The sequence below is a fragment of the Amaranthus tricolor genome, chromosome 4 (genome assembly GCF_026212465.1).
Source record: "Amaranthus tricolor cultivar Red isolate AtriRed21 chromosome 4, ASM2621246v1, whole genome shotgun sequence".
In the NCBI taxonomy this organism is placed as follows: Eukaryota; Viridiplantae; Streptophyta; class Magnoliopsida; order Caryophyllales; family Amaranthaceae; genus Amaranthus; species Amaranthus tricolor.
This window is the reverse complement of record NC_080050.1, coordinates 2,047,501-2,191,657: the sequence shown is the minus strand read 5'-3', so window position 1 is coordinate 2,191,657 and position 144,157 is coordinate 2,047,501. Positions and strand designations below refer to the sequence as shown.

At 30.4% G+C, this 144,157-nt stretch overlaps 8 protein-coding genes, 1 long non-coding RNA gene, 3 other non-coding genes and 1 pseudogene across 14 annotated transcripts; 6 read left to right on the top strand and 7 right to left on the bottom strand.

Moving 5' to 3' along the window:
- Window positions 1–3,374: 3,374 nt before the first annotated feature.
- On the bottom strand, window positions 3,375–7,707 carry LOC130809636 (auxin response factor 18). Of its 3 annotated transcripts, none has more exons than XM_057675371.1 (15): window positions 7,520–7,703; window positions 7,189–7,263; window positions 6,903–7,018; window positions 6,653–6,748; window positions 6,447–6,503; window positions 6,173–6,325; window positions 5,865–5,949; window positions 5,610–5,700; window positions 5,345–5,509; window positions 5,144–5,257; window positions 4,990–5,062; window positions 4,754–4,904; window positions 4,152–4,657; window positions 3,846–4,033; window positions 3,375–3,749 (listed from the first exon to the last, which is right to left on the bottom strand). In XM_057675371.1, exons 2-15 carry the CDS (start codon window positions 7,229–7,231, stop codon window positions 3,608–3,610), a joined length of 1,980 nt encoding a protein of 659 aa, XP_057531354.1. In that variant the 5' UTR covers window positions 7,232–7,263; window positions 7,520–7,703; the 3' UTR covers window positions 3,375–3,607. The 3 variants fall into 3 exon arrangements, with proteins under 3 accessions (XP_057531354.1, XP_057531355.1, XP_057531356.1); XM_057675372.1 differs by having other exon boundaries at window positions 6,936–7,018; XM_057675373.1 differs by lacking the exon at window positions 3,375–3,749 and having other exon boundaries at window positions 3,860–4,020; window positions 7,189–7,707.
- Window positions 7,708–28,784: 21,077 nt separating this feature from the next.
- Window positions 28,785–31,029, top strand: LOC130809635 (uncharacterized). The gene is made up of 3 exons (XR_009040886.1): window positions 28,785–28,923; window positions 30,660–30,728; window positions 30,811–31,029. It is a non-coding gene; the product is annotated as an uncharacterized LOC130809635 (long non-coding RNA).
- A 13,127-nt stretch (window positions 31,030–44,156) lies between these two features.
- Window positions 44,157–44,946, top strand: LOC130809634 (ethylene-responsive transcription factor ERF023-like). The gene has a single exon (XM_057675370.1). The coding sequence runs from the start codon at window positions 44,277–44,279 to the stop codon at window positions 44,817–44,819; it is 543 nt and encodes a 180-aa protein (XP_057531353.1). The 5' UTR covers window positions 44,157–44,276; the 3' UTR covers window positions 44,820–44,946.
- A 3,284-nt stretch (window positions 44,947–48,230) lies between these two features.
- On the bottom strand, window positions 48,231–48,301 carry TRNAG-CCC (transfer RNA glycine (anticodon CCC)). Its single transcript has one exon. It is a non-coding gene; the product is annotated as a tRNA-Gly (tRNA).
- Window positions 48,302–74,267: 25,966 nt separating this feature from the next.
- Window positions 74,268–77,386, top strand: LOC130809633 (transcription factor MTB1). The gene has a single exon (XM_057675368.1). The coding sequence runs from the start codon at window positions 75,093–75,095 to the stop codon at window positions 77,055–77,057; it is 1,965 nt and encodes a 654-aa protein (XP_057531351.1). The 5' UTR covers window positions 74,268–75,092; the 3' UTR covers window positions 77,058–77,386.
- Window positions 77,387–86,031: 8,645 nt separating this feature from the next.
- Window positions 86,032–86,193, bottom strand: LOC130811915 (U1 spliceosomal RNA). The gene has a single exon (XR_009041529.1). It is a non-coding gene; the product is annotated as a U1 spliceosomal RNA (small nuclear RNA).
- Window positions 86,194–87,311: 1,118 nt separating this feature from the next.
- Window positions 87,312–87,419, bottom strand: LOC130811958 (U5 spliceosomal RNA; annotated as a pseudogene).
- A 3,959-nt stretch (window positions 87,420–91,378) lies between these two features.
- On the bottom strand, window positions 91,379–91,496 carry LOC130811946 (U5 spliceosomal RNA). The gene has a single exon (XR_009041558.1). It is a non-coding gene; the product is annotated as a U5 spliceosomal RNA (small nuclear RNA).
- A 2,740-nt stretch (window positions 91,497–94,236) lies between these two features.
- LOC130809630 (uncharacterized) lies at window positions 94,237–99,703 on the bottom strand. Its single transcript, XM_057675366.1, has 5 exons — window positions 99,330–99,703; window positions 97,775–97,880; window positions 96,587–96,674; window positions 95,443–96,457; window positions 94,237–94,800 (listed from the first exon to the last, which is right to left on the bottom strand). Exons 1-4 carry the CDS (start codon window positions 99,657–99,659, stop codon window positions 95,449–95,451), a joined length of 1,533 nt encoding a protein of 510 aa, XP_057531349.1. The 5' UTR covers window positions 99,660–99,703; the 3' UTR covers window positions 94,237–94,800; window positions 95,443–95,448.
- Window positions 94,311–94,967, top strand: LOC130809632 (putative invertase inhibitor). The gene has a single exon (XM_057675367.1). The coding sequence runs from the start codon at window positions 94,311–94,313 to the stop codon at window positions 94,965–94,967; it is 657 nt and encodes a 218-aa protein (XP_057531350.1).
- A 2,146-nt stretch (window positions 99,704–101,849) lies between the features above and the next one.
- Window positions 101,850–104,714, bottom strand: LOC130809629 (cytochrome P450 703A2). Its single transcript, XM_057675365.1, has 2 exons — window positions 103,413–104,714; window positions 101,850–102,561 (listed from the first exon to the last, which is right to left on the bottom strand). The coding sequence occupies exons 1-2, from the start codon at window positions 104,331–104,333 to the stop codon at window positions 101,923–101,925; spliced, it is 1,560 nt and encodes a 519-aa protein (XP_057531348.1). The 5' UTR covers window positions 104,334–104,714; the 3' UTR covers window positions 101,850–101,922.
- A 27,119-nt stretch (window positions 104,715–131,833) lies between these two features.
- LOC130809628 (aspartyl protease family protein 2) lies at window positions 131,834–133,759 on the top strand. Its single transcript, XM_057675364.1, has one exon. The coding sequence runs from the start codon at window positions 132,073–132,075 to the stop codon at window positions 133,525–133,527; it is 1,455 nt and encodes a 484-aa protein (XP_057531347.1). The 5' UTR covers window positions 131,834–132,072; the 3' UTR covers window positions 133,528–133,759.
- Window positions 133,760–140,080: 6,321 nt separating this feature from the next.
- LOC130809627 (UV-stimulated scaffold protein A homolog) lies at window positions 140,081–143,889 on the top strand. The gene is made up of 2 exons (XM_057675363.1): window positions 140,081–140,367; window positions 140,463–143,889. The coding sequence occupies exons 1-2, from the start codon at window positions 140,125–140,127 to the stop codon at window positions 142,254–142,256; spliced, it is 2,037 nt and encodes a 678-aa protein (XP_057531346.1). The 5' UTR covers window positions 140,081–140,124; the 3' UTR covers window positions 142,257–143,889.
- The last annotated feature ends 268 nt before the right edge of the window (window positions 143,890–144,157 follow it).

Below are 144,157 nucleotides of genomic sequence, written 5' to 3'. Positions count from 1 at the left end.
CATAATCTCATTATGAGATAAACCTCATGCATGACTTAAATAGTTCAATTTTTACAAATATGATAATATGAGCTCCTTGTTTGAGGTCATGTTACCGAAAGACAATCTCTCACAACGACAGCTTATAAATTAAAAAAATATACTTTAACTTAAAAATACTGACTTTAAGTTGTTTAAAGTTTGAAATATCAATTTAAATGTAAAATTGACATTCTAAATACAAAAACACTCACTTTGAGGTGTATTTAGCCGAAGTAATTTAGAGAGTAAAAAGTAAAAATTGGTCATATTCATCGCGGCAGATTAAAATGGAAAATTAGGCAAATAAGATAAGACAGAAAAATATCTTTTTGGAAGAAAAGTATTACGAGTTTAAAAAAAAATAATTTAAATGTGTAGATATGTTAGTTGTATGAAATTGTGGTGTACATGTGTGAATCATATAAGAAAATGACTTGAAGATTTTATTTGATGCGTTGGCTTCATATACTTCAACGGAAAGTCACACTTTGGGTTCCCTAATTTTGGTTTATATCTTTATTTTGTAAAGTTTAGTTTGTTTTAGGTATAGATAACAATGCTTTGGTAATGAGGTGATATGATAGCAGATAGCCTACCCTAAATATTAATTAAGATTCCTGGTTTTTAACCTTCAACATGTGCTTAATCATTTGTTTCACCATTAAATTTTACTTAATTTTTTTTATATTTAATCGACCCTTAAACAATACAATATAAATTACGAATATACCAACAAATTTTACTTTGAGGAGTTATTCTTCCAAGTTCCAACTTTGTAGCATCGCTCACTGCTTGTTATAATGACATTGAATGGGGTTGATCTTCTGTGGCAGGGGCGGTTTTTAAGGTGTTTCAAATGTTTAATGGCACACCTAGGGCTTTCAAGTTAAAGGGCCTCAAAATTTAAAAAAAAAAAATTAAAAAAAAAAAAACACTAATATAACATAGAGTAGATATTTTAAGTTTCACAAATTCTTATGAGAAATTGGTCTTTTTGAGAGACTATCTCTAATTAAATTGTTCATAAAGAAAAAAAATAGAATAGTATGCATTAAATTTTAATCGGTTGGATATGAGTAACATTTCTCCAAAAGACCGGTTGTTTAAGTTTAATTTACTAAAAGTAAAGGGTTTAAGTTTTAATAAATATACTTAAAAAAAGAGTTTTTTTTTTTTTTTTTAAATTGACATTAAAACTTTTATCATCCCAAAGAATTTATTGATTTCTTTATACTCGCCTATCATCAATTCATAACTAATCATTTTATTAACATGAACCTTCTATATTTTACTATTACTCCCATGTTTCATATTATTAACATGAACCTATCATCATATTATCATCCTACTCTATACTCTGTACTCTATAATAAAATACTATACTATACTCTATAAAGTAACTTAACAACCTATTTTTTCTTTTTTTTTTTCAATTAACAATAATAAAATACTATACTTTATAAAGTAAATAATCGGCTACAGTATAGGTCAATCACTTTTCTTAATTTGCGTGTCCATGCCAATGTAGCGACTAAACGGAACAGCTGAAGTAATAACTTATAGTAGTAAGTTCCAAGACTCTATTACATCAAAATGTCCCCATCATAACAAGTACTCCTTTGGTCCAAAAAGATATAGAAGTATTCACATTTTTTTGTTGAAATTGAAAAGATATTATTAGACAAATAACTATTAAATCAAAATAAACGAACAATATAAATACTTCAATCTTAAACTACCGTGGACTTAGACATGTTTAATCATTGATATTAATTGATGATAATGAAAATAATTCAGAATAAAACTTCAATCTTAAAATTATTATTTATTTACAATTTTTTATAACCAGCTCATATTGTCGATCGATGTCATATCAAAATTACGATAAATTTTCATTATCATTTTCATCACTTAATATCAGTAATCAAAATTTAATTACAATAAATTTAATACTTATTCAGTTATCCAAGTTCTAATAGTCTATCATATCAGAATCAAAGGAACACATCTAATCTCATGGCTTTCTCCAAATTTGAACTTCATACCAACATGTCGCTAATTTTGTGGAAATCTTCCCAAATATCCGATCAGCCATATTGTTAATGTCTTTTACACAATCCATTCCACTTATTGTTAGGAACCAACTCCCACAAAGTATTAATTATCCAAACACGCCTTTTAACACAAGAGTCTTTTAAAATAGAAGTTTAAATTCAATATATGTCCTCGTATAATCGTACATGATGCTAAATATTTTACCTTTGTATAAAGGATGGATGACATTCAAACCCATAATCACATGTTACGTTGACTCTTATATCATATTAAGGAATTAAGCTAAATGTTTATATTACAAATTATGTTATATATTCAAATGTTAAATTATTATATACTTAATATTAAATTGTTTCATTTATTGTGCTGCATATTCTTTATATTAGAGAGAAAAGTTTAGTATCTAAAGCAAATAATATAATCTATGTTCATGTAAAGTTTTTTACATAAAATTAAAAAAAAATATTATGAGAATATATTATTTTTAATAGCAAACAAAATTGCAAGCATATTGGAAAAGACAAAAGACAATAATGAATCACCCTACCAAGTACAAAGATTAATTTCTTAATTCACTTTAACCAGCATGAGTAGAGTTGTTGATTCGGATTATTGAGTCGAATCAGATCTTAAATTAAGTCTTGGGTTCACATTAGTTTGGTCAAAGTTAAAATCCGTTATAAAAGTACGTAATCTATTTTTAAAATCTATACATATAGAAAATTCTTGGGCTTAGTCAAAAAGAAAACTCTAGAACAATTGAATCCATGATTCATGAAAATTTCTTCTTTCCCAAACTTTCTATGATTACCTACAAAGAATACTAAACTTTAGTATCTTGAATGTCACGATCAACTTGGATTTCCCAATTCTAAGCTATTTCCCAAATCTAAGAGTACACATTTTTCTTTTCTCCTATAATAATAACTTAGCCAATTTCCAAGGAAAAAGACCTTCTTAACCCCATATATAAGACAAAACTTTTCCAACATTATTGGCTATAAGCATTCCATGTCAATTGACACTAAAATTTCCAAGCACTCAAAGCACACCTTACATTGAATATACTCTTAAAAATACATCACAACACTTAGCATGGAAAACATCATGTGTAATAATTCTACCAAAAGAGTATAATCATAGTACTTACATTAGATCACCTTCCCTCACCCAAACCCTATCTTCGAGCAGAATATTGGGTTGATAATGATGAATACTTACTTTAAGAATGTTTACCACAAAATAATTACGATTTCGATAGATGTTGATTTAGGTAAAAGTTAGATGAAACACCGTTCGAATCGAAGTTCTAAACTCATCAAATTGTTCAAAGTCCAAACCACAATCAAGTATTCAACCAAATTTATATTACAAGCTAGCAAACCAAATCGCACACCAAAAGGGAGAAATCGACAAGTTATAGACAATTTTAGCACCGACTAATCAAAAACCCTGTTTACGGGTTTCCATCACAATCCAAGACCTAGCCTCTTCAAAATGAAGACATTATTACCTAACCATATGCCATCGATCAGTCAGACTTCTGCTCGGATCCTAGGCTTAGAACAGTTTCGTCATCGGTTACCGGTGAAGAAACCCTATTTTTGCTACTCATTTTCTTCACTTCTTCGCTAGTGTAGATGAAGATTTTTCTAACCATAGTACAAAACTCCCTAAATAAAAAATATATGAAAAGAACAATTAAAATTCGTCGACTTATGAATCCTAAATCACCAAAATCCGAAAGAAAATTTTTGGAAATAACTTACTGCCAAGGATCATCGCCTACGAGCATCATATCACCTTCATCATCAGTGAAAACAACAGCCCACTTATCTCGGGTTTGAAGTTCCCCCTTAATATCGAACATTCTTTCTAGCTCATCAATTAGTTCACCATATCCCTCCAATATTGTCAAATCTACAGCACGACCAACCGCAACACCTTGCATGTGTACCTTCCCAATTATTACAAGCAAACATGACATATGGTCAGGAGCATTCTACAACCTCCTGTTCTCTATTAAATGACGTCTTTATATTTAAACGAAAAAGGCGAATGAATACAATTTATACCTTAGTGCGACTCCTAGCGGAAGGTTGAGAGTATTGCTTAGTTTGTGCTTCCTTTTGAGCCAAATCAATGATGACTTGACTCGGTTCCACGACTACAGAATTCTGAATCTCATTGGTCTTTCCTGTTTCTATTTCCTGTTTTTTTTCCACAGTCGACAAGTTTTCAGGGCAGTCACTTACCTTCTCCAGGGTCGGAGCTACGTATGCGCTGTTTCTCAGCTCAATTCCAAACAACCGACAACTACCAGTTGATTTTCCACTATCATTCACTAGCTCTTTGTGATCGGCATCAAGCCTTGAAATCGTAACACACGAATAGCCAGAAGGTGTTAAACATGACTGAACAGGAGAGGCTTTGTTATCATCTTTGTTGTCGGTAAAGAACCTCATTTGATTTCTTCCGTGAGCAGTCCAAATCCCGTCTTGCTTGTTCCCGATACTGTTAAAATCAGGAGTACGGGATGATCCGAACCAAAAATTCGATGCACCAGACCCACCAACGGTTTCTACAGTTCAAACGAATTAAATCATACAACAAAATCACTTCACTAAAAGTACTATTAAATACATTGTATTTAATCAACATAATTCGGCATTCTCACCGGGAATCGAGATATCACTAGGTCGTGATCTCTTGGTTTTTGCCATAGGTGGCAGAGTACGATTGATAGGAATCGAAGCAACAAAGGGTTCTATCTCCCATGGAGAAACCTTGTCGGGCCTTTGAAATGAAACAGCTTCATCCCATTGAACCTAAAGACGATATTAACAGAACAAGCTTCAAAAAAAGGAAAATTTTGTGGCTCAATATCTAATCGTCAGTCATTTTATATTCAACCTTTAGTGAGCGCCATTTAGAACCCGACCACTGAGGTGAGACATCTTCAATCCCGACAATGGTACCAGTAAACCTAAGCAAGATATATATTTGTAGATGTCGTGAGATCAAAGTAAGGTCAACGATAATCTACGAAACAACGAACAAAGTATACCTTCTGTCGGGTGTGTCGTCTCCCTCAAATCTCATGTTGAAACGCATGCCAATCGAGAATCTATGATCCATAGCCTCGAGGAACTTCTTAACTCCGACAATGAACTGGCTTGACCTACGGAACGCACGATGAAAATTAGAGCTAAAAATTTACAAGACTTCAACACAATCAAAATTTTCACCTAAAGATAGATCATCCAACCTCGGCTTATAGTAAACAGTGAACACAGTATGCGTTTTGACAGCATGGTGTGCAGTTGCAAGAACCCCGAGATGCATACTCTGGCTCGAAATGACAGACGGAGGCATAGGGCTTTGTTGACGAACAAGCCGCCTTACACCGACTTTCAAGTCTCCGTTATCACCTCTACATGATATACAGTAAGTGACGAGCATTTAGCTGTCACAAAGAAATACACCTCAGTCCCACTAGTAATTTAAGCAAAATCGAACCCCTCCCCCAATACCTTAGGAAAACAAATGCATCTCCGGCAACTAAACGTTTAGAAGTAACAAATGTACTCCACCCCGTTGTAAGCAAATGTCTACGAGGCTGACCTGTGAAATTACGTAGAAAAGACACAAATCACTAAACTAGTCCTCAAAAAACAAGCTTCGAGTTTTATGTAATTGAGTATCGTACTACATAGTCTAAATAGTCGATACAAAACATACTATCGAGTATTCGGGCATACACTAAATATAATATTTCTAGTTAGTACCTCTAAATATATGTTTGAAATGCCACTCATACCCATGAAGGTCCGAGGCAACAAGTTCTTGGGTCGGAGTTGGCTGGTTCATATCCTTGATAAAACCGAATTTAAAGCAAAATTAGGAAAACTCATAGTTAAACCCAGTGTAACATGATTCGCTAGCAAATTCGCTTTTTAAATTCGTGATTCGCTCAAATCTGCCCAAGAATAGCCAAAAACTGACAATAATTCACTTTTTCAATTTCCAAGGAAATTTACGAATCATGTGACACGAGTTAAACCTGAAAAATACAAAGCGTTGATGTATAAATTACCAAAGGCGGCAAACACTCGTTGGCGTGCTTTCGAAGGACCGAGAATCCACCATGAGTGCTCGTATCGGAAGCAGTTAAAATCTTACAGAATGAATGAACCTTTGGTCTTTGAGGCTCAGGTAAACATGAATCACAGCTTTTAAAGTTATTTTGCTACATTTCAAATACAAACAACCCATCTTCAACAAATAACTTAATTATCATAAAAATTAAATTATTTATTGCACCATATTACACAATTCAAATAAAAACAACCCTTAAACAACAATCTTACATCTTTTTCAGGAACTAATATTATTTGTGCATATACTTCATCTGTTTCTGCCTCAGCCTAAAAAACCAAATTAAACAAAGAAAAAACAATGACTATAAAAGACCAACCACCAATATCAAATGTCTATTGTCTCATACCAACAAACAAATTTGTCTACAACTAAAATTTTCAACTCCAAATAGGGCAAAAAATAAAGGAAAAATTACCTTTAGTTGAATGTTCACAACTTGACAAAATATTTTTGAAGGCAAATTGAAGGGTGGAATTTGTTGATTCAATTCTTGATTTGTTGTTGCTTGCAACTATAATCATACAACAAAAAATTCCCAAAAAATTAATTAAAAAATTTCAAAAAACTAAAAAAATATTATGTCAAAAATTAATGCAAGAAAAAAGTAAAAGTTATACTAAAACAAAGGTTCAGAAAAAATAATGGGGATTAAAAAAAAAGAGTACTTGTTCCATGTGACCCTGTGGAAAGTAAAAAACCTTTTCTCCTAATTGTGGAACATCCACCAAAGGCCCTGCACATGCCCTCCATAGCTCTGCATACAGTTCATCACTTGCTCCACCTATCCATCAATTTTTTCAATTTTTCAAAATGAAAATAAAATTTAATTAACTTAAAAAAGCCAGAATTATATAAAAAAAACATCAAAATAACATCTGGGTATCAAAGATTTAGCAGAATTATGGCTACAAATTGCAGAAAATGGCAGAAAAAAGTAAAAAAAATACGTACCTGTTAGCTTTTCATTACTGGGTGTACTCTGAAACTGTGCCATTGAAGAAAGTTTCAGTCTTTTAGAATTTTAGACTACCAAAAACAAAATTAACCCAAAAATTGTTATAAAGATCCAAGCTTTGAAGTAAAAAAGAAATGGGTTTTGATTAAAAGGGTAGATTAATGGTATTGGAGGGTAATTAAAGTGGAGTAATTACAATAAATTGGAATTAACAAACTCCATAATTAGTGGGTTTTGTAGAAAAAGAAGATGTTACATCTTAGAAGCCCCCATTAAACCCTTTTGTCTTCCCTCTTAATAATTCCTTTATTACAGTTACAAAACAACCTTCAATCAAATCTTAGTAGTTTCCAAAGCTTTTTCTTCTTAAAAGGCCAATGTTTTTGTTTCTCTTTTTATTGATCACACTAGTAGTTAAGTCTAAACCCCATTTTTTGCCATCTTAGTCCTTACCAAATCCCCAAAAACACTTTCACTTGGGTCCTTTTTATTGCTACTCATTGAGTCATTTCCTCTTACTCATGATGGGTTAGATGAGACTTAGAGAGTTGAGAGGGACTAGTATTTAACTATGGTTAAGTGTGGCCTTGTGGGGTTGGGTGGAGGCAAAAATACTATCAACAACTTTACCCCAATATTGAACAAAGAGGATTTTTACTTTGTAGATAAAAAGGACTAGAAGTCTAGAACTTACCTTTGTAAATTTAACTTACTTTTGTAAACTACTTCCTCGGGTTTTTTCAAATTTTCTTCCCATTTATTTATTGCATAATTGTCAAAGTAAATTTTGAGTCTTAATATCTTTAAATATGAATCATAAAAAATTATAAAAAATATATATTAAAAGTATGTATTAAGACCAATCTAACGAGATCTCATATGGATATATTTTATTATTTATATATGTCTTAAAAATCTTAATTAAATTTTTCCCTCTAAAATAGAATATTCTAAACGGGAAGAATATTAGAAAACGAAAGGAGTAATTTTCAAAACATAGGAGTAATATTTATAAATTTTTAAACAATTACTCTTGTGATAGATCGTCTTTTAAAGAGACGGCCTCAAAACAAAAAAACTCCCATTTTTATTTTCTTTTAAATTTATATTAATTAGTCTATTTAGCCCATGTATCTAATGTGTCTCTCGGGAAGACCGTCTTTCACAACAATTTGTGATTTTCAAATGGTAGGAGCAATATTTAATATTCCCTCCAATTCACATATATTGTCCCATTTAGTTTTAGCACACTGTTCAATGCATTAATTCAATTATAAGTATCTCTAATCTATATAATTAAAAATTATAAAAACTTGATATTTTGACGTCTAGCTTAAGAATAAAATACATATGAAGAATGATCCGTAAATAGCATCAAAAAACTAAATGGGAGAATTGATCTGAATTGCAAGGAGTATTTAATTAAGACAGCACAAATTCTAAAATGAGATGATATGGTGAAACTATTTCTATTGGGCTAACTCGTGTATATTTAGTCTAATAAAATAATCACTTAGAATTTTAAAGTCATCAATTAAAAAAATAAATTAATTATATCGGTTTGTCTTATGGTAAGACAGTATAATACAAGACCTTATAATACAAGACGAGAAAAAAAAAAAAAACAAAGCAAAGGAGTCAAGTAAAAAGAGGAAATGTAATATTCTTTTAGTGAAATGTGTCAATTGTCAAAGATATTTAGATTTAGTGTTAAGGTAAGTGTTTGATTCCCACTATTAATAGAAAAGTAAAAAACTAAAAGGAATGATGAGTTTCCCCCTTCTTTCCCCAAGCCCCCAAACAAAGTTAAACCCTTCTTTCTAATCAAATATTCTTTTTTTTTGGCATTATTCACCATTTTTACTCTTAATTTGAATTTTAATTTTAAATAATAGTAAAAATTTACTAAAGTGAAATCTTATTTGATAAATCTCTGTATAAATTTATTAATATTAATTTTTTATATAAATTTTAACCCAATATAATTAGAAATAGGAAAATTTCATATGGGAATCTTGAGTGTTTGGTTTTTTTACATGGTAGACAAACTTTTTTTAATCCACAAAGTGACCTTGACCTTTCATTTTTTTCATGTGGACAAAAGGGGAGTTTTTTTTGTTAAATTTGCCCTATTTTACCCAATGTAATGATATTTCATTCAAAAAACAAATGTCGTGTTTATTAACCACATATTTCGAAATTCAACTGAAATAAATACTTAATTTAACGAGAAGCTTAACATTTTGTCTACCACATGAAACAATTGAAATCTCAAGGTCGCCAGTTCACCACTTGGATTTTAAAAATTATTTGTGAAAAATCCAAAAACTTATAGTCACCATGTGTAATTTCTTAAAAATATTTATACTTTATATATTTTGTATATATTGATTAACAAGTGTGCAAAATTAAATAAAATATATGATTAAAATAAGAGGACAATGGTTTAATTAAAGAAGCAAAATAAAATTAAAGCGAAAACATGATCTGAAAACTGAAATGGACCTAAACTAAAACCTAAGCATAAAGGGGGACCATACTTTAAGGAGGCAGTATGGAAGATCAAGAGTTTGTTTGCATGGCGCGTATAAATGACGGCTTTTGCATCATAGGATAAGATTTCTGGAAAGATTAAATATTAATCGAAATAACTAATAATTATTATTGCTTTAAACCATAAAAAAAATAGAAGAATTTAGTACAAAAGAAAAATATGGTTTAATGGGGTTATAAGAGTATATTTATATTCGATAATCACTTAAATTTAAGGAGTTAAAAAAGTAAATATGTAATGTTTTTTTAGTAAAACGTAGGATTAGACAAATATAAGATTATTTTAGTTTAAAAATATGTCCAGAATGTGAAGATAAAAAACTTTATAAAAATTTTATTGGGAGAAAATGGATAATAATAAAAACAAAAGAAGTATATATTTTTATTTATTTTTTTTTTTCATTGAAAATAATGTTCATCAATCATCACTTTCGTTAGTTTTTACCAACACATTTATTTTATATTTTAATATCATTCATTACAAAATTGTGTAAACTAACAAACTACTATCCAACCCTAGTACAATGTATCAAATTTGATGGTATGAAAGAGTTAAGGGTATGTTTGGTTGGTTCATTTTTAATGGTATGGAATGGTATCACAACCATTCCAATGTTTGGTTAAGCATTTTTACATTGGGATGTCATACCCTCTGGATTCTCATCCCATTCCAATCCTCTAGAATTCCATACCCTCCTACTCCCTCAAGTTTCAAACTCCATTCCATCCCATACTCAAACCCTAATCTCAAATGAGAGCTTTATTGCAGCGATTGAAGAGGAGGAGCAAGCGGGCGGTCGTGGCTGCTGGGCAGCGGCTGCTTGGGTTGAAAAGAAATCGCAACCCTGCTGTTGGTTGCTGTTGGCGGCTGGTTGCTGGCGGAGGTGAGGTGCTGGTGGTGTTCTGTGGGCGGCTGGGCTGCTGTGCGGGAAGGGAAAGGATGCGGGAGTGAGGGAGGAAGGAAGAAGAAGAGAAAGGAGGAGAAGGGGGGAGAATGACAGCTGGCTTAGTATTTAGGGTTTCATGGGCTTTTTATACTTGTTATTATTATTATTATTATTAGGTTTATTTATTTATTTATTTTTATCTCGAGCCCAACTAAGAGACTCACACATTTTAATAAAATACTCATTTTGGTTCGAACCTCTTTATTTAAGACACCGTAACTATATTTTTAATATATATATATATATATATATATATATATATATATATATATATATATATATATATATATATATATATATAAGTTGACATTTCGGTTGTAGCTTGATTTGGGGATGTTTCTTCTTCAAATTTGTATTTACTTAAACACATTTCGGTTGTAATTTACTTAAACATAATATGTGTGTATGTATTTGTGTGTTTAATAAATGTATATATATATATATATATATATATATATATATATATATATATATATATATATATATATATATATATATATATATATATATATATATATATATATATATATATATATATATATATATATATAAACTGGACAGAGAATTCATTCCATAATTGAACCAAACAGTGTGAATGGATTGAATATCTATTATAGGATTGAACCAAACAGTTTTAATCTGGTATGGGGTTCTGAATCCATGCCATACTGGTATGGGGTTCCATACCATTCCAATCCTGCTCATAAAAGGTTTATAAATAAGCTTTATTTTCAAGTACTCTTTCAAAAACTCTTCAAGTTCTTAGAATTTTTTGTCAAACTTAAAAAAAGTGGTTTTGGAGTTGAATTAATAATAATAATAATAATAATAATAATAATAATAATAATAATAATAATCCTCAAAATCACTAATCTAAATACCTTAACTAAATCTATATGGAAAAAATCAGCCTAAGAAGCACATTTTATTAAGGTAAAATGTTCAAAATAAATTGTTGACATCAATTAATACATTACATTTGAACACAAAAGATACCTTCACACAATATTAATTGAAGGTTTTTTAACAAGTCACATCAATTACATCAAATTTCCTATCTTCTATTTCTGATTTTATCAACAAAAGTATTTCGGAAGACACCCGGACAAGTAATTTTACCCGATCCTTAAAGTTCGCCACCCTTTTTCATTTTTTCGCCACCCCCCTAAAATTACGTATTTGCCCCTGTAGTTTAAAAAATTACAAAAATGCCACTCCTTACAAATTTTTTATTTATAATAATAATAATAATAATAATAATAATAATAATAAAAACAATAATAAAATTAAATAATAATAATAAATAAAATTAATAATAATAATAACAGTAATAATAATAATAATAATAATAATAATAAAAACAACAATAATAAAATTAAATAATAATAATTATTATTCAAAAAAAAAAAAAAAAATTTTGAGTCGCCCAAAATTAGGCGACTGAACCATGGTCGAGTCGCCCAGATCTGGGCGACTCAATTTATTTATTTATTTATTTATTTTTTCTTTTTGGAAAATAATAATAATAATAATAATAATATTATTAATACTAATAATAATAATTTATAGATTAATGTGGTCTATTAGCTCAGTTGGTTAGAGTGTTGTACTAATAATGTGAAGGTCACAGGTTCGAGACCTGAACAAGCCATTATTTAATAATTATTAATTTTTTATTATAAATATGATAAAAAATTAATAATTATTAAATAATGGCTTGTGCAAGTCTCGAACTTGTGACCTTCACGTTAATAGTACAACGCTCTAACCAACTTAGCTAATAGACCACATTAATTTATAAATTATTATTATTACTATTATATTATTCTTATTATTATTATTATTTTCCAAAAAAAAAAAAAAAAAAAAAAATTGAGTCGCCCAAAATTGGGCGACTGAACCATGGTCGAGTCGCCCAGATCTGGGCGACTCGACCATGGTTAAGTCGCCCAGATCTGGGCGACTCGACCATGGTTAAGTCGCCCAATTTTGGGCGACTCAATTTTTTTTTTTTTTTTGAATAATAATTATTATTATTTAATTTTATTATTGTTGTTATCATTATTATTATTATTATTGTAAATAAAAAATTTGAAATGAGTGGCAAAATTGTAATTTTTAAAAAATCAGGGGCAAATTCGTAATTTCATTTGGAGGGGGTGGCGAAAAAATAAAAAGGGTGACGAAGTTTAGCAACACTCTAATTTTATGGCTACAAATTCTATTCCTGTACAAAATTTGGTACCCAACCAGGCAACCCTACACCTTAGATGCCTCATATTACATACTACATCTCATAATGATCTTGTCACTAGAAGACTTCAATGCCATGGTTGCCTCTATCACGACACAACTTCAAGAGTCCTTAGCTTAAGACATCAAAAATGGTCGCTATTACTCACCAATACTATATATTCGCTAAAGTTTTTGAATAATTATCGATTAAATATGGGTGTTCATAGTTTTTTTGGTTGGTTTTTGAATTTTTTTTATAGTGGTGATATGTGCAACAAATTGCCCTTATTCATATCATTTATACTCCTTTTTGAATAGTATTAAATTCGTTTTGTAACCTAATAATATTATTTTTAGTGTTCTATTGTGATTTGAGGTGAAATAGGAGGAATTTAGATCATTTTTGATGAAGGTTTGGAAATATAAAGCTATAAAAGGTTGAAGGTTTGAGAAATGGTCTAAGACCTCTTCTATATGCTAAAGAGTCGATGAAGGAGCTCAAAAGAAAAGTGATGAGTCGCCTATCAAAAGCCACAAGCCCTTGTTGAATAATGTAGAAAAAAACGAGAAAGAAGAAAGCGATGAGTCATTGCTTTTGGCTCATCAAAAAGCGGAGAGTCCTTGCTAGTTTTAGAAAAAAAAAAAAAAAAAAAAAGCGACGAGTTGCCGATCTCAATGCGACGACTCGACGCCTGACGCCTGGCTTTTGGAAGTTAGTGTTTTTAGTCAGTGAAGAAACGAAGAGTCCACTGCTTCCCCCTATACGCATTCGCTAAGTCTGACCCATGTTTTAGCTAGTTTTTTATTAAATTTATTTTTATTTTTTTTCAAGGTTAGCTAGTTTTTTTTTTGTAAGTCAGCCTTACATAGAAAAGTCTTTAGAAAAAGCTAATTTTTACATATTAGAAATTTTGTAATTTTTTTATTTTTATGCTTAGTTTTTCATTTCTTCTCATTATTTATTAAAGTATTTTAATTAAATTAAGGAAATCCTAACTTTTGATAAATCATAAATAAATCCTAATTTTAGGATCATTCACCCAAGAATATTATTGCCCAAGTGATGATCGGTTTTTACATGTTAATTGCTACCAAAAAAAAAGAAAAATCAAAAAAATCAAAAATTTTAAAAATTAAAACTTCAAATTAAAAAATATCTTACTTGATTTCTTTTTTAATTTTTCAAATTTGTTAACAAAATTTATAATTTTATTTTGTATTTACTTTTTTTAATGCAAAATGACATGTTGTATAGGTAAGAGTTTACCTTGTTGTATAGTTGGGATTATTTTTGTTTTATCAAAAATTGAGATTATTGTAGATAAATCATAAAACATTGGATTATTTTAGATATTTTTTTCCTTAGATTAATTTCAATTGAGTCTTTATTCATTCTTATTTATTCTACATCTCTATTTCTAGATAAATTCAGTTTATGCTATTTATTTTATTTATATCTCCTATCATGATTCAAACTAGAAGCATGTTTAGGAATTTTTTTTTTTCAAGTTTGTATGGGATAGGTGGATTGTTCTCAATTCAATTATGGATTAAAATTGTTGTGAAAGTGTCTACAAAATGTAGATTAGTAATCAAAACTGGGTCAGTTTGTCTTGAATTAAATCATCATCATCAATTCAATATCCCGCTCGAAAACAGGGTCTGCGTGAGAAAATGTGACGGACAATTCAGAAGGTGAGAAGGAATATTAGAGAAAAGTGTTCAATTTTACCCCCAGAAGGTGAGAACCCTGCATGGAAAGAAATGTGATTAGCACTGTTACTTGAAGATCAAAAACTATATGCAGAAGAACCACAATAGCCAAAACAAAGGTTGGGATAAAATAATAGACCCGATGGGTAACAAAGTACAAAGGGGCAAGTAAGTAAATAGCTAGGCATCCGGGCAAGAAAGACAACTAAAAAAGCTTTTACTAGTCTATAATGTGAATCTGGCGTTTCCAACTATTCCTATCCCTAGTCAAGTTCTCGGAGAGGTGCAGTTCACTGAAGTCGTCCTTAATTGCTCAACCCACGTTTTCGTAAGTCTTTCTCGACTCCTCTTACCCTCCATTATAATGGTTTCTATCCTTCTGACAGGAGCCTCTATTGGTTTTCTTTGCACATGCCCAAATCATCTTAGACTGGGACTAGGAGTTATTTAAATTCAAGGCAAACTTAAATTAAATTCTTATTAATTTGACCCGCAACTACACATTTATTGTGTGCTTGCGGTAAATAATTGTGTATTCTTATCCACACATTTCAAATTTTTTTTTTTCAATCATCTTGAAAATTAATATGATTTCAATCTTTGTATAATATATAATGTCAATGTCTTGAAGACAAAAGACGTATAAATTTGCAATCATTTATAATTACTCATTAACAACTAAAGTAGTCATAGGTTGACTGAATCGACTAAACCATTTGAAAAGTTTCAATTTTAATTTTATATTTCAATTAATATTATTATGTTATTATTACCTTAATTTGATTAGATTCGTGATTTATCTCTAAATAAATATTTTCCCCTAGTGGAGAGGTTGCAGGAGTAACAAAAGATTCCACATTCTGATTATGAGATTATCGCTATCTATCTCAAGGAATATTTATACCCTCTTTCTTAAACTTGTTTTCATTTACTATTTTATGAAGTTTTATTTATTATTTTCCTAAAAAATTTCTATTTTATTACAGATTCTAGACATAATTTACCATGTTCATTTTTATTTTAATATTTTATTAATGCAAATAGTCTCCATATATTTTTCACTAACTTTATTTAAATATTTTTATATTCTTTATAGTTTCCACATTTTTTTTCACCTTTATATAAATATTTTTTTAATAATTATAGTCTCCATACCTTTTCCACTAATTTTGTTTTCATATTTTTTAATGTTTATGTCCCTATTAATTTTTATCCATTAAATTTATTATTCAATAAAATGATACATTCACTATCTCAAAAATTCTATTTCCCTATTAGTTTTTATCCATTAAATTTATTATTCAATAAAATGATACATTCACTATCTCAAAAATTCTATTTCCCTATTAATTTTTATCCATTAAATTTATTATTCAATAAAATGATACATTCACTATCTCAAAAATTCTATTTTATTAACTTTAATGAACATTTCTTAGAAGAATAACTTTAAAGAACAAAAGAAGTATTATATTATATTTGTTGTCTTTAGAGAATTTCATTGTTCATCTACAATGAAAGTTGAATAAGTCAAGGGCTAATTTTTAGCATAAGAACAAAAACTCTTAAAAGCATAATTAAACAGTGCAAGAATCATAATTGGTTGGAGCTTCACAAAACATACAAGATAAATATAATTAATACATTTTTTGTATATCTTTTACAAAAGTATGATCTTTAATTTTTGCTAGCTATCACAACTTGTATTCTTAAGGGTGCTAGGAAATATACTTACACAAGCCTACAACCAACTAATAACGTTTAGTCCATTTAAAAAAAAAAAAACTAATATTGTTTAGTCAAATTATTGTCGAATTCGATCTTGTCTTGACTAAAGCAAATATAATTTTCTTTGATAAGGTTTTGGATTCGATTTTCTCCTAATTTTTTTCTTTTCCGCTACTTATCCTGTAACTAATGAGTAATATTTGGAGAAGTTATAGTCGAATTAAAAATTTTACTGATCTAAATTATGTCATGTCATGAGACAAACTCAACAAAAAATTCAAATTGATGGTTGAAACTCCAAAATATGTAATATACTCTTTCAATCATGTCCCCTCATTCAAAAACCCTTAGACTATAAGTGCGGATGCAACATATGCCATTTTCATACATGGTGCTAAATATTCCATTTAAAATAAAGAGGGGTAGATGATTTTCAAACTTATTACTCTTTGTGACATTGACTTCTGATATCATATCAAAAGACTATATAGTATTTTATCCAATAAGTTAAACTAAAGCAAAATAAAAAAAATTTAAAGTAATCAAAGTAATAAAAAAATTAACGTAGGACTTTTAGTTATTTTAAAAAATATGAAAAGATCAAATTTTATGAAATTTATATATTTATTTTGTATGGTCATTAATACATGGTGTAACCAAATTTGTGTACTCCCCTTTGTAGTTTGTGAATTTATCTAGTATTACTACTCGGACTTGTTCTTAACTGATTTTTATTTCAATTGTATGATTTTAAATTTTAATAATATAAAGTTTATCTAGTACTCCCTCCGTTCTTTTTTGATCTTCCACTCTGAGTTTTTCACACATATTAAGGAAGATAGAATCTTTGGGTTGTAGTGGGTATTATTTTAATTAAATAGTTGTGTGAAATAATAGTTGTATTGAAAGTATGAAGTTATAGTGGGTATTATTTTAATTAAATAGTAATGTGAAGTAATGATTGTATTGAAAGTATGAGAGAGAAAATAATCATAAATAAAAGAAAAAGGGTACATTAAAAGAAAATGGGGGTTTTAAGGGGTAAAAAGTGGGATAAAAACTTTCTAAAAATAAAAAGTATTCTAAAGTGGAAGAACTTTTGAAACTACCCGTTATAATAATGTAGAAGATCAAAAAAGAACGGAGGGAGTAGTAATTTAGCAAATTTGTTTATTTGACAAAAGAAATTTTTAATTTTTATTACTGTAAAAATTTCAAATTACCATGGAATGGGTATAGTTATAAGTTAATTCCTAAAGAGTGCAACTAGTTACATTTTTTATGAATTCTTAATTTTCATGATCATGCTTTATTTTATTAAATAAATAATATTCAAGTTATAATTCCTATAAAATTTATGTGCAAATATATAGACACCCAACTATGGAATCATGTGAACAAGCTATAAGAAAATCATCCCATGTAAAGTGTTCCTTGGATTCATATCTCAACATACCGCACCTTCCAAGACAAATCTTTGATTCCACATTTTGTATTAAAAATTTATATAACCGCACGAATGGGAATATTTCTCATTTATAAAGAAAAATAAGGTTAGAGATTGAAAAAGAATATAATCCTTATCATCACATTTTTATAATATAAATTTTTAATTGTTAGTTTTATAATCCAATGAAATGATCATTTAATTAAATATTTTAAGAAAATAAACTAGCTTTTAAGCTAACTGAAAATAAACTGACTTTTGGTTTTTGAATGGTCAAACAAACAAAAAAAACAATGTTTGTAAATGATTATTAAGCTAACAGAAAAAATTAGCTTTTAAGCCAAAACTAAAAAGTTATTATGCTGATAGTAGTTTTTTTCATTGTATTTTAGCTTTTGACATACTTTTTTTCTAATAAACAGTTAACAACCAGCAAATAATTTTACCAAACATCTCATAAACAAACGCCTTAAACAGTATGCACTATTCATTGTAGTTTAGTTTTTGACATACTTTTTCTCTAATCAGAATTGCATGCAATGGGTTCATCAATCCCTAATAAAAAGGGCCAATTTCGTTCCCTTTACTTAAGACTCATAAAATATCAGAAACCACACTAATGACTTAAAATAATTGATTACTGACTCTTAATCATTGTGATTACTATTATGTGATCATGCTTAATCACTTCATGCGTGATTCATGTCTTTGGGGAAAACGTTTTTATTTAGAACAAACAATATGTAGTGAATTACAAGCGATAGGACTTTAGTCTATACATATAATAAACTTTTCAATAAGGACAAATAAAGATATGTGAATCTGTTGAGATGTAATTAACAATATAATTAACAAAACATAATACTTAACTCATGCACAACATAGTTTCATTTTTTGACCTTTTGAATGGATTATTTACTTTGACATTAATTGACAAATAAATATTATTAGGAATTAGGACGTTCGTCCCAGAGCAAAAGGGGAAAATAGCTCCTAAAACTGTAAGGCATACTAAATAATATGATATAATTGGTTTCATTTTGTATTATTGATAGTTTAATTATTTTATTAAATAACTATAATAATTCATATTATATAGTAAAAAATGTAAATTATACCTAAATTTAGTTATTGTTAATATCAATTTTGTACATGAAAATATATTTTTTGGGTCATAAAAAATTTAGGGCCCTAGGCGATTGCCCGCTTTGCCTTTGCTAATCGACGGTCGTATTAATAATATAGTTATGTTGGCCTTTAACCATCAAATTAATCTTTTGGTTAAATTAATTTCTTGACATAGTATTAGAGTCGAAGGATCGATTAAATTCTGATGATAGGTTCAAAAGGAATGACGATTACTCCCATGTGGGAACTTGACAGGGGTCTGCATGTAAGGGAGGTGTTGGGATGATTTGTGTCACATTGATGAATTAAAGATGGTGCACACACTTTATAAGTCATTGAAGTCCCTCCTCCTATGGCCATATGGTTTTGGATGATATCCCTCGGCTTATAAAGTGTGTGCACAGTGGCAATGCTACCTTAGAGCCCACAGGGTCATCTACCCCTATGTGTTTTTTTTAAAAAGAAAATTCAAAGTAAACTTGTCTATTGGTAAGAGTAAAAGTGTAAAATAATACTGAAGTCTTTTGAGGATAAATAAATACTCTCTCATTTTAGTAATTTTGTCTTATTTATTTGTTTCATCTTATTTTTTTAATTAGGTCCGTTGATTTAATTTGTTCCATTTCCTTTTATGGTATGTCGTGTCTAAAATTTTAGCAAGTATGGGTAAAATAATTGTTAATTTTACAAATAAAACTCTGCCGAAATTTCGTCCATTAGTTAATGCGCCCTGAGACTCTGAACCCTAGATCCACCACCAGTGTACACCACATGTTTTCCCGATTATATAATACGTATAAATCAAATTTAACAAAACCAACTTAATTAAAAATTTAAACTTATATTAATTAAGGCTTCAAAATATATTATAATACATGGTCTAAATATACTCTCCATACAAGAGCTCTTAAAACTAGCTAGTAATGAAGGACATGCAAGTTATGCACTCTTCTAATTTTGACTTTTTTTTTTCTTAATTATATACTCATTGTAAACATGACAATACACAAGTTTATAGCATAAAATGATAATGTTTCCATCAACTAAAAAAGTAGGAAACTGCATGCTAGCAAATTTATTCATTTACCCAAAAAAGATAATGCTTTGGAAAATGTAATCTTAAATGCAAAATACAATAATTGTTTTTTTAACAAAAAGAATCGAAATATAATTATTGTACATATAACGTTCATTATATAAAAAGAGGATACGTTTGGATCCCAGAAACGTTCAAGAAACGAATAACATTCTATAGTTTGCTTTAGATTGCTGAAGAAAAGGAATAGATTAGAAGGGTTTCTCACTGATTGTGGTGGCCCACATTGCATTAATCAGTACTTAATCACTTAATCTTCCCATTAACTACTAATGACGCCCCTAACATAAAATGATAGTGACTCTTCCGGTTTCTTAGAGCCTAATCACATCAACAAGAGTAAGTTAAATATAAAATCGTTTTTTTATGAGACGAGCTTATATATTTAATTAGTTCAAGCTTATATAATTAGTTGATTAATGAAATTATTTGATTTTATATGTGATGAAATATGAATAATTTTACCTTTTTTTCTTAAACTTTTAAACGGTAAAGTTTTTTTTTGAGTTCGTGATTATTGATCAAATAGTTGTCAAAGTACTCGAGATCCAAATTTTGATGCAAGTTTGATCAAGTGTGCCCAAGAGGTTCAATATTTTCATTGTATTGTGGTGTTGTGTATTATGTGATATATTGTCTTTTATACTTGGTTCTGTTCCGAAACACTTGTATTAACAGTTTGATTTATTAATATAATTTTTAATATCTCTAATTATGAATAATATAGTATTATAAAAATTTGATATTAATAACCTTTGTATTGAACAAATCAATTAAGTTTCCACTTAATTATGTTTTAACTTATAAATTAAAAAATTAATCACATATTAAGAATTATGAATGGATAGTGCATTATGTTATAATATTATAAGTAATATAAAACAGAAGAAGTATTAAATGATATTGATATTGTAAATATTCTCTCTTGTATTTTAGTTAAAATAGTATTTTAATTTATATTCTATGGATTCTAGAAATTAGGAAAGTTGACTTTTATAGTTAGAATTTTATCCTTCTATTATGATCCCTTCAATCAAGAAATTTCTCTACATATATATTTGTACTTTTCTATTAATGATATTTGAGAAATTTTAAATTTTTATATTCTTTATATAATATCAAAAGAAAATTGATTCTAATTAAAATGATTTTTACCTCTCTTGTTATTTTTCTTTCTTAGTCGGTCTCCATTCATTACTTCAATAATGAGATTATCGACTTTTCACTATCAAATTAACATCTTATGAAATTTCCTCTTTTCTCTCTATTTTCTCACATTTGTCTTACATTTTAGATAAAAAAAAATAAAAAATCAACCTTTAACAATTTATAATTCATCCGTAACTTTGATTTTATATTGCACATATGCATACTTCATCAAACTCATTTGTTCGATAATTGGCATGAATATGCTACCCCTGTTATCTCCTACTCCTTATTTTCTTATATTTACTTCACGTCAAGTCTCTCATTCAAATTTTTTTGTTCTCTTATTAGAGGTGGCTTATTCGTGTTTCAGATTACTAATTCTCTTACGTTTACTTGTTGGTGTTCTTATTCTCTGGCTTTTACTCGTTTCTATTATTATTATTATTATTATTATTATTATTATTATGCAGGCTTGCGGAGGTGGCTTCAGTTTCACTCAATTTTATACGTTGCAGGAACTTTTTTTATTTCTCTTGAGTTGAGGGACTCTTTGGCCGCACTCTTCTTTATAGGTATGGGTTGCCGCCGTACTTTCCTCTCTAAACCCTGCTCATAATTTTCTATAGGCGAGATACACTGAATATGATGATGACGATGATCTCTCCTTTCAAGTTTCAACTAATAAAATCCTAGAACTAAAAAAAATCTACTTCATTCTTCCGGTGGATGCTTAACATTAAATTTTTCATACTTGATATTACTTCTTCCACTATATCTTTTATCTTACTTCTCAACATCATTTTTCCCTACTTGGTGTTTGCTCATCTCTTTTAACATATGATTTTTTCTAATTCTTCTAATGCATCTTATAATGTTTTGCCTATTTGTGATCTCTTTTTTTCATCTAAATCTCTACAACTTCCTTGTTACGTGGTTACTACTTCAAGATTGGACTTTCTTTTCAATTCGTTCATCTTACGGGAGTATATTAAATGATATATTATTTTTTATATTAAATGATATTGTAAATATTCTTTCATGTATTTAGTAATTAAGATTAAGAATATTATTCTATTTTATTCTATATATTCTAAAAATTAAGAAACTTGACTTTTACGGTTAAAGTTTTATTACTGTTATCCGCTCAATCAACGAATTCCCATGTATATATATTTGTGCTTTTCCGTTAATGATTTTTGACAAAATTCATATTTTTATATTCTTTATCGTGCGCATGTTGTAAATAATTAATCCATTATACACTCATTTGACCAATACTATTATCCTAAAAAAATATAATTTAAATATGAATAAAGTGAAATGGACTATAATTAATTTTCCGAATTTGATATGAGACAAGGTCATTATCATCCTCACAAATAAATTGAGATCCTATTATATAATGATGATGAGAATGACTAATTAGGTTGGATTTTGTTGTATGTATTTATGTAACATGTAATGGTTAGTAGCTAAATTATTCCGCTAAGTGGAATCTTGAAAAACTTTCCATTTTCTCCAATTATTTTGGGATTTTTACATATACAAATAACAATAATTCTAAGTCATTGGTTTATCTAAAAGTCAAAAATATAAATAATATAGAATAAAATAAAAATTAGTGCCACTAAGCAAGAAAGTTGAACTTTGCGAACAGAAATTGTACGCTTGTACTTCCCCATTATCCAAAGAAAATTAAAATTTATTGTTAATGGAATAAAAATAATTAGAAAAGTAGGAAAGAATAATTAATTTATTTTTTAAAAATAATTAACTACGGTTTACCGTACGATTTGAAACTTAATGCTTAATATGACGAATGATGACTGATGAGGAAACTCGTTTCGAAATGTAATGCTTCTTGAGATGTGCTATAAGGTATATATATATTCATATGCATGTATTATATAAATATTTATAAATCACACCATTTATCAACCTATTTTATATGGATTATATTGTTGCTTTTATAATCAAAATTGCATGTATTTGACTTGACCTAATTGTAAGAAAGGTAATTACTTTTGGCTCCACTAATCATTGTGGATGAGTGATAGAGTATTATAATAAATAATATATCTTAAGGATATAATGCTAATCAATTTAAGTTTTTAGTTGAGTTAATTATATATATGGTATCAGAGCTAATGTGACGTGGTGACACGAGGTTAAGTGTTCAAATTTCATGCACCCCTCAAAATTTCAAGTGAATCTTTATCGTCGTGTATGAAGAGGAAATACACTGCATACACGCTTATCTAAAACATTTTACATAAGAGAGCGTGATAAAATACACAATATACTCTTCATAAGTGTAAAATTTGTCATGAATAGAGTAAGGGGTCAATATTTTCAAAATTTATTGAAGTTTCTTCTACGAGATAAAAGTATCACATTTGCTGACAGTACAATCTTATAATGTTTGTATATAAAATATTACTTCTAATATCTATTTAGTTATTTCATTTTTATTTATTCAGTTTAGCTCTAAAGAATATTATAGTAATACATCTTTATAATTATCAATTACTAACACTACCCTTATTTTAGGCGAAGAAATAAATACTTAATATGGTTACAACAATGTCTACAATGGCAGTAGCATGGAGTTTATATAGTGGCAATATCATTATGTTTTTTACATTTATAATTTTGTTTTAGTACTACAAATATTGGGGTATACCACACACAATGTTTTTTTGTTAAGTATACAATTTTATGGTGTTTAGCAAAATTATATGATAATTCATAAATTTAATGATTTTATTCAGATTTGAATATTAGGATATTCAATTCGAATTAAAGTTCAAATCGTGCATCAAATCTGGATATTCAAATGTGAAATACGAATTAGAATATTAGATTTGTGAGATTCAAAGGTTTGCTATTTTTGAATAGTCAATGTCAGATTTGTGAGATTTGGATATTCAATGGTTCTCTATTTTTGAATAGTCAAATGTCGGATATCTGCACTTCTAAAGTGAATTTGGATGGATATCGAATATTTGTACTTTTGAAGTGAATTATCCGATATCAATAAAACAATTATTTTTACCGAATTTGGATGTTGGATGATATGAAATATTTTAGATATTTCACTTAAATTTTGCCAACATTTTCTCAAGGGCATCAGATACTGAATATGAATATCCGAATCGCATCAGATCAAATATCAAATACAATAATTTACAATTTTCAAATATTGAATATCTGATCCGATTGGAATATCAAATATTGTAATAAACTGACTTTTACAAATAACTTGAAATATAAAGTAGAGTTATAATTCAACCTTTTTGCTTCTTCAATCTTTTCAAATTTAAATAACTTGAATATTTGAAGTACTTAAAATTGTATCACAAAATAATATTATTCAAATTTAAAAATATTTGAATATCTAAATTGGTAGACTTAAATCTTGTCTCAGACAATATCACTTTTTCCATATAAGATCTTAAATTTAATTTTTTTCTGCCATTCTCACGCCCAACCCTTACACTCCCCGACGTATTTATCTTATCGGATTACATTTGATAATATTTGGTTTTGTACAAACCCTCCATAAGCGACACTAAAATAGGCTTGATAGATTAGAATATTTATATGTTTGATGGAATCATTGAATTTTTGAATCATCGTATAATTTCAAGTTTGTTTATCTTTACAAATGGAATAAAATTGACAATTTAATTGAAAACATAAAAATAAAAGTGAAAGTAATAGGAGAAATTAAATTGAAATAACTCATAATAGCATTTTGCTGAGAAACCTAATAAGATACTCCTAATACTTCCTATGATTTTTTATTGATTCATTATACAGCTTCATTTTGTAATGAAAAGAGGAATTAAATTGGAGAATGAGGCAAAAAATAAATGAATGATAAAAATAAGCGGTTAAGATGAGAAAGAGTATAAGTTTGTGGATGAAAATTATAAGAAAAGTAAGACCATCACCAAAAATAAAAAAATACAAAATTAATAAAACAAATTAAAATAATAATTCAATAAATAAAAAAAGTTTCATTATGATATAAAGAAAACAAAACTAACACCATATAAAAGAGAAGTTGTAAATATCCAAATAAGGAGGCACAAGATAGGCCAAAAGCAAAGGGGAAAGGGAGAAGTACAAGACAAGCCCTTTCATATCATACACCACAATTGCCTCACCAAATGGCAAAGGAATTGGTCAAATTAGGTAATTTTTTGCCACCTATTAAAGCATTGAAGCATATCACTTAGTCTATCATACATTGGTCAATTAAAGGCGAGCTCAAAATAATCCAAACCCACAAAGAAACACATAAATGTTCATTTTAGTTTGGTATATAAAAAGTTTACAAATAAATCAATGAAATAGTAGAAAATGAGTAACTTTTGGGATGTATAAATGGAGTTGTGTTATTTAATAGACTAATTATAAATTTTAACGTAGAAAATAGAAAATAATTATTCTCTCTTTATTTCAAATAAATAACTCTATTTACAAACATGGTAAAAGTTATGAAAAGTGAATAAAAATAGTAAAAAACATATTTATGGAAAAATAAAAGAAAATATATAAATGATAATTAAGAAAAGAGTACAGAAATATAAAAACGTGTGCAATATTAAAAGTTTACACATAAGTCAATGGAAAGGTAGAAAATGAGTAATTTCAGGGATGTATAGGTGGAGTCGTGTTATTTGTATGTATTCTATTTATCGTGTATATTAGTTATTTGAAAACTATTCATGGTCAACGTGGGTTGTAACTTGTAAGTTGTAGGCTTTCGAGTAGTTGCAGGTTTCTCTATCTTTAAAAACCTTTTTTGAGCTGAGGGACTGTTTGACCGCACTCTCCTCTATGGGTATGAGTTGTCGTCTTTCTTCCCTTCCTAGATCCTGACCATTGTTTACTATGAGCGGGATACACTGGGTATTATGATGATGATAGATTTAATATAGAAAATATAAAATAATTATTCTCCTCTTATTTCAAAGAAATAGCTCTATTTATAAATATGGTAAAAATCATGAAAAGTGAATAAAAGTGATAAAAGGTATATTTATGTAAATAGTAAAAGAAAATGTAAAGATAATAATCAGGATAACAACATTTCACTCATCCGCTGAAAATAATCCTACCTTTAAATTCTTTTCTAATAATTCAACCTTTTGTATGTTTTTTCTCATGGCATACTAGTGACCTAAACTACCATAACCCACCCTTTGAACCACTACAACCCTATCCCTTCTCCTCACCTACAGGTTATGCTAAGATCAGAGAGAATAATCAATAGATGAGATTATTCATCACAAGTAAATGAAAAGTTGAATTATATTTCACAATTTTTCCTAGTAATTAAAGAAAAAGTCAAGACTAAAAATTGAAATAATACAAACTCAAAATATATATACATAAATATATATATATATATATATATATATATATATATATATATATATATATATATATATATATATATATATATATATATATATATAACAGACTAAAAAGAACTATAAAGCTAATCTAATATAGGAGTAGGTTTTAGAGGGGTAAAGTGGATTTATGTTAAAAAAATTAGTAAACAAACTAAAATATTAGGAGGACAAATGGTGTAATCTTTGTTATTGTTAAGAGGGGGACAAAATAAAAAATTCTAAAGTCCTAACTAACTTTAAATACCAGTCTACCAATGCAACTTTGCACCAACATTAGCATGTCTGCTATAATGTCTATTTTGAGGTGTCCTAATACAAATTTTAAATACATTCATACAATTGATTTTTTTTAAAATATATTTTTTAAAATTAGATTTTAAAACTGGGACTTTTTAATGGTTAAAAAAGTTAGTTGTATTTAATAATAATAATAATAATAATAATAATAATAATAATAAACTCACTTCATTAGGAATTAAGAAAACATGGAAAAATTACATTTTTCCAATAAATATAAATAAATTTCATTGTGGTCCTATACAAGAATTATTTATATATAGAGGTAGTAGTTATGTGTGTTTAATTTAGACACCAATAGAAGAAAGTGGGATCCAGGATAGGGGTACGTACTACGATCAGCTATACGTTTGTTTTTATTGGCCTTCATTGTTTTAATCATATTCTATTAGTATCTAATACTTAAAAATTAACTTTAGACATACATTTAGTTGAAGAAGACACAAAAGTCCCCTGCACCTCTATAATTGATCATTAGTGATAACTTAGCTTGATTGATAATCAAGTGCTATAATTACCAATGATTTAGGACATAATACACAAAGAGAAGTAGTTTTAAAATATTAAGTACAATCTTATTCACATTTTAATTAATTTATTGGTTTTATTGAAGTGGTCATGGAGTAGTGACTTTCCGGTTCCTATTTTAATTGGGTTGTAGGTTGGAGAATCTTTATTATAGGTAAGATAGCGAGAATCGAACTCATATTACAATGGTGAAAGGAAAATTCTTACTCTCTAGGCTAACTCATAATCATAATCAATACTAGGGAAGCTAAATACTCATGTGAACAAGGCCAAATATAAAATTATAACTGTATGCATAAAATTTTACGACAATGTCTTTTTCCTTTTCAAGAAATTAAAGTAAGACAAGAAAGGAAAATATTGTTGTTAACTTGTTGTTGTGAATTAGGGGGATATGAGGAGGTATAGTAGTCACTACAAGAAAACTTGTTTTTAGCAACAAGTTTTAGCAACGACTAAATTTTTTTCGTTGCGAAAAATATAAGTTGTTGCAAAATCCATTGTTGTTGCTAAATAGTCGTTGCCAAAAAAAAAAATAAATTTCCCACCCTTTTTTATAGTTTCCCCATGTAACCCAATTTTTTGTAACAAACATTGTTGTTGTTAAAATTAAATAAATAATTCGTAACAGTATATGTTGTTGCGAAAAATATTTAAAAATACGGATACAATAAAGTCGTTGCAAAAGACCATATACTAATAATTTTTTTTTATTTTCCCTCTCAAAACTGACCCAATCCCTCACAAATTACCCTTCCTCCTTCGAAATTTTAATTTCCCTTCCACATTATCCAGCGCCCATTCCCTCCCTCACAAACCCGATTCCTCACAAGCCCTAATCCCGCACACCGCCGCACACCGGAGGTAAGCCACTGCCGCCGCCTGCACATCGGAGGAACTGCTGCTTTTCAGCCGGTGCTGCCAGACCAGTTCGATTATCCAGCGCCCATTCCCTCCCTCACAAACCCGATTCCTCACAAGCCCTAATCCCGCACACCGCCGCACACCGGAGGTAAGCCACTGCCGCCGCCTGCACATCGGAGGAACTGATGCTTTTCAGCCGGTGCTGCCGCCAAGCTACCCTTCAGCCGCCTTTGAACCCACGACAACAGGTAGTTTTAATTTTATTTTGGCGTTCGTTTTCTGTAAAATTGGTTGTTCTTGTTTCTTGTTGATTTCAATTTATGGCTTGTTCTTTGAATTTCTTGTTGAAAACACACTAAACCTAATTTCATTTCACACGCATTCTCCTGGCTGCCTCCAATCTCCATATGTGCTTCCTCGCCTGACGCCTCTTCTCTCATTCCTTCTGTGCTTCTGTGCTCCTGTGCTTCTCTGATAATCGCCTCCTCGCCTTCAACCCATCGACAATCGAGTATCGACAGTGCTTCTGTGCTTCTTCGAGGCTTCGACGCTCCTCCTCCAATCTTCAAACTCCAATCTCAGCATTCACCACGGAATCAAGTGTAGAATCTCGTAATGTAAGTATATTGGTTGATTTTTTGATTTTTTAGGGTTTTTTCAAGCCTTCTGTTTGATTTGTTTCATACTTTCGTTTGGATTTTTCTTGTTTTTGAACTTCAGTAGATGGATTTTGTAGTGTTGTTCTTGATATTTCGAATTTCAAGTGATGAATCTTGTAGTTTTTTTCCTTGTTTTCGAATTTCAATAGGTGAATCCTGTAGTTTTTTCCTTGTTTTGGAATATAGATAAATTTCAGCTGATGAACACAACATTTCCAATTTCATAGTCAGTACTCTGTAGTTCTTTTTTTTTTGAATGATTGTTTGGGAATTGGGAATTTGGGATGACTGTGATTCATTGGATCTGTATGATTATTGTAGATGATTGTTTCTAGTGTATATTTCTCTCTTAAAAGAACCACATACAGTTTTGATTGAAGATGAATGTTGGTTTTGAATGTTGGTTTTCATCATTCGTTTTTTTTGATTTTATGGTGAAGATGAATCAAAATATGAATGCTGGTTTTGATGCTTACGGTTTTGATGCTGGTTTTAATTTTTGAATGTTGGTTTTGTCGACTGTTATTTACTCGTTTTGATGCTGGTTTTGATAATTGATATTGATTCTCTATTTCTCTTGATCTTGATGTTCTGAATCAAATGGTGAAGATGAATGTTGGTTTTGAATGCTGGTTTTCATCATTCGTTTTCTTTTTGATTTTATGGTGAAGATGAATCAAAATATGAATGCTGGCCTGGTTTTGATGCTGGTTTTGATGCTTGAATGTTGGTTTTGTCGACTGTCGTTTACTCGTTTTGATGTTGGTTTTGATAATTGATATTGATTCTCTATTTCTCTTGATCTTGATGTTCTGAATCAAATGGTGAAGATGAATGTTGGTTTTGAATGCTGGTTTTCATCATTCGTTTGAGGGAAGGCCTTTTGATTATGTTTTAGGGATGTCTATTTAAATTTTTAAAAGGCAAGGAAATTAGACATGTAATGCCTGTCAATTCATTATCACATGATAAGCAGCTTCTTAGCTCTGAGCCTTGCACGAATTTGAGGGAAGGCCTTTTGATGATGATTTAGAATATTTAAATTTTTTGATTATTTGGATAATTGGAATATTCACGTGGAAGATCACTGGAACGTGATTCATGAAGCCGACCCCATCTTTGGAATCTAGGCTTTGGCATTGTAGACTGCACCTGAGTTTCATATTAGAACAAGCTTGTTGACGCTATCAAAGGTATATTTTTGTATATTCTTTTAGAACTTTAGCTATGTCTAATGTTGCTCGGGCCCCGAGCTCTTTGTTTTCAAAAATTGTGTTGGATCCTAGACACTCGACACTTTAGCGAAAAAGTGTTTTGATTACAAGAAATTCACACTTATGAATAATGTTTTTGGTTGTTTGAACAGCTCATTATTAAGTTATGTGTGCCCATGTTTAAGCTGCTGTGCAGATCTAGCAAATAAAGCCATGGATATTATAAAGCTTCCTATTGATGTTTTTAGATGGTTCATTGATAAGATCCCTTGCTAATTTCTTATATTTATTTTGCTTGTAATTTTAGTATAGCTTAAAATTTGGCATGTTCCCATGGCATGTGATTCCATTTTCTGTCTGCTAGCTGTTTGTGTACTGAAAATGAGTCTTCGATCTAAGCTGTTTGTAATTTTACAGTTTGTCTTGTATGAGACCGTCTCACCTTGAGAAAGGGCTCATATAATCACTACATTTCTGTAGGGAATACATTAGTTTGTGACAATCTTGACGAAGCCAAGCGTCTGAGCTGGACTGGGGAAAGGTGTAAAGGTATACTTTCCTATGTTTTGCTATTATTCCTATATGTGATATGTTGGACCTCCGTTGGTTTTAATCCTTCGTACTTTCTTAGTTGTAACTACGGATGGAATTCTCCTTACCGAAGCTGGTACTATGACTGGAGGCACAACTGGTGGAATGGAGGCAAGGTCGAACAAATGGGACGATAAGAAGATGAAGTATGCTGAAAATTGGTTATCCGTTACATGTATATAAATTATGTATATTTTTGACACACGATAATATTTGGGACGTGTGATATTTTGGGATACGAATTAATATATAATGATAATCGGTGATATTAGTTTAGTTGGTTTTAAATTATTTATTATTTTAATTGTCTAGTTTATTGTAGGTTGTTTCAAAAGATAAATAATTGTTGCGAAAAATGTGTATCTTTTTTGCAACGGTAAAAGTTGTTGCGAAAAATGTGTATGTTTTTTGCAACGGTAATAGTTGTTGCGAAAAATGTGTCTGGTTTTTTGCAACGGTAATAGTTGTTGCGAAAAATGTATATGTTTTTTGCAACGGTAATAGTTGTTGCTAAAAACATTAATAACAAATTTTACTTCATTGTTTTCCCTACAGTAAAGTCGTTGCAAAAGATTGACTATTATGTATTGCAACAACTTAAGTTGTTGTGAAAAATAGAAATTTAACAACGAAAATAATTGTAGCTAAAAATGCAGGAAATTTGGCAACGAACTTTTTTATTGCTAAAAACATTTGAAGGAATTGCAACGACATTTTTTTTGCAACAATAGATCTCGTTGCAAAAAACAGATACCTTTTGCAACCACCATAGTCGTTGCTAAAACTTTTAGCTACGGCTGTACCCGCAACAATGGAATTCGTTGCAAAAAACATTTTTAGCAACGAAATCAGGTTTTTAGCAACGACTTTTTCCGTTGCTAAAAACAAGTTTTCTTGTAGTGAGTCGTTTGGTAAATATTAATTGTTGAATTGCTGAAAGTATTGCATCTCTACAACATTTCTATTGAACCTACATGATAAGAGAAATTTAATAATGTTTTTAAGCGATATCTTGAAGATAAAATATATTCGTATAAGATCTTATTAGATTTGTCTTAATGTATTTTTTTCTTATACAATTTTTATTATTTTTAATGATGATTGTTTAGAGATATTGAGTCTTAAATTTTGTTTTAAAATACGTTTAAAAAGTAAAGTAGACAAACATAAAGTAAAAATTTAGCTTTTTTAAATGAAGAAATTTAACCATATTTTTACTTGAGTGTTGGATAAAAGATAAAATCGTTAAATTGTTGTTTGGGGAAGAAGCAGTATGTGTAAAAGATAGTGAAATCATCTAGTAGTGATCTAAGGTTTCAAGAGTATTGGGTGCTAGTGGGTGAAAATGCTTGATTGAGTAAAAATAAATGAAATAATAAATTTTTCGAATAAAGAGATATACATGATTTTTTTACTGAAATAAATATAAATGGAGTAATAATCTTCTTAGATAACTAATAATCTTCTTAGATTAAGTGAAATGGGTAAATATTTTATAAAAATAATATAAATAGAATAATAAATTATTTGAACAAACATAATAGGTGAATATTTTAGTCAGATTTGTAATACAAATAGATATTATTCTAAACAAACATTTCAAAAGTGTTCAATGGTTGTTACTTGTTAGTAGTAAATAAAACAAAAGCTAAGTGAATGAAAAATTGTAGATAAAATAAAAAATTAAATTAATTTTGTAAATGCAATTAAAAAAAGAAAATATGTGTACGAGTAAGATATAAAGTAAATTTAGAGTATTTATTTTTGTTACTGTTTCATTTATCATTTTATTTATTTAGAGTATTTTTTTACTCTAATGGTACCGTCCTATCTTTATACTACTTCATTATCTTGATAGCTAGATGAAGAAATTGATAATGGATTTTTTACGGTAGAATTATTCTTTGTTTTATTTATGTCCAACTGAATTATTAACTGATTTTTATTGCTACTTTTAGTGATTTTATATTATTTTATAGACACTAATCTTTGATAAAATGAATCAATTTAACACAAATAGATCTAAACATAAAGTTTAACACAAGTTATTTCTTTTAAAATTTTTATAATATATATTGTCCAAAAAAATTTGATAAAGTTTCACTTTATTGAGATATCTTGAAATAATATGTTTTAAATAAGTTATATGCCACCCTTTCTATCTATATATGTCAAGACCACGACAATCACGAAACCATCCATATTGAACATAAGATTAATTTTTGCAACAGTGATTAAAATTGTATTTCTACATTATATATAAGTTCATAATCTAAAATTAAAAAGATTTCATTTGCTCAAAACTAAGAGCAACTCTTATATAAGACTGTCTCGTAAATACAAAATTACAAGAAGTTTACATTCAGAAAATAAATGCTTTAATGTTTAAAATATTAATGTTTACAAATAATACAACGTATTAAATATTAAACATTTAACTACTCAAAAAAAATATTAAACGTTTAACATTCTAACTCTCATAATTGCATTCAATCTTATTCCGTTACGGGCTTCACATTATGTGTCAAGTGAAGTTAAGTCTTGGACACTTGAAGTGCTTTAAGCCCACCTTCTCTTGCCACTAAATTAGTGTCATTTTTTGGTTCCATTTTCTCCCAAATAAGTAAACAACTAATTAAGTTCTAAATTAGTCTCAATATTGAAATTAATTTAATTAGGATATTAATTTTTGTACTTAAAATACTCACTAGTATTAGTTGATTGATATTTAATACTTCATTTTAAATGTTAAAATCGATATTTTGAATATTAAAACACATACTCTACATGTTTACAAATCGTCATTTTAGAAAAGTTTCAAAAATGGGCTTACACAAATGTTGCTTGATTATATGTTTTAATTTTTTTTACTTCTCCCTCTCACCCTCTGTCTCTTTGATATTGCAACACTCATCAACGAATCAACGATGTAAGTATTTAGAAAATTGTGAGTATAACTAAATTGTCGTAGATAAGATTAAAAATAAGAGAAAATAAAAGAAATAACTGAATAAGAATTAAAGAAAGAGATGTGCACAATCTAAAGTAGAATGTAAGGTAATTTAAAGAGATAGAGGAAGTACTCCTCTTTCCAACGCATTAATTTTTTTTGATTATTTATCCGTTCATTTTAGATTAATAAAAACCTCACACTCATCACTATATTTAATCGATTATTAGAAATCACAAATTGTTAAATGAGACGGTTTTATAGTGTGCATAATAATCCGATTCATAAAATCGGTTAACACGGTCTCACACTCATCACTATAGTTTAGTCTAGATTAGAGTCGGATCACGATTTTCAATCCAAAAAAAACAGTTATCCGAATCAAATATGATCTAGTATTTGATTTTAAACACACTTAATTAGTGTTACATTTGAAATAGACCCTAAAAAACTTTACAGGCATAGATAATTAATATGATAGACAAAAAAAACTTCATTGAAAGGTCTACTTCATATTTAATTTGTTTTATTATAATTTATACATTTTACTTTTTACGCAATTCAATGCATTTGTTTATTTTGAATTATGCGTAACCAAAAATTTTAAAAGATAATATCGTTAAAGTACATGATTATAAAATTCAAATAAAATTATAATTGACTATACTTTTTACTTATTTTCCGCAATTTATAAAAGAAAATTTAAATGACAAATAGCGTCAAATATACCTAATAAGCATTTCGAAACTAAATAAGTTATAAGTTAGCCTTGGGTGAAAAAAACCTTTCTTACCGGAAGTAAATATACTTGTATCAGCTTAACAATTGAAGATTATAACCCTTTATGAATATGACGAAATACGTATCGCTGTCCAAAAGCTTAGTACCAGTTATATTATATATGGGTTAAACTTAATAATCAAAACTTAATTATTTTGGGAAAAAATCATTTAATTTATGATATTAACTTGCTTTATCTTTCAATGTTATAACCCCAAGTTACGAAAATGACCTCCATAAATATAAATATCTAAAAATTATATTTAAATAATTAGTATTTTCCTAATTTTAGAGTCTCTACTACATAAACGTAGTAGTATTTTTTGAATTTTCTTATTATTGACGTCCTTATTTTAAAAGATGATTTAATTGTTACCGAAGGACCTTAAAAAATTATTTTTTTTAGTTAAAAATTTAAGGTACTAATTAAAACTATTTAAGATTGTTGATTTGCTTTATTTTTATATAATCTCCGTATAATTAGACTCCATGGAGGATCCAATAAATATTGAACATGATAAATATTTACGACTCTCTTACTTATTTCTTACGCTTAAAATTTAAAATTATATACGAACTATATTTGAATGATGAATATTTACGAGCACAATTACACATAACCAAAAAGATGATTAAAAAAAAAGAAAGACATTTGGTAGAAATTATCGATCAAATTAAACACAACCTCTCAAATGAAATGATTTTATGATGAGATTATTTTTATTGGGCTGATTTATATATATTTAGTATGTTAAAAAATTAAAATTATTACTTATATTTTTAAAGTAATCAAATATAAAAATTAATTAATTAAATAAATTCATGTGAAGATGAGACAATGTACAAGCGAGCGTAAAATTAAAATGAGGGAAGAAGGATTCCAGGGAGATGGAAAGTGGCAACTGGCAAGAGACGAGATGTATGGAGAAAAAGAAAAAATGAAGTCACTCATACATATCTCGTGCATTGCTAGTAGCTACCTCTTTATTTTTTACTTGTGAATAGGTGACTAAAGTTATGCAACTCCATAAAGCCATATTTCCCTAACTCACTCTACTTTGTAGTATAAATGTATATAAATATATAATACTCTGTTCTTTTTTTGTTCTCGTTTATTTTTTCCGCAGTTTTTAAATTTTAAATCTCAATATCTCTAAATATATATAATAAAAAATTATAAAAAAACACATAATAAAAAAATATACATTAAAACAAATTTAATAAGATCTCACATGGATATATTTATCTTCTAAATACTCCCTCCGTTCTTTTTTGATCTTCCACATTACTATAACGGGTAGTTTCAAAAGTTCTTCCACTTTAGAATACTTTCTATTTTTAGAAAGTTTTTATCTCACTTTTACCCCTTAAAACCCCCCTTTTCTTTTAATGTACCTATTTTCTTTTATTTATAATTATTTTCTCTCTCATACTTTCAATACAATCATTACTTCACACTACTATTTAATTAAAATAATACCCACTACAATCTCATACTTCCAATACAATCATTACTTCACACTACTATATAATTAAAATAATACCCACTACAACCCAAAGATTCTATCTTCCTTAATATGTGTGAAAAACCCAAAGTGGAAGATCAAAAAAGAACGGAGGGAGTATGTGTCAAAAATATTAATCAAATTTCTCTCTCCTTAAGGTGAAATATTCCAAATGAGAAGAACATTATAAAACGAAAGAAATAATGCAAAATAATGATTTTATATTTTTTTATGATGGTTTATTTATATAGTTGTAGTATACATGTAACTAAGGGTAATTATGTTTTAAGGTTAGATTGTATCCTAATTTTTTTTATATGAAATATTTAAATTTAAGACTCAAATTTTGACGGTCAATTTTTTTCGATTTACATATAAAAAATTATTTATATATACTCAAATGTATATCAAATTAAAAAGAATAAAAAGACAAAAGAAATATTACCTCCGTTTCAGTGACTTTTGTCCCAATTGATTTTTTTGACACTATTTACAGTTTACTCTTAATTTGTATTTTATTTTTAATTTATAAGTTCAAATATAGTTAAGTCTTGTTTTAATTCGTCTCAATATAAAGATTATTCTTATCAACTTTTTATAATTTTCAGTTATGCACTATTAGAGATACTAAGATTTCAATATATATCTTGGCAAATGTTTCCAAATAAAATGAGACAAAGTCATTAAAATGAGAAAGTAACCATGAAAGGGGGACTTGTTTACATGTTCACTTGATAAGCAACATAGTAGCAAATAGCAATGCATACTTTAGTCTCTAAATATGATAGGTGCTTGACAAAGGAGTACATGTTTGGTTGATAGCTGTGCGGGGCTCCATGTGGCTTCGTCCCTAATGCTAAGTGAATGGTATCAACTGCTTTGTTTACTTAGGTTGTTTTAATTAGCTAATTATATAAGTTGGTTGTTTATAAAAATGTTTAATACGTCAGTAATTATTACTATTAATTGTATATCAAGAAAAAAGTAAGTGAACAAATTAACAACCAAAAAAATAATTTATTCGATTCAAGTACTAACTATTAATTATTTATTAAACAACTTTATACCAGAATATGTTAAAGATCGAGTAATATGAACTTGATGACAAATGATGAGTCTCCACCATATGGCTGCCCTATGATGAATGATAGTATGTGGGTTACTTATGACCCTTGCGTCCATTTGGTATTCAATAGAAAGCAAATATCAGTTTTGGAGAAATTATTTTACGTTTGATTACTATTTGTAGAAAATAATAGGAAATTTGCTAATTCTTATATGTAAGAAATATGGTTTGCACAAAGTAAGAGGAGAAAGAATATTAAAAGTATTATATAAAAAAGTGCAATCTCTTATTTAAAAACTTTTATTCTTTTCTGATTATCTTATAATTGCATTACAAAAGTACACTTTTATAGTTATCTTGAGGCTAAATATAATGCATTGTAATTTCTCTTATCCTATAAACTTTAAATGGTAAATATACGTTTACTATATTTATTATACTAATAATAGTTCAAGTTTGCCTATTTTCAACTCTCCTCCTCAAACTTGAAACAATCTCAATTATGATGGCTATAACTTGCGATTCCAAGCATAGACTTGAAATTTTCAAATAACTCAGCTTTTAAGGTTTTTGTAAATATATCTGCCACTTGTTCTTCAGATTTACAAAACTAAAGTTCAATTTCGTTCTTCTTTACAAGATCTCTTATGTAGTGGTAACGAAGATCAATGTGCTTACTCCGACCATGAAAAACTAGATTTTTTGCTAGTGCCATAGCTGACTTGTTATCGCACATTATAATAGTTGGTAAGTTTTGATGATGATTAAGACCTTCTAACATTCTTCTTAACCATACTGCTTGACAAGATGCTTGTGCAGCTGCTATGTATTCAGCTTCTGCAGTTTAGGGCTACAACAGGTTGTTTCTTTGATGACCATGATATAATTCCATTTCCTAAATAGAAAACATATGCAGAGGTACTTTTGCGTGTCTCGACGTCACCTGCCCAATCACTATCTGTATATCCTACCAAATCATATTTCTTTGCAGGAGAATACAATATTCCATGATTTCGAGTACCATTCACATAACGATTAATCCTCTTTGCTGCTTGCAAATGTGATTGATAAAGCTTTTCCATGTAGCGACTAATCAATCCAACTCCATAAACAATATTAGGTCTTGTAGAAGTCAAATATCTTAGACTACCCACAATACTTTTGAAAAACGTTGGATTTATTAGTTCACCACTGCCTTCCTTTTTCATCTCTACCTTTTCTGCTATTGGAGTCCTTTTAGGAGCTATTGCATCCATTTTAAATTTTTTCAAAATATCAGTGGCATATTTTTGTTGTGACGCAAATATACTTTCTTTGTCTTGGAATACTTCAATACCAAGAAAGTATGACATTAAACCCAAATCTGTCATCTCAAAGTTTTGCTTCATTGCTTCCTTGAATTCTATAAACATTTTCTCACTATTACCAGCGAATATTAAATCATCAACATATAAACACAAGATCAAAATGTCATCATTGTCTTTCAACTTCACATACAATGTATGCTCATGTGGGCATTTATAAAAATCGTCTTCTAATAAATATGTATCAATGCGAGAATGTCATACACAGGGAGCTTGTTTTTGCCCATGCAATGCTTTCTTGAGACGATAAACATTATTCTTGCTTCCTTTCTTAATAAAACCAAGTGATTGTTCAATATATACTTCCTCTTTAATTATACCATTTAAAAATGCTAATTTAACATCCATTTGATGAACATTCCATTGTTTTGTGCAACAATAGACAAAATCATTCTAATTGTTTCCATTCTTGAAACAGGTGCAAAAACTTCAAAATAATCAATCCCAGGTTTTTGCTTGTAGCCTTTGACCACTAACCTTGCTTTATAGCGATCTACCTCACCGTCAGGTTTATACTTTGTCTTATAAATCCATTTCACACCAATTGCCTTTTTTCCAGGTGGTAAACTAGTTAGTTCCCAAGTATTATTTTTCTCAATGGAATAAATCTCCTCCTTCATTGCTTGGACCCACATCTCATTTATTATTACATTATCAAATGAGACGGGATCACAATCGGCAAATAAGCAAAAATTTTCTATATCATCATTTGCATCATTAACACTATCATCATCATCCCTAGTAATCACAAAATCGCGCAAATGAGTTGTTAATACTCGATTTCTCTGACGTCGCCCGTTTAATCTTTCTTCTACCATTCTTGATGTAGAATTCACTTGCAGTGATGAGATGTCGGCGACAATGGCTCTGTGGTTACACATTCAGGAGTATCATTGTAATTTGTTTCATTCACACTGACATTAGTATTTGTATCAGTCGCCTTGTCCTATTGCCTTTCTTCATCTTCAGCAAAGTGGACATCCCTACGTATTATTACTTCTTTTCTATCCGGATTATATAACTTGTAACTTTTTGTAACATCACTGTATACAACGAAGATACATTTTTTACTTTTATCGTCTAATTTTTTTCCCTTCTCATTAGGTATATGAGCATATGCAATGCACCCAAATACCCGAAAATGAGAGACATCTGGTTTGTTACCTGTCCAAGCTTATTCTGGTGTCCTTCCACGAACGCTCTTTGTTGGACACCTATTTAATAAATAAACAGAACAAGCAACAACCTCAGCTCAATATGGCTTTGGTAAATGTTTGGCCTTTAACATGCTTCTCGCCATCTCAAATATTGTTCGATTTTTCCTTTCTGCTATATCATTTTGCTGTGGAGTATAGCTTGCAGTTAACTCACGCCTAATTCCTTCTTGCTTGCAATAGTCATTGAATTCATTAGACGTGAATTCTCCTCCTCGGTCTGATCTTAATGTTTTTAAATGAGATCCACATTGCTTTTTAGCAAGAGCTTTGAATTCTTTGAACTTGTTGAATGCTTCTGATTTTTCTCTAAAAAAATATATCCATATTTTTCTTGTATAATCATCCACGAAAAGTAAAAAATACCTTTTGTGACCAATAGATTCTACCTTAACCGATCCACATATATCAACGTGAACCAACTCTAGTGATTGTTTTGCATGCCTTGAATATCTAATCGGGAATGAATCTCTCTGATGATTTTTTAGTAAACAACCTTCACAAGGATTACTAGGAGCTTCTATATTTGGTAACCCTATCACTATTTTTTTTGGGGTTAATAATTTCAAACACTTAAAATTTAAATGACCGAAACGAAGATGCCATATCCAGTTGCTATCCTTAATCATAGCTTGCTAGTTCATCAAATATTAAGTATGAATAGACAAAGGAAACATGTGATTCTTTGTCATTTCACTCTTGCAATAGTCTTTATCATTCTTGCCTTTGATCTCGCAAACTCCATCTTCCAGTACAATCTTGTGTCCTTTCTCAAACACCTGACCCAAACTTAATAAGTTTCAATGTAATTCAGGTACAAAAAATACATCAACAATGGTAACATTAGTACCATCCTTAGAATGAATACTAATATCACCTTTACCGTTCACAGGGACCTTTGTTTTATTCCCAAAATTAACTTCTCCTAGAACTGATTCATCTAAGAAGCTAAAGATATCTTTTTGACCTGTCATATGATTACTACTAGCAAAGTTAAGATACCAAATAGTATTTTCTTCAATATCCGCTCCTTGCTTGCATGCAAGAACTAGTGGTTGCTCTGCTTCAGCAACATTAGCTTGCTCATCTTGATGATGTTGCAATTTGGATTGACATTCTGATGCAAAATGTCCAAATCGTTCGCATTTATAGCATTGTACTTTGGACTTATCCCGATTATTAAATGCCTTTCCACGAATCCCTGAAGAACTACCCTGTCCATTTTTTGCTTTATTAGAGGAAAAATAAGTTCCTCCTCTTCCTTGACCGCGACCTTGAACACGAACACGACCGCAACCGCAACCATTGTTATATCCACCTCGAGTAGTAACATGTGCTCTACTTTGTAGAGCATGCTCAGAATTAGAATTAATATTATTGTTGCGATATTTCATTCGTTGTTCGTGTGATGACAACGAACCCATTAATCTTTCTAAGGACATTTGAGGCATGTCATTCCCTTCTTCAATAGTTGGAACAACATTATCGAACTTAGAATTTGTTGATCGTGTAATTTTTTCAACTACACGTTAGTCATTAATATTTTAACCATTAGCTCGTAACTGATTAATAATATATTGGACCCGATCAAAATAGGTTCCAATTGTTTCATCTTAATTCATATTTAAATTTTCCAATTGGCCACATAACGTTTGCAAACGTACTTGTTTAACCCTTTCATCTTATTTGTAGGACTTTTGTAGAATGTCCCACACAACATGTGCAGTTTTCGCTAAAGAAAATTTTTTGAAATATATTTTTTGTTTCAATAGAAAAAAATATAAAGCACAATGCCTTTTGATTTTTTTTTCTTTTTTCAAGTAATGAATCTTTCTCCTCTTTTATCAAAGCCTCAAATGCTGTAGAGTTCTTGACATCTTTAAATTCATGTTCAACATGATCCCACAAATCTTGGGCACGAAAGAATACTCTCATATGTATTGCCCAGTCATTGAAAATTCTGCATTTGATAATTTTAGAAGGGGCACCTGAATGTATTACTTGACGACGCCATTATTAAAATTTAGATATATTATTTTATAATTCTGGCTCTGATACCATGTAGAAAATAATAGGAAATTTGCTAATTCCTATATGTAAGAAATATGATATGCACAAAGTAAGAGGAGAAAGAATATTAAAAGTATTATATAAAAAAGTGCAATCACTTATTTAAAAACTTTTATTCTTTTCTGATTATCTTATAATTGCATTACAAAAGTACACTTTTATAGTTATCTTAAAGCTAAATATAATGTTCAGTAATTTTTCTTATTCTATAAACTTTAAATGGTAAATATTCATTTACTATATTTATTATACTAATAATAGTTCAAATTTGCCTATTTTCAACACTATTTAATTGTCTTTTCTTTTAATTTATCCTGTCATAAAAAAGATTATTTTAGTGTTAAGTTTTATGAGATTTCTTATGCATTTTTATGATATATTATCCTTCATCTTTTAATAGTGATATTCCCCTTAATAAACTTTTACATTAAACGAAGAAGTGTAGATAAAAACAGAGGTAGTATATATAATAAAATTTTCAGCTCCATATATGTTTTTTCATAATTTTTTATTACTTTTGATATTCCCTCCAACTCAATTTAGTAGTCCTATTTGTTTTTTGCACTATTTATTACTAATTTACTTTTAAGTTAAAATAAAGTCGTGCGAAATCTTATTTGATTCATCTGAATGTGAATTTTATTAATATTAACTTTTATAATTTTTCATAATTAATTAGATATCTTTAGGATTGAATTAGTGTATTAACAAATGTAAAAAAAAAATGGGACAACTAAATTTTGTTAGAAATAAAAATACTTCTACAATTGATGAATAAATGTAATGAAATATTGTGAAAAAAATATGTTTAGAACGATACAAATAATCATTAAGTTTTTTCCTAAATAAAATTGTCTAATTAAATTACATTAAATTTTATTTCTTTCGTATCATTATACTTGTAATTAATAGTGACATAATAAAATATATCACTATTAATTACAAGTATTTCATATTTGAAGTAATAATTATTATGATTTTTTTCTTTTCTCCATTTTATTATATTTACAATTAATTGATATTTTTCGATACAATATATGACAATTAGTTACATATAATTCAGAAAGAAGCTAATAATGAAAGAAACGTAGCCTCTTCGACTTGAGAGCTAATCCTTGAAACCTTTTTTCCATGCTAAAAATGTCATATTCTGCCCGTTCCACACGTGCCACATAAAACTCTAGCACTTCAAAAAATAAACCCACATAGTTTTGTCCTCTCTGTTGGAAATTGGGATCACTACCCTAATATTTAAGGACACGTCCCACGTATCCGTCTCAGGCCCAATCTATGACTATCACAACCATAAGTGATCGTTGCAATGGACCCTTAATAATGTGGCTCTGACGCGCGTGGGGTACGTTTAATTTGGTGTATCCTTTTCTAATGCTTAAAACTTGCAAACCATATTTACATAATTAGACTCTCTACTTAACTCTAAATCTTCTACATCCTCCTTCATCGGATCTTTTTTGTTCTTTCTGTAATCAAGAAGAGTGCCGATCAAGGATAATTTTCTTTTAAAATTCATTATTAATTAAAATAAATGAAATGTTTAATAAAAATAGAAAAGAGTATAATGATGGGAAGGACATCAGTAATATTAAAAAATCAAGTAAATTTTATACGGTTAGAAATGTAAATATATGATGCCTTTTTAGTAAAATTTGTTAGACAAATAAGACTAATTTTGTCTATAAAGTTAGCGTACAATAGAAAGATTTATAATGAGAAAAACTTTGTGAAATTTTCTTTTAGGGAAATTGGGAAAAACAAATAAGAACATGGGAGTATTTCCTTAGACCAATTATACTCTTGTCTAACGTCTCTTGAGTTTGCAACATATGTCTTAGAAAACTCTAATGTATCTAAGTTATATGGTCTGAAAGTATTGTGATATAAAGCAGTAAACCAAAAATTATACTTTAGAAGAAAAACATGTAAATATCGATCTTTTAAAAGCTAGTAATCTAAAGGTGGGATCTTTTGAATTAAATTTTTCGAAACATTCAAAAATAAAGTTATTAAAGAATTAATTCAACCAAAAGTTTAAATTAATGTTTGTGGCCCTAAAGAAGTGTGGATGAAGTACATGCATTTTCCATACATAAGTTAAAAACCTATACATACTCAAATATGAGACGATCTTACGGTGAGACAATCTCTTTTGGATTGGCCAAGTGTACTTTTACCGTCCATTTTTTTAACCTAAATAACTCGTGTGTCAGGGGGGCGTGGTAGAAATTATGTAATATTTGTAGAGCTTACAGCCGCTAGCTATAAATGTTGGTTAACTTTCTTCATTTTAAATAGAATATTTAACGTTAAGTACGAATATAACTTGTATTGTATTCATATTTATAATCCAAAAAACTCTCAAATAAACAAATGCAAATATAGCATATAACATATAAAAATCAAGGTCTATAATGTTTCCTTATAAAAGCCTAACTAAAACCTCCCAATCAAATTATCATTATTATTACAAGTAGAACATCCCCAACCAAAAAAAAAAAGTAAACTTGCTTTTGCTTAGTTAGCCACCCAATTAATTAAAATGGAGCAACCACAATGCAACGTTGATCAATTTGAGGACTCGCAACAATCGCCCGAACCCTTAACGGGCGGGCCCCATTTGAGTAAAATCCAAGGGTCGGGTACAAGACATCCGGTGTACCGTGGGGTTCGAAAGCGGCGTTGGGGGAAATGGGTATCGGAGATCCGGGAACCCAAGAAAAAGAATCGAATATGGCTCGGGTCATTCCCGTTACCCGAAATGGCAGCCCGGGCTTATGATGTTGCGGCCCATTGCTTAAAGGGCTGTAAGGCACAACTTAATTTCCCTGATGAAATTGAATTTTTGCCCCGGCCCGCTTCCAATTCGGCTAGGGATATTCAAGCTGCTGCAGCAAAGGCGGCAAATGCAGTTGGACTAGGACATGTGGATGAAGGGGAACCGTCTGATCTCTATGATCAACATGATGATCATGATGATGATGATTTTTGGAGAGAAATTGATCTTCCGGAATTGTTGGAAACAGAGCAAGGAGGCTATTTTATAGATTTCTATAATACTTCATTTGGTGATTTATATTTGTAGGTAAGTCTATGAAATGGTAATCATCTATGTCAAGTAAAATATTTTTTGTTCATTTTTTAAATTTTAAATGTATAAACATATTTTGGTTCATAAATTTCATAGTGGTAGCGCTTCCCTTGATTTTCATGATAAATTTGTTGTATAGTTATTGTTGTTATTATTATTATTATTATTAACTTTTAAATTATATAGTGTTATTATAAGTATTTTTGTTATTTACTTTTTAAAATGTTAATGGATGTAATTAAATTGTATACTCCATTAATATATGTTGTAATAAGTTGTATATTGATGATCAATAATCATGAATTTAATAAGATTTCATTGGGAATAATTTTGAGAAATGAATAAGTAATTAAATTTGAGTTGATTACTACTATTTTTATGATGTATTTGATTGGATTATATAATAATACCAATATTCTTGTTTTAATCATGTGTGAAGAGCAATTTAATTGTGCATTCTTGAAAAAAAAATATTTCTATGTTTCATATATGTAATTTTCTTGTAATTTAACTTTTTGTTTTAATACAAGTTCAATTAATTAAGATAAAAATTATTGGACAAAAGATTTTTTGTAAATGAAGTAAAAGAAATATTAGAATTATGGATGAATATCGGAAGCAAGATATATGTTAAGAACTACGTAAAATTGAGTTGAGTGTAGTAAAAAAACGATATAAAAATGTTAATATATTTTAAAATTGAAGGAAAAATAGAATCTTAATACGAAATTAAATAAAATCTTAATACGTAAAATTGAAGGAAAAATAAAAGCAAGATATAACTTGTTCATGTGTTAAAATTAAATGGGTAGGTTGGTATTTAGGTGATATATAGCCACTGAAAAAAATAAAAGAATCCTAATACGAAAAAATTGTCCCAAATGAAATCAGCAATAGAACACAATTAGAATCCCCTGCCACAATGTGCTCGTTCTACCACTTTATATGCTTGTTCGATTACATATCTTTGCATGAGAATGCTACCGATGTTGTCTCGACATGGCGGCCTTGTCCTGTCCCTTCTCTTCCCTTCTTTCAATCCCTTAATTTAAGTCTCAAATTAAACTTAAATTAGTTTCAATAATATTGTTGAACCAATACGTTCAAAAGCTTAAAAATTTGAAAGAAAAATAATTTTTCTCTTTCTCTCTATTTATTTTTCTTTAACAAACAAGAGAAATCCTTCTTATCATCCTTATTTTTTCTGACCCTTCTCTTTATCCACTTAAATTAACATTCAAACATAATGTTAATGATAATTTTAATAACTAATGGAATATATATTTTCAATATTATTACAAATTTTCTTTAGAACACAAAAGTGAGATTTTTATAATTTTTGAGAAAATTATTGGGGAAAATATAAAAATATCCATTCCTGTCAAGGAACCAACTCAACCAAAAGCTTAAGCTGATGGTTGAGGCCCCAAGAAATGTTATATACTCTAACACGCCCCCTCACACGAGACCCCATTGGGCTAGAAGTGTAGATGCGCATGGCGCTGAATATTCCACTTTAAATGAGGGGTGGTTGAGATTCGAACCCGTGACCTCTCACGTTGGCTCTGATACCATGTCAAGGAACCAACTCAACCAAAAGCATGTTATATACTCTAACAATTCCAATAAAGTTTGTAGAATTTAATTAATACAAATACATGCTCTATGCTAAGTTTTTCTAGTGGTTAAGATTTCTTTTCACTCATTTACACAAGTTAGTTAGCGTAATGGAGTTAAAAGTTTTATGAGGTTGATATAACATTGACGACCTCGCAACCACTAATCCATTCAATGATTCAAAAACCGCTTAGAAAACGTGGAAACTTAGGGTATGTTTGGGAGTATTATTTTAATTTTCAGCTTTTTGTTTTTTCTTTTTATATTTAAAATTATATAATATATGTTATTTAATGAATTCAAAATTAGTTAATTTTTTTTTTGGAATATGATTATGTTGAAAATTGTTAATTTAAAAGTAAAAATCATTTTTGCTAATTTTCTTTTTAAATTTTCATAAAAAACTAAAACTGAAAAGAAAAGTAATGAACATGCACATATCATGGCCAATAATAGGTAATGTTGCTTATTGTTACTATATCTTATTATCAGGGTCTATATTAAGAGGTGGTTTGAACAACAACAAGCAGATTCGTTTTATTGCAAACTTTCTTGTTATTAATGTAAATTAGGAGAGCTGATTTTATTGTAAATATAATGCAAATACAAATTAAATAAACCGATTTGTATTTCTCTTGTGTGGATGACAATGGAACTCCTTGCTTTGTAAATCACCAAATGGACACCATGAAGATAAGGTTGCGACAATCAAAGAAATCGCTCGGAAACTTGATATGAGTAGAAGGCGTTCATGCACTTTCCTATTGTGATATTTCTCCCACAATGATGCTTGGGATGATAAATGAAATTCACGATGAGATACAATCTACACAACAAAATCCTAGCACAAGGAAATTGCAATAGTAAATACAAGTGTTGTAGTGAATTATGAATTTTAATGATATTAAGAGTTAATTACTCTCTCAATATTATCTCATGAAAGGAAGAACAAGAATAAGAGTATTCTTAAGAAAGAAATCATAAATGATATGAAATTGGAATTGAATGTTCCTAGGCATGCAACCTCTATTTATAGAGCTATGCATAAAATAATACCTCCTTTTGAAACAAAAGTGTTTCACCAAACAAAGCTTATGAATCAAAGTAATGTCCCACCAAGCAAAGCTTATGAATCAAAATAATGTTTCACCAAGCAAAGCTTATGAATCAAAGTAATGTTTTACCAAACAAAAAACTTATGAATCAAAGTAATGATTCATCAAATTCTTTGAGGCATTTAATTTGGACTTATAATATATTTATTTAAATTCCAGTACTATACTAAGTAAGTAGTATATACAAATCTAGGTTTATATACTCTAAATGTTCAACAAATTTAGCATATGTTCTAGTGATTGTAAAATTATGCATATTTTTCAATTATATATGTTTTCAATTGTATATGATGGGTGCTTTATCTATTTAATTACATAAAGCTCCTAAAAAAAATTTTTTAACGATAAAAAAGAGTTACTCTCTTTTTTGGGCAATTAAAGTTGGGATATATTACCCAGAAAAAATGTGAAAGTATAAAGCATGCCCCTTTTCTAGTACTAGAGTCCATTTTCTAAATATTACTGCAAAAGTTTTACACGAATTCTTAAGAAAGACGATTTCTAAAAGAAACCATCTCTAACTGGGTCGATTTACAAAAAATGTAGAGTTAAAATACACATTGAATTTTAATGGATTGAGTTTGAGAGACAACTCTCAAACCGGCTGAAGTTTTACCGCCTAAAAACTAAAAATTACAGTAAATAACCTCAGTGTTAGGTTTAATAAAAATTTTGCGCATCCGGGGAATCGAACCCCGGTCAGTACCGTGGGAGGGTACTATGATACCACTACACTAGATGCGCAACTTGATAAACACTTCATGCTTTTGTTATAAGTATACATAAGTATCTTACTCTGAACTTTCTAAAGATGATTCATAGTCATGAACTCATAATTATTATCCTTATACCTAAAAGTGTGAAAACGATGTGTGTATCTCATTCCTTTAAGATGGTATTTGCTAATCAATTCGACTATTATTTTAATGATTTATTTAAAAATTATATTATGTGAGTTCAAAAGTTAGAGTTAAAGTCAATGTTATATAGCCGAAAATTTTACAATGTATATCATTAAATTGTCGATTTATGTCTAATTTCCATATAAAAATAGGACGAATATAAAGCTTAAAAATATCAAATAATTAGTATCTGATGGAGAAATTTAAATTTTGGCTAAATAATTATTTTTTTGGAAAATACTAATTTATTTTTGCCAATAAACCATAAAATATCCACACACACAAAAAAATCATAGCTTTATATATATATATATATATATATATATACTTAAATTCTAAAAAGTCAGCAAGAGTTATAAGGAAGAAGTGTACTTTCTTGAAAGGGGTAATGTGAGGTCGTTGGTCATTTGCTAGTATAAATGTATAATCATCATCCCAACCTTTGTAGTTGTTTAGGGCCTTGTTTTATTAAAGTACACATAAGTACTATATATGGAAAGTCCACTAAGATTGGCATTGGGAGATCTCATCGAAAATTTGAATAAAATAAGATGTTTTAACAACTTAATTTCAAAAATAAGCTTTGTGAAAACTTAATTCCCAAAATAAGCGTCCGTACATCCAAGCCTAGCCTCGGGATCATTCGCTGTTACTAACAGCGACTTAAAAAAAATAATAATTTTTTTTAAGTCGCTGTTAGTAACAGCGACTTAATGCGTTTTAAGTTTTCAGTTCTCAGTTACTTCTTTATTCCAACCGATGAGATTAAGGAGTTAGCAGTTATCTTTAAAGTCGCTGTTACTAACAGCGACTGATCCTTTTTTTTTTTCTCAATATTTCGCTGTTAATAACAGTGAATGTTTCCGAGGCTAGACTTAGATGTACGGACGCTTATTTTGGGAAATAAGTTTTTACGAAGCTTATTTTAGAATTAAGTTATTAAATAATCTTATTTTATTCAAATTTTCGATCTCATCCAAGGTCCAAGATCCCATTAAAATGCTCATTTTTTCTTTTCCTTGATTTGTGTGTAAACCACCTAAGTATACCCTATTAAAATATTATTTTTTTCAATTTATGGAGTATGGTATTGGATGACAAATGAAAATATAATGGAACTTAAAGGGGATGTATGAAAAGAGATAAATTGGATAATATAAATTTTATTATTAATAATATTTTGACGTTAAGAGATATAAATAAATGAGAAGAAAATGATTTAATTCCAGTGAGAAACAAGTGGTAATAATTTAGATAGTATCCATTAATTTTATAACAAATACTTCAAGTAATTTACTTTGACTTAAAAAGATCATGACATACACTTTCAAAAGATGTTCACAAAGGTATTGGATTGGATTTTAGGTTTAAAATTCTTTTTCTAATTTTACATCTAGTTACTCTGAATCAACATTTATTTGAAAATGAAAAATAAAAATAGTCAAATTAGTTGAATCATAAAATAAATAAGTCGAATCGATTTTGAGGTTTTTATTAATAATAATTCAGTATTTTGCACCAATATATAGACACATTAACAAAGATAAATTTTATTAATAAAACTTTAGCATGATATAAACATTAAATTAATCAAAATATAAAATAATGTTCCAAAAGAACTACTCATATTATTAAGTTATCTCAATAGATTTATTGAAAAAGGAAAAATTCTCAAATAAGACGGTTTTATGGGGAGATTGATTTTATTGGGCAGGTCCAATGTACATTCTCGGTCTTAAAATAATCAATTATAACCTTAAAGAGATTACTTACAAATTTAAGATGAATAATTTAAAAATAAGCTAATTATATGAACTTATTTTACAGTAAGACAATCACATATATCACTTGCTCAAGAGTATTGTATGGATTAGTGTGTGAAGGGTTCTTCACACGTTTGCTCAACACACCTATTCATCAACTCTAGTGCTAACACCAATGGGCCGGAAAAATTATTTCAAAGGGCGCACCAATTCTAAGCCCATTTATGAACACAAAAACACAAATTTTCATTTAAGATGCTTTGATAATTTATTAGGCTAAATAATCCAACTCAATGAAATAAAATGATCTTTTCGTATATTATAACAGATATTTTTTTTAATTTAAACTCCTCACATAAACTGTATCATATTAAAACAGTCTCACACAAGATTTACTTCTACAACAATAGATCTATTTTAGACCAAAAATTAACCGCTCAAATTTGTTGTATGGATCATAAATTATCATTATTAATATTATTTTATTCTTAATTTCTTATTATTATATATATAACAAATATACCATGTACTTTTAAAAAAATAGTTTCACTTATTATATTAGACCAAAGTCAGGGTTTTAAGTCATAGTCAAATAAATTATGAGTTACATTTTAAAAATATTGATGAAGAACTCAAAATTTTACCAAAATTTAAAAATATGGTTCAGATCAGTCAGGGCTCGATTGAATTGAACTCAAATAGGTTTTCATATTAAGTAAAATTTTGATGGGTCAATCAGTTAGTTTTGGTTGAGATGCTCTCAACATAAAACCAATCCATACAAATAGCCTAATATACCTTACTTAATTAGCCTAATATACCTTACTTAATTCTATCAAAAAAAAAAAAGATAAAAAGAGCGCTATGTGTTCTTTTTTGTTTGTCTACTTTATGTTTGTCCATTTTAAAAGCGAAAAATTTAAATTAGATTTTGGAAATATATATTGAAGATAAAATATATTCATGTGAGATCTTGTTAGATTTGATGTAAAGTTTTTTAATATATAATTTTTATTATTTTTATGATATGTACTTAGATATATTAACGCTTAAAATTTGCTAAAAAATGCACGCAAAAGGCATAGTAGAAAAAAAAAAAAGGAACGAAGGAATTACTGATTGTAATCTCATGGTAACTTAATTGTATTTTTCACGCAAAAAAAATTTGATTTTGTAATCAGTTATCTTATTTCTACGCTTGGTTGCATATTTCCTTTTCTAATTTTTTTTTGTGAATAAAGCTGTTAAATCTTGATATATACAATATTGTAAAGTGATAATTTTTACTATGTATGTGATAAATTATAGCATATATATAATCATTCTATAATTGTGATTTTAAATTAAGGATAAATGTAATTTTATTATTGTTTGAAGTGTATATTCGAAACATTCCATTGAATGTTACACAAGGTTATCGCTTAAAAAACATATGTAATCATATTTTTTTTATATGTGATCAAAATAAATATAATACATTAGAAATTATAAATTTGATCATTTAAAAGATTAACGTGATCAATTAAACACTAAAATGATTATTGTTAGTTTTTTTTTTTTTTTTTTTTGAATAGTGTTGTTAAAATTACTCTATACAACATTGTACAGTGATAGTTTTAACTACATATGTGATAACTTATATCATATGGTATGTGATCATTATTTTACCATTGTGATTTTAAATTTAGGATGAATGTTATTTTATTACGTATTGAAGTGTATATTTATTTCCTTTATGGGTATGAGTTGTCGTCGTCTTTTTCTCTTCAAACTCTGGTCTTAGTTTTCTATGAGCGGGATGTATTGAATAGGATGATGATATGATAATTTATTTGCTTTGAATTATACAGTATTTTATCACTTCAAAAACATATGAGATTACATATTTGTTATATATGAGCATTTTGATATAAGCGTATTCACTTAAGAATTGTGATAAAATTAATGTCACATTATCAATTATAAATTGTGATCAAAGTTAATCTTTATTTAAAAATGATTTTATAGAGGTTTAATTTAATTAATTAGACTCAGAAAATTATAATCAACTATATCATTCCTTAAAGATAACCATTTATAAACTCATAATGATTACAAATAAAGTATATTATTACAATAATCAAACAAAAACTCAAACTGATTACTTTATAAAGCTCACATTATTACTTTAAAATGATCGAATTTGTTTATATAGACTCCAAAAGTTATTATCAAGAATCATATTTTCATATGGCTTCTTCTTCATTGATTCCTTAACCACATGCTTTTCTTCTTCTTTTTTTCATTAACAAAAGGTATATTTTTCAATAAATTAGCCGACCCTACAACTAAAAATAAAAAACCTAATTCAATACCATGTACTCAAAAACATAAAAAGTTCAACAACTATTATTCAATATAAAAAATATTTAAATGAACATAATGAGATGATTCATCGTTACTTAAAGTTATAATCAATGTAGATTCAAACTCATAATGAAAACCACAGAGATAAATCAAGAAAAAGAATGAGAAAATAATGAAAAACGGTTAAGAAACGATTTCTTTCTCTATTTTTTAAAAGAGGTAACATGGTGAGATGGTATATATTAACTAAAGCATGTTGTGGTAACCGATCTTATAGGTGGTTCTGGACACATTTTAGGTGTCCAACTGTACAAGACCGTCAAATATAAGATTCGTCTCTAAGGAATTACAACACTAATAATTAGTTTAAATGTTAATAAATTAGTAAGGATTATTAAATTAATTTGATATAATTAAAAATGAGTGAAAATAACAGAAAAAGTATGTTTGAATAAATTAGAAGAAGGTGGTGGAAAGTAAAAATATTACAAATTTAAAAGGAGGAATTAAAATAAAAGATGTGAAAAATAAAAGAATAAGGGTAAGTTTTATCAAAAAGGTTATTACACTAATCATGTCTACTAGTTTTTATTTTCAAGAAAGTAGAGAATTTATTTAAATGATACACAACCTTTATAAAAGATAAAATTACTCCAAGAAGATAAAAGATGCAGAAAGATATGAAAATGAGTGCACGTTTCACACATGGACCTCGTCTTAGATCATGGCTTACGCAACTCACATTTTCTAACTATTGATTGAATGACGTTTTATAGGGTGTGGTGTCATCTTCTTATTTAGACACATCACTTGTCTGGTTTTTTATTTAACAACTATAAAATGTACAAAGTTCAGTCAAAATTGTAACTTAAATCGCAATTTTACTTGTTTAGTTTGATCTATAGCTTAAAAACCTCGGTTCGAGTTTCGTTATTAATGAAGGCTATAAATCATAAACTAGACTAAATGAATCGTTTTAAATGGTCTGATTTAGTATATTTTAACAATAAAATCGTCTTATCTGATCTTAAAAATCTTCATAAACAATAAAACCAAAAGGACCTTCCTTTGCCCTATTTAACATCAAGAGCCAAATTATTGTGTACATGTCTTATTCATTTATTCTTATTGGCGTAGTATGACCTCTTTAGGGTTTTCCGAAGGACAAAAAAAAAAAAGAAAAAGGAATCCTAGGAAAATTAACACAATATTGAATTTTATGGGTTTGAAACCAATATTAAGAAAATTAGGACGATGATATATACATATATATATATATATATATATATAGAAGTAACATATTTTGTTGCTTAACCATTAGCTTAAATTTTTAGTTGAGTTAATTTTTTGATATGATATCATATGTCAATGAGGTAAAAGTGTTACGGATTCAAATCTCATCTATCCCTCATTCCAAGTGGAATATTTGACACCATGTATGAGGAGGGCGTGATAGAGTATATAACGAATCATGAAACTTCAATCATCAACTTAAATTTTTGATAAGTTGAGTTGATTTCTTAACGCATAATAAATATGAATATGATTAAAGGGATATTTTAGAAGAATTAAGAAAAGTTAAAAAGGTGTTTGGTTTGGATAAAACATTTTTTTTTTATAAAAATTGCCTTTTTCCTTTTTTTATTTGTTTTGATAAAATAATTTTAAATTAAAACTTTGGTTATAATGTGTTTCTTTTTTGCAAATATTTCAATTTAAAATTTAAAGGAGACTGATATTTTCTTCACACCCTTATATCTTCAAGTTTTTCACTTTTTCAAAGATTTTTTGATCAAACCAAACAAAATAAAAATAATTAGCATAATTAGCATTTGTCTTTTCCGTTGAAAATAATTTCAGCAAAAATTATTTTTAAAGATAATCTATTCGCTCGATTCAAACACCTCTAAGAACTTATAAGAATGGAGATGTAGATTAGTGATCGAGTTGTCACTTCTCATACGTTAGATCTTGAATTTAAACCTTACTTTCTCTCTATTGATATATAAAAGTGTTTCTTAAGAATAAAAGTTACCATTATTCTGTCAATTTTTTTTTATAAAATTTCTTCAATAGTATAGATTCTTGATATTTCAATACAATGCTCAACATCAAAGCTAAAACTTCTACCATTTTCAACTATGCGGACATAAGATCATATACAAAATAATATTTATTTTATATGAACTCAAAAAATCATTAATAATCCTTATAAAAATATCATTAATAAAAATACTGAAATATATAAATAACTACTCTGCAAAAATTGCTACAATCTTTTCTTTTATAAATTTCTTTTGCGATATTTTTATAAAATATTTTTAAAACAATTTACATATATTTTTCATAGAAGTAAGTAGGAGCAAGTTACAAACAGATATTTGAGGTGCACAACATATAAGTCGTCATACTACTAACACGATTGTTGTATAGGCATATATTATGTGAAACGACCATCAAATCATGATGAAATAGGAAGGCCTACTAACACGTGAACAGTGTGGTCCATTTTTAAGAACAATGCACTTCACGTCAACATACTCAACTTCCTCTTGGACCCACCTCTTTCATTTAAGTTTCAATTGATATCAAATTCAGATCTTATCTTAGTTGAAGAACAAATAATGCTTTTTAATGTTAATTTCGATTCTCATTTAATTTTCTTTTCTCAACCTACGCTACATTAAAAAAAATCACTTGCTACGTTTTTCTCTCAAGCTCCACTCTAGTGGTGTACTCCCTTCATTACACATTTTCATTCATTTAGCATTATTTGTTATCAGGGGCAAAGTCGGGATTTTGAGTTAGAGGAGAGGCAATTTGTCGATATAGTAGCAAATTACTTATCATATAAAAATTAGTTAAATTCTGAAAATTTTAAATACTGAAATAAACTTAAACCATAGCAAAAATTATATTTAACAAATGTAGTTAAAGCTTCCCTATAATTACCCCTTTTGAAAAAAAAGTGTTTTTGACTCTACATATTTGCCTACTAAGTCTCCAAAATAAACTATTAAAATTAAGATATCAAAAATATAAACACACACTAAAATAGATGAATGTGAAATTATGATTGATAAAAAGTAATAACATTATAATATAAAATTCAGTCTATTAACAATATAGTTCATGGATTTGAGCTACAGTAATTTTTGTTATATTTATGCACTCTTTAAATTATATATCATATTAGTAAGAGGGGTCAGAGTCAAAATTACAAAGATCGCATTTTCGGTAAGTGGGGCTGTGTGGCTTAGCCCTTTTTTTATTTTGCTTAATTTCACTCATTTTGCATTATTTCTATTTTTAAACCATCACTATTTATTAATCACATCAATATATATTAACATTCTTTTAATTTTATCAATGAGATTCAATATCCCTCTTTATTTATCATCAAATATCAATATATTTCTTAAAAAAACTAAATTTTCTTTGATTCATAATAATACCTTTTTGTTCATTAGTGATTGATATTAAAAATTCTTACATGCTCTCAACAAGGATTGGTTGATTGCCACTCCTTTCAATTTTTGTTGTCTACCTTGTTTAGTTGATTATTGTCATATATCATAAGCAGATGTTAAGCAATTATTGTGAAGTAATCAATCATCTTAATAAAAAAGGCCCATATAAATTGTAACTATTTAAAAAATAAAAAAAAGGGATGATATATCAAGCGTGCATTGAACCTAGCATGAATGGTGAATATATCAAGTGTCATATGCTTTCATTGTTTTTTTGTTTTGTTAGACGTTAGGTTAAGAAAGGACTCAATGAAAATTAAATTTAAATTCTTTATGATAAAATGAAAATTAAATTCAAATTCTTTCTGATAAATATAATATATATTATGATTGAGATAATATTTGTCTTGATATGCTTTTTTTTATTTTATTTTATTAAATGATAGTTTAGAGAAGAAGTCAGTGAGAATTAAATTCAAATTTTTCTTAGAAAATATAATATTTGCAATGACTAAGACAATACCCAAGTCTTTATATGCTTTTGTTCATTTTTTAAATATTAGGTTAGAAAAGAATTCAATAAAAAAAAAACTCAAATTTTTCATAAAAATATAATATTTATCACTGAAATAAAACTCAATTCTCAAATATCATTTCATTGTTAATAGTGTTGTTGTAAAGACACAAGGATACCTAACTTTGCTTTCATTTTTAGAGTAGTAACACTAGTGTTCAATGTATCCCTAAGTGCAACCTCAATGAATATTATCATCAGAAGTCTATTAATCAACCACTCATTTAATGCTACTATTGCATTTATATCTTCCTAACTACCAGCTTAAGGTGTTAATAAAAGTAAATTTCTATTATGAGTAAAATATTATATAAAATCATTTAATAGGTGTATTATTTAGACTCAATCTAGACTCTATTCTCTTTATCTTAAATTTATCAATCTTAGTTTATTTTTTTTGAACTACAAAAATTCATACTGCCATATAATATATTAGGAGTATAGTACGTAATATTTAGCCTAAGCATGTCAATTACCCTTGACAATACTTTCTAATAAATATCACATTCAGGGACGTCTTATTTATTTTTTAGCCTCGGAGCAAAAGATAAAAATGACCCCTAAAAACTTATGGCATAATAAATAATATAATATTCTTTATTTTTTTTATTGTTGATAATTTAACTACTTTATAAAAACACTAATAACTCAATTTTACTTAGTCAAAAATATAAATTATATCTAAACTTAATTCAAGTTAATGACAAACTTGTAAATTGAAATACTTTTTTTGGGATCCAAAAAAATTAAGAGCCTTGGACATTATCCTATTTTATCCTTGCTAATCGATGGCGATAATCACATTTTATTTCAATATTTTTACTAATATAAGAAAAAAGAATGACAAATTTGTTATTAAGATTCGTCTCATTGTGGGACGGCTTAATATGGACTAACCCAATTCTAATTTATTAAAGAAAACAGTTTAGAGTAATTACAACATTTATTTGTTGTTTAAGTTTAATTAATTTTAATTTTTTTAAAAAATATAAAAAATATAAGCTGATTTTGTGTATCCATCTCACAATGAGACGCTGTCATAGAAGACTTGATGAAAATAAATTTATCAAATTGACTTTAAAGAATATATATGTATGGACGTAGTATTACTACTAATTAAATAAAAGTCTTAAAGGTCAAATAACATTTTAATCACAAATTTTCATGAAAGATAGTCTTTTAAAAAAGACCGTTTTTTATGAACGGTCCATTTAATATTTTAAAGAAAAAAAGAATTTGATTTAATTAAAAAACTTAAATTGTAACTACCTTTGACTTTTTTATACTCCCTCCAATTCACTACTAATGTCCTATTTATTTTATGCACTCTATTCAATGCATTTATTCAATCCTTAATATCTCTAATTGTGCAATATAAAAAATTATGGAAAGTTAATATAAATAATCCCTGTATTGAGACAAATCAAACAAGATTCTACATGCCTATGTTTTAACTTATAGATTAATAATAATATACAAATTAAAAGTAAAAGATGAATAATGTCTAAAAAACAAATAGTACATTAGTGCATAACTGAAAAGAGTATTATTAATAAAAGTGGTTGTAATAAGTTGAGTTTGAGAACTGCTCTTTCAAGAAATTAGTTGCAGTTTAATTAAGTTTAAAACGGGGGAGGAAATAATAGAGGGGGACATGCCGAAACCACGCCTAACACTTTACAAGTAACAAGTAAACAATTATAATACTCCTACCCCCTCCTAAGAGAAAATGCTTTAATATTTATTTTATATTTCATTAATTTCCTCTATACGGATTTAATTAAAAAATAAAAAAAATAGATAAATTATTAAAATTTTAGTTTACTCTAATTTTATCTTTTTTACAATTGCTTCAATCACTTCATATGCCTCTCTATCTACTTTTATTTTATTAATTTGACTATTTACTTTCTTAAATATTTACACTCAATCCAAATAAATCATTAACAAAAATAGAATAAAATAAAAAAATATATAACAAATTCGCGAGACACAAAATGAGAAGAAGTAGCACTAATTTTAATTAATGGGAGTCACGTTGTTTGATTCCCTTTATCCTTCTGCCGTCACTCGCCGGTCTTCCAAAGTTCACGTGCTGGTCAAGGTTTCCTTCATTTTCCATTAACTTCTTTTTTGAAAGAGTATCATATAAGTTATAAAAATGGAAATCCTGATGTGTCGGGCTACTGCATACTATGTTAACGCGTGTGATCTTAAATATTTTTTAATTTTTACATAATTATATAAAAAAATTATAATCATGTAAACTGAGTTGAACCTGAAATTAGCTGAATAGGCCTCTGATTAGTAAATATACTATAATGAACCCCCAACTATTAAATATGCACAAAATCGATTTTCTTTTTTTTTAGATGAGTCCAAATACAGGCTTTTTTACCCCTTATTTAATTTATTTTATAATTTTTTGTGATTTTCAATCACACAAAATATTAAATATAAAAATAGAAATATGAAGTGGGAGCGTTTTAATGTTTGAAACTCATTATTCAATTTTACTTCAATCCTACGCATGCTCGTTATTCAATTTTCTACTTTCTCACCTTGACAATCCTTAATGTTAGAGTATATTAAGCTTTTGGTTGAGTTGGTTCCTTGACATGGTATCAGAAGCCAATGTGACAAAAGGTCACGGGTTCGAATCTCAACCACTCCTCATTCAAAGTGGAATATTGAGCACCATGTATGAGGAGAACATGTGTTGCATCCACACTTCTAGCCCAAAGGGCTCTCGTGTGAGGGGGCGTGTTAGAGTATATAACATATCCTGGGGCTTCAACCATCAGCTTAAACTTTTGGTTGAGTTGGTTCCTTGACACTTAACAAGGAGTAACTTCAAATTTTTTTAGGGAGCATTTTGATGTTAGGATCTCATTTTAATTTTTCGAATTTAATTATAGAATTTTAAATTTTACAATTTAGATTGTTTGTAAAATTAAATTTAGGATTCTAAATTTCAAAAATTTGTCTAGTATTCTTATTAATTGCTCCTAAACTAGATGGGGCACAATTAGTCAACACTAATTTGATTAGTGTAAGAAGATTGGTAGAGTATTTGTTCGGTGAGATGTTTATTTTTGCTATTTTGCCTATTTTGTTGTAATTTTACTTTGGTAACGTAATCTGCGCAATTAACACACACTAGGAGGTCTGAAGTTTGACTTGAGACCACCTCCAACACTCAAATTTGTGAATATACTAAATGAGTGTCTAAGGGCAAGAAAGTCCAAACCCAAAGGTACTGCGGCCTTAGCTTGGAGAAATTTATTAGTGTATGTCTTTCTTAACCTTTTATGTATTGTTATTTGTTGGACAATTCCTATAGTGGTGCATTGACATGACAGTCCCTCATTAGGAGTGGTGCATTTAATGTGTAAATCACGTTTACCCCCCTTCCTTCATCAGAACAATGCATGCCTTCGTCCTTTCAATTTTCATACAAAGGTGTTAAGACTACTACACCAACACTCTTTATTGTCATACATTTAATGCTACTTACTTTTGGAGGTTTGGAGGAAATCATCCAACCCAATATAAAAATCAAGAAAACACATACATAAATACTATTCTTTTTAAATGTTTCATTTATTTTTGGTTAATATTCATCAATTATCTTTAATTTGTATTTTATCCTTAATCCATTCATTAAAACATAGTCAAAAGAGATTTGTTTGTTCACTTCAACATAAGGTTAATTAATATATTATTTTTATAATTTTAAATCATACACAATTATTGCTGTTAAGTATTGAATTAGTGTAATGATAAACGTCTAAAAAGCAGATGAGATTTTTGAAATGACATAGAGAGGGTATTAAAAATAAAATTTTATTTTTGATAACTTTCTTCTCTCTACTGCCCAAACTCACCAATTACCTAATACTTCCCTCTGTCCATTTCAGTTTGCATAACTCTTCATTTTAGTTTATCCTGCTGATTTTCAACAATTTTCTATTAAGACAATGGTCTCACTTGCCTTTTTCAAATCTCATTTACAAACTTATTCTCCATTTTCATCACAATCACTCATTTCTATCATTTAGTTACTTTTATTTTATTTTTTAACATAATTTTACTTTCAACTAAATTTAACAAAATATAATTTGTGTATTATGAGAGTTAGAAACAAAGTAGTACTCTCTTCATTTCTTTTCAAACATCTCATTTACTTTTTGAGTATTATTCATAAAAACTCTTAATTTGTAATTTATTAGTAATCTATAAATTAAAACATACTCCATATAGTTAAATGAGATGTTGTTTGATTTATCTCAATATAAAATATATTAATATCTATTTTTAATAATTTCTAACTATATACAATTAAAGATATTAAAAATTAAATTAGTACAACGACAAACATAAAAAAGAAAATGAGATGTTTAAAAAGAAATAAAAGAGAGTATGATCGATGATGGTTAACAAATGGTAGCCCACAGTAAATTAGTGGAAAAATGAGCTTAAAAATAAAAAAAAAATAGAGCCGCCGATTAAAGTGGACGACAGTCAAATATTATGATAGATTTTATTTCTATAAGTTTGTTTGGTGCTGATTTATGAAGTATAAAAATGCGGATATATAGCCTAACGAAGTAGATCAATAGTACATTTATTAGTACTCTAATTATACATTTATTTTTTTTGTCTTTGACTTAAACAACAGCTTTACTTTGGAATCTCATGGCTTCTGTTCTTGTTAACATGTTTTTTACTACTTTAGATATTTTTTAGGAGTACTACACCACTTTTGACGAGACTGATTAAATTTGAGTATTTGATTTATATTTATATGATTTTTGTCTTATGACTTTGCTATATATTACTTAAAGTTTGTAGTATTTTTCTATATGTTTTTGCTATATTTTATTTTGGCTATAACTTATATTTTATTTCTTTAATTCTAATTCACACACATTTAACTTATATTTTCATTTATCAACACATTTTATTTACTTCCCTATATATAAATTGTTATTTTTCCTTCCTTATATTGAACATGTTCAATCGCACAGGGTCTCGAAAAATTTGGGACCTCAATATTTAAAGATACAAAGTTATTAGAAAAAAATAATTTTTTAAATTGCACAGGGCCTTTAAAGAATTTAACAATTTTTGCTCCACCCGTGACCAAAACACCTTTTTATGCAATTCAATGTGTTTGTTGGGTTGCTTATATCTATAATTATACTCAATTAAAAAATTTTAAAATTTTATATTATGAAAGTATCCGACTGAACAAATAAAATAAGATTTCATATGACTATATTTTTTTCTCATTTAATAACCACAGTATGTAAAATACTATCAAATGATGAATAGTACAAAAAATAATTTTAATGCAAATAAAAAAAAGAAGAAAGTACTTATTTTATTTCTTATTTTCAAATTCAATATTTATCCTTTTTCCCTATTTCATCCCAAGTACCATACGTATATTCTAATTCAATCAACAAGGAGAATAGTCCCCCCAGCTACGGTCTTAGATAGAACACTTTGGAATTTGATCGTGCTAATGAATTCAAGTAGTTAGTTACTGTCTCTGTCATAAATAATTTGCATTAAAGAGAAAAGTGTTTTTTAAGAAAAAATAGATAATGGTAATAATTAAAGAGAGAGAATAAGTTGTGTGGATGAAATTAAAAGAAAGTTAAAATGTATGGATGAGATTAAAAGAAAGTGGTAGAACATAGTCCAAATATAAAAATAATGCAAATTAAGTAGGACGGGCCAAAATGAAAATAATGCAAATTAAATGAAACGGAGGAATTACAAATTTACAATGTGAACAAAAAAAAATACTTCCTCAATTCTACTCATTTTAGATCAAAAAGATATAGAGTTATTTAAGAAAAAAAAAATGAATATTGGTAAAATTAAGAGATATTAAGAATTTTATGGATGAAATTAAAGAATATTAAAATACATAAATGAGATTAAAATAAATAATGTGTCATTGTACAAAAATAAAAATAATTGCAAAATTAGCAAAATAGACAAAAATTAATGCAAAATAAATAATCCGAACTGAGTAGTTCAAAATAAGCACCTTACTAATCAGTATATGCTACTTCTAGAGCCAACCCTAAAATTATTAAAATATAAATTATGGCCTAAGATACTTAATATAATAGTTGAGGAGTACTCTAGATAGCAATGGAAGAGTCATGGGGAGTGGGCTAATATTTATTGTTTAATTGCATTCACACTCTCAACTAGGCTTTGCAACCGGAAATATTAGCTGCATACAACTTACATGAATGGTCTACATCATGCACCGTAAATTTATTATTAAATTATATAACATATATTTATTATTAAGTTGTATAACATATAACACGTTAGATGTTATGATAAATAGTGAAAATTATAGGATATAACATATTCTCTTCATCTCTTTGAGTTTATACTATATGACTTAGAAAACTCTCACATTTGTCAGCTATATGGTGATTTCTCATAGAAACAAAAGAGTATTTGTAATTTTTCAGTTGTAAGTTTATTTTATTCACTTGTCTAGATTGCTAGCTATAATACGGCCTATTTAAAAGAGTCTATTCCCATTATATTGCTCAAAAAAAAATAATTCCCACTTTGCATTATGTGGGAAACTATTTCCCACATTACCGTCCACGTCAGATTTTTTTTTTTTAATAAAACCGCAACCTGAAATGGCGGTTTTGAAATAGCGGTTTTGTTAAGAGATCTGAACTAAACCGCTACTTGAAATGGCGTTTTGTGGATTTTAATTTTTTTTTTTTTTTAAAAAAAAATAGTAAACCGCCACTTGAAGTGGCGGTTTTGTAGTAGTACAAAACAATATTTTTTTTTTAAATAAAAAGTAAGATAACCGCCACTTCAAGTGGCGGTTTTGTAGTAGTACAAAACATTATTAAATTTTATTTAAAAAAAAAAAAAAAAAGTAAGCAAACCGCCACTTCAAGTGGCGGTTTTATAGCAGTACAAAACAACATGTCATTTTAATTTTTTTTTAAAAAAAAAAATTAATAAGCAAACCGCTACTTCATGTGGCGGTTTAGTGCTTAGGCAAACCGCCATCTCAAGTGGCGGTTTTGTCTGAAAAAAAAAAAAAAAAAATTCTGACGTGGACGGTAATGTGGGAAATAGTTTTCCACATAATGCAAAGTGGGAATTATTTTTTTTTTGAGCAATATAATGGAAATAGACTCTATTTAAAAGAATATCACATTTATTTTATAAATTTACTCGTAGTCTCTAACTACTAAAACCTAGCAAATATGTCTTTAGTGAAATAAATTAGAAACTCAACCTACTCAAAGAAAAAAATTAGTAAGTATTTGAGTCATTTGAGTGGCACAATCATGAACAAATTGCATTTTATGACTTAACACAATTGTTCTTACAATATAAAGCTCATGAAAACTAATGAATGTAACTTAGAATAAAACAAACATCAAAAACTTAAAAAGATTAATGAACTTTTTAAAGACAAAATGTGTTTACTCTCTTGTGTTTTTCGTGTGTATGTAGCAAACATCTTGATCTTTGGTAGTGGGAGAAGCTTGTATAACAATGATCTTCTTGATTTTCATTTCCTAGAAATTTCTAGAATTATTCCAATAATAAACTTTCTAGTTTCTAGCTATACGATAAATAATATTCAATATATATTAATATACTTGCTATTAACATATTGGCCATAATTTTTTTTTATGTAATAACCCAAGCTAATCGATCATGTTTTGACAAAATTACAACTTACTAGTCTATATATATTAGATTTATAGATAATTAAGATTAAAATTAGTGTACTTAATTCACTCTAATAAATTAAGTTTTAATTAATTAATTATTTTGTAATGTCATAACATATTGGCCATATTAATCGATTGTTTTGACATAGTTACAAGTCTATAATGACTTATAGATTGTCAAGATCAATTTAAATCACTCTGGTAAATTTAGTTTCAATTATTTAGCTTTATAATATTATCACTTTATAATTTAATAGTTTGATATATATTAAATAGATAATTTAATTTTGAATAATCACTAAAAATATTCGCTAATAAGTATAAGGATTATAGATAATTTATACTAGTATTATTCACTCTAATAGACTGAAATTCAATTATTGAACTTTAAAGTATAATCGATTCATATGCTATTATATTATCTTACTAGTTAGTCCAAAGTAATAGATATTTTCATGAATTAACTTTATAAATACATAATATGATACTATGTATCTACTATCTATTTTCGCAATCGGAACCCAACGGTCTGAATTAAATACCAGTTTTTAGGAAACGGAATCAGATGGAATCGGCCCAACTCAAACTGTGGGCATCACTATTAGTGTTATATATAGTTATCAATCAATATTCGTTTAATGTTTATTAAACTATTTTTAATCAAATTAGATGAACATAAATAAACAGATTTACAATTAACTATCAAATAAATAAAACTAACAAGATAATAATCAAATAATAGTTATTATTAAATAATAATTTTAAACATTGTATATAAGTTAGTAAATAAGTCAATTAAAAAGCTAACAATAATTATTTTTCAAATATGTCAGCGTTATAGAGGTGAGAGAATACGATAAGAATACATCGAAGCATGTCCACATGGTTTATAATTCTATCTAAAATCTAAAATAAAATTGGGTATTAATTCGTGTGAAAACATGAAGTGATCGGTTCACATGTCACAACCAGAAAGAGGGCAGCCCAATTACTCAATTATCAATCAAATCACACTCTTATCAGACGCTAACTTCCACGCTCCACTTACTAACACGTGCTGCTCAAGTAAAAATCTACTCCCTCACCCTCATTTAGCTTATTCAATAGAAATTAAGAAAAATAATTAAGAGTATTATAATATTTGAAATGATGAATAGTTGCAACAACATTAGAAAAATGACATTACTTATTTATTAATGTTAATTTTTTTTAATTTTTAATTTATTGATGAAAATATAATTAAATGAAATCTTGTTTGATTTATCTCATTTTAAAAATTATTAATATTAAATTTTTATAATTTTTTATCATACATAATTAGTGATATTAAGAATTAAATTAGTGCATTAAACTATGTGAAAAAGCAAACATTATAAGTAAATTGAAACAAGAAAAGTCTTAAACAATTCTATATAGAAATTATTTCAATTGTTATTCTGTTATAGATGTCGTATGATATTTTATCAATAAATTTTTAGATTCTTTTAAAAAAAAAAGGAAGTATTAAATAATAAATTTAATAGAAATGTTAATTTTAAAACCTTAACTTAAGTTCCAACTCTAAGATACGAGTAATATTTAAAAAAAATCAATTAAGAAAAAATAAGAGTACTATAATATTTGAGATAATAAATATATTATTTTATGAAATAATAAATTTAAGAAAAAAATAAGAGTACTAGAATATTTGAGATAATAAATATATTATACATAATTAGGAATGATTGTATTTGGCATGCTCGTGTTATTTCTCCGTCTTTGGTAGTTAAGAATTTAAAACTTGCTATCAAGTTTAGGATGTTGAGTCTGTATCCGATTCCCCTCATATGAGCTCCACTTGGTGTAAAAGGCTTTTGGAGTTCTAAGTCTTTAGCCTTTTCTCTACATTGTCTTTGTACCATATAGTTTGTTGGAATTAATGGAAATTTTTCATTGTCCAAAAAAAATTTAATAAAATGTTATTTTTCAAAATTTCAACCTAAGTCCCAAGTCCAAGATAAGAGTAATATTTAAATCCAAAAACATGTGAATTTTTTAGAATCGATCACCCATTAATTTTTTTTAATATATTATTTTGATGCAAATAATTTTTTAAAAGGGGTCACTTCCCCATCGGAACCGACCACCACCAAAACCGTCAACACCCTGAGCAAAATCAATACATGCCCCACCCTAACAACCTCCCTCGACCAACCTCTTCGAACCTCCATCACTATTACTAACCACATTTACTAATCACATTTTTCAATTATTATCTAATAATATAACATTTGCTATGTATTTGCTCCAAATATATATAGTGATGTCAACCATTACGGTCACAGACCGATTGCAAAATACATATTAAACATGAGATTATTAAAAACGTAATCAATGGGTGAAAATTGGTATTATTCATAATGGATGAGTGAACAGTTGCATTATTTTTCAATAAGTATTTTTGAATAATTTGCGAACCAATGCTTTAAAATTTAAGCCTTTTGTAAACAAGCCACAATGTTTTTTTTCGAATTACAATTACTAAAGTATCAATGTGTACAACGTTAATGTTAAATCACATAATTTTGACCTCTTAACCTAAAACACAGACCACTAAAATAGTCGATATCTTGTAATTTGACCTGAACGTCGTATGAATTATTATTTTGGTGATTCTAGTTCGCAAAAAAATAAATTTTATAATTTGTAAAAGATTTAGATTTTTAAAATTGTAAAACACTTCTTTCTCTTCTTCTCTCTCTAGATCTTTTCTCTCTGAATTGGTCACCTTAGGGTTCCCTTTTCCGGCCATGGGCAAGAGAGGATGGCCGGCGAAGGTGCAAGCAGTCCCGAGGAAGCCGTCTAACGCTAGTTTTTTTCGACGGAGCCCTCTTCTTCACCGGAGCGTTTCCTGTTCAAGTCTACTGATGGACAGATTTCATCTCAGTCTAAGCCTGCGCAGCCTTCATCATCTCCGCCAATTGTGGGTGTAGCAGGAGCGGCACTCTCGATACATAATTAGCATTAATAATTATACTTAAGTCCTGCAAAATACTGTCATCCATAATACGGATGACAGCCGATTGAATCGGTCAGCGATAAAGCCGAGTACAATTTTCTCAACAAGCTTATAATGCGATAGTTAAATTATGCTTACAAAATAATCATCAAGCACAATATAGAAGGTTATTACTCATTATTGATCTTTACTAAGCCATTAAGTTACATTCTCAATACTTGCAGAAGTTCATTACTGCTACTAAATACTTGGTAACCTTAATGCTTATTTAATCAAGTTCAATTAAGTCTCATAGCTTTACCATCATAGCACATCATAAGATCACAACAATAATGACAACTGATATATGTAAGGGTCTGGTTAGGTGAGGACCGTAGTCCTAAACCCTAACTGTGGTGGGAGTCGTCACTCCTCTCAATACTGTTATGCTCGAGACTTCACAGGATGGGTTTTTCTCGGACTCCCTGTCTTACACCGCATTTTACGTGCCGGCTAACACGGACGCCGGGATTTTACATGCCGGTCCATGGTTCGACGTTACCTTACTATCAGAGTCATACAATCAATATCATGCAATATCAAACAAGACTCTAAACCGAAATAGTTTACATTCTTATAAGTCAAACTTGCACTAGTAAAAATTTTGACAATTCTACCCTTTTAATAGAAACAAATTACTAGTATCTAATAAATTAATATTAATTAAATAACAAATTTTCGTAGCTATACTACGATTCCTGAGGCTAAACTAATTCATATTATGTCATAAATAATCATAACAGTCAAGAGTAATATTAATAACGTATTTTATCAAATAATCAGTAAAATAGTAAAATGGATCTATCATAACTAAAAAAAAAAACATAATCCGACAACTTATTAAAGGTCCAAAATCTAAATGAAATGAGTTTTCGAGAAAAACAACGCTAAGCATTTTAACAAATTTGTTTGACTATTTTACCAATAAACCGATTAAAAATTTATCAAAACACCAAGATGATATGGAATCATTTTAAACACATAAGTTTATTTAACTAGTAAAATTCATATATCTATATTATCATATTAATCAAAAATTTCCATATATATGACTTTTTTTTCGAGTGTCCCAAAAGTATTATTATTTTGACGAAAATATCACTAAATTGGATATAACTTTAATATTACCATGTAAAGTTTAAATGACTAAAATAAAATCATGTTGATCATGCTTTTATATTATCGAGTAACCATAAATAAATATCACATAACGAGAGAGTTAAGAAAATGTGTACCATTTTCCTCCGAAGGTGGTGCTAAACCAAGTAAGAGAATAATAATAGGAAAATAAGAACTTTAAAGAAATAAGCTCCAAAAGAAAAAGTCTTCAAGGTTCCAAGCTTCAAAGAAGTAGATCTTCAATTACCCAAAACAAAATGATATCCAAGCTCCAAAAGATAATACTTGACTTTTTAAAAGTTGATGATTATTGGCTTAAGAAGTGATAAGATCAAGCTCCATCTTCATTTGATTCTTCAACAAATAAAAAGGGTATAAAGTTAGTAAGATGTTAATGAAGTGAAGATATAAGAAAGAATGGTAGAAAGATTTGATGATGGGGGTGCAAGTGATCTCATGGCTAAGGAGTGGTATTTATAATGAGTTTTGGGCAACTTTTTAGTTCATAAGATTGTATGAAAAAGAAGGTTAACTTGTGTAAGTGATTTAGAGTGTGTAAGTGAATGTGTAAGAGTTGGAGTGTGTAAGTGGATGTGTAAGAGTTTGGAGTGTAGAAGAAGGTTAGCTTGTGTAAGGAAATAGTGATAGCTTGTGTAAGTGATGAACATTATGGATTGATGTAGAAAGGATATTGATTCATCAAATTTTTGTTCTAGTTTATGCTAGTGAAATGTTTTAGATTAATGGGAAAGTATGATTAAGGTTTGATTATGAAAATATGATAGTTTACTTAGAAAATTTTAGTTAAAACTATACTTAAAGTTAATATGAAAAATATAGTTAATTTTTAGGTATAAAATAATTAAATCAAAGTTGTAAAGTTAAAATGATAAGTAGTAAAGTTAGTTTAAGGAAACGAAATTGAAACGTAACGTTTTAATAAAACCGTAAATATAACATTAAAATTTTACTTTTCGTAGTATAAAATAATAAAATAATATTTTAGTGCTTATAAAGAAATTTAAGAATAAATATATACTTTTAAGTTTAATATTTGGAAGAAATTACAAAAATCGGAATAAGGTTTAGGACTTCGAAAAGAAATTTCGGAATAATTAATCGGAAGATTAAGATTATGAAATTTGAGCCTGTTACAACTCTTTCCCCCTTTAGATAGTTTTGTCCCGAAACTAGGACTTACCAAAAAGGTTAGGATAACGCTCTCTCATGTCGACCTCTTTTTCCCAAGTTGTCTCTTCAACCACGTGGTTTGACCACAAAACCTTGACCAATGGAATCCTCGAATTTCTAAACTCTTTTACTCGGGTATCTAAGATCCTGATTGGTCGTTCCTCATACACCAAAGACTCCTCAATCAAAAGCGGCTCGTGAGCTAGAACATGAGACGGATCATGAACATACTTTCTCAACTGTGAAACATGGAACACATTATGAACTTTTGCTAAACTTGGAGGTAAAGCCAACTCATAAGAAACTTCCCCGACTCTCCTTAGGATCTCAAAAGGTCCAATAAATTTTGGACTCAACTTTCCTCGAACTCCAAAACGCTGGACACCCCTTGTAGGTGAAACCTTTAGGAAAACCTTGTCGCCAATCTCAAATTGCAACATCTTTCGACGATTATCAGCATAACTCTTTTGTCGGCTCTGTGCTGCTCTCATGTTCTGTTGAACAATCTTCAGAGCATCAATGGATTCCTGAATCACATCTGGACCTTCGGGAATGGTCCTATCCATCAAATCCCAACACAAAGGTACTCGACACTTCCTTCCATAAAGAGCTTCATATGGTGCCATCCTAATACTAGATTGGAAACTGTTGTTGTAGGCGAACTCCACCATCGATAATTTATCTTCCCAAGAACCCTCAAAGTCCAACACACAACATCTCAAAAGATCCTCTAAAGTCTGAATAGTTCTCTCAGTTTGACCTTCAGTCGCAGGATGAAAAGCAGTACTCAAGCACAACTTACTCCCAAAAGCTTCCTGCAACTTTTCCCAAAACCTCGATAAAAACTTCGGATCCCTATCCAATCCTTTTCTGCGGCTTCTGGTTTACAAGCGAATGTCTCAAAGTCAGCCGTTTATACATCAGGAGTTGATTCTACTATCAAAGCAGCTATAAGGGATCTTACTCATTTCTCCTTTGGTACTTTACCTTTCAGGTACCTAGGTATCCCCTCTCTCTTCTAAACAATTATCTATTGCTGAATGTGAGTGCTTAGCTGATAAGATGACTAGTAGGATAAAGGGTTGGCAAGTTAAACACTTATCTTATGCAACTACACTGCAACTTATTATTTCAGTTGTGATAGGGATCTCTTCTTACTAGTGTCAGATCTTTATTCTCCCTAAGAAGATTATCCAATGCATTAACTCTATTTGTCGGTCCTTTTTATGGTTTAAAGTCTCTGATTCTCATAGGCCGGGTATGGTCAAATGGAAGGAGGTGTCCAAGCCTAAAAAAGTGGGTGGTTTGGGTATTAGAGACATCTATACTTGGAACCAAATAGCGGTGGGAAAAATTGCTTTGCATATTCATATGATGAAGGATTCTCTTTGGGTAAGGTGGGTTCACGAAATCTATACTAAAGGTGGTAAATGGGAGTTATTCAATGCTCAATCTTCAGCTAGTTGGGCAATGAAGAAACTATGCTCCGTTAAAGACACATGGAAACATTGGATCTTTTGTGATAATTATTGTATCAATGAGATGTATTTGGAGACTTTCTCGGGGAGGCAAAGGGTGAAATGGCATTCTACAGTTTGGAACAATTTGTCTATTCCCAAAACAAGGTTTTGTTGCTGGCTCCTGGCTTTAGGTGAACTTAAAACCAAAGACCGGCTTCACTTGCTTGGTATCTCGGAGGAATGACTTATACCCTTTGTGCTCCGCTGCTAGGGAGACTGTTCAGCACCTTTTTTTTTTACTACCCTTTTAGTGCACGATGCCTTGAGGACATCAATGCTTGGACTGGGGGTTAGATTCAAGGCCATGGATGTTATGGATTTCCATAAATTTAAGCTTAACAAACTTCAGTAGGAAGTGTTGTGTGCGATTTATATGTCTGTTGTCTATGCTATTTGGCAAGCTTTTAATGAAGCGATTTGGAACCACTTAGTGAGACATCCATCCCTTCTTGTTAAGCACATTCAACAGGAGATTAGGACCCGAATTTCTTCCCTACAACTGCATAAATCCTCTGGATGCAGCAGATTTCTTTTGGGCGATTGATTCTTTATACCTGTTGTCTTTGTTGTCCTCTGGCAGATTTCATATGCCCATCTTTTCTTGTCTGCTATTTGCTTGATGCTGTCTTTGAAGCTTGTTGCTAGCTGCTGCCTGGTGCCTCGCCTGCTGAATTTTGGTGCAGTAGCTACTGCTTGTTCACATTGATGAGCAACTTAGGTCTGTGGACTACTGCCTCTGTTGTTGTTCTAACCTGAGTGCTTGTTGCTGCTCAGCCATCGGTTGTCCACATTGCTGGTTGTTGTTTGCTATTCTGTCATAAGTGTTTGATGCTGGTCCATTCTGCCTCTTTGTTGTTTGTTGTTGGGATCATTTTGTTATTCATGCTGATTGCTACTGCCTTGTTTCATGGTGCTGACTTGTACACTGTTGTGCTTTTTTGATGCTGGCTTTTCATCATACTGCTGCCTTTGTGGTTTATGTTGTGCAGCTAGGTTTGTCTTTATCTGTCTTTATTTTGTCTTTGATCCTCTCCCAGCTTTGTTGTTTGCTGGTTATGTATAGCTATTATAGCTGCTCTGTATAGCTTTTGGATGTTTGCCGACACTATTGTGTTGGCGGTTTTTGGCCTCGCCTTTCTCGTGTTAGAGTATATAACATATCTTAGGGTATCAACCATCAGCTTAAGCTTTTGGTTAAGTTGGTTCCTTGACATGGTATCAGAAGCCAACGTGAGAGGTCACGGGTTCGAATCTCAACCGCCCCTCATTTAAAGTGGAATATTCAGCGCCTATGCGCATCCACACTTCTAGCCCAATGGGGTCTCGTGTGAGGGGGCGTGTTAGAGTATATAACATATCTTGAGGCCTCAACCATCAGCTTAAGCTTTTAGTTAAGTTGGTTCCTTGACAGTATACACATGAAGAGTGGGTCGAGGAAACCCTTTATAGAAGATGGGCCTCGTTTTCACACTAATACAAATAAAAAAGGTTGAGTTTTCCTTGCCTTGATGTTTTTTGATTTTTCTGGGGAATGAAAAAAATTTTAAATTGTAATTTCAAAAAAAAAAATTTAAAAGATGGAGGTTGAGATTGGAATGAATGGATGAAGTATAGTAGATTGAATAGAGAAGGTAAGAGCAACGTGGAGAAGTGTAAACAAAGCGCTTCTAAATTTAGAAAACCCCACTTTCCATAACGAGTCAAGGTCTGGCACGTTTAATCGTCGCCCACCACTGTTGTCAGTCTTTTGGCATTCTTTACAGTTTTTTTTTAATTTTTAATTCTACTACTCCTACTCTCCTCTCCTTTTAGTACTACTCTTATTTATATCTTGCTCCTACATTGTACCATGTTTTTTTTTCCATCTTTTTGGACCATGATTACTTGGTACTAGTGTATGTCTATGTCTATGCTTTCAATTTAGAAAAAAAAATATTTGATGAATTGAAATTTATCAAATTTTATAATCGAATTTATTGAAAATTGATCGGGTCGAAAACAGATTCTATTATCATTGAAATGAATTGGGCTATAAGGATCAATAAGGATCGAAAATAAAATGGGTACTTATAAATAACATAATTGATGAATAACTTAAATATTACAAATGACAATACTAATGGAGATTATTTTTTTTTGTTTAATTATTATATAAATGATAATTTAATTGTTATAAATTGATTAATGGGAATTGAAATAACTTTTAATAATAATAATGGGTCAGGTTTTTAAAGCTCGGCACATTTAAAGCTCATTACGTTTAAATGACCCTTATCTAATTCGACTTATATTTACTTAAACCTGACCCGATCCTTATCTAGCCCATCAAACATCCTCGTATCGTAGGTGCCTGAGTTCAGGCCAACCCCATCGGCTTCACGGTTGCTTGCGTGAATAAAGTTCCAATATAAAGGAAAAAAAAGCAAGTAAAATAAGCTAGTGAATGTGGGATCTTATTTTATTTGTCTCGTTGCATATTGTAGTACTATTCATTAATTTATGGTATTTTACATATTTTGGCTATTATACGATAAAAAATCATAGTCACATGGGATCATATTTTATTTGTCTCATCGCATATTTTCATAATACAAATTTTTTATACTTTTTTATAATTTTTAGTTATAATTGCGCAAAAATATATTTGGTGCAAATATTTTGGAACGGAGAAAGTATAGGTTATATCTATTAAAGTAGTGAGATATTTAAAAATACGAGAGAATATAAAGACTAAAAATAAAAAACTATATCTAAAAATAAAAATAAGACAAATTTATTAAAATAATCCAAAATGAAAGGTAAAAGGGGGTGTTTGAAATAATGGTTAATTGGACATCTTTAGCTTATTTTGATACAAATAGAAAATTGGATAGTTAAATTATTCAATATCACTGTTAATTAAATTAACTAGTTGAAACAACATATTATTATCAATAAATTATTTTTGAACAAAATACTCATATTAGCAAATTTAAAATTAATTATTAAACTAGTAAATAAAATCAATTGTTCAAATTAATGAGCGAGCTATCAATTAAACTACCGATAATCAATCTTTCATCAAACACACCAAACAAATTTGAGTGTCACATAGGAAATGTGAACACACCATACACCAAGTACAAACGAGAATAACAAATGTGTACCAATTAACCATAGTTATTCCTTAACCGTACAAAAAGCAACCATAGTTGTCTACACGAGATTTGTAAGTTGGGATTTAGATGGAGAGAGAAAAAGTATTCACAACATTTAGAGAGAGGAAATTGTACCTCTAATAACTCATTTCCTTTGCTTCCCTCCATCTCTCTCCTCTTCTTTTTTTCTCAATCTAACTATTTTCTTCTTTTTTTACCAACAAAAATAAAATTTAAATTTCAACCTTCTTCTTTATAATTTCTCAAAAACACAAAGATTGTTTCTTTTTTGGGAAAAATTTGATTATTTCTTCTTCCATTGAGTTTTTGCTGTCTTTTTGGTGGACAGAAACCCATATTTCTTCTGCTTTCAGTTGTCTGGTCTGGTTTGTATTTATCTTTATTTCCTGATATATTTCCTTTTTTGTGTAACAATTGATATTTGATTGACTATTTTTGGGTAATTTAAAGAACGTGATAATCTTTTTTCATGTGGGTAAAATCTATGAGATCTGAAATTAAGTGGGCACTTGTTAAATTCTTAACATGTGATTGAATTTAACGGATTTGTAGTTTTGTAGTCTATTTCTAGCTATAAATATAGAAATGAAGTGGTGGGTATGTGTTTGTAATTTAGGGTTTTCGACTGAGATTTAAAATTGGGGTTTACTTTATATGGTTGGTATTTCATATTTAGGGATTAATTTGTGATTTTGATTGATTATATGACAAATATAAAGCTGGGTATGGGTGGAGGGTTAGTTTGGAATGAAGAAGATAAGGCTATGATCGCCTCCATATTGGGTACTAAAGCTTTTGAATACTTGATTTCAAGCCCATTTACAGCTGAAACTTCATTAGTGAGTATTGAGAACAATGAGAATATTCAGATTAAGTTATGTGATCTTGTTGAGAGGCCTAATGCCTCTAATTTTAGCTGGAATTATGGGTTCTTTTGGCAAGTTTCGAGGGCGAAATCGGGGGAAATGGTTTTGAGCTGGGGGGATGGTTATTGTAGGGAACCTAGAGAAGGGGAAGAATCGGAGGCGACTCGACTTTTGAATTTTAGGCTTGAGGACGAAGCTCAACAAAAGATTAGGAAAAGGGTTCTTCAGAAATTGAATACATTGTTTGGTGGTTCTGATGATGATAATTTGGCTTGTAGATTGGATAGGGTTACTGATATGGAGATGTTCTTTTTGGTTTCTATGTATTTTTCTTTTCCTAGAGGTGAAGGTGGACCAGGGAAATGTTTTGCTTCTGGTAAACATGTTTGGGAATCTGATCTTTTAAGGTCGAAATTGGATTATTGTGTTAGATCATTTCTTGCGAAATCTGCTGGGATTCAGACTGTAATCTTGATTCCTACTGAATTTGGTGTTGTTGAGTTGGGTTCAGTGAGGGCCATAAAGGAGCATCAGGATGTATTAAAGGCCCTTAAGTTTGCATTTACTTCCCCTACAGTAGTTCGACCTAAACCGACCCTGTCTTTGCCTGTTGTAATCCATAAGATTGAGGATGATGATCCTGTTCCGTTGCCCTCGACGATTCCTGCTTCCGGTTCTGCTCCTAGGCCCGCCCTTGCTCCTGTCCATGCTCCTATAGCCTCGACTGTAGCTGCCCGTGCTTCTGTAATTAGTACCCTTCCTACACCGGCCCTTGCCCCTGGTCGTGGGGTCGACAATGCTACGAAGGTTTTTGGGCAGAATCTAAACCCCGCAGTCCGTCCTCCATTCAGGGAGAAACTTGCAGTGAAAAGGATGGAGGATAGGAATTGGGATGCTTATTCAAATGGAAATAAGCTTTCTTTTGCAGGACAAAGTCCTAGGAATGGTGTTCATGGTACAAATTGGAGTAGCATTCCGGGCATAAAACATGCGACGACTACCGAGATCTATAACCCTCAAAACACGACGAGGCTGCAGGACTATGTGAATGGTATACGAAACGAGTATCGACTTAACCAGTTCCAGCAGCAAAAACCGGCTCAAATCGAGATTGATTTTTCAGGAGCAACCTCTAGGCCATCAGTGATTTCTCAGCCGGGTAGTGCTGAATCCGAACACTCGGATGCTGAGGTGTCTGGTAGAGATGATAGAGCGGGTCCTTCAGATGATCGAAGGCCACGTAAACGAGGGCGTAAGCCTGCTAATGGAAGAGAAGAGCCTCTTAATCACGTCGAGGCAGAACGACAACGTAGAGAGAAGCTCAATCAACGGTTCTGTGCGTTGCGAGCAGTCGTTCCCAACATATCCAAGATGGATAAAGCATCTCTACTCGGTGATGCGATTTCATATATCACTGAGTTGCAGAAGAAGCTTAAAGACATGGAAACCGAACGAGAGAAACTTAACAACGCTTCAAAGGATAAAACATCAAGCACAGAAGCAAACTCTGGTGCAGATTCGCAGGGACAAGCCTCGGATGTTGAAGTTCAGGCTGTGCACGACGAGGTGGTAGTTAAAGTTAGTTGTGCGCTGGATTCACACCCAGTTGCCAGAGTCATCCGGGCGTTCAAAGATTCGGAAATCAATGTTGTCGATTCGAAACTCGCTGCAGGTACGGATACTGTGTTTCATACTTTCGTTATCAGGTCTGATGATTCGGATCAGCTAACGAAAGAAAAATTATTGGCTGCATTTACACATGAATCGAAATCGTTGCAAGGTCCTTCGTCGACTGGTGGATAGGAACTTGTAGTTTCTGTTTAATTAGTAGGTGTAATTGGGTAGTAAAGTAGAGAAAAAGAATCACATTCTATGACTTCTGCTGAGGTTTTGATTTTGCAGCAAAAGAAGATTAAAGGAGAAATAGGTGGTTCAAACAGCATCCATTAGAAATAGAATAACTGCCAATTGACTACATAGAGACTTTGCAAATTGTTTTTTTGTTCTGTTCATAATTATACATATTTTGTCATATGAGAAGAATTCTAGCTATATCTAATTCGAAAAATCAAATGTGTACGTTCACTATCTTCGTAAGAAGCTAATGATTTTCGATTCTCATTCCGTCTTTACATCGTATTATCCTTCCTATAAGGCTTTACGTATGTTATTTGTTGAAATATTTGCATTTTGGTATGATTAGTATATGTACATGCATTTGGATGATAGGATACGATTGTTATTCAGACTCGGGTACTTGTGTTTACGTGTCTAATTGGATCGCTCGTTAATTCAAATGTACTTGCATGATTCAAATTAGAAGTGTGCATTCGATTATATCTCTCGGTTTGGTTTCAAAAATGCTTTGAGTCGAGTTTAAGTCAAGTCGGTCATGTTTTGTCGGATCAGCATAGTGACTCCATGTGACATACTTTGGAGCATATAAGAGGGAGTATTCAGGAGTGTTCACTACAATACTCAATGGTAACACCATAGATGACATCCATTACAGACAGTAAAACTTGGTGTTTAGAGGAGATAGCTGATTGGAGTATTTGATTTGACTAGTTAATTTTAAACACGCTGGTGGACCCACCTTTGTAATGGGATAAACATGTGTTGATACACAAAATTTTTCTGCTAGGGAGTGTGAAAGTTATGGTGTAACTGATGGACATTTGAAAGTACATAGTTGATTGTAGTATAGAAGTAGCTCTTTGTATTGCTTTTGAAGTGTCGGCCAAGAGAACACACGTTTTCAAATAGAATTACTACCATACTGATTGCTTCTGCAGTATTCTTGTCTTGAATGATCATTCTATGTAGGATCATGCTAACAAACGTCTTTAAGGCGTTTTCTAATAAAGATATAGTATAAAATTTAGAATCTATCAACATGTTTAAAATTATATTTATACTCTATAATTTCTATCCTTTTTTTTTTATATTCTTTTAAATATGTTATTGTAGGGTTGTTAAATAATTAACTAAAAAAAAATCTGTTAGTGGCTTTGCAAGTTGCAAGTTGTATGATCAACTTTTTTTTATTGGGGTCTAAATAATGCCCATTTATTTCACGTTGTGATCATGTCCATGTATTCTTCATTCTAAAATAATGAATCACCTTTATTTACGACATCAGAATGACCATTATTTACAACACTTCAAATTAGGATTTCACCTCTATTATCGCCTCATACCATTTCTATAAATAATAGTATACTATTAAATTGAATTTTATGAAGAAAATGAGATGATCAAAGCTGTATAAATATGATTATTAAATTTATCCAGATGTTATCGTACTAAAATTACACTAAACTTTTATTATCATTTCCAATTTCCCACCATTTAACATTAATGACACTTAAAGTTGTCACTATATAATTTAATCCTATCGTTTTTTAATTTAAGAATTGTAGTTTTTCAATTTCAAATTATGTTGAATTATATTATACTCCCTCCAATTCATAGAAAAGGAGTCATACTATCCAATGCACTTATTTAATGCTTAATACTTGTTATTATACATAACGAAATATTATAAAAAATAGATATTAACAATCTTTGCATTGAGACGAATTAAACAAGATTTCATTTAACTATTTTTTAATTTATAAATTAAGAATAAAATAAAATTAAGAGTAATAAGTGAATAGTATTAAAAGGTAAATGTCTCATTTTCAATGAATTTGAGGAAGTATTATAATTACATTGACTTATTAATCTCATTACACATCTGAATTATATAAAATTATAGATGTTACAATAAATGATAGAATGTCGATAACGTAATAAATCTATAATAAATATGAAAATTGTGGATGGGCTAACAAAAAGTCAAAATAAAAACGAGTTCTAAAAGAAAATGAAACATGAAATAATATTTTCAAAGAAAACAAGAAGATGCTATTTGAAATTATGGGACCTATTATTCTTGTAGGATTTTCTTTTCTTTGAGGGTTTTGGTGTGTGTTTGTGTGTGAATATTATGGAATTGATTGAATGATGTAAACCATAGTTGTATCATTTTTGTCCATGTTGTTGTTTAGTCACATGATATGTATTGTATTCAACCACCTAATGGGTGGATATAAATGGGGCATCATGCTACCTTTTTAATTTATGCTACTTTTTTCCTTTTTCTTTTTTTTTTCCTTTTTTATATTTGCTCTTAAAATTAATGAGACATTATTTAATAAAAGGGGAAAATATGTTTATGCTGACTCAAAAGATTATGTCATGTACTATACCTCTCATATAATTTGAGAATAGTGAATTACGATTTTGTAATGTGTAGTCCCCTTATTTAAAAAATTGTCATATGTTCATCCATATATTTTTCTCATTTTTCACACTTTTAAACTCATTCACAGAATTTAGAGTTTTTAATACTTTTTCTATTCCATTATACTTGATACATTTGATTTCTTATGCAATCTTATGTGTTATTTTGATGATTTATATGTTGAACTATGCACATATAAAATTTATGAAAGTAAGCGATTAGACCATTCAAATAAGATCTTACTTGACTACTCCCTCCATTCCTTTTTATTTTCCACTTTAAGTTTTTCCACTTTATAAGAGAGAAATTTAAATTTGATTTTTCAAAGTATATATTCAAGACAAAATATATTCGTGTGGGATCTTGTTAGATTCGTCTTGATGCAAAAAATTTTAATATATAATTTTTAAAAAATATTATTATACGTATGATGAGATATCGAGGCTCAAAATTTGCGTTAAATACATGAAAAAGTAAAATAGACAAACAAAAAAAAACAGAGGAAATATATTTTTTTTCTTACACATTAGTCACAATCACTATTCAATATACTCCTTACGTGCATAAGTGATTGTAAGAAATTAGACTAGTAACTTTTCTTCTTTTGTTGGGTAGAAATTAGAAAGCGATTCGTTGCTACCTTTCTCTCTAAGAAATTATTTGATTTTTTTTTTAGAATATTTTTTAACTTTGTAAAAATTTTATTTTAGATAGTGTTTCTATTATTTTTTTTAATTCTCGTTTATTTGTAAAAATGTCATCATCTATATTCTTTTTATGCAGGGTTTCTATATGTTTGGAGAGTAAAATCGACTGCTTTTCTCTAGTACTTCCTGTGGGTATGGATTATCCATTATTTTCCATCACTCAAACCCTACTTCTAAGCAGGACATTGAATATGACGATGATGCGAGACAATTTAATTTTTCATTTTAATTTTTTAATATTTGTATTGATTATTAGTATTAGTAATATCTTAATAGTGAGTAGTTGGTTAATTGCAAGTTTGCAACCATCAGTGCAATCAATTTCAACACTGTCTTGCCTCTTTCTTTGATGGGTAGATTTGTTTCTTTTTAATATCGTATTATACCTTTTTTTTTACTTGATTGATCAACATAGATCTATTTACCTAAGCCTAACGAAAATTTTTATAAAACTAATTACAACTTTTTATACTAATAGTTTTATTTTAAAACAAGAATCTTTAAAATTGTTGCTTTTTGTGGTGTGTAATACAAAATTGTCACTTCAAATCATTTTGCATAGTAAACTTTTTTAAAAAAATTAATAATATAAATAGAGTTTACAAGTTAAATTATAATTTGATCGATCGATATCAATTATATGTGATTTTTCAAAATAACTGCTCCCCTTCTTTCATCATTTTCCGTATAAAAAATGAACTGTTATATAAAGTAATTTTTTGAATTATTATTAAAAGTGATTGTATACAAATTTTCCCACTAACGTAGATTTGAATTATTGCTAAAATGATGTTATTCAAAGGAATTAACAGTTAAATAAAAAAGTTTATAAATATATTTTAAGAGAGTTAGTCGAGGAAAGGAATTCGGAGAATTGATATAAGTATTATTTTTCTCATGTAAAGACTTAAGTTTAATTTTCATACAATTCTTCTCCTCTTTTAATGTGTTGGGTACCCTATTAAAAAAAAGAGTAATTAAATGAGACAATACAACGACAATTAATAAAAATAAAAGTACCATCTCCATAAAACTCATACATCAACGTTAGTATTAATGAAAATTGTTTGAAATTGATGTACTATTTGTCAGAAAATTTTCTAATTTATCCTAAATAACAAAATAAAAAAGTTCTAGTGCCCTACCTTACATAGATGTTTGAAGTCAAATAAAGTATTACTTTATTCGAGGAGTGAAAGTTATTTTGATAGTAAACTTAAACCAAATAATTCTAAAGAATACGAAATATGCAAATTTTTATTTAAGATAATCTAACAATAAGAAAGTTAAAATTTGGGACATTGAGACGTTCTCATACAAGATTTGCTTGAAATAGATTTAAGTCTAAAAAAGAAAAACCAGAAACTAAATTTCTAAATTGTATTAAAATAAGAGTTTATTTTCTGAATTGGGCTAAAGTACTAGTGGAGTAAACTTTGTGTAATTCGGCGTGCAAAAAGATTGGGGTATGTGATACTAACCAAAAAAAATTTAAGCGCTCTTACAATAAAAATAAGTCTTTATTTGATTAATTTTAATTTATAATCCCTAATTTTCCAACTATAACTTTTAAACTTTTTAAATAATAATTAAATTTTAGTTTTCTAATAAACTTTACAGTTTACAGTTTAGATTTATTTTTTAGTTGAAACTTTAGTTCGGATCTTTTGATTGGAAAACTGGAAATTGATTTTGTTTGATTTAAATTTTTGAATTTAGTTTGGATTTGAATTGAAAAATCAAAAACCAAAAATTAATTTGTTTTGATATAATCACGAAAAATCTTTTTTGCAAACTAATTTTTCACGCTTTGATATAACTGCTACGCCTTTCTACTAATTTCCTATTAGGTTATTTTTTGATTACATGTATAATTTTCAAATTTAATCCAACAAAATTTTATTCAAATTTTAAGTTAATTTCAAATCAAATTAAATATGAAATGTCCTTAATAGAAAGCTCCTAAGACGAGATCTTGATTTTGTTTTTCTACCGATCTTGTCTTGTGCTTAGTCTATTATCATATTTACTTTCTTGTTTGTGTTTTTTATTATTGCATAATAAGTTGAGGGAAAGAAGGGATTGATGAAGAAAGCAACGCTTATTATATCTAAAAAAAGTGATATTTACTCAAATAAAAATAAGTTCACCCACCCGTTTTATCTAGAAAAAGGCCTATATGCCATAATTAGAAAAAAAAAACTAATTCTATAAACTAAAATTTTTTATTTCACAATAGATTGAGAAAAGAAAAAAACTAATTAAAAATCAAATCTTTTAATTTTTTTTTGAAAAATTTTACTTGCTCTACAACTAAGATAAAATCTAATTCTCAAAATAATAGTCTTAATATTATATAGTACTCCCTCTGTTTTCACTTGTTATCTTCATTTACTTTTTTTGCGAATCTTGATATAAATTTAAAGGTAAATAATTTAAATTCTGAGTTTTAAACAGTTTTAAAAAATTTATATTAAAAAAGTATATATTGAGATATTGAGAAATCTTAATTAAAATTTAACATTAAAATTGATAAATTATATTTGAAATTAAATGTAGAAACGGAGATAGTAATAATCAAAATTGATGGCGTCTGAAATTTGGATCTTTCTTGAGTCACAAGAGTAGTAATTGCTAATTGGTATGCGAAAGACACGTTTTTAAGGGACCACTTAACTTATTAATCGTGTTTATTGATGCTTTCCATGTTTAATAAAATTATTATGATTACCCAATTTATTAAAACATCATGTTCATCAACTTTTATTGTAACCTTATCTGTTTAACACTCCCTCCGTTTTTTTTTCTTCTCATTTACTTTTTGTACAGTTTTCAAAGCAACAGTCGAGCCTTAATATCTCTAAATACGCATTATAAAAAAGTATAAAAAATATATGATAAAAAAGTACATATTAAGACAAATCTAACGAGATCTCACATGGATATATTTTATCATCTATATGTATCTTAAAAATCTTAATCAAATTTTTCTCTTCAAATAGAATAGTATAAATGAGAAGAACATTAGAAAACGGAGGGAGTATAAAAATAACACTTGATCATCCTAATGTTGTAGTGTGGGCTGTGGCTTCCATTTGTACAGGTCTTTTGTGAAGGTTTTTATAGTTTTGTTATATGTTAAAATTAAAATGAGGGTCTTTGTGTATTATGTAGTAAAATTTAAATGGATAAGGAGAAATTTAAAATTTAATTTGAATTCACATTTAATATATTTTTTTAAAAGATAATTAGATGAATTGGTTAATAAATTTGTATTATTAGCTTTGCATTGAATGTTTGTGTTAGGATATGCCAGTATAAATTAATTTAGGTGACCAACATATTATTATTATTTTATGCTAATTTTATAATCTCTTTTGATAATTTTTAATTTATTATTTTTATTAGTTTAATTAAAATAAATGATATAGTGGTTTCATGTAATTATAAAATTTAGCAATATTTTAATATATTAATAAAAAATAATCATACTAATTAAAGTATTAATAAACAAATTTACAAATACCAAAATATAATAAAACGTAACTTTAGATTTAAGGGGTCCATAATTTATATTTTGCTCAAAGTTCATAATTATAACCTTTAAATTGTTTAAAAGTTTAACGAAGAGTTTAATCAGATTGAATTTCATTGCAGATTAATATTATAAATCCTAAGAAAAAATGTTAAAAAGTACCTAATAAATAAACAAAATTTCTAAAAAGTACCCAATAAAAAATTGTCAAAAAATACCTAACAAAATTTTTTCTTTTTCAAAAAGTAGCAATTAACATTCTCCTTTAGTTGACCGTCAAATATAACGGTTGACTGGTCAAAATCGAAAATTTTCTTAGTGTCTTCTTCATCTACTTTTTACTCAAAATCGAAGTTAAATTGGAAAAGAAATCGATGAGGAAGAATTCGATTTTGACTAGTCAACCGTTATATTTAATGGTTAACTGAAGAAAAACGTTAATTGGTACTCTTTGGAAAAGAAAAAATTTTGTTAGATATTTTTTGATAAAACTTTTTTTACTTGGTACTTCTTGGAAAAAAATTTATTTGGTACTTTTTGACACTTTTGCCTAAATTCTAAATAGATTTCTAAATATTCTACTAAATCGCTACAACTCTAATTTAGGTAAAGATTCTACCGGTTTTTTTATCTCGTTTATACTTTTTTTTTTATCTTTAAATATTCATACAGTTTAAATATTTTCTCTTATCCACCCAACTGTCAAATAATAAATAATAATAAATAATTTAATATTGTCAATAAAATATAGAATTCTCTATGGGGCAAAGAAATATTACATAGAATAAGATAAATTATGTTAAAAAAAAGGATAAAATGAAAATATAAATTTAATGTATGGATAAAAATCAATGAGATAATGTGGAGTCATAGCTAGACTTAGAAATATAACAAATCTCATTAAACATACAAAAAATATGTAACAAATTGTAAAAGACTAAGGTAGCATTATGTAGTAGGAGTAAAAAGTTGTAGAACAAGCTGTTTAATAATAGTCAATGTTAAAAACAACCGCGGACTTTGAAGTTTTAGAAAATATAACCATCAGTCCATCAATTTAGTTTGTTATGAGTTATAGTTAAGATATAGGACTTTTTTTGTAAATATTAAAAAATATTTTTTATAAACTAAAAAATATTTACATGAAATATTTATGGTGCACACTTTTCGAATACTGTGTACCAAGTCTATACAAGAATAACGATTTGGTTGTTTGAATTAAATATTTTTGGGAAATAATTTCGATTGATTTATTGCTTTTGATGAAGATAATGTGTCCATATTTCATTTAGTTCATGGCTTTCCAGCTTTCTCCAAAGCAAATATTCATATATTGAAATATTTCCTATCTTTAGTTCATGAAAATAGTGTGTCCAATTTCATTTAGTTGCCACTTACTGTCTGACCACATAATGTTTTAAAGCTTTATTTGTTAACAAGAAATTCATTAACTAATGAACTAACAAATTCCCTGAAACAAAGTCCATCAAAAAACTACTTCTACAACCATTAAAGATTATCATTCAGTCAAAAAAAATAAATGTCCTATAACTTCAGCCCTACAGGTGGTTAGATACTTTTTTTTTTTTACCTTGACTAGTTGTTAGGGCTCTCATGCAGTCAAAAGCCCACATTAAATGCGCAACTCCTGAATTTTCTTTCAAAAATTAAATAAATAAGAAAAAATTAATATTAATAATTCAACCTTTCATCCGTCTGTTTTGAATTATCCCATCTTTAGATTGTTTTTTAAATAATTCAACCTTTGTTCTTAGTTTACTATCAGTATACTAACAGGGTAACTCAGGGCAAACGTTAAATTATTATAAAATAAAAAGTTATGTTGCTAACAAGCTAAGGGCAAAAATTAAACTATTAAAAATAATTTAAAGGCTAAATTATTCACCGCTGGATGAAAAGTTAAATTATTTATATCAATTTTTGCAATAAATAAATAAAAAGCACACAAAGCTTTGAATCATAACCGATGATGGATCAATGCTTGCATCATATATCCATTTAAAAAAATCAACGTGTTTCTCTGCAATCATACTTAGGCCCAAATAAATAAGCAAACAACTAAATATTTGGGCATTGATTGTGAAACGTCTCTACAAAGTCGAAGGATAAACATCTTACTAGCCTAAATTATTAAAATTTAGGCCCAGATTAATTATGGCAAACAATCAAACAGAACTATAAACTAATGAATCAACAGAAAGAAAAATTACTTTAGACTAAAATTGGATAGGGGCCGCGCGAACGCAGGCCCCCACTACCACAAATTATGACGTAGACTCTCCTACTTGAGGAGATCTTAAAGTGTTGCTACCACCAAAGTGCAATGGGGTCCAACACTCTAGGCCATGAGTCTTCTTGATCACTCATAGACCCCGTCCAGGTAAGTGGTTTTGTATGATGTATTCCAAGCGTTTTTATAGCTATCTTTTTTCTTGTCCATCGTTTTCTTGCCGATGTGGGTTACATATGTATGCCAATATGGCATTTGCATTCGTGCTGAAACTTATAATATATTTGCTCTCATCAGGCCATGTAAAGAGTGAATTATCGATTCTTCTGCAAACTGCAATCATATTCAAGGAACATACTTTTTTCATTTTTCTATTCTATTTGTAAAACAAAAATAAAATATGGTTAATATGAACTTTTTTTTTACAAATCAAAGTAAAGAAATTCACATGTTGTAAAGAACGTCAATTCACTGTTCATGGGTGAATTGTTGATATGTTTCATAAAACGCTCAAATAGAATTTCTAAAAATAATTTACTAAATAAAATAGTTCACAAGTATAATATGAAGCAAACTGTGACAATCTATTCGAGATGCTTAAATTTGTGAAAAAAGGTTTTTGAAGAAAATACCTTATGGTAATTAAACACTACAAGTCTACAACACAAAGCTTAGGCTCGGTTCTGAGTCCATTTCAAATAATTGATCGCATAGGAATGTAGAAATAAGAGACCTTAAATATTTGTGGTGGTACCCGACATGTTAAAAGAATAACACTTTAAAGTGATTTGTTCATAAACTTTATTTTTCTTGAACTATTTTTCTTGATATTTAAAAATTTTTATCTTTTGATATAATTAAAAGCCCCATTTAAAAGACCAAGCAAAAATAAAAAGGATTTCAAAATCTTTGCTATCGCTATGCCCCTGCAAAGCAACATGAGAATGAGACGTGCTTGAAAATTAGTAGTCAATGAGGTCACATTATATTTATAGATAGCTTATGCATTAACTAGAGAGTTGAGAGGAACCCTAATGACCAGGGGCTAGCAAAATGTTTTTCTTAATATTGTCCGAATCACAATCAACTCTGGGATCAATAGGTTTTGCTTGAGTGCACACTATCTTAAGCCGCATTATGGTTTGATTTGCAGAAAATCCTTTATACAAGAATGGAAACACAACAATAATGTTATGAATATTTTGTCTGTTTTAACAAATGACATGAGATAATAGTTCTTTTAATTATTGATATTGTTAACTACATATGAATTGTTAGTTATTGACAAAAACACCCTTCCAAAAATAAACATATACCAAATACAATAAACTACGGTATTCTTTAGTAAAAGGCGAAAGAATAGTTTGCTTTGTGCTCACTGAATGGCTGCATGACTTGGAGGAGGGAAATGCACCATTTTTATTATGTTATCATCATGTTGTAATTCTTATCTAACCGATGTGAGACGGTAAGGTTTTAGTTAAATGATGCTAATTAATTCTTCACTTTAATTTTACCTTATCATCCTCTCCATATAAATTATTCATAAAAATCACAACATTTTGTTAAATATGGCAATGCTTTTAGGTATTACATACTTCCCTTATTATAATGAAATTCTTAGGAAAGAAAATTTATTTGCTTAGTTTAAAAATGTATATCAAGTAGATGATATATATGAATATATTTGACATTACATAATATTCCAGGGTCTTCAGAATAATTTAGATTTTGGGTCTTTGCTTGTTTGTTTGAGAAGAAATTATCTTAATGATGGTTTTATAGTGAAGTTCCCCAAGGAAAATATGACTCTACAAAAGTTATACTGTTGAGCTTTTAGGCGGGGGATATTAATCTTAATGTAATTTCGGAGGATGCAATGTGAGGATATGTTGAATCTGGTTGTTAGAACTTAGTATATGTATATGGAACCATTTAGTGAACTCACGGCATTCATTGGTAAACAACAACACAGTGATGTTCACCACGCTAAAATCAGCCTTGCAGATAAAACTTACAGGTAAACTCATGGCATCGTTGAGTTTTCTTTTTAAAATAAATAAATGATTAAAAAACTCAAAAGGCTTATCCTTACTCAGTCGGGCTCGTGAGAGACCATTTTCCTAAGAGACATCTCTCAGGCATAGCCCATTTGAAAGAAGTGTGACTTGAGTCTTGTATTATTTAGTCATAATGACAATTAAAGTGTAGAAGACTTATGTTTTAAAGGTTAAAGTAACAAACTATGATTACTAGACCTTAAGCATGCATTATTATGAGTAGTATTGGACACTCCAATTCATGAAGTAGTACGTACTCTCATTATATGCACAAAACAAAGCAATGGAGTATTTCACATGGATATGCCATCGATAAATAAGGCAATGTACTACACACTAGCTATGGGTTCATATGAGAGAGACCATAGAAGACCTTGAAGACTGTGCAAGAAAGTTGAAAAAGGTATCAGAATGTAGCCTGGCTGCTACTCAATCGAGCCCAAGTCGAGTCGGCTGCAGACCCGTGTTATGTTCTCTTTTCACATCTGTTAACTCCCAAATCCCCCTTCGTCTATATATTGTTGTAGTGTTGTATGTATTGTGTAGAGCCAAGTCTTCCATCTATCCTTACCACTCTCTTTATTCTCTACTCAAAGTCTTCCACCTATCCTTACCACTCTCTTTATTCTCTACTCAAATGTATAGTTTGATGTTATCTTTATTCTCTACTCAAATGTATAGTTTGATGTTATCTTTCAAGCTTTCAAGCTCTTCTATTCTTTAAACACATAATATGTATAGTTTGATGTTATCTTTCAAGCTTTCAAGCTCTTCTATTCTTTAAACACATAATACTACACTAACTTGGATTTAGCCTCATTAAATGTGAACTACATTGCTTTTTTATTACTTAAATCACCTTAATATTAACATAACATATACAGATAGTTTATTAACGCACCACCTTCTTGATCACTTACAGACCCTGTCTAGGTAAGAAATACACACAATTGTATTCAAAGTGTTTTTTATAGTTATCCTTTCTCTTGTCCACCTTTTGTCTGGCCGATGTGGGTTGAATATAATATGGCATTATCAAGCTGAAACCTATAATTTGATTTCTTCTCATCAACTCATGTAGAAACTGAAGTACCAATTCTTCTACAAACTGTAGTTACATAATACATTCAAGGAACAAACTAGGTCTGATATTTTGACAAGATTATTTTTCGTTTTCCTATTTGTAAAACAAAAATCAAATTTGGTTATTATAAACTTTTTTTAAAAATTTAAGTTAAGAAAGTCACATGCTGCAAAGAGCTTCGTCAATTCTCTTGAGTGCATGAAGATATACGTTTCGTATTTAATCATTAAAATAGAGTTTCTAAAAATTATTTAGTAAATTGTAGTGCGCAAGTATAATGAGAAGAAAAGACCTTATGGTAAACTTCCTCAAAATTAAACACTACAACAATATTAATTGCAATATCAATCAATAATAACTAGGCTTAAGTTTGTAATTTTTGAGAAAAGCTAACCAATTATATATATCCCTTTGTTATCAATAATGAAAGGGAAATTTCTTAGAAATAAAAACATGAAAATCATACTAATAAAAGATTATACAAAAAATTTCTAAAATATTATCACGACCAGTGCTCATTAGCTTAAAATAATCCCCACAATCATATATCTCAAAATAATACTAACTATTATAAAATTACTTTCAATAATAGATTTTTTAATGAAAAATAAAAACTTACCGCCACCCCTCTTCTCTCCGGCCACCTTTTCCACCTCCCACAAACCATAAACACCTTTCGCAACTCCAAAACCGACAATAGTTTTGTTGTTGAAATTCAAGTAAGAATGTCATATTGGTACTTCAATCTCTACATGAGTTGATGAGAAAAAAAAAATCAAATTATAAATTCTGCGTTTTAACTATAAGTATGTGAAGAGTTAAAAAACAACTCTAAGACTTACACATTATTCTTTACTCGTATGTACCTTTGATTATACTGCATTTCAAAATTAAAAATTGAGATTATTTTTTATTAGATGGTAAAATTAAAGAAATAGAGAGAACACTTTACTACATTCATAATTGCTCATCTTTTCCGGATGGATTTTGCTACACATTGGGTAGGTAATGCTGTCGACAAACGATCAACACTAAGAAGGCCCATATAGCACAACATTTGACATAAAAATATGAAGACAATTTGATTAGGGGCCGCTCGAACGCATGCCCCCTCTTTCACAAATTAATTGATTTCAATTCATAAAGTTTTTCTTAATGATGCAGTCATCTTTGTTTAATAAAGGGGCGTTCAATGAGAACATGCATCTTCGACTGCACTAAGCTTATGTTAATCAAGCTTTAATTCATGCTTATGTTTCTACATATTTAGAGGCTTAGAGTATCAAGTATCAACAATGTCAACCTATAGACTTTTCCAAGTGCAATGGGGTCCGTCACCCTAAGTATTTTTGATCACTCAAGGACCACGTCCAGGTAAATATGTTATTGTGTTGTACAACATCTACTTTTATAGCTACCATTTTTTTGTCCATTATCTCATGGTCAATGTGGGATAAATTATGATATTTTACAATTGAGAACAAACCTTATTATAGTAATTTGATTTCTATTATCAATCCGTGTGGACTGTGGTGTAAAGATAAAATTTCAGTTATATTGAAGTTACATTCATGCAATGTATTTGGTTCTTATAATATTTTAACTTTTCCAATATATTCTACGGAGATATAATAAAGAAAGAAAAATCTATAAATATACATGAAAAACGTAGAAACATTTAATTATGTAGAAAATTATAGAAGCCTAGTAACCAACATAGTGAGGCTATAAATAGGTAGCCAACTGAAGTGAAGATATGGTGAAGTAAAGCCAAATAAGCTTATTTCTCACAACAAAGTAAGGGTATATGCTCAAAGCTCAAAAAATTAGAGTCTTATGTATAGGTGAAGGCTGTGTCCCACGTTATTTTGGGACCAATATAAATTTGCGCCCAAAACTTCTATCCAGAATATTAACATAAACACAGTTTGAAGTAAACTACATAAAATAAAGATCAATACTATATGCACAAAACTCTTTATATCTTTCAGTTATAGATTAAATGCCAAAAGTATCTTCAACTTAATTCAACATAATGAACTGCTAGTAGGTTCCAGTTCTTGATCCATTGGATAATCACAACTCACAAGTAATCACAACTTGTGTTGTGCATAATTTTTACTCGAGGGTAAGCTATTATTTAAGTACACTTCAAAAGTTTGAACATAAAAATTTCGAAGATTTGTGTAGAGTTTTAGAGTGTCCCACGAGAGGAACACCCTTCCAAAAATAAACGTATGCCACTCAATGCAACAATCACACGGTATTCTTTAGTAAAAGGCGAAAGAATAGTTCGCTCTGTGCTTACTGCGTGGCTGCGTGAAAGTAATAAAGGTATTGCATCTGGTTTTATTATATTATCCTCTTGGTGTATTGCTTTTCTGGACGATGTGGGACAATGGAACTATAGTTTTATTGTATAGCTGGAGTGCTGGACTATTCTTTCTACCTTCACAACTTTCAGCATATGGTTAAGGAAGCCATTGCATACAAATGGCTGATTTTGACTACAGCAGCAAGACAAAATAATTTGTATTCATATGAATTAGATTAGATTAGATTATTAGAAATACTTCAAAAAGAAAAAAAATGGTCAAATCAACAATTTAAGATTAAAAATTTATATTAGCTAAGAAAGTGTGCATTAAAGATTAGAAAAAACATAATAGACTTGACCAAAGAAAATATAATTATTTTCTTTCATTTAACAATTAAGACTTGTTAATTATTATTTTCAAAAAGAAAATTATTAATTATTATTGAATCAAAAAAATTAACATAACCCTACCTCAATTATCTTTGGATGAGTCTGTATTTTCAAGACTCGAATTTTTTTTATATCATCGTTGTGAATTTTGGACAAAGACTCACTTATAAGACTCCCTCCAAAACTATATATCATCGATCTTATTCTTATACTTGGTCAAAAAAATTAAATATCCTAAACACTAACTATTTAATATCATCCACACAATTAGTACATCAAATACCAGTTAACTAACTTCATTCTAAAAACTTTACCTTTCTCATAATCTTCTAGGACAACTTTAAATTCAAGGTAAATATTTTTTTTTATCATTCTTTTGAGAATAAATGAAGTTTTTTTTTTTTTATTTAAGTTGTGGTAATGGTAATAAATGGAAAATTTTTATTATGTTGTTTAAAACATCTGATATCGATCACTACATTTTATTAAAAATGCTAATTTGATAACAATATCGTGTAAATAAATTTTACTATGAAATTTATATTTATACTTCTATATAACGGAGAATCTATACTAGTTGTATTATAATAAATCCAATTTCGTACAACATATATTACATCCTAAGTTTTACAATAACCAACAAGTGTGACTATTGCTTGTCAAAGTGGGCTTGAAGCCTCTCTATAACAATAAAAAAACATAGTAATTTATTTACAAATTTTTGTATGAGACGGTTTTATCGTAAGACATACCTCATGTTTGGGTTAAATAGACTAATAATAGAATCTTTTAAGCTATGGGCTGCTTGTTTTGAAATCGTCTCACCGTGAGACGATCTCATACAATATGAACTATAATTTTACAAGGAATTATTATCTTCCTAGGAATTCAACAATATAATTTCACTAGTCACATGAATTAAATTGACATATATACATTATTATTATTATTATTATTATTATTATTATTATTATTATATTCCTACATCTCAAAAGAAATTCCTTACAATTTCACTTCATTTGTTTGTCAACCAAACACAAATTCATAAAGCTATTCAGTAGGAATTTGCAATATTAAAATTTCAGGCCGAGCAAGTTTAAGCCACAACCGGCCTCACTTTTAAAATTTTTTATTAAATTGTATAATATATTATTATACAACATTAAAAAATATCGATTTAGTTGATTCAACACACATGTCACTTAATAAACTTATTAAACTAATATTTTGAATCCGTCCCTAGCTGGACTATAATTTATAGGTATCATTTTTTACATGTCTTTTCGAACTACGCTAAAGGAAATTCACATCAAACATAAAAATCATAATTTATTCAAAATACTTTCAATTATTGAAAAATAATTATTAGCATTATTTATAGTTTGCTACCAAACAATCAAAAACAATCTTTTTAACATCACAAACAATAATAAGAGTGCTAACATTCAAACCCTCAAACCCATTCTAAACGGAAGCTATTAAATATCATTGAAGTGATGAGAAATTATTAGTTGTTATGTATAGGCCTCTGGCCTTATTCGAGTATTATATCTCTTCAGTCACTAAAATATCACCATTTAACTTAAAAATATTTGAGAATTTTTAAGTAAAATACTATTATTTCATAGAAACAAAGAGTACCAACTTTTGTTACTCTAGAATCAGAAAGGGTGGAGAAAAAGACACCTAGACGGTCATCAAATTTGCAACGTAAAACAACATGCACAAAGAATCTAATTAGTTTTTATCACGAGAAACATCATTCAAGATTACTAGTTGGTTGGGTATTAAAGCTTAATAAAGACAGGCTTTTTCTTAGAAGATTCTTAATCCATATAAAACTTTTCAAGATAGTTTGTTTCAAATGTAACATACCAATTTATTTATTTCTTATAGGGCATAATAAAAAAAATTATACTAAAATTGTAATCGAGATTTCGTGTTAAAGAATAAATAAATAAATAAAGATTAGTTTGGTGTTTAAAAATAAATATATAAATAAAGAATAATTTCGAGTTAAGGGGACCTCATATGTCAGGCGATACTCGAGTTCAGAGGCTCCCTTTTATCGCGAGCCACGACCTCCTCGCGATTAGGGTTTAGTCTGCCTTTTTTCCCACCCTTCCCAGACCCTGCCTTGGACCGGCCTCGTTGGGATGATAATGAAAGATCAATTTCGAGAATGGAATAGCTACCTTGACGAAATGTTTTTGCTTGAAACGCGCACAAGAGATTGGTCAAGAGTTTTGGAAGGCGATAAATAAAGGCCTCTTCACTTACTAAATGCAAGCTTCAATATATAATTAATGCATTATACCAATATCATCATTGAAATATAACTGCAAAGTTAATAAAAAGCATGAATATTAATCAATCAAGTACTTGAAATAAATAACTCCTTAAGTAAATCTCTCTATAAATTTGATGGTGAAGCCTCTTTGCCTGAGCATACATTCTAAACACCAAGGAAATCAGAAGAAAAAATCGACAGCCAAATTAAAAAACCCGAAAAAAATTTCACCAAAGATGAACAAATCCGTCTTCTGTATCCTCATAACGTTGATTCTATACTCTTGCTCACGAGCAACAGCTGCTTTTACCAGCCTTGTACTTCCAGTCTGCAAGAAGATCTCTCAAACCGACCCAAATAATGTTAGCTATGAATCTTGCGTAGCAATACTCGGATCTGATCCTCGAAGTTCCACATCGACAGCTCCACAACTAGCTCGGATCTCCTTTGAGTTGGGTATATCGAGAGCCAAGGACATTACCTCAACCATAGAAAAGCTCTTGAAGACATCGGGATCTGATCCTGCTGCTAGAAATGCCTTAAAGTATTGTTCGGGGGTCTACTCCGGAGTCCCGGGAGAGCTAGATGCAAGCCTCGAGGCTATAAAGGATGAAGCTTTTGACACTGCAAATGAGCGGGTAAGTGCAGCTGTTAAGGCTACAACTGCTTGTAAAGATGGGATGAAGGAGGAGACAGGAAAAATAGCTCCTTTGAAACAAGAGATCAATGAATTTAACCAGCTTTGTGCCATTTCTATTGGTTTCATTAAGTTGTTGAGGATCATAAATTGATCATGTAATGGAAATATATGATCAATAAAAAAATGAAATCTTTATATATATATATATATATATATATATATATGTTTTTTGTGAAATTATAAATTATGGTGCAAAGCAAATTTAGCCAATAATCAACAAAATAGCTACTCACAGCTTTTTAGTTTTGGCTTAAACACCAACTTCTCATTTGACTTAAAAGCCATTTACCAAATTTTTTTTTAACTGTTTGACCAACTAAAAAGCAAAAAGCAAAAGCTTAAAAGTGACCAAAAAGCTAATGAAAAAGCCATTAACCAAAAACGCCCAACTCATCTATCAAAAGTTAGGAAGTAAAAGTGAAAATTTTTAAAAGGAGCCAAGATCATCATAAATCATAATCGATAATTAATCGTACGCTTTATGGTGTTTTCACAATCATTAAATATGACATGATGATCATAGTTAAGCTATAAATTTTTGATGTTAGAAGCAGAAAGTGAGGTACCTAAACTCAACTCTGGCCTGCGTTTTCAATTGTATCGGTCCCAGAAAATGCATTTGCAGATTGGTCATTACCCTTTTCATTACTGGTATTCTTCCCTCCGGTATTCCGGAACCAACAATCCTCCGGGTAATGCCCCCTCTTCTTACAAGTGTTGCAGAACCTAACCCTTTTATCCCAATCCGCTTCATGATTTACACGAGGAATGCCAGGCTTCTTCATAGGATTTCTCTGGGGTCCAAGTTTCCTGGAAGGTTGAAATACAGGTGCATCAACTCTAGGAGCATAAGCCCTACTCTTATTTCCTCTTAGACAGGATTCCTCTTCCGACTTTAAATGATCCATCAACATCCATATGGGTAGATAATCATCTTTCAACAACTGAATGCAGAAGGGTTTCCATGACGGAGGAAGCTTCGAAAGGATAACGTTGACATGAAACCTTTCCTCAACATACATACCAGACGCTGCAAGTTTGTCTGCAATCTCATTAAATTCATGAACCTGGTCAAAGACCGATTTTTCTTGTACTATTTGGAATCCAATATACTTTTTGACCAAAGAAACTTTTGTGCCATGTTCTTCAAGTAGATAGGTGAGCTTTAGTTCTTCCCAAAGATCTTTAGCAGTGCCTGGTTTTTTTGAGTAAAGTCCTAAAAGATTGTCGCATAAGGAATTCAAGATGTTTTGACGACATATATGGTCATCATCCATCCATCTTTCTGCAGCAGATAGTGTCTGGCAGAGTTCCTTATCAGCCACCCCCACGGCACTTGGGCAAGGTTCAGAAAGCACGTATGCAACCTTCAATTGGTTCAAGTATGATTCCATACAATCAGCCCATTGATGATAATTCTTACCATCAAAACGAATAATCTCAATTGGAACAAGTCTAGGTTTATGGCTTGCGGCAACTAGGTTGATTGGTTCACCTCCACTCGGTCTACCACCATTCTTTTCACTTTTATTTGCTGATAAATCAAGCTTGTCATCAGGTTGTTTCTTTTCAACTTTAGACCTATAGAATCATGGGGTTATTCATCATTTCAGCCATGTAATAAGTAAGAAAAATAGGCAGAGATGAAAAGCCATGACCAAAAAGCATGCTCAAAGACTCGGAAAGTCTTTCAAAGAGAAAAGCGCTGACCTTAGCTCCGATTCAACCTTCGCAATGGCTTCTTCAACTGCAGGGAAGCTCTTTCGGAAAATTTCCCATTGATCGGGAAATAAGCTGCCTGAGTGACAACCAAACACAAAAATTATATCAGGTGAAAAGATGATTAGCAACTTTCACTACAACCTGGCGATGACAAATGCTTAAAAATAGGAACTAATGTCCAAATGCACATTGATGCAACAAGTCGACAACGCCGTTGTTAGAATTTTGTCAAATTCGACAAGGTTTGTGGGTCGTGGTCTATTACATAGAAACAAAGAGGGTATCACTTGGAGGCTTCATTGTTTCTTTGTAAGCATAAACAAAGTGGATAAGACCCCTAATAGTCAAATTTGAACCAAAAAGAACAATACTCGTTGATAATATTACATCACTTTTTGAACCATCCCAAACAGATTCCATCTCCCCAACTAATAGTCAAATTTTGAACCAAAAAGAACAATACTGCACTAAAATCACTAACGCTCACTGATGCGCAAACCTCTACATACAAGATCATATTGTTGTTAAGACTCCTATCAATTATATTCGAGCCATACCACTTCCCACATCACAAAATTATAATAGCTCCACATAGGCAACAAGTGCACAACACAATGATGCTAGACACAATCAACATAGCTCCACCGCTCATCCTATTCACTTCAATTCTTATCAACATGCAAAAACATAGTACACCATATTTTATCGGTTTGTTCTCATTACATTGTGCATGAATATACAAAAGTTGACGAGATTCTATTGATACATTTCCACGTTCATCTAAGCCTATTATATACGTAACATATATGATGGTTAAATTCAATTATTGCATGCACTTTCTTCTACATTCAATGTTCTATGTCATTGATGTGACTTAAGATGCATACAGTTGCTTCAAAGGTTAATCAAAAGATGCTTATAGTTGAGAATCTTAAATATCTAGAACACCCTCCAATTCACAATGATAAAGCTAAAATCACAATTGAAGCTAAATAGATAACCAAGGTTGATTCTCAATTATAGGAACTTTTATCACATAATGAAAACGTCGAGCATATTGTTCACTAAAAATGATTAACAATACAGTAAACCACATAACCATGTCGTAGACGGTACATCCCCAAATCAATCAATACACAAACAAGCTTACCAAAAAAGATTAAACTTTATAATTACATTTAGGCAAAGGATTTGTCTTTCCATCCTTGAATGATAGATCTCTTATTGACACAACAGTTCCCCTTTCAGAACTTCTGACAGCTACATCTCTTGTTTGTGATAACTACAAACCATTCAGTAATAAGTCTGAGTGAGCATAGACTTTCAGCTATTCACACAGAATTAACTTATTGAGTATTTATGTAAGAAAAAACATAAACATAGTATCATATTTTTCCGCCAACATAAAAGTACTACTACAATATACTCAATGATAAAAACTAAGAAGCTATTCTTGATTCAATAAAAACAACAAACCATAATATTCACACAAAGACGAAATCATATATATATATGTGACAATTGGAGTATCTAAAATAGTAGTGGACTAGATACATCATGATTCACTAACTAAACGAAAGAAAAAAATATGTTACACAATTTAATATTTTTGAAGTGTAACTTGAGTCAAAAATCATTTTTTGGACTTTTTCTTGGATCTGTGATCATGGGTGATTCCCATGACTAGTGTTGGAGAAGAGTGTAAAATTGTCCATGCCATTGTAGTTGACATTACTTGACATATGCTTTATGGTCAAGATAAGTGTGCATGGCTATTTTGGTGTATGGCATTGTGTTTAAAGAAGCATGGGGAGCATTGCCCAAGGCGTTTCCTCTTTGGTGTCAAGCCTTGAATGATGCAAGTGATACTTGACTTGTTCTCGGAGCAAATTGGTATGGCATTAAGTCTTGGAATAGTTTGTAAGCAATCATGTGAAGAGGTGACCTAGGGCGCTTGAATGAGCACTAGGTGCATTAGAACGAGCACCCTAGCCTACTACCACACACAACTTTCTACCTGCTTTGAAATTGCTGCCCTATGGTCCCTTTGTCTATAGATATGCCCTTAAGTATTCATTTGTAATCAAGTCATACCAAGTACTATAAGGCTTGTGCTTTATGTACTATCTCTATATCTCTCCCAATGCTCTTGTAATTCTCTCCCCATTACCTTATGTACTCACATATAAGTACTCCATAAATGTAATTCCTTCGTGTATACTTGAGCTATTTGCTCACCTATCCTTTAAGCACAAAATACAATACACTAGCCTATGGAGGACATAGCCATAATTTGACGAACCTCATTAAATTTGGTTCATTGGTGAAGCTTCAAGCTATGATATTTCAACAGTTCTTGGCCTTAGCTCATCGCTTTTGCACTTTTTAGATTCATAACAGATATTAATAGGATTTTTAATCAATGAGTAGGCTTATGGCCTAGGTTGGCATATATTATACTTCAAATCATATCTTACACAAAGAACATATACATTTCTAAATAACGCTGAATTTAATCATCAAAATTAAATTTAAATAAAAGTACAGAAACAAAGTTTAAACAAGAAATCAATTCAAATTCTTATTTAAACCCAATGATGAAACAATAACCAACATTGAATATCTAGCAAAAATTTTAAAAAGAACAAAATAATATCAGAAAATAAATATAAACAAATTTAAAATTGCAATATGAAAACACAAAACTAGGGCATAATGAGCAATTAACTACCTTGCAGATAACACGACATGAATCAGGGAAAATCTCTTTGATAACAGGCTTTATATCTTGCTCTTCTGCTACTGTAGTTTGTGTATCATTGTGAAATCCATCAATGGCGGTGGGCAAAACGACATCGTCCTGTGGGGAGTCAGGGATCGCAAGCAAGAAGGATTCGATGATTTGTCGGACGAGGATTTTTTGGGGTAAATCGGATAGGTCAAGGTTGAGTTGTTGAGAGGCTAATTGTCGAACTTGCTGTTCAGTGACGGAATCAATGTCGGAGGAATCAAGAATGTTTGTGACCGTCGACTTGATTTTGTCGACGATGTTTGAGTCCATTTTGGGAGGAGAAGGAGAAAGAAAAGAATGTTGCTACAGCTGAAAATAATCTTTTAAGTGTAAAATTTACTGAAATTTATTACACAAGTTCTTAAAAATAACGGTTAATAATTAGAATTTGGTAGGGTGATAGTTCTATTATTTTAATTTATCTTTTTTAGTTTTGTTTATTTTATTTATTATTCTTTTTGTTTTTTGTAGTGATTTACAAATAACAATTAGTTAGGAATTTTTGAATTTTAATATGATCAATTAGAAAAATGAGATAATTATATGAGTCTGTCTCATGATGAAACGGTCTCATATAAATTATATAAGTCTTTCTCATGGTGAACAAATACCACTTTTTATTAAAGGTTTTGGATTCTTGGGTTTGAATATTAGATTCTCATTTGGTCGCTCCTTTCCGTTGACCTACCTTGTAATTCAATAGAAAAACTTTCATTCACAATATTTTATCACTATCGAAAACCACTTTTAAGGCATTGGAATAAAATTTGTAAAAATAGAGATGATTAAAGTAAAACAAATATGATAATTAAACTTGTCAATAGATTTTCCATTAAAATAATACTGAATTTCATTATAAATCTCTCCATTTAATATCAACTACCAAAGGATTGTTAGGTGAATTTAAGCTTATGTCTCACCGGCGATTTGATTCTATTAATAAATGTATTCGATAATCTTATATGGTAGTATAACATACACACAAAAACCATAGACGAGTTGATAATGGACAAATGTAGAAATAAGTATTTGACTCATTCAATATTAGTCTTTAGATTCTCTCTTTGAGTTTGAATTAGATAAAGAGTTCTAATAGAAAGAAATTAAAAGGTGCTCGACTAAGTTGATATATACATAAATAGGCTATGTGCCTATGTCATTCAATCAATCAATAGGATAACATTGTTAATTTCTTAAAGTTTCCTTTATATTATTTTTCTTAAAAAGGTAAGATGCAGATAAATCATACATGTTTCCCTTCAGAAAAGAGTAAAGAGGATGCGTGCAGTCAAGAAATCCCTTATCTGATACATGTCCCAATAGGAATCGAACCCCAAACCTTCAACAAGATTTACAAACTCCAAAACTGTCTATTACAAAAACTAATAATGCAAAATACAAATTACAAATGAGAATTTGTATTTTTCTTTTGTTGATGGCTAAAATAAAACTTACAAAATACACTAAGAATAAACTTGAAGATTATCTTTGTAAAGACAACCGTTACCCGAAAATTTGATACTTGTTGTAGGCGTGTAATCACTTTCCTTTTGTGATATTTTCCCAACAAAGGTACTTGGGTTTTTGACTTGGAAATTCACAACGAGATACAAACAACACAACACACCCTTAGTACTTAAGGTATGTCACTTAACAATAAGTGTTTGATGAATTATAAGCTTTGGAAGTTCTAACAAAAGTTAATTACTCTGTTGAAAGAACACAAGTGAAAGAAAAAGAGTAAGAATGAAAATTCGGAAAATTGGTGTGTTTTCCATCTTTTCCCAAACCCCTATTTATACTACTTCAAGCATAACAAAGGGTAATGGCACAATAAATCACCCATTGATGATCAACATTAATGACCTCCAATTAATACCATCGAAAAAGATATGGAATAAGTGAAGGAATCCAATGCAATCAACTCAAAGGAAACGTAAAGACACAACGGTCATCTCAGAACAAAAAGCTGAGTCGGTTTTGCTCCATTCTAGAAAAGCCGACTCGACTTTTCCTGCTGGACAAAATTAGTTTTCCAAAACCTTAGGCTCAAAACCAGGAAAGCTGAGTCGGCTTTTCTTGTTGACTAGGTTTTTCAATTTTTCTTTTGTCCTATCCTTTGAACCCCTTTTGGACTTTGTATTTAATACATATTGTCCCACTACTATTTGTAGTAATTGGTGATTATATACTTAGAATTATTATGCACTAAATGTTCAACACTGTCCGTATTAGCTTATGTTTTATCAACAAAATTCCAACGAAGTGTTAACTTTGACCACCCTTGAATTTCATTAGGCATATTATCTAGATTTCTCAAGTTCAAATGGTTGTCACAACTCAAATGTTCTAAACTTGATAAAAAAAAGTCAATAAAATTTGCGTTTTTTTCAAGTTCATCCATTTTAATGCTCCAAGTTAGTATAGAAAGGATATTGTGATATTATATTCTTTACCATATATGAAAAAAAATTGATTATATAATGAAACAATTTCTTTTTTTTTAGTACATAACATATGATAAGAAGATTGATCATAGATACAAATGGTGAGGAAGCCTAGGTTTAGCCAAAGCCATCAAAGGATGAGCTTTAGGCATAGTCATCCCATAAACTTCCTTGGTATCAATCTCATCATGTTTCATTCCTTGAGGTGGCAACCAATCATACGCATGAAAGAGTCTAGCCAATCCCAACAACACAAACACCACCCCAAGTGGGGCCCCTGGACACCTTCTTTTTCCTGCACTAAACGGTAATATCTTAAAATCAGATCCATGGCTAATCTCCACTCTACTTCCATCCAACGGCCAATGTCTTTCTGGATAAAAATCATCTATATTGTCCCACACTGCAGGGTTACGTCCTAACCCATGTGTGTTGATGAAGACACGTGTCCCTTGTGGAATATCATAACCGTTGATTGTTGTAGGACGTAAAGATTCATGTGGGATTAAGAATGGACCAGCTGGGTGCATACGGAAAGTTTCACGTACGACGCAGCGTAGGTAGTTAAGGTGAGGAAGATCTGATTCTGTAACCATTCTATCGGGGCCTACTACTACATCAAGTTCTTGTTGGATTTTGAGAAGGACACGTGGATGTTTGATTACTTCTGCCATTGCCCATTCATTTGTCACTGCTGATGTATCTGTTGCCGCAGCTATCATATCCTACTTACAAACAAGGTGTGAATTTAGTCTAAAAACTCTTTTCAATTGGTTTATTTTATCACAAATTGCTGCATATCTAATGGTTTCACTAAGAAACGCGCTTTATATATACCGTTAAAAAATTAACCCAATTAAAAGCTTCTAATTGCGTTGATTCCTTGATTTGATGTGCTGAAATATTCATGTTAAATGAAAGATGATTGAGATGATTTTACCCAGAGACACGCTTTATATTATCCATGTTAAACATATATATCATTGAGGAAACTTGAGCTGCACACACTTCATAAGCCAAGGAGATATTATTCTAAAATCATTTGACAATGAGAAAAAGGGCTCCAATGACTTATAAAGTATTAATTCATTAATATGGGATAAATTATCCCAGCAATACATACATTAAATAATTCATCTAATACATATTATGAGAATATGAATACTTTAAATCTTTATTTAAGGTCGTCTCACTAAAAAGCAGTCTCTCACAAAAGTATCTCTACTCTTATTAATGTTATTTGTCTTTTTTTCATTTTGTAGTCTCTTTTTATTGTTGCCAAATAAAATTGACTTTTATTTTTATTAATATACAGCTTGGGTTAATACACTAATATAATCACACAAAGTACAAAGTAAGTGCATTTTTAGTTCATGGACAAAGGTTGAAAAGTTTGTGATATATAGGTGACTACAAAATCAAAACGATGACTATAATTCAAACTTTGAATTTTGGTAGAATTTATATAGTAAAGTTAAAATAATCGCATATTAGTTACATTACTATCATTTTTTTTTTCAAAATCATATTATTTTATGATATTTATATTTTTGATGATAAGAAAATGTTTAATTACCTGAATTAAAGCTTTAATGTCCACCTCATCCATATGTTTATTTCCATTTTCACCGGACAAAGACAACAAAACATCCACAAAATCCATTTCTCCATCATCTACTCCTAATTCTTCTCTTCTTTTCTTTGCATTTCTATGTTCATTAAGTATTTTGCAATGAAAATCATCTACCCTTTTCTCCACTTCCCTCATTTTCTTCTCACATCCATATGGATCAATCCATCTCCAAATCCATAAATAATCACCTAGGTAAATCAAGCCTAATAACCAAAATAATTCATGGGTTATATGCATAAACTCTAGGGCTTCTTGTGGGCCCGCACTTTCTGCTCCAAAATATTGTTTTCCTAGCAACATCCTTGTCACATTATTCATAGAAAATGCTCCTAATACCTCTCTCAAGTTAACGGGCTCATTTGCTTTTGAACGTGCCCATACATCTTGGATCAAGTGTTGGGCCTCTTCAGCACGATGATTCACAAAAAGCTCAAGTCGACGAGTTGTGAGCAAATGCTCCATACAAATCCTTCTCATCCTTTTCCACTTTGGCCCCATCGGAGCCAAAGCCACATCTCCGCTATTATAGGCTAAATGGGCCGCAGCTAAAGTTCGTGGACGTGAGGCAAAAACCTCATCTTGTCGGACTAAAATTTCACGTATAATATCCGGGTCATTGGTGGTTATAGCATCCACATTACCAAGCTTCAAATAGACTAAAGGCCCATATTTCTCACAAAAGTGCGCAAAGTCGCGGTGAGGAAGTGGGCTTAATTGGAGGAGATTTCCGACTATAGGCCACCTTGGTGGCCCCGGGGGTAGATTACGTGATGTGTGAAATGATAGTTTAAGCCATTTGCATAACAATTTGACAAGAATGAAAGAACAAAAAAATATAAAAGCTAGTAAAATTATGAAATCCATCAAATTTTAAGAGGTAATATTATTTTTTAATGATTATTTATTTATACATATATAATGGTTGGTCTTAAAGTTAGTTATAGGTCATGATAGTTCAATGAAGATTCTAATTTTTCTCCTAGAAAGATGTAAGATAACAAGTTACGTGTGCCCAAATATTAAAAGGTGGATAGAAGGCTGATCTAACGCATGAATCATGCTCTAATAAAACATTTATGTTATTTTAAATATGGTTTGGGATAAAGCTTGCCTTGGAACAAATTTCTAATCAAAACTAAATTGATTAACAAACAATAATAACAAATATGATAATACCCATATTCTAAGATAAAATATTATATTGTGTGTATTACTTGCTCTGTTTTTTAATAACTTTTTTTTATGTGAGAGTTTTTTAAGAGAAGTGTAGCTATTAAAAAAATAAAGAATAGTATAATAGAACTATACCTTAGTAATCTTAAATTTATTAGAAATGAGTTGATTAGAATTATCTTTTTGGTTTTTGTTATGGGTTTTGGTTTGTGGAAAATAGTTTCAATTTTTTTCATTTTAATGTTTTTTTTACATTAAGATTTTGAAATAATGAAATTTTGGATACTTTTTAGTGAACATTTTTATTCAAAACTAAATGCAAATGGATTTTTTTACAATTATGTTAAATTTTTTTCTAGAAATAATGTTTTATCAAATTAAATACTCTATCTGTTTTCATATGTTATTCTCAAATAAAATTTATGAACTGTAGTGTCAAACTTTGATTATGATCTTTCATTGATCTATATGAAAAAACATATTCATGTGGGATCCTGATAGTTATGTCTCAATAAATATTTACTAAATATCAACTTTTTAAAATTTTTAAAAACTTAGAATTATATGGAATATGAGGGTTGGTTTACAAAGTCAAAAAGATGAATATAATAGTACAAAACAGGAAATTTTTTGGATATATCGAATATTAGCTTATAAGTAAGCTGTATAAATTAGTTTTTTAAGTCAACAATTATAAAAGTGCTTGGTAAAATTTAATTATTAGTTTATTGGTTGTTTGTTAGATAAACAAATCTAAAAAAGACAAAAGACAATAGAAATAGCTATTCCAAATAGTTTTTTAGTTTTGACTTAAAAACCAATTTACAGCTAATTTAAAAAGTCATCCATCAAACAATTTTTTTATTTATATAATCAAATAATAAGTCAAAAACAACAAAAGAAAAACAATAAAAAAGATCATCCACAAACCCCAATAATATTATGGGCAAACTCATTGACATAGTTAATACCATAGGATAAAGGTACAAGCTCTAGCTCAATTGAAAACAAAATGTCAAAGTTGTGCTTAGATTTTGGCGCATATACTTCACATGAGATGAGAATGGTTCATTTCTTAAAACTATGTACTAGTTTCTTAAATGTTAAGGTTATTAAAGAGTTATGTCTCTAGTCCATTTGTAAGAAATCGCATCACCAATAATTAGCATAAAAATGTTATAAAGACAAAAATACACTATATAATGATAAAAAAAATATGTCAATTCCTAAGTAAAATGTTTAAATTGAATATTCGATATTTACTCGACTTTGTAATTGAACTCGGCTTGACCCCACTACCAAAGGAACTTAAAATTATATAAAATATAAACCCAAAATTTAACTTTAAAAAAAAAAAAAAAAAAATTCAAACTCCATTTAATAACCCGAGTAAACAACTTATTGTAGCCGGGGTGTAGTTAGCAGATAGCACTTAGCACCATTTTTCTCTTAATTAACTTTACCCGCTATTGGTGGCATCTCAACTGGCAACCTTGCAAGTTGCAGCTTTAATCAATGTAAACATGCTGAATTCAAGTATTTTTTGTCCATGACACACTCCCTCTTCAAATACACCCGCATTACGTTTATGGATCATATCATCTTCATGACACTATCTTTATTTCAAAAATTCACTTTTCTGTGAGTATTGAATAATTTTTATTTCAAAAATACACCCGCAAGCGTTTGAGACAGTGCTCTTCTAGCAAGGCACTACGTGAGCTGATTATGAAACTGGCTGAGGAAAGGAGGTCAAAGTCCAAGCCAACCGCAGAGACAACTTCCTCCATGAGCAAGAGAATCTCTCAGAACAAACCTCCTACGTACTCAGAGACTGAGGAACCTGCAGCTTTGAAAAGTTGGTTGCGAGAATTTGACAAATTGTTCAACGTGGTGCAATGCCCTGAGACCTTGAGGGTAAACCAGGCTGCATTCTACCTTTAAGAAGAGGCAGACTATTGGTGGTCAAACGCGAGGGATAGTGTGATGAGTAATCCCGATAATCCGCTGAATTAGAAAGAATTCAAGACACTGATTCGAGAAAAGTTTTACCCACCGCATATCAGGAAGCAAAAGTGAAACAGCCCAAACCAGCGTGAACAATGTAATAATACCGTCTACATGGCACAGCGAAAGACTTATAGAAGTCTGGGTTGAATCCGATCTGTGGTTAATAGCCACAGCAAACCAATATCAGAGTATATAAAAACTTTTTACATAATTAAGTGAATACTATTTTCAAAACATTATAAAATTATTTCAATTTAATTTGCAAATATCTAATTTACATTATGAATTTCAAAAAGAAGTCGTCGCCTCGTACGTAACACATAATACTAGTATGCATCGTTTCCACAGTAGAGATAACCCGGAAATGGATCTATCCCCTGAAAGGGATAGGCCCCATCAAAGACTGTCAACAATTGAATTGTTGAGTAATCCAACCAACTATTACATCTATATACAAGTCATTAACAAATGTCTCCAATTTAAGCTTTTGCTCATTTAGTATCTCCTTATTAAACATTAATTTATCAAATACGACTAAGAACCTTTGGTTCATAGTGAATCAAAATATGGCTATAACTTTACAAGTTAATAGCGAAACAATAGGACAAATGAAACATATGATTTCATTTGTGACATAAACAAAACTTTATATAGCAAACGTATTTATTCAAATTTCATATTAAAACAATGATATAACAACACTTAAAAATGTGGGAATATATGGACCATCAGGAAGTAGGCTTGATCTAAAACCTGAGAACACGGATGACCGTCATCACCGAAAATACGATTCTTGCAAGAATAAAACGGGATCGGGGCTCGAGACCGATCCGAATAACCATTACCTATTATCAAGCTACAGGATTTCATAATAATCCAGATATAAATATTCGTTGCCAATTTCCAAAAACGGACATTTTTCAATGTCGAACATTTTAATATAAAACAAATCAATAAGTCTCTTGATTTTCTTTAAAATCAATAATCATAACTCATTTTCATAGTACAATATTGAAAAGCTCATATCTATAAAATTGTGAACATACAAAACATAATTTTGAACAAGAACTAGAAGCAAGGTCAAAACAAAGTTAAAATTCAAAGTTTCGAACACCAAAAATGATACGATTTTGCTCAAATATCAATAGCAGTAATACTACACCTTATAAACCATAACTTAAACTTTGAAATACTTAAATTAAATTTAAAAGATAATAGTGTTTGTAGGATTACCTCTCTATGCCGTGAATAACAATCAATAATTAAAGTATCAATTAACTCATCATCAACCATCATGTAAGAGCTTGAGTTACTATCGATGGAGTTTAACTAATTTTACACCAATCTTAAATCCCAAATACGCAACTTATATCATACCCAAGTAATATCTTCTAATCAAATACCTAATTGATACTTATGTTCCCAAATTTGATACTTGAGCCAATACTCATATTAATAAACTAAGAACACAAAACTCAAAAATACCAATCAATAAAACCCAATTGGAGGATAAACAATAACCTTAAACACTTGATAAAAGGAGTACTCAATTTGAACCCTATCTTTAATTATGAACAAGTAAATTCGAAATGCTATTTTCGGATTTTCAGGACACCCTGTTAGTATTTTGGACATACCTCTCTCATACAAACTCATTTTGGGGTGATTCAATGCCCACGTGACCACGACTCAGAGCTCTACATTTCTTATGAAGACACCAGAACCTAAAAATAAACATAACTGTTCCGAAAATTGCTAAATCAGAATGTTCAGTTTATGTACTGCATTTTCAAATCAAAAATATTCCAATTCAATATGATGGACCCTAACTTCACTCATACTTTTCCAATTTGAACTTCCAATTCAATAATCAAACTTAATTGATAGAAATCATTATCTCACATGAATTCTAATCTCATAATAATGTTCATGTATTATGGGTATAAGAATGAAGTTGATGATCAAGGGAAGTAAAGAAATGAGTTTTATAGTAAAGTTTCTTAAGAGAAAGGGAAAAAATGCATTGTCATGCTTTTGATGTGGCACAAAACCACAAAACTTCAAATACTCACTCATCTCACAAATGCGAGGTGTTAACTATCATAATTTCGTTTACCCAATTTTCATCATATAACTCACTTTGTACCCAAATTTAAAACGACTAATACCCAAGGTAATAAAATAATTTATTCAGTCCAAATAAAATAATATGCTTAAGATTTATAATCCTTTTACACTTAAATTAATTACAATTAATTAAGCAGCTAACTTTAGGGCTATTTCAAAAAGTCCAATGAATTTGCTAGGCTTGAGATGGGCGAGATGTCCATGGATGAATACTACAAGAAATTCATGGAATATGTCAAATACTACCCAGATGACGTCCCCACAAAAGAAAAAAAGATGCAAAGATTCGAGTTGGGATTAGTGAATAAGGTGCAAGTTCACATCGATAGCGACAGATAAACCACTTTGGATGCTATGTACCAATGAGCTGCACAAGTTGGGAACTTGATTAAGATGGACAAAGGAAAAAGGCCTGAGATGAGTAATATGGCAGCCACCAGTGGGGAGATAAGGAAGAAGAGCTTTATTCAACAAAACAGCTTCCATAACAACAAGAGACATCAGAGCTTCAATGACCAACATCTCGGGAATGGGAGAAATTAAAAGCCTTAGCTGGGAGGTGCCAATGATCAGAAGGTGATCAAGGATCACCATGGCAAGGAGAGAGTCTTCTTCTGCGCCAAGTGTCCCAACAATCACCCAGGGAAAGAATGCAATGTAAATCTGGTGGAATGCAAATACTGTGGCAAGCTGGGACACAAAGAGTATAAGTGTTTTACGAAGCATGGACATCCAACTCAACAACAAAGTGGTCCACAAAACTTCAGCCCGGGACATTTTGGAAATAACAAGAACGAGAACGATCATAGTGGTAGGAATCAAAACCATCAGAGGAATTGGAATAGAAACCGCACTCCTCAAAGTAGCTTCAAGTCTGGAGGATTTAATGGGAACAGCACCGGAAATGGCAATGGAGGAGCCAGTACGGCTGTAGCTCATCCGACTACTGGGAGGTTGACAGCTATCATTAGCAAGGAGGCAGAGTTGGCGAGGGATGTGGTGACAGATATGTTCCATGTGAATTCTGTACCTGTTAAAGTATTGTTTGATACTGGACCATCTGATTCTTTTGTATGCACATCAAAGATTGAGAGATTAGGATTAAAGAGCCCTGAACCCACCTCTGATGTCGTAGCGATTCCATCGGGGAAGTTGTTCCGATGTACTAGGCTATATAGAGGAGTTCCTTTGACCATAGGGGATGTCGTTTTTCCTAGTGACTTCTATGAGCTTGATATGAATGACTTAGACATTATTCTAGGGATGGATTGGTTAGGTCATTTCAAGGCAGAGATTGAGTGCGACAAGCAGGAAGTAAGGCTTATGGGGCCTAAGAGAAAGAGGGTAAAGTATAGCAAGGGCACTTCGGGGTTATGGGCTAAAGTGGTATCTTCCTTGAGGATGAGAGGATTGCTGAAACAGGGATTACCATGTTACTTGTGTCATGTTCGAAGGATAGAGGACATGGTTGTGACCCCTAAGTCTGTTCCTGTCGTAAACGAGTTTATAGATGTCTTTCCAGATGAAATACTTGGAATGCCACTTACTCGAGACTTTGAATTTACCATAGACTTAGTGCCAGGGGCGAGAACCATATCCAGAGCGCCTTATAGGATGGCACCAGAAAAGATGGAAGAATTGAGAAAGCAAGTAGAAGAGTTGTTGGAGAAAGGGTACATACGACCGAGTGTTTTGCCCTGGGGGGCACCTGTGTTGTTTGTTCGCAAGAAGGATGGGAGTATGAGACTATGCATTGATTACCGTGAGTTGAACAAGTTCACTGTGAAGAACAAATACCCTCTACCAAGAATTGATGATCTATTTAACCAACTTAAGGAAGCTGGAATGTTTTGCAAGATTGACTTGAGGTCTGGCTATCATCAGTTGAGAATTGCAGAGAGAGATGTATCGAAGACAGCCTTTAGGACTCGTTACGGGATTTTTGAGTTTACAGTGATGCCATTTGGGTTGATAAATGCACCAATAGCTTTCATGTGTTTGATGAATCGGGTATTTAGTGCATGTCTTGATAAGTTCGTCGTAGTCTTCATTGATGATATCTTGGTGTATTCGAGGCCTACAGGTTTACTATAACCTTTGGATATTCCTATATGGAAATGGGATGACATATCCATGGACTTTGTTTTGGGTTTACCGAGGACTAGGTCGGGAAATGATATGTTATGGGTGATCGTGGATAGACTCACCAAGAGTGCTTGGTTTATTCTAATGAATAATCACTGGGATATGGATCAGTTGGCTCGAGCTTACCTTAAGAATGTTGTGCGATATCATGGTGTTCTTAGATCTATAGTGTCTGATCGTGATACTAGATACGTGTCAAAATTTCGGGAAGCATTTCAGAGAGCTTTGGGTACAGAACTTTTTAGGAGCACATCTTTTCACATGGCTACTGATGAGCAAACTGAACGCACGAATAGGACACTTGAAGATATATTGCGAGTTGTAGCTTTGGATAGGCAAGGATCTTGGGATGAGTGCCTAGACATGGTGGAATTCTCATACAGAAATAGTTACCAGGAAAGCATTCAAATGGCACCTTTTGAGGCTTTGTATGGTCGACGATGTCGTAGTCCGATATGTTGGGATGATTTCAGCGAATCTGTCACTCTAAGTCCTGTTATGTTAGAAAAGATGACTGATCAAGTGAAAATAATTCGTGAAAAGCTTAAGGTGGCCCTGTAATACCCCAGATTTAGCTTGAAAAAGGATTGATAGACTACTCATATCAACAAGGTGCATCTTCTTTTCTAGGGAGCCCATTTGCTAAGAACTCCACAGTTAAGCGTGCTTTATGGAGAGCAATCTTAGGATGGGTGACCTCCTGAGAAGTTTTCCCGGGTGTGCACGAGTGAGGCCAAAGTGCGCTGGAAAGACTTGTGTTGGTTTGTTGGGCTAGTCTACAGTCTCCAAGAGTAGTCACCAGCGGTCCGAGGGGCCGGGGTGTTACAGGCCCAGGATCGACAAAAGTTCTACGCAGATCTTAAGAGGAGACCTGATGAGTTCACTGTAGGGGATTATGTGATATTGAGAGTTTCACCGATGAAGGGAGTCATGAGGTTTGGTAAAAAGGGCAAGTTGAGTTCAAAGTTTATAGGACCTTATGAGGTCACAGAGAAGGTAGGAAAGGTCGCTTATAGACTAACATTACCCAATGAGTTGGGTAAGGCCCATGATGTGTTTCATATTCGCAGTTGAAGCGATATGTCCCCGATAAATTGCATGTGCTAGATCCCGCGCCCTTAGACCTCGATGAGAATTTATCTTATGAAGAGAAGCCTATCAAGATCTTAGATTTTAAGGTGCGTAGTACGAGGAGAAAAAATATAAAGATGGTGAAAGTTCTATGGTTTAACCAGCGCACATATGAGGCAACGTGGGAAACTGAGGATTCCTTGCGTGAGAAATACCCACACCTTTTTCCCGAGGTTAGTGAGTTACAGGGTCGTAACTAAGTTTTTAAGGCGCGTTTTCACATATTTTCTCCTCTATGATATCAACTTATTACATATTTACATGATTTTGATTGGTTGTTTGGGTTAATTGTGTGATATTTACATGCTTATGAGGGGTTACTTGAGTTAATTGGTGTCATAACTTCATCCTTTGCTCGGTTGTTCGAGTCACTTTATGTGATCGTAAATACTCAAAATAGTATATGTATGACTATTTTGATAGATTGAGTATCCTTTTTTTTAAAAGTGTCAATAAAGTCAAGATCTTTGAGCCAATTCTTAGGCTTAAAATGGTTAGAAAACCTTCTTGAGTTATTAGAAATACAAATTTTCACAATTAGTACCTTGGTTACTCTAGTTTTGGGGATGAAACTTTTTTAAGGGGGTAGTCTGTAACACCCCGAGATTTTAATGACATAATTATTTAATATTTTAATAAATTTTAAAGATTTTACAATTATATTAAATTATTTTTGAATTAGTTTTAATAAATTTCTTTCATATACGAATTTAAATGTTAATGTGTGTGTGTATATATATATATATATATATATATATATATATATATATATATATATATATATATATATATATATATATATATTAAAAATATAGTTACGATTTATAAAATAAAGAGGTTTGAATCAAAATGATTTTCTTTTATTATAATGCGTGAGCACATGAAGGTGAGTCTCTTAGTTGAGCCTCGCAAGAAAATGAATCTAGATAAATAAATAAGTAAATAAAATAAAACAAAAAGGGATGCATTAGGGTTCATGTGAGATACCCTTACTCCCTCATTCAAAATCCACGGCTCCCATCCCTCTCTTCCCTCTTATCTCACTCCCCTCCCTCACGGCACCAGAAACCAGCAGCTGCAGTCCACGAGCAACCACCAGCAGTCGTGTCTCTCTCCTCCTACGAGCAGCAAGCAACGACCCAGACACAACAGGAGGCCGTGTCTCTTCTCCCCTTAGCAGCAGCAGGCGCACCTAGGCCTCCTCCACCACCAACAGTCGGTGCAACCAGGCTGTCCTCCCTCCACCATCACACACGTGAGTCACCACCACCACAACCTTTACTTACCCCTTCACCTTTTGCTAGTTTTACCTTTGTAAGACACCTCCTCTTCTTCCATTTGATTCTTCTTGTTTTCAATTAAAAGCTTTATAAAGTTTATGAGTGTGATGTTGATTTTGTGTTATTTTTATTGAATCTTTTAGTGGATAAGAGTTTGATTGATGAATGAAATATATTTATGATTTAGAGTTTGAAGTGTGATTAGAAATTATGGGTTGTGTGTTGATTGTGTATTAGTTTCTTTGAATCTTAGTATGGGTAGTAATTAAAGATGTTATCTTTGAACAATGAATTGATTAGGGTTTAATTCAGGGATGAAATTTTAATAATGTATGCTCTTATGTTATATGTTGATGGTGCGATGATTGATTTGATAATTTCATAAGTTGTTTTAGGGTTTAGTTGTGTTAGTTGTGATTATGATATATTTAGTTAGTAAGGATTTTTATTATAGTTGACTATAAAAATGGTTTGGTTGTTAATTGGGAGTAATAGTTGCTAATTGTTGTGACTTAATTGTTGTGAATTATAAATGCTCTTAGTAGGTCGTCATTGAAGTTATAAATGCACAATCTTAGTAAAGCCAAGAACATAATGTCAACTTATCGTCGATGGTTGCTAAAGTTACTTCTTGTGATGTTTGATTGTAGTTTTTCTAGCTTTGGAAAAAATAATAAATGATATTGCGATGAGGTAACTTTGAGATTTGTCATTATCGTCATATTAGCACTATATTAACACCGTAAGATTCAAGTGGAACGATTCACATAATCCTTTTATTCTTAAATTGATGGAAAAGACGTATGTTGTTCTTGAGTTATCATAATGATTGGTGTAAATAAGATGTGTGTGTGTGCTAGAGCAATTAGAAACTTATCTCGAGCAGATGATAGTGGTTACTTGGGCATTTAGTTGGTATGACAAAACAAATTAGTTAAGGGAACTTATTAGTTAACTTGTATAGGTTCCTAGTTTATAAGAGGAAAGTAGACCCTTAGTTTGGTGACATTTGGAACTTTTGGTTGTGCAGTAACGCTTATAGGTACGTATACACAGTAATTAATTTTCATCACTAGTGGAAAAAACCTCATTTGCTGCGGTTTTTTTGGCCATTATTTGCTGCGGTTTTGGCCCCAAGCAATAGTGATAGCAGGAAATGACCTATTTTAAATGCTGCGGTTAAAAACCGCAGCAAAAAAGGTCATCATTTGCTGCGGTCATCCCATAATTGCAGCAAATAAAGAGGAGTATTTGCTGCGGTCAGCCTCAAAACCGCAGCAAATAGTTAATTTTTTTTTTGCTGGGTCAGAAGGCTCTCCGCGTGCCGCGGAGATTTGGGCGAGGCACGGAGGTTGGTTTGTCTGCCTTCAAATTTATTCTTCACTTTTTTTTTTCTTTTTTCGTTTAATAATATTAAATAATCCAATAATGTACAATGTAATAAACAATGATTAATCCAATGATAATCACCAATTAACTCAATAATCACTAATAATCTCTTTGTAAACTCTCGATCGTATATATAATATAATAATATGTACATATACAAATTAAAGTCCTAATAAATCAAAAGGTGCTTTTAAACTTGACACAATTACTTTTAAACTTACTCTAGTCATAAAAATAATGAATACTTGACTCCAAAAAGAGTGTCACACATCAAAAGCTCTCGGTTATTGAGATTCAATCCTACATGTTTCATATAGAAAGCAGCTTGCAAAAGTGAATAGTGGATTCGAGTTGAGAACTTTTGTCTTTGAATAAACATCGACATGGCAAACTATCAATCTGCAAATCCAACGAAACACAAATAAGCATTAAACTCATCCAAAAACATAATTAATTAACATCGTAGAAGTACATTAGAATACCAACTTAATCCTAAAAATAGGAAATGAATAATACATTATCAACAATCAATCACCAAGGAACTTGATCATTCACAAACATTGCGTTCAATCTTAAATCTTTATAAACATAAAAATAATGACACAAAAGCAACAAACCTTTTGAACCTGATTGAAGCTAAAAGAACTGTTCATTAGCTAAAAGATATCTTCTTGTATTTTATAAGTAATGTATATAAATCTCATTTCATTCTGAGGTTCTTTATATCTCTTCAGTTTCTTAGCCGATTTTCAATAAGCAAAAGCCACTATCCTACTTCCAAATTTCTACTTCACACAGATAATAAAGCAAAGCAGGTTTAATACCAGCAAATATAATTAAATTACATGATTATAATCTTACATGATGTCGTTTACAAGAACTACTACCCATTGAACCATTGATACCACATACATAAGTAATTATTCACATTCAAATATACAACTACATATATACATAATTAAATTATTCACATTCAATCTACCCTAAAAATCCTAATTAATTAAAATTATTCACATTCAAATATTCAAGTAAATACATAAGTAAATTATTCACATTCAAATATAAAATGCATACCTTGGTAATGAGATATGATAATTTTGTTTCTACAATAAGATTATGTAACCTACAATGAAAAATAAAATCAAAATTAGTATAAAAAAAACTAAACCCTTATTAAAACACAATGACTTGAAAAAGAACAAGACTACCCCTAATTTCGTGGCTTTTGAAGGAAAAACAACAATGGTGGGTTGAAGAACTTAAACAAAGATGGAGAAGGAAATTCGTGCAATGGGTGATTATTGAAGCAACAAATTTCTACAACACAGGAACTTCAAGAACTTAAAAAAATTCGTTGGGTTTGAAAGATGATGAACAAAATGAAGAGAAAACACAGTAGAGTCGTATGATTTGAAAAACTTGAAGAACTTGAAGAGATTTTTCGTGGGTTTTTGAAGAAATTTTCTGAAATTGAAGAGCTTGAAGAAGAAGACAGTCGTCGTCGTGGGTGTTTGAAGAAAGTTATTTTAGGGTTTTAAGCAATTGAACGTCAAAACGCGTTTTTTATATTTTTTGAACAAACTATTTGCTTCGGGCTTCTTAAAAAACCGCAGCAAATAATATATATATATATATATATATATATATATATATATATATATATATATATATATATATATATATATATATATATATATATATATATATATATATATATATATATATATATATATATATATATATATATATATATATATATATATATATATATATATATATATATATATATATTTGCTAAGTCAGGAGACACTCCGCGTGCCGCGGAGATTTAGGCGAGCCGCGGAGTTGGGTCTGTCAGCCTTTAAATTTTTTTTCACTTTTTTTTTAATACTTATTTGCTGCGGTCATTCAATAACCGCAACAAATAATGCTTATATTTTATTTTTATTTTTTTTAGTTTAATATGCACATATTTGCTGCGGGCCATAGCATAACCGCAGCAATTAATTATGCTACTGAGTAGTTGCTGCGGTCACATCTTAAAACCGCAGCAATTAATTGTTTTTTTTTCTTTAATTCTTTTTCCTATTTATTGTTGCGTATATACAAAAATCGCAGCAAATACGTATTTTTCCACTAGTGCATATTCATCGTTTCAAGGTATTATCAATATTTCATGATTATATGCATGATGCATCGTATTAGAATTATAGAGCGGGAGAAAGTAAACTATGCTATCAAATAGTCATAATAGTGATATAGGTAAGTAGAATGAAAGCATTAGGAGACTATGAGAATAAATTTCTAAATATTAGAGAACGCACTATGGTTGTGTATGGTATCGAAGTGATTCCCTAGTTGTTGAGCCTTGATTATGATTAGTTAGCGTGACTCAACTGTATTATGTTCGGTTGATTTAGTAGTCCCTTACGTGAGATCCGATACCGCCCCTTGACCGAGGTGTTACCATGCGGGCCTTGCAAACCCCAATATAGTGGCCTCTTCACTGGATTGGTACCCTAGTGTGTTAGTTTTTTTTCCCGAAGGTAGCACCCGAGAAGGTCAGCTGGAGGGGGTATGAACTCATACTTTGCCATGGGCACCGGGTGTGTAACAGGAGCGACAATATCAATACATAATTAACATTTAATAATAATGTTTAATACAAGAATATTGCGGAAGTGTCAAAATGCCGAACTGTTAAAAACTTTAAATCATAAAAACTGAAATTGTTTAAAACAAAAGTAAATATTACATCTGATAAGAAATATTTTTTGCTAAAAATGGAAAAAAATACATCATCAACAAGTCATCAATAAAGATACAAAAAACTGCTAAGTTCTCGATAAATAGTAATTGCTACGGCCTGGATCGGAACCTAAACTAAATCCTGCAAAATGCTGCCATCCATGATACGGATGACAGCCGATTGAATCGGTCAGCGCTTAACACTGAGCATAACTTCCTATCCAGCTCAAAATACGAAAATTATACGCTACATTTAAAAAATAATAATTTAAGTACGAACTTATAATTAATTGACATCACCGTATACTTTTATCATATTCTTTTTCTGTTCCATACTTTTAAGTCATTAAGATACCATTCTTAATACTGACAGAAGTACGCTACTGCCACTTTTACAATTCGGTAATCTTAATACTTAAGTAAGTTCATTTGGTTAATACTCATAACCGTACCATGCATCATAGCATCAACACTAATCAAGTTTATCACTGATCAACAAGCACATCAATATGACACCTGATATATGTAATGGTCTGGTTAGGTGAGGATTGTAATCCTAAACCCTAACTGTGGTGGGAGTCGTCACTCCTCCAATACAATATATGCTCGAGCTCTACAGGATAGGTAGCTAACTCCCTGTCTTACACCACATTTTACGTGCCGGCCAACACGAGCGCCGGAATTTTACATGTCGGTTCATGGTTCAACATTACCTTACTATAAGGGTCATTCAATCAATATTCATTCACACAAGTACATCACATTTTTATTACTACAATTTGACATTGACTTTGACTTTGATCAACTTAGGTGATAACTTCTTTTATTTAATAAAATTCTAAATCATAACGTAAAATTAACCTTTATGTGTTTATACATTCATTATTAAATTTTTACACATTAAATTTTATTTATAACTTTATTTTTAATAGCTCGCTAAATTCACACTAATAACTTAATATTCTATCTATAGTTTCCAAATTAATATTTTTCACAAACAGCTACTAAAATCTATTTCTCTTTAAATAAGTTCCCAAAATCAACATTTTCAACATTACATAAATAAAACTTTATTCTCTTCAAAAAAATCAAATATTCTAATTAAAATTCAAGTTAATTGCATCATTTGGATAAGTTTCCAAAGTTCTACAAGTTCACCAAAAATCAATATTTCAAGTTTAAAAAAATAAGTAAACTTATTAGGTTTGCAAAAATCAACATTTTAATTGTAAAACAAATAAAACTTATAATTTCTAGTTTAAAAATCAAGTCAAACTTATGATTTTCACAAAAGTCAATATTTCTAATTATAAAACAAGTAAAACTTGTAATTTCACAAAATCAATATATCACACATAGTTTGAGCGGCAAGTTTACTTAAAATACTTTTACATCATTTTACATAAATTTTGGTCAAATAGTTAGCAAATAAAATATTTTATACTAAATAGTGATTAAAAGTTATTTTTATTATGAAATCTCATGTATTCAAGAAAAGCACTTCAATATTTAATAACTTATAAAAATTTCTCAAAAATATCTTTTTAAATTGTTATCTTATTATTATCACAAAAATAGTTGTAATAATTTAAAATAGTGAATCAAACTCTTTTTTTTATTATATGATAGTGGTCGAATAGCATATGAATGTTTTGGACCCTTTTCACATAAAAAGAACGACTTAATTTAATTTATCATACTAAATCCTAGATTTAAATAATTAACATAACCACTTATGTAACACTCCTGAATTTCCAACCCCTTACGAAACCAAAAATCGTGAAAGAAAGGAGGAAATTCGGGTGTTACATAAAAAGAAAAGGGAAAATAATTTAAATAAACACTAAAGATTAATTAAAAAGGTGAGTGAGTGAAAATTTCGGCAGCATCTCGGTTAAAAACTAAGGATGTGACAAGGATATATAAATGAATAACATAACTAAATTAGTCTGACGCCTTTAATGCCTTTCAAAAATATATCACACGGAATGAATCATCGTCAGCTCCTCAAATCATCAATTCCAACGAGGATCGTGGTTTCAGTGTTAATGCATCGGTTTGACGGATACTAAAAGAGTATTCTCACTACTATACATCCAAAATCTATGCAGCGGAACTATGGATCATACAAGGAGTCACATGGCTTTATATGAAAAAATTATACAATCCCAAAAAGAAAACTTTACAGGTAATGTAAAAGCTACAAGCAATAGGCAACTTGTACATAATTGCCACGATCGTACTCCACTCTTTCCCCCAATTCAAAGCCAAAAGAAGCTCGTATACTTGTCATGTCAAGCTATGATCCTCTTTCTGCTCAACATAATGACCATAGTCAAATGTGTCATAGCAGGAATATCATAGGAAGTCATGAACAAACAACAACAAACACATACACGTCAGTAATCGATGAACTTGTAACATTAGAGTCATTGAACAAAACTACAGACAACGATATAGCATGACAATAACGAGTCTACTCATCTGTCTAAACACCTCTATTTACTCATAATTTCTCTTTCAAAATACTAATCCCTCGAAGTATATTCAAAGGTAGTGGATCTTTTCTCTATTCATGGCATAGTGATACGGCCAAGGGCGTTATCGGCGATCCGGCGTCCATGGCAAAGTATGAGCTCATGCCCCCTCCAGTTGACTCTCTCGGGTCCTACCTTTGAGAAAAACTAATACACTGGGGTACTAAACCAGTGAAGAGGCCACCATATTGGGGTTTGCAAGGCCCGCATGGTAACACCTCGGTCAAGGGGCGGTATTGGCCATCCGGCGCCCAGTGACAAAAGCATGCTCATACTCCCCTTACGGTGATCCCGTCGGATCACACCTAGGGGACTACTAAATCAACCGGACATAATCCAGTTGAGTCACGCCAACTAATCATAATCAAGGCTCAGTAAGTAGGAAATCATTTCGATACCACACACAACCATGGTGCGTTCTCTACTATTTAGAAATATGTTCTCATAGTCTCCTAATGCTTTCATTCTACTTGCCTATAACACTATTATGACTATTCACTAGCATAGTTTACTTTCTGGCACCCTATAATTCTAATACAATGCATATAATCATGAAATATTGATCATACTTTGAAATGATGAATATGACAATAAATTACTGTGTGTATGTACCTGCAAGCGTCACTGCACGACCAAAAGTTACAAAAAAATCACCCAACTAAAGCTCTACTTTCCTCTTATGAAACCTATACAAGTTAGGAATAGAACTAATAAGTTCCCTTAACTACTTTGTCATACCAGCTAAAAGCCAAAGTAACCACTATCATCCATTCACGACAAGTTTTTCAATTACTTCTAGCACGTACACATCTCAGTCAACACCAAACATAATCGTCAATTCAACAATAATAAAAGTTTTTCCATCGATAAAGAATAAAAGGATTATATCAACTGTTTTCTTACACCAACTAACTTTGAGTTATAACGATTCACATTATCTTAAAAATAAAACAAAGATTCACACTTAAGTCTCACAAGGTTAAATATAACATTAATATGACATGAGGACAATTCTTAAAGTGGTCGGATCGCGACATTCTTCGCTACATCCACCAGAGTTAGAGAGACTACAATCGAGCATCACCATAAGCAACTTAACAACCTTCTACAATAAGTTGATATTATTCTCATGGCCTTACTAAGATTATGCATTATGACTTCAATAACAACCTAATAAGAATACTTGTAATTCACAACAATCAAACCATAACAACTAGCAACTATTATCCCCAATTTAACAACCAAAATCACTTCCATAGTCAACTACAATCATCACTATTACTAATTATCACAACAAAAATCAATCAACTAAGTTTCAAACAACTTTTAAGGTTATTTAATGAATCATCAGACCATCAAATTATAGCATAAACGCACATCATTTGTAATTTCATTTCTAAATCCAAACCCTAGTCATTTCGTGTTCAAAGATAACATATTTAATTACTACCCATACTAAGATTTAAAGAAACTAATACAAAATCAACACATAACCCATAACTGTAACAACGTGGCCGGCTGTTGGTGGTGGTCACGATGGCGCAACTGCTGGTTCTTCAAGTTGTGAGGGAGGGAAGTGAGAGAAGAGGGAAGAGAGGGATTGGAACCGTGGGTTTGAATGAGGGAGTAAGGGTATCTCACATAAACCCTAATCCATCCCTTTCTATTTTATTTATTTACTTATTTATTTATTTATTTATTTTTTATCTAGATTCATTTTCTTGCGAGGCCCAACTAAGAGACTCACCTTCGTGGGCTCACACATTTTAATAAAATAATCATTTTTATTCGAACCTCTTTATTTTAAAAAATGTAACTATATTTTTAATATATAGTTATAAGTTAACATTTAAATTCGTATATGAAGGAAATTTATTAAAACTAACTCAGAAATAACTTAATATAATTGTAAAATCTTTAAAAGCTATTAAAATATTAAGTAATTACGTCATAAAAATCTCGGGGTGTTACAAGTTACAAAAATAAAAACTTTACGCAATAATATAGAAATTTACTATAACTTTAAGGATAAACTTAAATTTCAAAATAAATTATAATAACAATATTCTTAATATAATCATACTTAGTAAAATACGTTCATAAAATAACTTACTACATTATAAACTAGTTTGAAGGCTAACATAAACATATTAATAAAAATTCTAACATAAAAAAAAAAATAATAACATTTCTAATGTAATACTTAACTCATAAACATACTAGCACTAGTGTATAATATAAATCATACTTAATATCACTAGAATATATTTTGCACCCAACTTCCTAAACTTGTTCAAAGATTATTAAATTAACATACTAAAAATACTTTTAGCATACATATACTTAATATAATCTTGATCATAATTTCATTAAACTAACTTCCTACTAAAACATATCTAACATATTTCATACTTTGCATATTATAAAGTAAATATAATGTAAAATTCCACAAAAAAAGTAGGGTAAGAAGTTATACCATACTAACACCAAGGATTAGTACTAATACTAATTACGAAAATAATAAGAAATAAGACGCTCCAAAATAGATAATAATGCTTCAAAGATAATCAATACAAACTCCGAAAATAATGATGATCTTCTAAGCTCCCAAAATAATTAAATCCAAACTTCAAAAATAATAATACATTAAGTACCCAAAGTAATAACCCAATAATGTTCCATAATGATGATGATTTAGCTAAATAAAGAGTGTTCTAAGGTCCATCTTCTTGAAGTGAAATGAAGTGAAAATATAAGAAACAATGTTAGAACGATTTAATGATGGTGGTGTAAGTGATTTCATGGCTAAGGGGGGTATTTATAATGGGTTTTGACAACTTTGTAGTTCATTAGATTGTATGAAAAAGTATTTTAGGAGTATAGAAGAAGGTTAACTTGTATAAGTGATTTAGAGTGTGTAAGTGAATGTGTAAGAGTTAGAGTGTGTAAGTGAATGTGTAAGAGTTAGAGTGTGTAAGTGAAAATGTAAGAGTTTGGAGTGTAGAAGAAGGTTAGCATGTGTAAGGAAATGGTGATAACTTGTGTAAGTGATAAACATCATGGGTTACTATGGAAAGGATTTTGGTTCATCAAATTTTTGTTCTAGTATGTACAAGTAAATATACTTTAAAATAATGGGTAAATTTGATAATGAAAATATGTAGTTTATTTAAAAAATTTTGCTTAAACTATACTTAAAGTTAATAATAAAAATACGACTCATTTTCATATATAAAATAATTAAATCAAAGTCATAAGGTTAAAATAATAAGTAGTAATGTTAGTTTAAGGAAGAAAGTTAAAACGTAACGTTTTACAAAACCGTGAATATAATAATAAAATTTTACTTTTCGTACTATAAAATAATAAAATAATATTTTAGTGCTTATAAAAAGATTTTTAAAAAAATAATATTTTTTAAAGTATAATATTTGAAAGAAATTACAAAATCGGAAAAGGTTTAGGAATTAAAGATGGTTTGAAATGGATAACCAAAGGATTAGAGATTTGAATTGAAAAGTCGGAATAATTAATCGGAAGATTATGGTTAAGAATTTTGAGTCTGTTACAGGGTGGCCGATAACGCCCTTGGCCGTGTCATTATGCCATGAATTGAGAAAAGATCGACTACCTTTGAATATACTTCGAGGGATTGGTAGTTTGAAAGAGAAACCATGCGTAAATAGAGGTGTTTAGACAGATGAGTAGATTCGTTATTGCTATGCTATATCGTTGTCTATCGTTTTGTTCAATGACTCTAATTGTTATAAGTTCATTGAAAACTGACGTGTATGTGTTTGTTGTTGTTTGTTCATAACTTCCTATGATGTTCCTGCTAACACATTTGACTATGGTCATCATGTTGAGTAGAAAGAGATCATAGCTTGACATTACAGGTATAGGAGCTTCTTTTTCTTGGCATTGGGGAAAGAGTGGAATGCGATTATAGCAATTACTATATGATTAGCCTGATGTTGTAGCTCTTATATTGATTGTTAAGTTTTGGGTTGTATAATCACTTTTTTTTTGGAGCTATGTGATTCTTTGTAAAGTTATAGTCTGCTGCGTAGTTTTTGTATGTATGATCATAAGAATAATTCTTTTATATCTGTTAAACCGATGCATTAACACTAGAACTGCGATCCGTGTTGGAATTAGTAAATTGATGAGCCGATGATGATTCATCCCATCGTGACACCTTTTGGAGGGCTTGGATACCTTCGATTAGTTTAGTTGAATTACTCCATTTATTGATCTACATTATATCCTCAATTTCAGAAGAGATGCTATCGAAATTTCCACTCACTCGCCTTTTTAAGTAAATCTTTAGCATTTATTTAAATTCTTTTCCTTTTCTTTTTATGTAACACCCGAAATTCTTCCCGTCCTTCACGATTTTGGTTTTGTTTAACGGGATGGAAATTCAGGGGTGTTACATTTAGATAGCTCTTTGTGACAATATTCTTGAAGCAAAAGACGAAAGGCCTGTGAAATAGTAGGAAGTTGATCCATCATGAGAATATTGGTGTGAACTTGATTGAAATGATTATCGAGCTTCATCAAAAAATTCAGCATATGTTGATCTCGTTGAAGCTTAAGGTATTGTTTAGTAAGACCACAAACACAACCATTGCAAGAGCAAGTAGGTAAAGGACTTAAGTGATCAATTTCATCGCATAGAGATTTCATGCTAGTGAAATATTCTGATGTATGCTATCCAGGTTGGTGAGTAATCTTTGCAAGGTCAGATTGAAGAGAATAAAGCTGAGATAATGGTGATTGACCGAAACATTCTTCAAGATCGAGCCAGATCTCACGAGCAGACGAAAAGTACATAACACTACCGGCAGTAGTTCAGTCAAGAGAAGCGATGAACCAATCAAGAACCATATTGTTGCATCGTTTCCATGGTTGAAGATTAATATCATTAGCAGCAGGTTTAGAAAGAGTACCATCAACAAACGACATCTTGTTCTTGGCGGTGAGGCCGATAATAATCGATCTCCTCCAATCACTATAGAGTAGGATCCAGAGAGTATTAGCGTGATCGGAAGGATGAAGATAAAAAAAACAGTAGCCGAATTTTGAGTAGGATCCAGAGAGTTATTTTGAAAAGTAGATTGAGATAGAGTGGAGGACGCCATTGTTACAGAGGTGAAGATTTGAAATTAAAAAAAATGAAGATAAAGAAATGTAAAAGAAGAAAAGGTGCGGAAGAAAGAGAGGATTTAGTTAGGCTGATACCATGTTACAAGCCTTGAGCAAGATAAGAAAAACTCCATTAAAGCTTAAAAAGGACTACATTAATATTCTGAGGGATTGGGAAGATAAAACAGAAGAAATGGTTTTAGTGTAAAAAACAAGAATGATTATTACATTCAGTACAATATCACAGAGGGAATCTCTCTTTTATAAGAGTTTGTTACAATGAGTGACAAGTGTGTTGATTTAAGTTATCAAATTGATTTTGGTTCGAATTAAAACTTAAAATTAGCTTTTGTATCGACATTGGGTATTGAATCATTATAATATGTTTCAAAAGTCATGTTAAAGTTTGGATTTGTTATACAAGGTCAAGTAATTTTGGGCGGGTTTGTTTTGAACACTTTTTTCCAAACTAAGAGAAAAATAGAAGGGATGAAAAGAGTATTTTTTTCATATATATTTTTGTCTGGGGCTGGATACAATTAAGTTAGTTTAAATATAATGTCTTATATAGAATTTAGTAATGATTAATGTACTAGTTAGGTGTTTGTCGTTGTTAAGAAGTCTTCTTTAAATAATATCACCTTCGAATGATCACAAAGATGTACAAACATTGGGTATCATCTTTGGTACTAAGTGAGTAAATATTTGAGAAAAGTGCCTAGAATGCCCTAATGCAACTGCACAATGACCATTGGCTTGAGTGAATAATGAGGGTATGTTTGTGATGTATGACCTTTAAAGTTAAAAAGTAAATGATTCAAGAAAAGCAACAAGAATTGATGCTGGTTCTCAAATGAAGAGGAGTACAAAGCATCAATTTCGTTTAATTAGCTAAAGTACCTCTAAAATGAAGAGTATCAGTATATTCTAAGAGCGTTGGCGTCTGGTAGATGTGGAAACCCAAGAAGTAGAAAAAGCCCTTCTTGACCATCATGAGGAACAATCGTTCTTTATTTTTTTCCATTGCTCATATATCTAAGTCAACTAAATATCAACCCTTTTGCTGACATGTCTTTCTTCTATTGAAGGTAGACCTGATCAAGGGCGGTTCGGCCCGCCGGCCCGACCCGAAAAAGTGAGGGTTTGGGTACCAAAATATGGCCCGATGGGCGGGTATGGGCAGAAAATAAGTGGCCCAAATTTTTTTGGGATGGGTTTGGGATTGACGTTTGACCCGCGGGCCGACCCGGCCCGAAAAGGAGCTTGTTCATGATTTGCATTTTGAATTTGTTTTACATTATGTATAATATGTAACAATTGTATTTGTTTATTTCAATTATTTGTAATTTGTGTTTTAAATTATGTATAATATGTAACAATTGTCTTTGTTTATTTCAATTATTTGTAATTTGTGTTTTTAATTATGTATAAATAATATATACCATAGGCCCGCAAGCCCGCATATTACGGGTTTGGGCACGAACTTTTAGGCCCGCACTTCGGCCCGGCCCGGCCAGCATCAATAGGCTGTTTTTTTCCACCCGGCCCGATGTTATCAGGTCTAATTGAAGGTAAACAAGGACAATAAATGCAAATATTGTATGTTTTTCCAAAACATAAAAGCAAGTTACTTTAGTTAATAAAGCAATTTACACATCCTTTAAATATAGCGTGTATGCCATTGTAGTTCTATTATTCACTTATGTGAGCGTAATTAGTGTTACATGCTTTATGAAACTTGGTAAATATTCTTCTTCGAAATTTCGAATGGACTGAGTATCCATATTAGAGTATCTCAATTTAGACACATACAATATATATAGATGATGCGGTGTTGTTTAGAACATTTAGGGGGTGTTTGGTATAAAGAGTGGAAAGGTTAGTCTTAAAGAAGGGTAACGATAGTGATAAGAATTATTGTAATTAGTTGTTTGGTATAATTAGGTAAGGAAAACACATTGTTTCCCATTATTTTGTTATTTGCCTCTACAGCAATTAAAGTGATGAACAAAAATTTACAACAAACAAAGTCAAACCTAAAAAATATAAAACAAAAATAAATTTTAACTTTTCCCTACATTATTGGGTCTACTACTACTGAAAACTGGGTTTTAAAAAAATATAAAACACATTATTTTAAATTATTCATGTGGGCTGAAATTTGATTTTCATAAGTGTAGGTGATGAACACAAAGTTATGATAGAAGTGTACCAAAATTTCTGAATTTCGCAAGATAAGAAGATAGAAAGAGGGAAAAAAGGGAATTTGTTACCATTGTTAAATGAGAGAAAACAAAATGAGGTTATTTGTTACCTTTAAATAACGAATTCACTTAACCAAATTTAATACAAAACAAAAAGTAAGCTTATAAGTTAATTGAATCCCTTACCTACATAGAAAAAACCTTTACCAAGGCCCCCTTATTATGCTACAACTAAGAGATAGAAAGTGAGCTTTAAGGTTTTAATTAAACACATTTTTTTAGTAACATGGACTTGAATTATTTTAAGAATACAGAGATTAACTCACCAGTAATTATACATTTTATTTATTTATTACTAATTTTCAAGAAACCAATTCAACCAAATGTTTTAATTGATGGTTGAGGTCTCAAAATATGTCATACTTCCTCAGTTCCAAAATAGTTGCACCTTTTAACATTTCATGCAGTTCAATGAGCTAATTCAATATTTAATATCTTTAATTATGTATAATAAAAAATTATTAAAATTTCATATTAAAATCTTTGCATTGAAACGAATCAAACAAGATCAAACTAATCACTAATTAAGAGTGATAAATAAATAAATAGTGTATGATCTTGTAATGTAGCAACTAGCAAGTTATATGGAACGGAGGAAGTATACTCTAATAAGTCCCTTCACACAAAAGCCTGTTAGGCTAGAAGTGTGGATGTGCATAGACGCTCAATATTCCACTTTAAATGAGGGGCGGTTTAGATTCGAACTCGTAACCTCTTATCACGTTAGCTTCTGATATCATGTTAAGGAATCGAATCAACCAAAAGCTTAAGCTGATGGTTGAACCCCCATAATATATTATATACTCTGAGAATAATAGATAGCTTACGTGCCGAATTATTTATGGTTTTTTTGAAATTGGGTCACCAACTTGAGTTTAGAATGCCTGTAACCTGATTAGTAAACCAACAGTTCCATTAAATAAGGCAAAGAGATGAAGAGATCATATCTTGAATATTGATCCGTGACAAGAGTTTTCCTAGATCGCGAGTAACCATGCTCAAAGGCTCACATTTCCATGCGATGCTTCCTCCGTATTTATATTTGACCGATTGCTGGCCTGGCCGGTACGTATTTAATAGAAAAACCGGTACGTTGGAAAAATTATTATAAATAATCTATTTATTTATTATGTGTTAGTGAATAATTTTTAGTATTGATTATTTTTAAATAATTTAATATTTGTATATTTTTTTCTTAATAATTTTTTAGTATATTTTAATCGACTATTGTAGGTACGTATTAGTTGTTATATTTATTTTTTTTCTCTTTATGCTTTTTCACTGGTTTATCCCAAATCCTCTTTGGTGGTAGATTCCTCCAATAACCAGTTGAAATATGGTAAGAGGTGTTGTCAGCAAAAAATATACAAAGTAGAGTTATTCACAGGCAGAACATATGTAAAATATGTGGTATTATTCAAAACAATTTTTCCTATTTAATACTTTAATTTTTGCTCAATTTGTTTTGATACGGTGACTTGAAAGTAGTGAGATATTAAAAATAAAAGAGAAAAAATAAAGTGTCAATTGAGGTGGGATTATATATTTAAAATATAATGAAACATATTTATTAAATCAAACTAAAATACTTCTAATAAATAAAACAAATGAGTATTTATTTACCAATTACTCAACCAACGTTATTCAATTTTTAAATATCAACTTTCACCAAACCAAACATTGATCTATACTCTTCCCTAACCATTTTTTTGTCTTTCTCTCAATATATCTAATGTTTATTTCTTTATCAATCCTACCTTTGCTCCTCAATAATCGAAATGCTACAAGGAACTAGGAATGCATTAATTAATAATAAAGTCTAAAATATAATATTAGTTTTTAGCTATTAATTTAAATTTTTAATTGAGTTAGTCAAATGACATACGCATTATAAAAGAAAGAAAGAAATATGAAATACATAATACTTCTCTATCGTTTGAGTATGTTACTTACGAAATTGATAGATATATATTATAGAATTTAATTGTTGAGGGAAAAAAATCATAATTACGACATTAATTAAAAATATATTATCTAAAATTTAAAATTGTGTCTAAAATATCAAAATATATATATATTATGTTAATGTTGAACTAGCATTGAACTATTGAGAAAAAATCAAATTTTTTTAAAGGAAGGGGAAAAAAAGAACTTAAAAAAAAAAAATTAACTACACAATAAAAAATAGCGACAAATAATAAGCGTCATTAAAGATTAACTAAGATGACAAAACTTAGAGTCGATACATTGATAAGTTCCAAATATTTAAACGTTTAAATCCATACACATTAATAGTCCAAATTTAATGTTTACATGTAGGATGAGTCTTATATGGACTTGACTATATTGATAAAAATATTTTCAAAAGATTGTATTAATTGCAATTGTCAATTAAAATACTGAGTAATATTTTAATACCTTTTAAAATTTATGCACACTAAAATAATGCAAACGAATTTATTTAACACTTTCTCTTAAATGAAATGAACGCATGTTAGTGTATATAATTTTTAAGTAGTTAGATTAGAAGCAAACTATAAAGACAACACTTGTAACGTGGTAAGTCTTTTAGTACCTGCTCCGTTTCTCTATATTTATTATATTTGATTTTTTACGCAATTTAATGTCTTATTTTAATTATTAATATATTGAACTGTGCACATCTAAAAGTTACAAAAAATTAATATTGGTTAGATGATTCAAACAAAATCTAATCACTTGACTATATATATATTTTATTACATATTACCCCCAATATATAAAATAAGTTTGAGCGATAAATAGTGTCAATAATTGTTATGCATCAAGTATTTTAGAACGGATGAAGTATTAAATATACAAGTTTTTCAAATTGACTTGAACTTGTAAGCCATAATTCTTTTTATCAATTTTAATTTTCTTTATTCTATTTATTTTAACAGAATTATCTCATTTTCTTTTTGAGCTGTATTCATCAATCATATATCATCATTTTAAACTATAGTTTAAAACGTACAAATACATTTTTGTTTGATTCTTTTTAATATAAATTTTATTAATATTATATTTTCATAATTTTAATGATGCATAACTACAGATGTTTAGAGTAAAAGTTATTCGAATAATAAATGTAAATTAAATAAATACAAAACCAAAAAAGAAATATAGTTTGGAAAAATCAAAGCCAAAACTTTTTGATTTTTTTAGCCTATTAAACATTACAGCATATCAAACTTTAATTTGAATTAAAATGAAAATTTACTTTTAAATCGACTTAAACTACAAATTAAAATGAGTAAATCATGTGCAATATTGACGTACAAATGTAAAGATTTTAGTAAGTGTGTTAACAAAAAACTCGGTACTCTTGCAACAAAACTATAACTTTACTCAATAATTCAAATTTAACCTTTTCAACTTTATATATATTTGCCATTGTGATTTTAATTTTTTATAAAACTAAAGAGTATTTAGTTTCTAAATCCGTTTGCATTTTAGAATTTTTTAGTTAAAAATTTAGTTTGATTAGAACATGATTAAATTTTTTAAATATAGTTAAAATTAGTATGTCTTGGACATTAACTAAGTTTGGTCCGAATTTAATTCCAAAAATAATAAAGAGAATTGAATTTAATTTGATTTTATTTTATTTTATAAAAAATCAAATTACAAACAAAATTTTTATTACAAGAGACAATAAGAATTGAATCACTATATCAAACATTACAAAATCCAAATCTAACTCTTCTTTTGTACTCCTAGAGAAGGAGTACTTTAGATTGAAAACAATAACTTTCTCCCGTTAATCTACATTCACAAAACAAAACAAAAAGCATACCAAAAATTAGGAGACAATCTAGGCCACTACAAAACATTGATCTTAACATAATTCTTCCTTCTCACATGCTCTCTTATAGAAATTCCTTGCATTCCCACCTAATTCTTAAAAACATCCCTAATTAAATTAAATTGCTATTCTATTAATAACACCATAAAACAAGATCACATGTTAGTATACTTATCCCCCGCAATACGTTTTTTAATTACAAGTAGATAGAGAAAAAATAATAATAATAAATTAAGTTTAAAATCTTTTCTGAAAATCAGTATTACTCTCAAACAAAGATAATTTTGCATTCTTCATAACAACAAGATGAGCAAAAAAACTTTATTTACCCACCTGGTCGGATAAACTATCCACCTAAAATGTTATTAAGAATATTAAGATTACAGAGATTTATTATTCATCAACTATATATCAAAAGCATATATAATTATTTATTAAACTAATAGTCAATTAACACCTCACACGAGTAAACTATTCGATGGATAGATATAACTAAACTCCCAAATAAAAAATCGAATATAAAACTTTTTGAAAGTGATATTACTCTCCAATTTAAAATAAATCCTCTAACGAAACAATACCTAAAAACAAAATGCACCGTTTATTGAAAAATAAATCAATCACACCTCCAAATTACAAACCGCCAAAATCCAATTTTCACTAATTTTTGTCCTCCGCCATAAATTACTCTCTACATTGTTTACTTATATAAACTCACTTTATCTGAACCTACTCTTCCCATTTCCATGTGATCTTCTCCTGTCCTTCTTTCTTCTACCTTTACTTTTATTTCTACCTCCATTTATTTTCTTTCAAGTTTCAGCCATGGAAACTGGAAGAAAACCCACCATTTTTCTCTCCTTTTTCATCTTCGTCCTTTCACTTTCTCTCTCTTCTTGTTTAGAACTACAAACCCTTGTCCTAAATTCACTCCCTAAACCCACAAATCTCCACCCAGATTGGACTGAATCAGCTCAAACCCAAACCCAACAAGAAGAAACCGAGCTGTTCGGGGCAACAGATTCAACCGTTGCACTCCGATTAGAGCATTTAGATGCTTTAGCATCGCATTTGAGCCCGGAAGAGTTATTCTCTCTCAGGCTCAAACGAGATGAGACCCGAGCAAAATCAATTTTTGCTCGGGTCAAAGGTGGCCTGCCTCGCGGAAGAAATGCGAGCCGTCCCCGAAGCGCGCGAAGCGGGTTTAGTAGCTCAGTCGTTTCCGGGCTTTCACAAGGAAGCGGAGAGTACTTCACTCGGCTTGGAGTGGGGACCCCACCAAGGTACATGTATATGGTGTTAGATACCGGAAGCGACGTTGTTTGGATCCAATGTCTTCCTTGTAGAAAATGCTATGATCAAACAGACCGGATTTTTAACCCGGCTAAATCCGGATCATTCCGGTCTATTCCTTGCCGGTCTAAGCTTTGTAACCAGTTGGATCAACCCGGATGTATACGACGTGGAAATAAATGCGCGTACCAGGTGTCGTACGGTGATGGGTCGTTCACCATGGGAGAGTATGCTACCGAAACGATGACGTTTCGGAGAAATAAGGTACCAAACGTTGCGCTTGGTTGTGGGCATGATAATGAAGGTCTTTTTGTTGGTGCAGCCGGTTTACTCGGTTTAGGTCGTGGTAAATTATCTTTTCCTTCTCAAACCGGTAGACGGTTCGGGAACAAATTCTCTTATTGTTTGGTAGACCGAACATCTTCAAGTAAACCGTCGTCTGTAGTTTTCGGGTCCGTGGTTTCTAGAACCGCGGTTTTCACCCGATTAATTTCTAACCCGAAATTAGACACTTTTTATTACGTGGAATTAGTTGGGATTAGTGTTGGTGGGACCCGTGTCCGCGGAATTACCAGAGAGCTTTTTAAGATTGATGACACTGGTAATGGTGGGGTTATTGTGGATTCGGGTACGTCAGTTACCCGCTTAACCCGACCTGCTTACATCGCATTAAGGGATGCATTTCGGTTCGGAGCATCCAGCTTAAAATCCGCTCCAGAATTCTCGTTGTTCGACACGTGTTACGACTTATCGGGTAAAACCGAAGTTCGAGTGCCTACCGTGGTAATGCACTTTAACGGGGCGGATGTGTCGTTACCGGCGGCCAATTACTTAATCCCGGTCGATACGTCGGGTCGGTTTTGTTTCGCTTTTGCGGGGACAATGAGCGGGTTGTCCATAATAGGGAATATCCAACAACAAGGCTTTCGGGTTAGCTTTGATGTTGCTAGCGGTCATGTCGGGTTTGCCCCGAATGCTTGTACTTGAATTAATTTTCTATTTTTTTTGAAATATATTAATTTTCTTTTTACAAAATATTGTAAGAAGAGATGTACTTGCAAAAAAGAAAAGAAAAGTAGTGGAAAATTAGAAAGATAAAAGATGTGTTGATTAGTGTGCCACTATCTAAGCATGTAATGCTTCACATGAGGGGAATATGTGTCCTCCAGCTGTGGTAAAGATTAAAGTTAGATATAAAGAGAATAGTAGAATTTAGTAATGGTGCATTGACCCACATCACTAAATTAGGGGTTTTTGTTTGTCCATGTGAAATCATTTTCATGAGAATATCTTTTTTTTCAAATACTTATAATATGTTTTATACTGATGTAACCTTCATATATACTAATGTAACCTTAGTTAAGATGCCTAACTATGAAAATTTCATTTTTCCAAAAAAGAAAAAATATTTTTTATATTTATTAATTGTGACATTTCATCATTAATTTCAAATATAATAAAACGGAATATATATTAATAAGCCCATTAAAAAAAATCTGGCAATTGTATGTTATGAAAAGGTTAGAAAGAGGATTGATGAAGTTGATTTGACACATACTCACTCCGAATTAATTTAGTTGTTCTATTTCTATTTTTGTTAATCTTTTTTTAACCTAAATATCCTTAGTTTACACACGTAATTACGAATATACTCCCATATACCTTATTTACCCAACTATCCTTCACTATTTACCCATCACTACTTATCCTTCACTATTTACCCTTTTTAATAGACCCACATCATTCTTAATAATCGTGCCCAAGCAAATGGGACATCTAAATTGTTTCGGAATATATATTAGACTTATGGTAGTACATATTTCTGTTTTTGGGGTACATGTCGCTGATGATACTTTTGCAACTATGTAAGAAAGCTAGAGCTCAAAAAATAAAAATTTGTACCTTTTAAACAAAAGCTTGAACTCAAAAAATACGTGTATTACCTTTTAAACAAAAGCTTGAACTCCAAAAATATGTGTAGTCTCTTACACAAAATTTGTACCTTTTAAACAAATGTTTTACGGTTTCACTAAATTATTTTTTTCATCTAAATTAATCTCATTTTATACCTATTTAATTTGTATTATTTGTCATTTTTATTCATCCCACTTAATTTGCATCATTTTTATTTTTAAATAATAGTTCACCATTTTTTTTAGTCTCATCCACACATTATAATTTTCTTTTAATTTCATCCATACAATTCATTTTCTCTTTTTATTTATTATTATTATCCACCTTTTTCTTAAAAAATATCAACTTTCTCTTTGCTTCAAATTAAACAAGACAGAGAAAGTAGTTTATATGGGTAATTAAAAATAAGAATAACTCCACAATTCTTTTGATCGATGTTATCATGTACTCAGGTAGTCTATGAAAATAACGATGATTCATAATATTAATAATATTAATAATTTTTATGTGGAAGAATTTGATAGGATGAGGTTTTAAAATTTTAAATTTATTTTTTTATATTTATTTACTTTATTAATTTTTATTTTGTTTTTTTTTTTTGTAATAAAATGATTCATTAAGAATATTTGATGTAAATGGTAGTATAAAGTAGAATAAACGTTTCTTTACAATGTTATGCTTTCCATGCTCTCAAATAATATGAGCATTACATGCACTGTGTTGGCCCCAAATGAGATAATGACAAATGCTAACAATTGTCCATAAGGAATACGGAACAAGAAAAATCTGCTTAAAATCTGAAACTGTAACACTTTAGATTTTATTGAGTGTTCTGCCATGATGTGCTTTTGAATGTCTACATTCCATGTACATAAAACTCAGATTGTTAGATTGATTTTAAATCAAGTATTTTAGATTATTTTGAAATTTTACATCATTATATATTCATTTTTAAAACATGGTCAAAATTAAATTAAATATATAAAATTAAACAAATATTAAATTTCATCTATTTTGAAGTGCTTTACATATGTGCTACTTATACAATTGAGCATACGTTCAATATAATTTGTTGTACCTTTGTTTTGTTGTGCAACAAGCAAATTTGATAATCTAGAAGAAAAGCCAAAATATATGTGGTCTAAAGTCTTTTCTTGTATAGCACAAAAATTCTACTAGAAAGTCTGAAAACTATCGGTTTGTTTAGTTGACACTAATAAGCGAACTTTTCAGACAATATTAAAATAAAGGAAAATTCTACATAGTAGCATCGAACTTTCATGAAAAGCCAGTGATAACACTTTTGTAAGATTTTCCACTTGGTAGCATCCTATTTATGCACTATCTAACTGCCGTAGCATTTTCCGTTAAATCCTTGTTAATTTTCGTTCAATTCACCATTTTGACGTTTCTACCCTTATTAAGTGTTGATTGTTGTCTTTATAATTAGATTTAAAAAAATTTTATGCTTTCAAATGTTTAATTCACTATTTTGACATTTAATTCACCGTTTAATTCATCAACACTCTCATTGTTGTAACAATTTTGTTTTCATTCAAAATGACAAAAGGTGAATTAAACGTTATGAAAATAAAATTGTTACAACATTTTAGAGCGTATTTGAGAGCACAAAAATGGTTAAGGACAAATTATAAAGACAACAACTAACGCTTAGTAAGGGTAGAAACGTCAAAACGGTGAATTAAACGGAAATTGACAAGAATTTAACGGAAAATGCTACGACAGTTAGATAGTGCATAAACTGGATGCTATCATGTGGAAAATTTTTACAAAAGTGCTATCATTTGCGTTTCATGAAATTTCCATGCTACCATATAGAATATCTCTAAAAATAAATTGTGTTTGTTTAACAATTAACGTAGAAATTTAAACTCAATGGAAGTTAATTTTATGTTTAAACAATGAACCTTTTAGCTAGAACCTGCAATATACCTCTATGTGGTTTATTTTAAACTGATGATGATTCAAAAAACTGAAAATTAGAGTTTTTGATCACAAGGTGACTTTTTAACTTTCTAAGCTTTTAACTTGACTTACTAGGCTTTTCCAACTAGATTAAACACACTAGTAAAAAATTACTCTTTTGCTTTGGGCTTGTTGCTTCTTTTGTGCAATAAGTGAGGAAAAAAGTTCGAAAAGTGTTAAATTAGGATGAACTTAACGTAAATGTCAACATATAATTGGAAAAGTACGATATATGATAATGAAAACGAGAGCTTCAATGACTTATAAAGCGTGCGTAGTATCTTTTAATCCATTGTTGTGGAACTAATCATCCAAACACTTCCCACATGTGAACCCTTGTCAAGTTTGCATGTGGGAGTAATCAATTAGAGTAGACTCGCCATTCTTTTCGGATCTACCATTTAATTTTTAATCAAGCCTTAAGTTCTGATACCATGTTAAATTAAACTTGACTTATTATGAATTGTTACTTATAATTGGGAAAATACAACATGTACACACTTCATAAGCAAGGGGCAAGGAAATACCATTCCAAAACCATATGGCAAAAAAAAAGGGTTTCAATGACTTATAAAGTGTACCACCATCTTTTAATTTCACGATGTGAGACAAATCATCCTAACAAGAAGTTACTTTGTTTGAAAAGTGAAGCAATCGAGGGTATTTTGTTTTCGTTGTTTAACAACCAAACTACAAAGAACAGATATCGAGGATACGATAAGTAGACATTAAGGATGATGTAAGTAGACATTAAAAATGATGTAAGTATAAATTAAATATACAATAAGATGGACTGGGCCCGATAGACATCTCTCAGAGAGATGATCTCTCAAGAGACCGACTGTTTGAGAATTTGTGTTGGTTGTACAGTCCCCTCCTTTTGAGAAATAGGCTTAGAATAAGTCAGTCTTTCACCAAATAGGCCCATGCATGCCTTTGGCGGTTGTCGATAGGAGCGTTTCTAAGAAAATTTGAAAAAAATAAGATCATTTAACAACTTAATTCCAAAAATAAGCTTCGTGAAAAATTAATTCCCAAAATAAGCTTCCGTACATCCAAACCTAGCCTCGGTAAAAATCGCTGTTACTAACAACGAAAGACCAAAAAAAAAAAATAAAAGGCCTAAGTCGCTGTTACTAGCAGCGACTTAGGCCTTTTATTTTATTATTTTTTTTTGTACGAAGTAAACTAGCCGTTGTTAATTAGAAAAATAGCCGTTAAGAACTTGAAAATAGCCGTTGTAATGATGTTCTATAAATAAATCCATCATTTCCCTACTTCATTATATGTAATCTACATCATTCGTGTTCTTTTGTATCAATTTATAAAGGTAACATAAGGTATTATGTTAGTTTTACTCTCAATTTATAAATGTTAATATTATTTTTGAAAGTTCACTTACGTTACTATGTTATATGTATTCCGTAGATGTCAAAGGAGTATTGTATTGAAGAGCTTTGTGATTGTGGTTATGAAGTTGAGATTAATACAGATTGGAGCGACTTCGATCCAGGGCGTGATTTTGTTGCTTGCCCTTTCTACTTGGTTGACGGATTATGATGCACATACTTTAGATGGATTGTTACGGAGGGTACTAAATGGCAGAGAGACTTAATAATACGGCTTGAAAAAGAGAAACAAGAGCTTAAAGATGAGGTATTTAATCTAAAAAGACAAATAGATGATATGGTACATAGGAAAGAGGAGACTGAAAGGATTATGAGAAAGTTTAAGAAGCCATCTTATTTAGCGACGGTAGTTTAACTTAACGAATGAACTATGTAATTTGATATGGATTTGTTGAACTTGAATGAAATTGTGTTGAATTTTCGATAGCATTTTTCCTATTTGAATATGATTGTCTGTTTGTTTTTGATTAAATTCATAGTGCATTCTTGGCGGAATGATTCATCGCCGAAAAGTCTGAGTACTTAACATCATTTCATTCATAATAAACGTGTGATAATACGATAAAAATATATACATCTACATATATGTTACAATTTATACACAAAAGACCAAATGTTACAAATATTGAGTATGTACAAATGTTCAATATATACAAACAGTATTCTAATGCTAATCCTCCTCCTGTACCCTGTCTAACTGTGACGATTTACGACGCCTCCTACGATAGTAAGAGGTTGTCGCATGACGCTCGGGTAGGGGAGGTGATTGGTACTGTGATGATGTGGCACCCTGTGAGGACCCGGCACCGTAGTCCGGGCACGTTAAGTCAACCTCCTCAAGATGAACGTCGACATGATGAGGAGATGACCCGTACTCGTACATAGTGGTGTGGGGCACAGTCACTTCCGGAATGAAGTGTTGAAACTGCGTTCCTCGGAGTATGCCTTGGGCAATCTCCCGTACGGGCTCCTCTTGGGAGGAGCTGATGACTGATGCAATGCCCTGTGCCTGCAGTACGACTTAAGTATTAATGAAATGTTTAACGTGTAAATTCTATGGATAATAATCAATGTTGAAGAATACTTACAAAGTGTGTCATCGTCGGTGCTGCGGGAGTGTACTGGGCTGCCGCCATGATACCTCGTGGTGTCATCCATCGACGAGTGATGTAGAGGAACCACAGAATGTAATCTGCCAAAGTAGGTGGTGCGCCTACAGCTTCCTCATCCTCAACCGGAAAAGCTAACAAGTCTCCACTCAGATTGTACTTAAAACTTAAATTAACAGTACTTCTTGTAGTGTCAATGCCAATCTTAGAGCATATAAAATGTTTGAATTCATTCAAATCCATGTATGAGTTGCATGCAAACAGTTTATGTCTACCCCCAACATATTTAACATTGTTACTAGTTGGTCGAATTGAACCATTCAAAAAGCATACAACAGTCACACGAAATGAATCCATTTCTACAACAATGCATACAAAATCAACATCACCATCAGGTTCATAAATATATGACCACTATAGAATTTAAATTCAACAACAAATTTACCAACACACAACCTCATTATGAAGATCAAGGTAAATAACAACTACACTCGACATATTTGTAGAGTTTAAGTGTAAATGACCACCATACATGACTTACATTTTAAAATCAACACCAAATAAAAAATATTATAATACAAACGTACCTCAATAAGCTGTAGATCAACAAGAATTAGTAAATTGCAAGTTTATGAACCTACATTAACGTGAAAGTTGATTAAAATTCAGTAAACCCTTTTTCGAAAATGGAAAAAAAACACAAAAAATAGTACCTTAGGTCGATGTAGGAAGATGACAAAACTAATTAGTGGTACAAACTTGGAATTTGATGAGTTTTGTTGAAGGATTGAATTTGATTTTAATGGTAGAAAGAAGAAGGAGATCTCGTGGGTTGATTGAGGAAAAGAAAAACGCGTGAACCGAAATGGGAGAAAGAAACTGGAAAATTATAAAAGTCATTAGTCGCTGTTAGTAACAGCGACTTATGCTTTTTAATTTTTTTTTGTTCTTTTGCTGTTAGTAACAACGACTTAAACCGAGGTTAGGTTTGAATGTACGGACACTTATTTTGGGAATTAAGTTTTAACAAAACTTATTTTTAGAATTAAGTTGTTAAATAATCTTATTTTATTCAAATTTTCTGTTTTTAACGGAATCGGCTACCTTTGTAGGTTGGAGATAAACAGAAATATTTATCCGCCAAAACAGAAACATTTTGGGCAAAAATGAACCTGATACAAAGAAATATAAATCCTAAGAATACCCCAACAATGGCGGGTGAACAAATTGAAGAGGTTAGAGAAAGTGGAAAAGTTATGGCGATTATTGAGAAGGCAACCAATTCAACTGAATCGGAAGTTGATCCTCGTCTTCTCAAAGCTATAAAAACTATTGTACGATACTCCGATTTTGAGCTCAAACTCGCTGCTCAAACCCTGATGCATCACATGAAACGACAACACTCTCAGGTTTTTCGATTTTTAGCTTCAGTATTGATTTATTATCATCGTAATTTGTTGATAATTGAACTTAGGGTTTGTAAATTTTTTTCAATGAAATGCAGATTAGGTATCTTGCGTTGTTGATAATTGACGAATTATTTATGCGATCAAAGCTTTTTAGAACTATAATAACGGAGAATTTAGATCAATTGCTAAGTTTATCGGTTGGATTTCGACGAAATCAACCTCTACCAGCTCCGTCAAATGTTGCGTCGGTTTTGAGATTGAAAGCCATTGAGTTTTTAGAGAAATGGAATGCGTCATTTGGAATTCATTATAGGCAGATTAGGTTAGGGTATGATTATTTAAAGAATACACTTAGGTACCAATTTCCTAATTTACAGGCGAATGCAGCGAGGATTGAGAGGGAGAGGAGAGAAAGGGAGATGAAGACACAAGAGATTTTGACGAATAAGTTTGAGTCATTGAGGGAAAGTTTGCCATCGTTGAGGGAGGAGATTAAGTCAACCATTGATGAGATTGGGGAGTGTTTAGATATTGCTAGAGCTAATGATGAGAATGCGATGCTGGAACCGTTGGATGATGATGACGAGGAGGAGTTTGAGAGGATTCGGAACCCTGAATTGCAGCAGATTCGGCTTGATGCACTGAAGGAAGCGGAGAAAGTTCATGAAAATAGTGAAAATAAAGTAGTGTTTGATACATTAAGGGAGTTGTTTAAGTTGTTAGTGACAAAACATTTAGTTTCGGTGCAAGAGTGGATATCTATTCTTATTAGGGTAGAAGTTGATGATACTAGGTTTAGGGATTCTGCGTTAAAAGAGTTTATTGATATTCGAAACCAAATTACTGCGGTGAAGAAGAAATGTGAGGAATCTGGTTGTGCTCTTCCTAAGATCAAGGATAGTGAGGATGACGATATTTGGGAGGAGGGTACAATTGAATATGCGGAGATAACTAATAGTTTAACAACTGTACAAACTGGATCTATGTCATTGGATACTGATGTTCCCGAATGCAGCAATAGTGGGGCGAATAATAAAGGTGTTGTGAAACGTAGAGCGGGTGCTGGTGTTTGGGATCCTTTGAAGGAGAAGCTTTTAGCTGAAGCTCCTGTCGTCAAATGGGGATCCTCGTTGGATAATTGGGGTGAGAAGAGGGATGCCTTAGCTAACCAAAGAGGATTAGAGCTAGATGGTCATTGGGGCAGGGTGGATTATGATGCTACCATACCATCTGAAAAGATTGCTGAGCTAAATGTGCATGCAAGTGTTTACAAAGAGGAGGAAGTGGAAATTCATCCTTGTCGTGCTCTTTTGCGCAATGGAAAGCTTTGTCAAAGGAAAGATTTGAGGGTATGCCCGTTTCACGGTCCAATTATACCGCGTGATGATGAGGGTAGACCTATTTATCCAGAGAATGCAGGGAAAGCTGCCAATTCGGTGGATGATGAAGGTACATTCATGAGGCAATGCTCTTCAACTGAAGAAATGTGTATTGATGGAAAGGGCATTTCGAAAGAGCACCTTGCTAAACTAGCAGTAAAAAACGTCAGAGAAAAGGACAAAGAGGTGATGAAGATGAAAGAACGAGCAATTAAGAAAGCCAAACTGGCAAAGGTTCGGGAACACAATGATGCAGTTCTTAGAGAGGCTGCAATGGCTTCAACCTCAACCTCAGCAGCTTTTGGGGATGTTGATCAGGGAGCCACGGAAGTGAGATCTACCATGCGAACTCAAAAGAAGACTCTTGCATCAATGGTGCGGAAGAAAGTGACAGCAAAAGATAGAGTAGCAGAGAAGCTTTTGAGTACCCGAGCTAGAGATGCAACCATCAAACAGCTAACTCAGGGAGAGGATAACAGATACCGTGAATCATTCCCAAATCAGTGGTAGCTGTGAGTTTTTTTATAATACAATGCCACTTCGACAGACATTTTAGATACCTTGCGTGACAATGCAACTTCGAGTCATCGTATGCCTCGTGTTCATCAGTTGATGAAAGCTTGACAATCATCTATGATGGTCAGAGGAGGATTTAAAGCGAGTTCAACGAGGTCAGTTGACATCACTTAAAATTCAAAATAAAATAATAAAATCAAATAGTATAAAGAAATATATGCTAGATCATCACTTAAATTCAAAATAAAATCAAATAATATAAGGAAATATATGTTAAATCAGTGGTTAGTACTTTCATTTCCCATAGCATAGACCTAGGTTCAAAACTTATTTACAGATTTTTTTTTTCTGTTTATTACCCCTATTAATTACCCCAAATTTCTGAAGAAAGTAAAAGCCCAACAGGCAGCAGTGAGCCAGTAAATGTCGAAGCCTTTCCCAAAGACCCAAACCCTCTGTGAGACTATGACCGGCACCATCTGACCAGCGACCGGCGTCTACCACTCCACTTGCCGGCTACTGCGCTGCACATCACTATCTTTTGTTGGACCATTTATGATTTCTATTGTTTAAGGTTATTTTTTTCTTTTTTCTTTACAATTTTTTATCATTTAATCTTAATGTGATTTACAACTTATTTTGAATGCGATTTTGTTTCATAGTTTGTCAAATAATGACATTATGCGTCGCTTTCAAAATATGAAAACGCGACGTGGGCATTTGCCTTAATTTATTAAATGGTGATTGTAATTTTTTTTATTATTGACATTATTTTTTTTTTCTGTATCCGCCCCTGATGACGGTGGAGCGTGAAGTTAAACTATGTTCATTGCTGGCTTTATTAGGTTTGTGTATATGTTTTGTTTACTCCTCTTTTTGATGACTTTCTTGTTCACATTAACATTTCATCACACATTGTTTTATTAAATGTAACGATAATGAAGGTAATAAAAGAAATGTTTCTACTTTTTTTAATCGTATACGAGGTACAGTTTCACTGTGTAACCGGCTTCCGTGTCAATTTGGGTCATTTGCTGTATTTAAATTTTTAATTTGAGAGTTTTCTTTATAAAAAACATAGTAAATTTAATGGAATAAAGAGTATTTTTAGACTATCCAAATATGTGCTGCAACCAAGGGTAGTTAATTGGCCTAATACTCCATAGTATTTGTGTGAAATATTGTAAGAAAAGTTAAATTACATTGTACATAGAGAATCATTTTAACCGAAAAATTTGTATGTTTCAAAAAATTGAATAGGAATAATTACATGTTGTCATCATTCAGTAGTATATGGCATTACATGACCAAGGAGAATTCTGAAAAACCGAATATTCCTATTACGAAGAACTCTTGTACGAGAAACATTCTAGCAAAATCGTACACAAACTTGTTCAATTTGTTGTTACTCCTATTTATCACCATCTGGAATTTATCGAACAATCAAAATACTTCACGTACTTAATTTCACACTATGAAGATTGAAAATTTGAAATTGATGCATCCTCATTAATCCATCCATTGCAATTGATATTTGCATATTATGAGGAGAAATATCACTATCAATAACAATTTTAAAGAAATTTTGGATTATTCAGTAGTTGTTACCCTCTTTAACCTCTTGAGATTTATTTTAAAACGAGTCATTAGTCATTTCTCAATAGAATTCATTTCAAATTTGATATTTGGGTTTTGTTTGGATATGTCAATTCGTTTTTAGTACCACATTTAGACTGTTTTTAGCTCTTTTTTTATCCTCAACTTTTTGACATATGAGAGCTAAAACTTATTTAACTTTAAAAGGAAATCATATTCTTATAAGAGACCGTTTCTTTATAAGATAATGTTAAAAGTCAAAACAGGGAGTATATATATTATATAATTCGTATTATTAG

Coding starts and splice junctions, on each gene's coding strand:
- LOC130809636 (XM_057675371.1), bottom strand. CDS start 7,231: ATGGCACAGTTTCAGAGTACACCCAGTAATGAAAAGCTAACAG. Junction 5,950..6,172: donor ACGAGTGTTTGCCGCCTTTG/GTAATTTATACA, acceptor GGTTTTATCAAG/GATATGAACCAGCCAACTCC. Junction 5,258..5,344: donor ACTGTTTACTATAAGCCGAG/GTTGGATGATCT, acceptor TGCGTTCCGTAG/GTCAAGCCAGTTCATTGTCG.
- LOC130809634 (XM_057675370.1), top strand. CDS start 44,277: ATGGAGCAACCACAATGCAACGTTGATCAATTTGAGGACTCGCAACAA.
- LOC130809633 (XM_057675368.1), top strand. CDS start 75,093: ATGACAAATATAAAGCTGGGTATGGGTGGAGGGTTAGTTTGGAATGAA.
- LOC130809632 (XM_057675367.1), top strand. CDS start 94,311: ATGGTGAAGCCTCTTTGCCTGAGCATACATTCTAAACACCAAGGAAAT.
- LOC130809630 (XM_057675366.1), bottom strand. CDS start 99,659: ATGGACTCAAACATCGTCGACAAAATCAAGTCGACGGTCACAAACATT. Junction 97,881..99,329: donor CATGTCGTGTTATCTGCAAG/GTAGTTAATTGC, acceptor AATGGTTTGTAG/TTATCACAAACAAGAGATGT. Junction 96,458..96,586: donor AAGGTTGAATCGGAGCTAAG/GTCAGCGCTTTT, acceptor ATGATTCTATAG/GTCTAAAGTTGAAAAGAAAC.
- LOC130809629 (XM_057675365.1), bottom strand. CDS start 104,333: ATGGATTTCATAATTTTACTAGCTTTTATATTTTTTTGTTCTTTCATT. Junction 102,562..103,412: donor ACATTAAAGCTTTAATTCAG/GTAATTAAACAT, acceptor GTTTGTAAGTAG/GATATGATAGCTGCGGCAAC.
- LOC130809628 (XM_057675364.1), top strand. CDS start 132,073: ATGGAAACTGGAAGAAAACCCACCATTTTTCTCTCCTTTTTCATCTTC.
- LOC130809627 (XM_057675363.1), top strand. CDS start 140,125: ATGAACCTGATACAAAGAAATATAAATCCTAAGAATACCCCAACAATG. Junction 140,368..140,462: donor TGAAACGACAACACTCTCAG/GTTTTTCGATTT, acceptor AATGAAATGCAG/ATTAGGTATCTTGCGTTGTT.